Consider the following 101,701-nt stretch of genomic DNA (forward strand, 5'->3'; position numbering starts at 1 on the left):
AGGCTTAGATATCTGTGTGCATTTATTGTCCCCGGTTCCCTTTGGATGGAGTCCCAACATCCCAGCTCCTTTCTCAAGGCATTCTTTCCTACTCCGTGGTCAAAAGAAAAGAAAGGGCAAAACCCAGGGAGTTCTTGTCCTTCCTCCCCTTGGGTCAGGCTCCCACTGCAGCCCCTGAGCAGAAACATCGAGAACTGACCAGATTGATTTTGCTCAATGTCACAGCCTCTGCCAGCCAACAGAGAACCAGGCTGCAGGACTTGAGGTTTTAGCCAAGAGGAGGAGCAGGGTGATGGGAGAAGGCAGGAGGGGGTGGAGGCCTTCGCTCAGAAACTGACCAGGGTCTAGGTCAGTTAGGCACTATGGGGCAAGGGTGAAATGGCGGTGACCTCTTCCTCCAGGAACCCACCGAGACAGGCCTCTGCCACTCATACACCTTGACTCTTAAGGGAACTGAAGGAAAGGAGCTGGGAGCTGCACACGAGAGGCCGAGGCTCGGGCACCAGCCAGGAAGGAGAATGACAAAGAGTTCCTAACTCAGGAGCTCTACAGTCAGTTGTCTGGCATATTTCTGAGGACTGCAGCATCTTGCAAGTGCAGGAAATACGCCGGCATCCTGCCTCCAGGAGCAAAAAAGTGGCTTCCTTCGTGAAATGGCTTCAGAATGCCAGTTCATAGGAGGACCATTGGTCAGAGACGAAAGTTCAGTGGGTACACGCATACACACATGCATGCATACACACATGCATGCATACACACATGTATGCATACACACACACACACACGATAAGTTCTTATAGAGCTGCACCATTCGATCTTCAAAGAACTTTTCCTTTAATTGTTGAGATGGGGTGGGAGGGGTTCCTCTATGTAGCTCAGGCTAGCCTAAAGCTTGGTATGTAATTCAAACTGTCTTGCACTCTTCGTGCCTCAACCTCCCACAGCTGCCCACTGCTGGGAGCATATGTGGGCACCACCATGTCTGACTTGAGAACCTCTTCTATCCTGCATATGTCTTTGCATTTCTTTACTAGATAGTGATAGCAATAGCACATCATAGGCTTTGTATTTGTCTTTCTCCTCCTCCTCTTCTGTCATTTCGAGACAGGGTTTCTCTATGTAGCTCTGACTCTCCTGGAACTCGCTCTGTAGACCAGACTGGCTTTGAATTTAGAGATCTGCCTGTCTCTGCCTCCCGAGGGCCAAGATTAAAGATGTGCCCCACTACACCTGACCTTCTCATCTGTTTTAATAACGGGTCAGTGAGATGGCTCAGCAGGTAAAGGGGCTCATCAGCAACCCATGACCTGAGTTTGATCCCCAGAACCCCCATGGTGGAAAAAGAAAACTGACAAATAACACTTCTTCTCTGACTTCCAAACTCAGGCAAAGACACCTGCACGCCGTGCACGTGCACGCAAACACACACATACACACACACACAAATAAATTTGATAAATTAAATTAGGGTTCTATTGTCATGTATTTATTTGGCAAAGGAAGAGTACCCTATTATGTCTGTTTTCCAGGAAGGTTTGCTCTTGGCCTGGGCACAAAGCTACTATGTGCAAGGTCCTGAAAAGGACCTAGTGCTGACCTATGTGCAGCACTGAAAAGGGAGTTCCAGGCCACCCTGGGCTACAATTCAAGACCCTGCGTGAACTTCCACCTGTTTCTGGGGACTATTAATGAAGCGATGACCACCATGGAGTGTTCAGTCAGTCTCAGAGCTATTTTGAAAACAAAACAAAAATCCATAAATAGTATACCCAGATAAATCTGAATTTCAGGTTATTATATGCATATCACAAATAGAATACGATGAATGCTTTTATATTTAAAAATGCTAGCTATTTACCTGAAATTCAATTTCTAAAAAACAGTTATTATTACTACGTATTTTATGTATATGGGTGTTTTGCCTTCATGTATGTCTGAGTACCATGTGTGTGGCTGGTGTGCTCAGAGGTCAGAAGAGGGCATTGGATTACTTGGAACTGGAGTTACAAATGGTTGTAAGTGAGTTATCATGTGGGTGCCGGGAATCGAACGCGGGTCTTGCAAAAGCAGCCAGTGCTCTTAACCACTGAGACATCTCTCTAGCTCCTGAAATTAAAATTTAAGTAGGGGCCCTCTATTTTTGTCCGTCAGCCCTAATCTGAAAAGAACGCTTCACTTTTCATTCCTTACAGTTATTCACAACGTGACGAGCTTTGTGATTTCATCTAGTCCGTTACTAGGTGTTTGAAAATAGGAATTATGCGATCCTTTTAATAGCATATTAAAAATAAGAGAAAATAAATTGTATGAAATAGTTCCCTAAGGTGTGTTATTGTCGTTCCCAGACCAAGACCCAGAGGACCGGACTACATATACCATAATGCCACTCGGCGTCTCCTCGCCATTACCTCATTCTCTGTCGCTCTCACCAATCCCAGCTTCTCCAGGGGTGTGGTAGCTGGCTGTCCTCGCGACTTTTGCTGTACCCTGCTGCCGGGCTACTCCTGTCGCGAGACTTCCTGCTTCTCTGCCGCTCCCTTTACCGTCGCCTGAGCCGGGGACCCGGACCCAGCCTCGCCCCCACCCGGTCACCGGCCCCGGCTCCACCGAGGCCTCGGTCCCCCAGCCCCGCCTCGCCGCCGCCATGGCGGACCCTAAATACGCCGACCTCCCCGGCATTGTGAGTACAGGGCCGGGCCCGGCTCCCCAGACCGCGCCCCCGATCTCCCAAGGACCCCCAAGAGAAACCAACCCGCGACCCCTCCCGCTGGCAGCCCCTTCTCCGCCCCAAGGGTTCTCGCCGCTCGCCCTTCGACGGCTGCAGCACCTTCTGGACTGCCGACCCGACTGGGCCGGGCCGTTGGACTCCGCGTCTGGCCCCTTTCTGGCAGTAGCCGGTTTCTCCGCCCAGAAATCGCCTCCGGGCGCTTACCACTTGTGCCCGAGTGTTTGTATCATCCATGTCAACACTGCCCTTGTCGCCCCAAATTTCCCGATTGCCTACCCCCGCATCCTTACTCCTGCCGTACTCACTAGGCCACTTGATGATGGCCTTCATCTTGCCAGGGAAGAGGTTACTGTCGCAGAAACCCTGTGCCAGTAGGGAGCTCTGTCCCTTGGGAGCACCTGTGCCTACTCCTCATCCACAAGCCGGCATGAGCACTTCGTTTGTGCAACCCCGCGTTCTCAGGGTGGGGAGACTGGCGCACAAGACCTTGAGAACTAAGGCCCTGAGTCACTCTCAGCCCTTGTTGCAGTGGAGTGGGGGATGCAGGGCCTAACTCGAGGAACCGTCATCTGCTTAGGACAAAGTCGTTACCAAGGGCTGGCCTCTCAGCCATGTCCAGGGTAACATCTCTCTTTTCACGTTGGTCGCTTACCCCAGGTCCCGGTTTATACCTGTGGTTATTGAGATGAGGGAACTGACATACTGTTGGTAGGGGAAGTGGAAAACCGACAGAATCCTTGAATCACAATCCGGGTTTTGCATTAGTTTGTTCAAAGGGAATGGGGACAAGAGGGGAATGCTGGGGTAGTGAGATCGGGTGGTCACTCCTTCTACCTGCAGGCCAGGAACGAGCCAGATGTTTATGAAACCAGCGATCTACCTGAGGATGATCAAGCAGAGTTTGATGCGGTAAGACTATGTGCTGCCTCAGGATCCCTCTGGACTCTGCCCTCTCTCCCCCAGATAGTTCTTTCCCTTCTCTGGCAAGCCACAGCAATAAGTGGGTATGCCAACCCCAGCCTGGGTGGTCTCAGGGCTTTCAAAGGTCTTGCTGAGCTGGCAGCCATCAATGAACAGTGCCAGAAAGGAGGGTTGAGCCAGTGGGACTACAGCTAACAAGACCTGCTAGTAAAACCCAAGTGTTAGGTTTTCTAAATACAATTGAAATATCTCAAAACAGTTATAGTCTCGATTAATGATTAAATAGGCCCCTGGGTTCTAATCCATACTTTGAGTTATAAAAGCTTGAACATTAATAAATGGCTTAAGGTTGGAATAGGCCTTTTTGTTTTATTACATATTTTACTCAGTGCATTCCCATTAGTATTTACTTGAATTTGAACCACTAGGAGCCATTAGACAAGGTGTACCAAATGACTTGGAGACTTCAGAAAAATAAGAGGCCTGGTTAGAGCAAAGTAATTTTGAGGAAAGACATAAATCTTATAATCAGCAGAGAAGAGACCATGGTAATAGATAAGATTTGTTCGATGAGCTCGTTGTGTTAATCAGGAATGGAATTATTTTCTATCATTTAACAGATATGCTCATTCTCTCTTGATTTTTGCCCAGTGCAGAGGAAGAGGCGTCCCTGCCCCTATGGAGCCCTTGACTAATATGACGATCAGGGTGCATACAGGAAATGGAGAGGAGAGTTAGGATACGTGTAGGTAGCAGAGGAAAAAGCCTGAAGTGAATTAATGGAGTCGTAGTGCTGTGGGGACAAAGGCCCAGCAACGGCTTGTATAGATCGTGCTTCGTTATTTCCAAAGAAAGCTGAGCTGGGCTCACATTGGTGCTATGAGACCTCAGTAAAGGTGTGGCCAAAAAGTCATGGGGACATTCTCAGCAGGCCCAGTATGTGTGTCCGTTAGTCCTGTGGCCATGTCTGTGGGGCTGGTTAGTTCTGGGGAATGTTGGTTGCTGGCTTATAATGATATGGCTTGGCGTACTCACTTATTCCTTATTTTGTTCTCCCTTGTGGGAATGTTTCCTACACTGTGGGGCATAGCTTCCCTGTCCCTTCTCTCAACAGTGTGTTCCCTTGTGGCTTCTGTATTTGCTGGCATGTCAGTCTCCCTTTCCCTCCTGCCCCCAGCTTAAGTATCTGGAGATAATGCAGATGATGTCATAGTCAGTACTTAAATGTAAAGCTGTCCCTCCAAGGGGTGTCTTAGTTAACCTTGTCCTCAAGGGTATGATGAGGAATTCCTGAACAAAAGACAGCACGAGACCTGCCTATAAAATAATCAGGCCCTTGGAGGCAGTGGATAGAACTCTGTCCCTTCTCACTTCACTGTGATCCAAACAAATCCATCATCGTTTTCCGTTTGGAGGTACAGAGATAGCTCTTAATACAGACATGATGGAGCCTGAGTATAAAGCTCTGATTGGCCCCTTTTCCTCGCTGAGCCTGAGCAGCCTATGGCTGTGGGGGAGGACACCAGCGAGTTTGTTTCCTGCAGCCTATTACCCAGGAAGCGGCTGTGAAAGGGCCTGGGAGCCAGTGGTAAACACTGGTGATTTGAAGCTGCTCTCATCACCATGGCTTAGCTGGCTTGGTGGAGAGGCATGTACATGGAGGGCTGAATTTTCTCCTGATGTCAGCTAATGTTTCTGGCCCCTTCCATGTCCCTGTGGGCCTTCGGAAGGCAGCTTTCGGGAAGTGAGCTGCATAATGGCTCTGCTGCTGCTCATAATGCTGACCTCAATGTGCAACTCGAGGAGCGATGCAGCTGTGTGCCTCACCTACCTAGAGCTGTGGCCGTGTGGCCTGGCTGCTGGCTGGGAGCCTGTCCACTCCTCATCTCCTGTGGCTCTCTGCCGAAATCTCCAGATTGTTTTCTACTTTAATTTTATTTGTTTTTAAACTAAGTCATACATGCATGGAAGGGAAAAAAAAAAAAGAGCATGTAAGGCTGTGTAGCAAGAATGTCTCCCACCACTGCCTGCCAGTCAGTTCTATTTTGGAGAAAGGGTCTCATTATCTCACCCTCTTTGGCCTAGAACTCCATATGTAGACCAGGCTGGCCTAGAATTCAGAGATCCGTCTGTCCTTTTCTCTGTTTCCCAAGGACTGAGATTAAAGGTGTTTGCCACTGTGCCCAGCTTCCAGGTGTTAATTTAAAGAAATATCAAGTAGGATGTCCGTCCGTTCAGTGTCTTTAACCTTCCTCTGATTTCTCTACTGCCATAAAAAAAAAAGGACTGTGACAGGAAATAATGTTCTTCAGACCTTGATTACTAGTTTAACTTAAACATGGAAGTATGACGATTCCCACAGTGGGAAGGGTGGGGCAGGAAAGAAGTAGATTTGGTTTATTTGTTTTTTTTTTTCTAAATGATCCCAATTTTTCTTCTATTCCTTTAAAACAATTTTAGCAGGAAGTAAAACTACTTTACAATAGGAATGGGCTGGAAAACAGTAGAAGCTAGCAGCCCTTCCCTTCCCAGTATAGAAAATCTGCATCTCAGCCACTCCTGGGTTGGTTAAAACAGTGTTTGGAAAGCTACTTCCCAAATGCCCTCCCCCGGGCCCACAGCCTGCCTTGGGTCAGTAATGCTTTCTGCTCATGGCTTAAGCAGAAAAAATTAAGAAAGCCTCAGTAGAGGAGGACCCAGCTTTCCCTGTGCTGTGTAAAAGGAAGGTTTCCTGAGTCCAGTTTGGTGGGGGTCCCTGCCTGCCTGAGGTTTTCTTCCTCACAGTTTAGAGTATCCTAGAATATGCTTGATTGTGTTCATTGACTGTTGGCGCACTTGAACTTACCCTAGTTTTTCCTAATGCTTCCCCCTTCCTCCCTCCTCACCACCCTGCCTGGACACTAGTTTGCACAAGTAAGGTCACTCAATGCTTCTTCTCTGCATGTTGTGTTCATCTGCCCTCTTGCATGCAATGCTCTGCCACTTTGCAATCGTTGTAGCTAATTGTTTCAAATTCCAATGAGTCCCTGTTTGGGCCTTGCTGGCCTTAGGTTTAAAGATCATTAATCAAAGTAGAAACACAACTACGAAGCATGAATCATTGTGAATCATTGTCTCTTCGCCTTGTGAGGCCTGAAGAATAAAACTGACATGAAGGAGGGAGAGAAACACAGAGGCCTTTAGACATGGGGGTGTAGACCTGGAAGAGGTTGCAAGAAGAGAGTTTTGTGATCTTGTCTTCAACTATTATAGACAAAGGTGGAGAGCAAAAGGGAAAGCCAAGCCCCACTCCATTTCCCAGTTTCTCGGTAACTGGAAGAGAAAGCACCCATTTTAATATTCTCCTGTGCTAAGCCTTGGAGAAAAGCAGGGTGGAAGGTGATATATGCAATTTTAGGATAGTAATTTAGGTTATTTGTGTTTTCTGAGCCTTTCTGTTTCTGTATTCCTCTTTTAGAAATGGATGGGTGGTCAGCATTTATGTTGGCCCATCCTGCAGTTTTATTCTGCAGCTCTCTCCATGTTCTTTGTCACCATGGTTCTGAAGTCCCCCTGGCTGAAGTATTGGCATAGATCCTCAACAGCCTCAGAGGTGGCCACCTTCCCTGTCTGATGTAGAACCTCAGGTCTTGTTGTCTGAGGCACAGCCACTTAGCTAAACATCCATTAATGAGAGGGAGTCATGCACCATGTCAGCTGGTACCCAGGGTCAGAGCACTTGGAATTTTCTCATTCTCTGTGGCACATTAAGTTTCTATGGTAACTGTTACTACTCCATATTATAGGAATCGTGCCCTAAATATCGCCCCTCACCCTACTCAGCATAGACTTGATATAAACTGTATACACCACTCTTCATCCTTGTTTGTTTGGTTTGGTTTTTGTCCGTCACCATCCACCCTTCCCTCTTGTTTTGAACTTTAAGACCCACTGGCTCCCTCCCTCCTCTTGAGTTTCTCCCATGCTGCTTTGAGCTTGGTGAGACCAAGTCAGAAACAGGTGCAATACTTGCTTCTCTCTTCTGCTGGCACCTGTCACCTGTGGGTGCTCATGCCCACTTGTGAACAGTGACATCTTAGGCCTAGAGTCACTTTGAAATGTGGGCTAAAAGAGAGGCTGAAGTAACAGGGGCCATGGCTGGTTGTTACCCAGTGCATCTGGATGAACTGTTAGGGAAGCACATGTCCACCCTCACAGGAATTTTCTGTACATACAATGGCGGCCAGCCCTCCCCCTGCCCACCCGCCCATCCCCAGAGCCAGAAAGGCAGAGCACACTGTCGAAGTTTCCCTTCTAGCAGTGAGGACCCCCCAGTCTGTGGACTGGACAGTGCAGTCATCCTTCCCCATGTCCAGCTCTGTGAGTCTTGTGATCAGGGTTGGTAGCTGTGGATCTTGGGGTCCTCTAGGCTCCTGTGCTGTCGAATACTGGCAGAATCACCCTGCATCGTTCAGAGCTGTGGCAGGGCAAGTCACCAGTCACTCAGTGAGAAGAAGCAAGCTTCAACCCTATGAACTAGTAAGGGTGATTCCCCCTTGGGAATTGGGGACCCTCAGAATCTCCATTCTCTGCTTCGGGCTGCCATTTTTACAGCTTCCCCTCCACCTGAGCCTTCTCTCCCTGACCCTGTTGTGCACCAGCTGTGGCGTCTAACTACTGTGCCCTCGCACTCCCACATGACCGCTGCTCAACGGCAGAGCCTCATGCCATCTTCACCACCAGAGAGGGAAGGGTCTCATGGTCTTCTTTCTCTTGGGGCATATTCTGACCTCAGCTAAAATTCTTGGCCCCCAAATTTTGCTAGGCTCCCCTGGGCCCTGTGGTGCAGTGTTTGAAGACGGTCATGTAGTGCATGTGACAATTGCTAATAACAATTTTGTCTTTTTTTTCCCTCCCTCATCCCCCTCCCCCCACATCCTTTCCTTTTTAACTCTTGATTTTCTCACCTCTGGGGAAACCACAGGAGCTGGTAAGAAGCCCTACCTTCGTCCGCTTTCTAACGGGGTGTGCTGTGGTGGGCGTTTGTTCTCTGTCCTTTTGTCTCCACTGAGTCTTCGGACTTTCTAGCCTGTCCCACACCCAGCACCCATTCCAGTGGCACAAGTCACTGTGGTGGCGAGGCAGATCTTTGAGATGCTGGTGGACTAGGTGCCATCTGAAGACCAGCATGTGCCGCCAGCCTGGCCCTGCTGGGGCTACTACTGCTCAGAGAGATGCTGAGAAGATGCCAGCATGGGCAGCCTTCCTGGTCCAGGCCTTGCTTCTCCAGGAGAACAGCGCTCAGAACCACTGAGGCTTTCCTCCTCAGTACCGATCCTTTGCTGCTCCCATCTTTCCTTACTTAAGAACAGAAATCGGAGAGTTGTTTGCCCTTGCAGAGCATCCATTTGCAAGGGCCAGGATTTGACTGTCCTTGTTCTCCAGGCTGTACCTCCCCTACCTGTTTCTTTCTTTTCTTTTTTCCTTTATGTGTATGTGGTACCAGAGGTCAGACTCAGGGGCTTATGCATCATAGCTTGATACTCTACCGCTTAGTTACATCCAGCCTTTCAGTCTCTCTCTCTCTCTCTCTCCCCCCTTCTTTTTTTTTTTTTTTTTTTTTTTTTTTTTTTTTTTTTTTTAATTTAGATGGGGTTTCACTCTGTAGACCAGCCTGACCTGGAACTCAAAGAGATTCATCTGCCTCTGCCTGCTGGGCTTAAAGGCATGTGCCACCACATCTGGCCATCTTCCTTTAAAAATTTTTTTGTCTAGCCTTTGGTTTTTTGAGCAGAGTCTCCTTTTATGACCCTAGCTGGCCTGGAACTCACCCCCTGCCTGAGGCTCCCAAGTACTGGGATTACAGTGTAAGCCACCAGACCCAGCTTGTATTTTTGCTTTATTTATATTAATACATATAATTCATTTATACATATAATTACTAATTCATTTATTTTGAGATAGGGTTTCACTGTGTAACTCTTGAGTGTCCTGGAACTCATAGAAATCCACTTGTTCATGCCTCCTGAGTGCCGGGATTACAGGTGTACACCACCCACTGCCTGGCGTTATTTTTATTTTTTGAGACAGGGTCTTGCTATACCATTCTCTAGTCTAGCTGGAGTTGGTTATCCCCTGGGGTGCTGGGATTCCAAGCGTGTGCCACTATGCTGGTCTAAAGGGAAAGTTCTACCTTGTTGGCTTTTGTGGAGAGAAGCGGCATGCGCTCAGATGGTGTGCTGGCCTTCCTTGGGCCGGCGTCCTTAGCTTAGAGACCAGAAGCCACACAGCTACTTGGCAGCTGAGGACTGCAGAGGAAAAGAGCCTGGCTGGGGTTCACAGTGTCCTCTCTAGGGCCTGTGTGGGGGCTACTGAGCCCTTTTGTTTTCCTTGCTGTGAGACTCCTGCCTTCCCCTCTGCCTAGCAGGTGCCTGAAGAAAAGGTGGAGAAGGGAGCTACTGCTTCCTTACAGCCTTTCCCTGTCCTCGGTTTTTAGAGCAGCCACCCACTCTGATCCCATCTGTGACTCAGTAGAGGTGAAGGATGGAGTCTCCTTCTAGCTGTTGCTTTCTCTCGGGTCCTGCTTCTCCTCCTCCCTGCTCCCACATACCCACACACAGGCAGAGGTTCTGTCTTAGATGCAGATAGGATTGCCTGGGTAGCAATTCATTTAAATCAGCACCTAAGAGATGGGTCTGCCCTCCTCCCTTTTTTTAAAGGAAAGCTTTTCTAAGTAACTCTAATGTGCAGCTAGAGTTGAGAGTCATTTGCCTAGATTCAGGAGTGAGGACTGGCCTTGCCTTGCTCCTGTGGAATAGGGGGTGTTAGCCCTAACAGAACAGGACTCCTGGGCTCCCCCTTCCTGCGTGCTGTCATGATGTAATTACTGGAACGCAAGTTGTTGTACAAGTAGGGGCCTCTGCCTCAGCTCTAGGCTACCATGATTCCCATCTCTGCCATGACCCCGACTTGAGGACTCAGGGAGAGAGTCACTGATACTTGGTGAGGGCCGGACTCTCTCCATTGCATGTGGCTCCTCTGTCCCTTGTGGTCCTTGCCCGGGGTGCTCCAGAAAAGCAGCCACTTATGCTTGTTACTTGTAAGGTGTCCTTAACAAACCGCTGAGACCTTGTTACTTGTAAGGTGTCCTTAACAAACCGCTGAGACCTTGCTGCCTCTCTGTGAACTATCTGACCCCACAGCAGCCAGACACCAGGCTTCTGCGCATACCATCTGCCAACCTCCCTTTATATCTAAGAGTTAGTGTCTTACTTCAGCAAGATTAAAGCCTGCTGTTTTACACTCGGTATTGATCTCGCTGGCGGCCCTCCTTCCTCCCTTCAAACTAGGATGGGGAGTCAGCTTTCTGTGGACTTGATTGGCCGGGAAAGGAGACTTACTTTTTGGAGGGGGGGGGTTGAGAGAGGTCAGGATGGTTTCTTGCCCTGAGTGCATGGTGTGTGTCAGATAACTGGGAAGGGCTGAGGGAGGGAGGTGTGTATACAAAGTGGGTGGGGGAGGTTATGCTGCCTCTTTTTCTAGCTGAACCAGGGTGTTCATTTTATACTGCTGAGGCTCCAGCTTCAGCAGGAAGCTTCTCTTTCCTAGACTGAGGTGTATGGGCAGCCTGGAATGGAACCACCCTTGTTTTCCCTTGGAAATGGGGCCCAGTGTCTTAGTAGTTTGGGAGTTTTATGGGATACTAAAATACTAAGGTGGGAATGGGGCTACCCCTGACCTGAAGCCCTGTTCCCTCAGGAGGAGCTAACCAGCACGAGCGTGGAACACATCATTGTCAATCCCAATGCTGCCTATGACAAGTTCAAGGACAAGAGAGTGGGGACAAAGGGCCTTGGTGAGACTGGGCTCAAGTTGGGAGGGAATCCTAGAGAGCAAGCCTAAGGGGTTTCCTGTCCTCAGTACTCAGTGACTGTACTCTGGGGAAGGGCTCCCTCTGCTAAGAACCTCAGCCGCCTGGGTCTGTGACTGCACTGGGCCTCGGCCAGGCCACTCAGTCCAGCCTTCTTTTCTCGGCAGATTTCTCAGATCGCATTGGGAAAACCAAGAGGACAGGATACGAATCTGGAGACTATGAGATGGTTTGTCGTGTGTGTTGGTGGACATGGGGTGGCGAGCCCGCAGCAGGCTTGTAGCTAGGGACTGAGGAGTGTTAGGTTTTGTTTTGTGCATCTGAGTGTTTGCCTGCATGTATGTATGTGCACCATGTGTGTGCCTGATGTCTGGAGAGACCAGAAGAGAGAATATCAGATCTCCCAGAAACAGCGTTACGGATGGTTGTGAGCCACCATGTGGGTACTGGGAACTGAACTCAGGCCTTCTGTGAGAGCGGCCGGTGCTTTCAGCTGCCGAGCTTGAGGGAGATGGTCTTGTTCTGAGGTGATCTGGTTGAGGAAACAAACAGGATGCAGTTGAGTGTTTTCTACCCCGCTGCTGGTCTGGAGTCTCCCAGCCTCTGGCTACTTCTCTTTCTTCCATAGTAGGGCACCAGTGATTCAAGAGTTGAAGGGTTACCTTGCGACTTAGGTCTAAGGTTTGGATAAATTCTCAAGGCTCCCTCTGATGGGAGATGTAGCATCTTCTTTGCTTCTCTGTAGCTTGGCGAGGGCCTGGGAGTGAAGGAGACACCACAGCAGAAGTACCAGCGACTACTGCATGAAGTCCAGGAGCTGACGACCGAAGTGGAGAAAATCAAGGTAACTGTACTCTCTGCTCCCCAGCACTCCGCAGCTTTTGTAGTAGAGGAGCAGCTCCCAGCAGGAAGAGAGATCCCTGAGCTGTGGGTAGAGGGCATGAGCTTGGCAGAGTTTGAGGTTACAGTCTATTTAGTGCTGTTAAATTCAGTCTTTGGGGGCAGAAGAGATGACTCAGTGACTAAAAGCACTGGTTGCTCCTCTGGAGGACTCAGGTTCTATTCTCAGCACTTACTAGGTTCTTACAACCATCTGTAACTCCAGCCCCAGGGGATCTGATGCCCCTTGCAGCCCCCGTAGTCATGGCACGCATATGGTACACAGACATAGATACAGTACAGCACCCATATATATAAAATAAATAAAATCACCTGACCATAGCTTTCCTTGAGAGTATTGCTGTTTTGTCTTGCTTCATTCCTGCCAGCCTCACTACCCACCTCTTTTCCTTTCCTAGACGACAGTGAAGGAGTCAGCCACCGAGGAGAAACTGACCCCCGTGGTGCTGGCTAAACAGCTGGCAGCCCTGAAGCAGCAGCTGGTTGCTTCCCACCTGGAGAAGCTGTTGGGACCCGATGCTGCCATCAACCTCACTGACCCAGATGGAGCCCTGGCTAAGTGAGTACCCTTCTTGTGGGAAACCCTTGCTGAGTGGTACTGTGGAGGACCTCAGCCAGATACTGACAGCAGCACCAATTCAGGAGGCAGCCTCACCGCTCTGCAGTAGCCTATGAGGCAAGGAGATCTAAGTATTCATGCTCTTATTGTTCTCGTGACCCAGGCGCTTACTGCTGCAGCTGGAAGCCACAAAGAACAGCAAAGGGACTTCAGGAGGAAGGACCACAGGTGGGACCCCCCCAGAGAGCGGCCTTGTCACTTATGAACTGCACTCTCGGCCTGAGCAGGACAAGTTCTCACAAGCTGCCAAAGTGAGTATCCCTTTAGAGGACCAGGCCTGGGGACAGGGTGCTGGGAAAGCTGTTGATTCCCCTTGAAGTCTCGCTCTCTTTCTCTCCCTTGCATACCTGGTTTTTGAGGCAGGGTCTCCTGTAGCCTAGGCTATCTTGAACTCAATGTGTAGTTTAGGCTGGCTGTGAACCTTGGATCCTCCTGCCCCTACCTCCCAAGTGATCCATGTGATTCAAGTGTAAACTTAAGATTGTGGCTAGAGATGTGTTCCAGGAAAGGGGTTCCTTAGAGAGGGAAAGCAGGGATGGGGGTGGCAAACCTCACCTCCTCCTTCTCCATAGGTTGCAGAACTTGAGAAGCGCCTGACAGAGCTGGAGGCCACTGTCCACTGTGATCAGGATGCTCAGGTCAGGGGCTCTCCTGTACTTAGTCAGCACCCTGAGCCTTCAGGTCCAGTGATTTCCAGAATCTGGGAGGGGTAAGCTAGTGGGTGCCAGCTGAAACCAGGACTGACGGAAGAAGGTAGTCAGCCCTGTGTAGGTGTGAAGACTGCTGATTTCTCTCCTCCATTTCCCATCAGAATCCCCTTTCTGCAGGTCTGCAGGGAGCCTGCCTTATGGTGAGTGTGGAAGGACCGCTAATGTTTAGATTACAGAGGGCTGTGGGAATGGATGACTTCTGGGTCTCAGTGTTATATTCATTAGCTCCAGTGAAATATGAAAGACCTTTTTCTAGTCTGCTTCTTTTCCTGGTGACACTTGTCCAAACCCTTCCCCCACCCTCTAGGAAACTGTAGAACTGTTGCAGGCCAAGGTGAACGCCCTGGACCTTGCAGTTCTGGACCAAGTAGAGGCTCGGCTGCAGGTACTAAGTGGAGCAGCACTTGGGTTCTAAGTAGCCTGGGACTTTGGAAGCCCTGGGTGCCCTCTCACATTTAATACCCTTATTTCAGAGTGTCCTGGGAAAGGTGAACGAAATTGCCAAGCACAAAGCCTCTGTGGAGGATGCAGACACACAGAGCAAGGTCAGGAAGCCCCTCCCATCTTTATACCCCTTGTGCTCCCTCAGGGTCCCCCTCTGAGTGCTGAGGTCAGAATGCAGAGATCTAGAGTCTCGGATCTTTTCAGTAGTCGCCTTCTCCACACCCTCAGCTGTCCTTTCTGGGCCCTGTCATCTTCTTCCAGGTGCACCAGCTCTATGAAACCATACAGCGCTGGAGCCCCACTGCCTCCGCCCTCCCTGAGCTGGTGCAGAGACTAGTCACCATCAAGCAGCTACATGAGCAAGGTGTGAGCCTGGTCCCTAAGCATGGGACCCTTTGGTGTCCCTCTCTCACCCTGGGCTCTGCTCTCAACTGTGCTCCTCTTTACGTATTCTCGCAGCTATGCAGTATGGCCAGCTCCTGACACACTTGGATACTACCCAGCAGATGATTGCCGCTTCCCTTAAGGACAATGCCACTCTCCTGGCCCAGGTGTGTCAATCCCTTTGTTTTGTTTATTGCCACTTTTTTCCATTGCAGAACTCAGTGGTTCTCCAGCCCCACCTCAGAGGGTTTTGTCTTAGGCCGTTGAATGTCTCTTCTTTTTTTTGTAGCTGTTTAATGTCTCTTCTGATTTTGTAGCCGTAGGACCTTTGTACCCAAGCTAGTTAATCTCTTTCTCCCTACCCTTGGACTTGGTTTTGGCAGGAGGTAGGGATGTCAAACAAGAGTCTCAGTCTCATTCTGACTGACTTGAAACTTATTTTGTAGACCAGGCTGGTCCCAAATTTGTGGCAATCCTCCTCCTTCCTCCCAGATACTGGGATTACAGGAGTATGCGGCCATGCTTGACTCTTTTTGAGACAGGTCTTGCTGTATACCCCTAGCTGGCCTCAAACTCACAGCTAAACAAACCTTGGTGCTTTAGACTCCCAGGTGCTGGAATTAGTCCTGAGCACATCTTGCTTTAGTTTTATCTTCTTTATCTATCTTTTGGTTTCTAGTAGGTTTTTGTCTTTTAGTTTTTTGAGACAGGGCTCTGTGTAGCCCTGGCTTTCCTGGAACTCACTCTATAAATCAGACTGGCCACAAACTCTAGAGATCCGCCTGCCTCTGCCTCCTGAGTGTTGGGAATATAGGCGTGTGTCATCACAGCCCTATTTTTTTTTGTTTAATGTGCATTGGTGTTTTGTCTGCATGTATGTCTTTGTGAGGGTGTCAGATCTTGGTGTTACAGTTGTGAGCTGCTGTGTGGGTGCTGGGAATTGGACCTGGAAGAGCAGTCAGTACTCTTTTCAACCACCAACCCATCTCTCCTGCCCAGGTTTCTAGTGTTTTATGTACATATATGTATACCCATGTGTGTTGGGAGTGTAATCACTTGTGTCAAAGACTGATATTGAGTGTCTCTTATTACTCTCTCCTCTCTTATTAAAATATTTGGGTGTGTGTGTATGTGCACGCTTATAGAGACCATTATGCCCACTTCTATTTATTTTTATGTATATAGGTGTTTTTCCTGTTTGCATGTCTGTGTACCATGTGTGTGCCTAGTGCCCAAGGAGGCCAAAAGGGTTTATTATAGACAACTGTGAACTGCCATGTGGGTTCTGGGAATTGAACCCAGGTCCTCTGGAAGAGCAACCAGTGCTTTTAACCCCGTCTTCACACAGGTGCTGGGGATCTGAACTTGGGTCCTGATGTTTGCACAGTAAGCAGATTAGTCACTAATCATCCCCAGCCCTGTTTCTTGAGAGGATTTGATTTTATATGTAGGAGTGTTTCCCTTCATGCTTGTAGGCGCATCATGTGTGTGCGGTGCTTGTTGTGGAGGTCAGAAAAGGCTGTCAGATTCCCTAAAATTGAAATTACAGATGGTCATGAACCACCATGTGAGTGCTGGGAACCTCTCAGAACAGCCAGTGCTGAGCTCTCTTCAGCCACCGGCCTGTTTTTATTAATTCCTATAGCAATGCTCAGTACTTAGCTGGTGCTCAGTTTCTATAGAATGAACTGTTCTTTCTGCTGTAGGGAGATCAGCATCACAGACCACCACCAAAACAAACAAAACCAGGCCAAGTGTGGTGGTGCATGCCTTTTATCCCAGTTCTTCCAAGGCAGAGGCAGGCAGATTTCTTGAGTTTGAGGCCAGCCTGATCACTGTAGTGAGTTCCAGGCCAGTCACAGTTACATGAGACCCAGTCTCAAAATCAATAAATGAAATAAATGGGGAAAAGGTTTAACGGTGCATACCTTTAATTTAGCACTTAGGAGGCAGAGGAGAGCAGCCTGGTCTACAGAGCTAGTCCCAGGACTCAAAACAAAACATAAAAATGTGGCATATTTTTCCTCTAACTCTCTAAAATTCTGAACCAGTGGAAACTTCATCAGTCTTATTCTTTGGTTATCCTTTTATCAAGTAAGTGAGCAGTTCTGGAGGCAGGCTGAATAGGAGTTCCTACTCATGCTCACCCTGACCTCAAGCCATAGTACTCTGACGGTAGCTAGTTTGGGAACTGCTGCCACAAACATTCCCTCCACCCACCCACCCCTCTCAAAACCAGAGACCCAAAGCTGTGGCTCTACTTCTTTCTTTCACTATGACCTGGATCTCCCTCTGTAGACCAGGTTGGCCTTGAACTCAGAGATCCTCCTGCTCCGCCTCCAGAGTTCTGGGTCTATATATAGACACGTGCCATTATGCCTGGTTTATGCTTGCTAGGCAAGCAGTTTTTCCTTTAAAGAGAATTTCTTCTGGGTGCTCTTCATCCCCAATGGACACCTGAACCAAACAAGAACAAGACTCTTCTCTCCCCTTTGTAGGTGCAGACAACTATGTGTGAGAACTTGGCCACGGTCGAGGGGAATTTTGCCAGCATTGATGAGAGGATGAAGAAGCTGGGGAAGTGAGCACGTTGAGAGCTGAGAACAGGGGTAACCCTTGCCCGAGCTCTGAGAAGCTTCCAGGGGGCTTCCCCTTCGTCCTAACTCACAGCCCCATTCCACTTGACAAAGGGCAAGGGTTCTTGCATGTGGGGTACAGACCCCTCCCCTCATGAATAGAGTGGTAGCAGCTGGGGCTGTCAGATGGGAGTCTGTCCTCAGGCCCAGGGGATGAGGACGTGGGCCCAGCCACATGCCAGCTCATGTCCATAACTGCTTTGCCTGGTGTGGGGAGGACTGGATCCTGTCCTCTAACAGCTTCTGTGGCTGACTAGAATACTGTACAACTGTTTCTGACCATTAAATGCTGTTGTACCATGTAGCCTCTGCTGTGTTTCCTGGGTCTCAGGCAGCACTGGGCCAGCCGTGCAGAGCACAGCAGTCCAAGCCACTCTGTGATGGGACTATTTCAGTTGTCATCTGTTCTTACCAAAGAACTAAATAAAAATGAGGACAGAGCCAGAACCAGAGTTTCAAAATATTCTCATCTGTTAAATTAAGAGTGTCTCCCATAGAAAAGCAGTGGAGGCCCCACAGGGCAAGTACAAAACAGAATTAAAACTCCCAAGGGTCTTGTCTTTACAAAAAAAGGCAGGAGGCAGCCCCTGGACAGCTGGTCATGCTGGCCGCTCCGGCTGGACCACGTTGCATAATCCTCAGTCGCATCATCACATGTCTCTGAGCGTTTTGATGGGGGAGAAGGGGCAGTGTAGTGTGTCTGGGAGGAGAGATCCAAAAGGTCCTCTGTGCCCCTTACCCCCTTTCTGTATCCCAGAGGAAAGCAGAGGGAACCTGGCTACACTTGAAAATGAGGCTCTGTGTTTCAGTCCTGGGGTCGGGTAAGAGGGGTCTGTGCTTTGAGCAACCTGAGCCAGAGGCAGAGGGCTGGGGGCGGTGCATGATGCTTATTGCTTTGTACCTTTCACTGGGAAGGAGGGCAGCAGCCAACAGTAGCTCACAGGTTTGTAAACTGAGCCTGCTGGCTTCAAGAAGGGAGGCAATGAAGTCGAATTAAATATAAAAAGAGTCATTTGTGCAAAAATAACTTAAACAAATAAAAGACCTGGGGAAGGGGTGTTCCCCTTAGCGCCTGATGGGGAGAGGGCCATATACCACCCCCCCCAGGCCTCTTCAGTGACATGGCTTTGGGGGGGAGGGGGTGAGCTTCCCTACCCCCTGCAATGGCTCAGGCTGGGATTTGTAGGGGAAGGGGTTGCATTTGTGCTCTGAGTGGGGAGTAGTGCCCCCACCCACTGTCCACAGGTGCACGTGGCTGGCAGGGGCTCCCAAGGCTCAGCACTCAGCTCTCCCCAGGCAGGGTCAGATCCAGCTCCAGGTATGGCTGCTATGGGGCCAGTTTCCTCCTCTTATTTTTGGCAGGACGTCCAGGGCGGGCCCGGGGAGGCAGAGGGACAGCCGCCTGTACAAGAGAAGTTAAGAGAAGTGGCCATTAGCTAAGGTAACAGGAGTCTTCTTCCTCACACCCGTCTTCCTCTTGGCTAAGCAAGCACACATCCACCCAAGTCCACACTTACGCGGGTTGTAGGGCTGGGTTCCAAGGGGACGTCCTGGCGGGAACTGCTGCTGTTCCGGGCAGGGCTGCAATAAGGGTACAGATGATCAGGAACAGCTCCCAAGCACCAGGTGAATTTCAGAAGGCTGGGTGAGAAACTGTCTACATTTGGACAGTAAAGGCATAATATCCTTATTCATATTCAAATATCTGCCATTTTTGAAAACCAAGCCATTATTTGGGGTCAAAGGGTATAGCTCAGTGGTAGAACACTTGACCTAACATGCAGAGAGCCCTAGGTTTGATCCCCAACACCACAAAAATAAAATGACACAAAGCCACTATGTGGACATTTCTATAGTCCCGACAGATAGGTGGCATAGGGGTGGGCTCACACTCACTTGTATTTTCTCCTCCGGCCACGACGAGACTTTCTGACTGTCCCCGGGGGCACCTGAGGAAAGATGGACAGTGTACATAGGAGGTGAGACCCATGTTCTAGAGCCCTGAGCTTGAACCTTACATCATCACACTTACCTTAAGGTCCTCAGAATGGGGCCCAGGAAGGGGTGGATCCTTGGGCTCAGCACCCCCTTCAGCTAGCTCCCCATTATGCTGCCAGTGGTGGGTCCTTCTTGGGGACCGTTCCATTTGTCCATTGAAGCCACCACGTGTCCCCCACTTGAGGGCCAGTCGGCCAGGCTCTCGGCGGCTGCCAGGCTTTCGGCCTCTGCCTGGCCTGGTCTCGCCATTAATGCCCCTAAGTCCCCCTCCTCCCCTCCGGCCCCGTTTCCCTGACCCCCTCCCAGTGAGCAGCTCTGGGACTGGGGGGTCAGGAGAACCATGGGGTGGGGCTAAGGCACTGAGGGGAGGCCGGGCAGGCTCCGGTTCGAGGGCTGAGGCGGGGCTCTCAGGGGCCAGACAGGGGGTATCTGGCTGCTCTGGAGGGATCTGCTGGCAAAAACATCTCCATTTCAGCCAAAGTCCTCTGTTCTCAGAAAACCTCCCCGTTTTAAGAAAGATGTTCCTCCTGACAGACCCACCCACTTGCTCACCTGGAGACTCTGTAGCAGGCAGGCTAGGGGACTAGAAGTCTCTGACAGGGAGGGGGGTGCTCCCCCCCCAGGGAGGAGCTGCAGTCCTAACTGGCTGGAAAGAAGAGGGCCAGGAGGCTGCAGCAGGCTGGGGAGGGTTCCAGGGCTGCTGGTCAGTGAAGACAGATCACCTGTTGAGAGACCAGAGTTAGGGACTCTCCCTGGACAGACAGCTGACCTACAGGCTCTCCGGGTTTTACCCGATGGTCAGTTTCTTCCCAATTTTGACTGCTCATTTCATGCCACTCACCCAGCAGGCTGGCACTCAGCAGAGGGCTAAGAAGTTGGGGGGGTCTCCCTGAGTTGGAGGGGGCCTTGCCCAGAGAGGAGGCCCCCGGGTCAGTAGTTGCCGTGGTGACACTGGAGGTAGGTGGTCCAGGTTGGGGGGCACTCAGGACACAGGGCTAAGAAGACGCAGGGTTACAGTATGTGGTAAAGTGTTGGACAGACTTACAGTACTCCACACTCAATCTGACTGAAGCCTCGGGTGGGGGAGGCCTGCTTATTAAATACAGACTCCCTCCTTGTCCCCTCCCTACCCCCAGCCAAGACTATGTCTTCCTTAGGGCCCCAAGGAAGAACTCCCATCCTGATTTACTTCTCATTCTGCCCCATCAACACATACCCTAGGCCTTACCTGGGGGGGTGTCCCCGAGGGGGGATCCAGGCTGGCAGCCAGCAGCGCAGAATTTAAAGCTATGAGGGTGGGGGGTGCTGAAAGTGGGGGGAATAGTAGCGGGGGCAGGTCTCCCAAACCTGAAAATGGCTCCCCACTTGGACCTCCGGCCCCCTCTGCAGATCCTTCCCCATCCCCAGCTGTGGGACCCAGGGCCAACAGGGGCAGAAAAGAAGCTAGAAGATTGCTAGGGGGTGCAGGAGGAGGGGGGAGGAGGTCTGAAGGGGGTGGTGAAAGCAAAGAAGCCACCAAAAGTGAAGGCCCTTCGGGCTCGCCTGGGGCCAAGGGAGGGCCAGGTCCCCCTGGCGGGGGTAGCAGGGGCTCAGGGGGAGGCTGTCCTCCCCCAGCCAGCACACCAAATAAACTGTGGCTAAGTAATGGAGAAGGTGGAGGCTGTCCCAGACTCAGAGGGAGAGGCAAGGCCCCCAGCATCCCTGGGAAACCAGCTCCACTGAGTGCCAGGCCCTGCTCAGGGCTGGGGAAAGGGAAAGCCTCCCCACCAGCCAAGGGAGGCAGAGGGCAGGCTGGGCCTGCCCCCATCCCCAGCCCATCAGATGGGCTTTGAAGCACAGGACTGGGGACTACAGGGGCTTTGGAGGCAGCTGGTGGGGCAGGGGCACCTGTAAAAGAAAAGAAATCCAGCTCCAGGGAAGTCTCTCTAGAACCGACCTCCCTGACACACCCCCAAACCTCCCAAGAGCGCTCTAAACTCCCCACAATGCCTGGGATGACTGCACCTGAGCTCAGAAACCCAAGAGCACTCCTACCTGGCACACTGCTGAGGCTGCCACTGGTGGTCCCAGGCAGAGAGGGCTGAATGGGGTGCCTGGGCTGGGGAGGGCTCCCTGAGGAGAGGGTTGGGGGAGGAGGAAGGTGTGCATCTGACCCCAAAAGGTTAAAGCTTCCATCAGAGTGGGACGGGCCAGGGGCAGGGAGTCCCAGCAGAGACAGCACAGAAGGGAGAATAGGCTGGGAAGGCTCTGGGAGAGGAAAGGCCTGGGGAACAGGAGCAGGGGCCCGAGGACGGCTCCGTCTAGGAGTTTGAGGGCCTCCCCCTTCAAGCAGTCGCAAGACAGTTGGGGGCCGGCGAGGACGACGCTGGGAGGGGCGGGGTGATGAGTGGGCAGCTGAGGGTGCCTGGGCACGGGGCCTTCGGCCCTGTAAAGTGCTGGGAGGGGGCAGCGGGGGATGCTGTGCCTTGGCTGCTGCAGAGAGTAGGCTGCTAGCAAGGAATGGGGGTGCCCCAGGCCCCTCCACTGTGGGGGCCCCTCCCAAGGATCCCAGAACCAAGGGCAGGTGCATAGTGGCTGAAGACACTGGTGGCTGAGTGGCAGGACCAGGGGGACCAGGGGGACCAGGGGGACCGGGGAGATTATTGCTTGGGGGCAGGGGAGGAGGTGTTAAGGCATCACTACAGTGGAAGAGAGGAGAGTCTGAAGGTGGGGAGGAGGAGGCATGAGGGGCTGGAGGAGAGCCCAGGTCAGAGGGCACCAGGTTGGACCGGAGAGCCGCTCTCCAGTTGTAGGAGGGAGCATTGAGGCTGATAGCAGGTGGAGGAGGTGGGGCTGGAGAGGGAGCATTGCCTCTTGGGAGGAAACAAGGGCTGCTGCTGCCCCCAGAGGGAACTGGATCAGGAAGCCGTGGTGGTGGGAAGAGCCCTGCAGGGCCTGTTAGAGGGGGGAAGGACTGGGGAACTGAGGGTGGTTCTTGGGGAAGGGCGCCAGGACCCCCATTAAGAGGAGTTGTAGGAGGAACTCGACAAGGAGGGCGGACAGAGGGGGGCCCTGGGGACACAGTGTGGAACATTTGGGGGCTTGCTCCCTCTCCTGCAATGAATGAGAAATGAAGGTCAGTTTGTGCATCCCTGTCTTCTCCAGTCCCAGCTCCCACAAGTTCCCAAGCTTATTTGTCTCACAAAGTCGTCCCCGCCAGCTCCACCCTTGTGCTCTCTCACAGAGCCATCCACCTTCCAGACCCTCAGGGTTCCTCATTCTTCCTCAAAGTGGCAAAAAAAACTCACCAGGAGAAGAGTGTGAGCAGGTGGTCTCCATGCTGCGGTACAGAGTTGCCATAGCAACAGCTTTCCGCCTGTGGTTGCACAGCTTGGTCATGTCCTCCTCTGATGCGGGCCCCACCCCAGCCCCACCCGGGGTCACCGGGGCCAAAGGGTCAAAGTTGAAAACCTGTAAGGTAGAAGACATGGACAGGGCCACTGAGGAGGTGGAATCTTAATAAGGTACCATGGTCAGAAATTTGGATCAAGTCTTCCGGCTTATGCCTATAGTTTTTGGCATCCCCAGGACTCTGACCTTGGGGACATTGAGTGGACACTCCAGACCGCACTTGCAGGTCCCATCGCTGAGGAGGTAGCTCCGGGTTTGCTCCAAGGAAGACAGCTCTGTGCCACTTGGGCTGGAAAAGAACAGGGTCATGGGTATGGGGTTAACTGTCAGCCAATCTGAAGAGACTTCCTAAAGGACAGTTAAATGCTTTCCCGGGAAGGGCAAGACGTACAGGCTGTGAGAAGAGACAAAGAGTGAATGGATTCAAAGACCCAGAGATAAAGAGCGAAAAGGCTGCAGAAGGAGGGAAGCTGGGGAAGAGCAACAGGGTCCCAGAAACTCAAGTTTTGAGAGGCGGGGTCATGGCAGGAAAACTCAAGCAACGAAAGGATAGACTAAGGCAACTCGGGAGGTCCCTGAAAAACCATACCTGATATAGAACACGGCACCTTCTCGCACACAGCGCTGCCAACCGATGGGGACAGATGTGGCCACAGGGCCCCCAGCTCTGTCTGCTCCACTGCTCTCATTGCCCCCATTCATTGTGTGTAATCAGCTCCCTTGCGCCTGATAACACAGACATCCATGTGGGCACCAGGACGATTAAACTGGGCTGGGTACCTGAGGGAGAATTCCAGGGAGGCAAAGGCGGTGGGAGACCCAAGGAAACTCAGGCTTCCTGAGTGGCAAAGGGAGCCCCTCGGAGAGCTGGGGAAGAGGGATCCTCTGCCACACCACCATGGCTACCTGAACATCTCTGCAAACATTGTGGGATCCAGTCTAAAGCCGGGGCCACCAGCTTAGCCCACACCTGCAACACAAGGAAAGAGAAGAACCTCTCAAGAATCTACCTAGCTCAAGAAAACACCACAGCCCAGAACACGCACGGAAAGGCCCATGAATGACACCATGCCTTTAAAGACCTTAGGGATCTGCTGGCCATGTCCACAACTGTCCTCTCCAAGCCCAGTCCCTTGAGACCAAAGGAGTTCAGCACCTCAGCTCCCAAGGACCACAAAATAATACCCTAATTTCTCGACATATGAGGGGCTAGTTCCCTTTGTCTAGGAACAGAAGACTTCAACAAGGAGTGTGGGCTAATTCCCATAATGCCAGGCCACTAGGAAGTTTCCCAGTGTCTGGCCACTGCTGTCCCCTCCCCCAGGAAGATCATATAAAAAGTACAGATTGCCCCACAGGTCACCAAGTAATTGCCCAACTGCCTGGCAGGGTGGTACCAGCAGATCTCCCCCCAAGCCCATTCCATCAGACAATCTCAGATCTAATTCATTTGCAGTTCGAGAGAGGCTGGAACCATAGCTCTTTCTCCAGGATCATGAGAAGCTCCTGGTTCTCTCTCAAGCCGAAGAAAAGGGGATTCATAATCTCCCACTGGCTTCCAGTAAGCAAGAAGAAGTATTCTCTGACATGTAGGGACGACCCTTAAGCCTGCAAGTATCCTCACCAACCTCACCATCGCTCCCACCGCACACTGACGGCTTCCAAACTTTCCCTCTCATAACAAGGCGCCCTGTCACCCAGACTGCTTCCTTCAGCTTGGGGAGGAGGGGAAGGCAGGCGCACGAAGTAGGAAGGAACTTGGGGAGAGGGCGGGTGGAGGGTGGGCGAAGCACTGAAGGGAGGGAGGTCAGGAAGGCAGAAGTCAGGCACCGAGGGGAAGAAACGGCGGGGGCAGGTGAGGGTGGGGGACTGTGGATGGGGCCGGGGAAAGGGGCCGAGAGGACGCGGAGGGGGCAGAGGGTAGGGACAGAAGGGGAGGAGAGAGCGGGGAGGGGGAGGGGCGGGGGGGCCGGGCCCCGCACTCACCGCGGCCCATGGTTCGGCTGGCCCCGCCCTGCGCAGTCGCGGCCCAGAGGGTGAGTGGGAGGGGGTGGGAGGTGGGTCGGTGGAGCCCGAGCCTCCGGTACGGCCCCGGCCGGTCTTAGCAGGAAGCGCCGCCGCCGCCGCCGCGGATCACCGAGCGGCCTCCCGCGCATGCGCCATAGGGGCCAGGGGCAGCCCTGGGGATTCCGTTCCCAGAAGGCACCGCGCAGGCTGCTACCGCCGCCGCCGTCGCTGCCGCCGCCACCGCCGCAGCCGCCGCCGCCGCCGCCGCTGCCCGGACGGGAGAGGGGCGGGGCCGGGCCCCCGCCCAGCGGACAGCAGCGAGCCAACAGGAGGGGACGCAGTGCGCATGCGGGAGCGCGCCTACCCCTCCCCCACAACCCCCCATTAATCCCCAAGAGAACAAACACCCCACGCGGCCACCCCCCCTCCCTCCGCGGAAGGATCTGGGCCTCTTCCCAGGCCACTGGTGGCCAATCCCAGTCCTCCCTGGGGAGGGGCCCCTTCCGAAGCCACAATCTGTTGGGGGAGCCAGGAATGTCAGGTCCGGGAGGGGCCAGCCCTAAAAGATGAAAGTCGCGACTTGCCCTGCCCCGCCCCATAGGCTTCCCGGGTTGTGTGCCGAGACTTGACCCGCCTCTCCAGGTCAACATGTCACAACACGACCACTGCCTGTCAAGTCACATGACCTCTGCCTGTCACTGACAACCTGGTCTGTCTTTAGGCCAGGACAGACCATCTGGTTCAGCCCACCCCCACCTCTACTAACAGAAGGGGAAATGAAGGTCTGGAGCAAAGGAGCAGTCTGGCCAAGGACCTGTCACTGTCGCACCCGCCAATAGCAACCGGTCTTGGTGCAGTTTCTACTTAGACAAACTCTGGCTTGCCTCTCTGAGTCTGTCATACACATGTAATAGGCCACCACATGGCCTCTGTTTTCATGGCGCAAAAATACATTTTGCAAGATGTTTTTAGTTTTGTTCAAGTTGCCTCCACAGTGCTCTTTTCACCTTTACCTCTTGTTCTTTAATTTACAAATGGGCAAATTAAGGTAGAATCTGTGTTCCCTCTGATAACCCAGTCTACGGCAGTCATGTGCTCAAGTGCATGCACACCCCGGTCTCCGGTCTCTACTATAGGTCATGACCTCAGACTCCTAGAGGCCAGCTGCTCAGCAGGGAGTCACAGGACTTGCGGTCTGGGAGAAGGAAAAGGGTGGGTATTGGTCTTAGTGAAAAGAATAAGAGCATCGCAGAGAGCAGGGGTGGGGTAAGAAGCGGGTGGGAATCGGTGCACGCTACAAAGAACTTGAATTCTGGCATGCAATGGACGAATCAGAAACAAACGTCAAAGGTTCTCTTCTGAGAAAAGCCGGTAGACTACCAGGGAAATGCCAGTACCTCAGGCTTTGGGAAGCGTTAGAAGGTTAAAAGAGGTGAAATCCCTTTTAAAAAGACTCGAGAAAAGGTCAATTCAGGTGGGACTAATGGAAACTTTAAGAGGTTCAAGGGCCTCGGTGCCCATTAGCGGGGAGGGGCCGGGGAAATGGGAGTCTTTATGGAGGAGTAAATTGGAGGTGATGGAAGGTGGGCAGACCAGCCGCTCCTGGGCAGACAAGTTCAGGAAGGACAGCCGTTGGGGCCGTTGGCTACGGGGAGCTGGCGCTCCGCCCTCTTTCCTCTCTCCCCCACCCCCCGCACCTCCCACCACCATCGGTGGCCCCTGCGCGTGCGCGCGCAGACACCGGTTGCCAAACATTGCATCATCCCCGCCCCCCGTCATCCCCTCCCTCGCCACACTCTCCTCCGCGCGCGCGCATGACTCACTCACCTCCTCCGCGGAGCCTCGTGACCCAAAGCCACTTCCGGGTCCGAGACAACGTAGATTCTCCAGCCAGAGGGCGCGATGGGGGCGGGGCCGTGGGACTCCTGAGTGGCGGACGTGAGGGTGAGGCGGAGCCAGTGCCAGCGTGCCGCTTTCTGATTGGTAGACTCTTGGACCCGGCCCCTAAGAGGAGGGGAAGGTCAGCGTAAAAGATCTTCGCTCCGCGCTCCAGAGGTCAGTAGCTCGAGTCTAACACGTCGATCATATCATGTTGAAGATGAACGGGTGGCCGCGACACAGCCAAAATAAAAGCCGGAACCTGAGGAGAGAGGCGAGTACCGACCCCGTGTACCCCTTACCTTCCCGTCCTCGCCCGCATAGCTGTTCCATAAAGTTGCGGCCGACTGCTCTTGAGGATGCAGCCCCACCCCTTCCACAGTGAGCTTGTAGACGGAGGGAGGGGTGAAGGCGGGGAATCCCTGATTCAGGAGCGGTGCTTTCAGGCCCTTCTGCCTTTGGGCGATTGCATCACCGTTCTCCGTCTCGAGTTGGTCTGTGCTCTGTGCCGCTAGGCAAAGGGCCTCCGGTTGCCCTCGAGAACTTTATTCTCTATATGGCGAACTTCGGGCCATCTTAAGCCAGTCCAGGGAAAGGCGGAGCAGCAGGACACACCCCCATATAGGGGACTCTGACCGTTTTCACTTCTCCAACGGCTTCATTACCCCCAACTTTCAAGCGCCTCAGGGGCCAGCATGGCCACTTTAGTTGCTGACCCTAAAGTTCAAGAGAATCCTAGAGACTTACAGACCTTTGCGTGTGGGGGTGCTGGTGGGAGGAGCATGGATGGGTTTTCCCCTTTTCCCTCCAGAGGTTTCTGAACAAGAAGAGCAGCCTGGATAACTGTGGGAATTATTTGGGATCTCTCCAGGGTCTTGTGCTTCTCCCGGGGTTGATCTCTGTCTCTTTCCTCGGCCCTGTCTCCTATCTAATCTCTGTAACCATTGCATCAGGCCGGCCCACTGTTTGTCTCTGTGCCCTCTGGCCTGGGTCGCTGATGAAAGCCAGGTCCCACACACTGGAAGACCAAGGGAGTTTCCCCCCAGAGGACTGCCCTGCAGAGAAACATTCAGGGCAATATTGCATCTCCAGTCCCCAGAGACAGAGACCTCCAGTCCCCAGAGTCAGGCAGCTCCGTCTCTGCCTCTGGGCTTAATTCTCCTCTCTCTTTAAGGGAAATTGGGGGAGTGTTTTTTTTTTCTTCCTATTCATGCCTAACAAATGCTTAATAAGCACCGACTATGTGCCAAACATTTGTGGACCCAGGGTATATTAGGAGCAAAAGGTAAAACTGCTCTCAAAATAGCTTATATTTCAGCAGAAAGCTAAAGCACCATGGGGGAAAAAAAAAACAAAAGCAGAGAATAGAGTGCTCAGGACTGTGGCTAGAGCTTTGTTCATGTCATGTTCACTCACTGGGATCGTAAGTGAAAGACCCACAGAAGGTGAGCATGTGCCCTGCAGATAAACTGGAAGAGCTTTCCAGAAGGAGCAGCCAGAGCACACCTGGTAGACCAGGGCAGTGGGCTGGACTGGAGTGGATGTGAGAGAGGGTGGTGGAACGTGTAGAGCCTTGAGTCTCAGAGTGTTAGTCTTCAACAATCATGACACAGGAAGCCATTGGAGGGATCTGAGCCTAGTGTCGTGTGTATTTAGTTCTAGCACTCAGAGAGGCAGGGGCAGGCATATCTCTTGAGTTTGGGGCCAGCCAGGGCTATATAGTGAATCCTCAAAATAAACGAATACAAAAGTAAAGGGTTGGGGATGTAGCTCAGTGGTGGACTGCTTGCCTGCTATAGAGAAGACTCTTATGGCCAACCTCCAGCCATGAAAATAAAAAAATAACAGACAATAGAAATGGGAGTTCTCAGCTGGGCAGTGGTGGCACACGCCTTTAATCCAGCACTTGGGAGGCAGAGGCAATCAAATCTCTGTGAGTTGGAGGCCAGCCTGGTCTACATACTGGGTTCCAAGACAACTACGGCTACATAGTGAGACCCTGTCTTGGAAATTAAAAAATGGGAGCTCTCTTGAAGGTGGCTTCCACAGTAATCTTGAAGAGGGATGATAAATTGATTTCCATTTGAAAATAATGTAATAGAAATACTTAGGCTTGAGGTACTTAAAAAGAATATATTAGCTGGGAGATGGTGGCGCACGCCTTTAATCCCAGCACTTGGAGGCAGAGGCAGGTGGATTTCTAAGAGTTCGAGGCCAGCCTGGTCAGCTAGGACCATTACAGAGTGAAACCCTGTCTTGAAAAAACAAACAAAAAAGAATGTATTAAAGTTGCCAGTGCGTTAGACTGAGTTGTGGAGTGTGAGAGGAGGAAGCAAGGAGATTGTTTTGGGGTTTTGTTTTTTGGTTTTTTTTTTTTTTTTAAGCAACTAGAGTTGCCACTTAAAATGATACAACCTTGGAAAGAAAAGCCCAGTAGGACATTGTTGTAACTGTAATGCCTGCTAGACATTCAAAAGGAGATAGTGAGTAGACAGACAGCAGAACTGGAAGATCCCTGAATGGGCCTAGACCAGAGGCTGCCAGCGTGAGAATGGAGCCGGGCATTTGCAGCAAGTGCCCTGAATTTCTCCCCTCCCTATAGTTCAGTCCTCCCTCTGGCACCCTTGAGGTCTATCTTGAATTTAGAAAAAGCTTAGTTGGCTAGAACTTTGCTATTATGTAATCAGGACTACAAATGTCAGCAACTAAAAATAAATCAAGCTTGCCTGTCCTTGGAATTGGCGTCAGGGGTGTGTGTGTGTGTGTGTGTGTTTAATACAAGGAAAGAACTACAGTCTGGTCTACAGAGCTAGTTTCAGAATAGCCAGAACTACACAGAGAAGCCCTGGTTTGAAAAACCAAGAAAAATGGGGGAGGAATTAGAGAAGGGTCAGAGGCTGGAGGCAGAGAACCTGATTCTTCCCTTTCTAACAGTAAACATTTATCTTTGTTCTTTGCAGTGTTCCAGAAGGAAGTGTATCTTCATACATCACCATACCTGAAAATAGGTAAACTTAACTAACCCCTTCTCAAAGTCAACTCCCAATGCTGCTTAGGGCTGCTTTGCTGGGGCAGTAGTTAGGTGTGATCTGAACAAGTTTCTACTGTCAGACCATGTCTTTCTCTGACCCCCTAGCATTATTTTTAGAGCACTTCCTGGTTGAAAGCTGGCTGCACAGCCAGCCTCAACAATGGCTATAGGTTTGTCTTTCCAATTCAGTCCACACCAAGGTTGTGACTGGGTTTCTCTCCCACCCACCAGTTTCCAAATAACCACTGAGGCTTAATATTACAAACTATTGGGCCTGTTAGCTCAAGCTTATTATTAACTAGCTTAGAACTTCAATTAACCCATTTCTGTTATTCTATAATTTATCACAAAGCTCGTGGCTTGTTACCTCACATCTTGCTTCCCCAGCAGCTGCTGGTATCTCCCTGACTCCACCTTCTTTCTCCCTGTATCTCTGCTTGGATTTCCTACCTAGCTATATTCTGCCTGGCTATAGGCCAAATTAGCTTCTTTATTAACCAATGGTAGTAAAACATACATACATACATAGCATATAAAGGGTATTCCACATCAAAACCCCAAGGACCTTTTGTTCAAGCTTCCCCACACATGAGAAAGGGACACAAGTGGCTTAGTAATTATCCCTGGAATTTACCAGCGGTGTTCCCAAGTGAGTTGAATACTTTTACTATAATCCCGTAAGAATATATATATATATATATATATATATATACATAGCCAAGCATAATGCCTCATACCTGTAATCTCAGAACTTGAGAGGCAGGGGCAAGAGGATCATGAAGTTCAAGACCAGCCTGAGCTAGCTATAGTAAGACTATATCTCAATAAAAAGTATGTTCTTAGGAGTTGGAGAGATGGCTCAGTGGTTGAGAGCACTTGCTGCTCTTGCAGAGGACCTGGTTCAGTTCCCAGATCCCACATGGTTGCTTAAAACCATCTGACTCTACTTGCTAGGGAACCCATTCCCTCTTCTGGCCTCCATGTGCACCAGGCACACAGCACACATACATAGATACAGACAATAAAGTAAATAGATCTGAATGTGTGTTCAGGCTGGATTGGGGGTATAGTTCAGCATTTGTGTGTGAGACACTAGGTTTCATTGATCTCCAAGATGACACACAAAAATGTACTTCATGTTTTCTTTAGTCCTGGTAGTTGTTATAGCCGCATATATAAAAGGCTCTGCTTCAATTCCCAGTACAACAAAAAATAATGAAAAACCAAAACAAACAAACAAAAAATGGAAATAGAGGCTAGAGAGAAAACTCATCAGTTAAGCACACTTGCTTTTCCGGTGGGCCCAAACTGGGTTTCCAAGATCCCCATCAGGTGGCTCACAGCTGAACTCGAGCTCCAGATCGAATGCCTTCCCCTGCCCCCGACACTGCACTCATGTGACCACATGCATACACATAAAACTTTTTATAGAAACAATAGAAAGGCTACTACACAATATTTTATTTACATTTATTGATTTTGGGGTTTTTTTTTATTATTTGGTTTTTCAAGACAGGGTTTCTCTGTGTAGCCCTGGCTGTCCTATGACTCAGTCTATAGACTCAAACTCAGAGATCCTGCTGCCTCTGCTTTCTGGGTGCTGGGATTAAACACCACCGCCTGGCGGGTTTAGTAGTTCTTTCCTGTACTAGGTGACTCTGGTGGAATCAAACTGTGGTTGTTAGGCTTGATTGGTGACAGGTACTTCTAGTTACTCGGCTGTTTCCCCATCCCTACGTTCATTATATTGTGTGCCCGTGTGTATGCAATGGTATTCATGTGGAGGTCAGAGAACAACTTGTAGGCCATGGTTTTCCATCCCTACCCCCTGCCAATGTGGCTTTCAATGATTGACAGCCCAGGCCCCTAACTGACCCACAAGATTATTTTAATTTTTAAATCCTAAGTGTTAAAACAGACACGAGTTTACCAGCCGTGGTGAGTGGAACCTTTACCCTGTATGTCCTTTTCTAGAACCCAGTCCAACCACAGACATGGCAGCTGAGTCCCTGCCTTTCACCTTGGACACAGTGTCCAGCTGGGAGCTGGAAGCCTGGTATGAGGATCTGCAGGAGGTGCTGTCCTCAGATGAAAATGGGGGTCCCTATATCTCATCCCCTGGAAACGAAGAGGTGAGAGAGAATGCTGGTCTGGAGATGGGCAAGCAGGAATGGCGGTGCACACCTGCAATCCTGACACTTGCCAAGTGGAGGCGAGAGGCTTTGCCTCAATGGCCAGCCTAAGTTTAGTGAGTTTGAGTCTGGCCTCTTTCAGAAGACCCACAAAACTGGGGAGTATGTTTGCCTCTTCACAACTATTTGCCTCTTCGCAACTAATACCCATCTCCCTTTCTTTACTTCCTTAAAGGAGGAGTCAAAGACCTTCACTACTCTTGACCCCGCATCCCTAGCTTGGCTGACTGAGGAGCCAGGGCCAGCAGAGGTCACAAGCTCCTCCCGGAGTCCTCGCTCTCCGGATTCCAGTCAGAGCTCTATGGCTCAGGAGGAAGAGGAAGATCAAGGAAGAACTAGGAAACGGAAACAGAGTGGTCAGTGCCCAGCCCGGGGTGGAAAGCAACGCATGAAGGAGAGAGAACAGGAGAATGAGAGAAAAGTGGCCCAGCTAGCTGAAGAGAATGAGCAACTCAAGCGGGAAATCGAGCGCCTGACCAGGGAGGTGGAGGCCACTCGCCGGGCTCTGATCGACCGCATGGTAAATCTGCACCAAGCATGAACAATTGGGACCATCATTCCCCAAATGGATGTGACCCTCAACTGCATGTTGAGTAGGGAAAACAAAGGCTCTCAGCTTGTGTATATGTATATATTGTACATTCTTTATTGTTGTCCATACCCAGTAAAGGGACTTTCTAACAACACGTCCTCTCACTTTTTCTTCTTGCCTTTAGGAGTTTCAATGGGTTTCCCCTCAGCCAAAGCCAACTGTTTCTTTAGATCCAAGAGTTTAGTCACTTCTGCAGCAACCTGGTTCTTGTCGGCCTTTTGTGCTTTCAGTTCTCGGACGATGTTACCCTAAGAGAGGGATGGGAGGTGAGGCCAGGAAGGACCTGTGTAGGATTGGTCACCTCCAGCCCTGCTCAGGTCATAAGCTCCACACCTGTTTGGTCACTTCATCCATCAGCATCTGTATCTGCTGTGGCCCAGCCGCTGGAACCGCCTCCACAACTGCTGACTTAGGGGGTCCTTTAGCCTGGAGAAGAGCAGGAGATTTATTACTTGCTGCCATAACTTCCTCTGGCGTCTAGTGTGACATAACAGCTCAGAGGAAATGGTTACCTTTAACTCCGAGGACTCTTCTAGCTAAGACAGGAAAGGAAAACTCAAGTGAGGAGGCAGCGAGGCCAGAGGTGGGAGGAGAGGAATGAAGGCGGCCTGGGGAGATTAAAGTGGGAGGAGAGGACAGAGGACAGGACGGCTGGGGAGATTATGGTGGCACTGCCCTGCCTGCCCGGGAGGGCACAGTCCAGCTTGCTCACCTGGCCCCCTCCAAAGCGCTGCCTCAGATTTTCAATCTGGTCATTTTCTAGTTTCTGGAACAAAGGACTGACCTGTGGAAACAGGTCAGAATCAATCACCGATACCCTCTACTGCCCCCACCCTTCCTGACACTTAGCGATCGCAGATGCTTTACAAGATATAGGAGTCTGGCACTGGGCAAATGCCCAACAGTGTCAAGGGTTCACAGAAGGCAGCAGTTTCTAAGAAGGGCCAGCACTCTTCAGTGGAGTGTAAAATAAATGGTAATACAAAGGAGACAGGGTTAGTGTACATATTCATCACCTAGTGTAAGGAAATGGCTAAGAGATCAGGTCACCATGGTCATCTCCAACCGTTTCTATACTGTGCCACTTCCTGGCTTCTGACATGAAGGATATATGGATAGTACTGTGCTCACAAACTGATACAATAACCTTCTATAAGAAGTCCAAGTTCAGAATTGCAGAGGGTTCTGAGAACAGCTGCAGAGCCCAGCACCTCAAAACCAGGGACTTTTAGGTCTCTGACCTCACCCCAAAGGCAGCCCCATAAAAGTAAGAATTTTGAGTTGGCCAGCTCTGCTAACATTGAGGAGACCTACTGTGCCTATCCGGTGACCTGCTGGTAAGGTACAGATGAAGTTTGTGACAAGGATGCGGCAAGCTGGGAGGGGAAGCTGGAGCTGGGTCTGGATGGTGGCGCTCACTGTGGGCATGTACGGCTGCAGCATGACAGACAGCAAGGCAGCTATGTTCACTGCCACACCTGTCACCGTGCCCGCCCGCTGCCTGAGAAAAAAGAGATAAGTCAAAGTCACCAAGAAGACACAGCATGTCACTTAATTCCTATAGCCAGCCATAGCTCCTGAACACACCTGTCCTCCTCATTTCCTTTAATCCGTTTCCAGGGCTCGTTCACTTGAATGTATTGGTTGCCATGTCGAGATATGGTAAGGATACTGCGCAAGGCATCCCGGATCCTGGGAAGGGAGGAGGCAAGTACATGGGACTGTCAACCACAGTAGTGGTTGTGACTGTGTGATTGTTGGAAGTTACTTACCGAACCTTTTCCAGCAGCTGGTGATAGTGCTGGAGCTCCCAGGAGATGTGGGCCAGCAGGCGTCTGTCATCGTGGGTAAGTACCATCTCAGGCACACAACCCCCAAAAAACTTAGACACAAACATGCCAGCTCTTGGGGTGGGGGAAAGAAAAGACAAAGTTACTGTCCAGTTTCCTTAGAGAAATGTCATCCCACTTCCATAACTCTTCATGCTCAGGCAGATGGCTCAGCAGAGAAAGGCTGCCAGCCATGCCCAATGACCTGAGTTCAATCCCTGGAATCAACACAGTGGAGGAAGAACTGACTCAGGTTGCACGCTCGTGTTCACTATGACTCAGGTTACACGTTCATGTTCACTGCAGTGTGTCAACAGCACCCAACGCACAAACAGTACAGAGATGTCAAAAATCCAAAACACTTCTTCCTTGTGGCATCCCTGGGCTCTCATACTGGAAGTAGAGCTTAAATCTTACATTTTCCTCTCCCTCTCCTAAAAACATGATTCTGGAGCCAAGTAGTATTGGTGTATGCACTCGTGAGGCAGAGGCAGGCAAAGCCAGCCTTGTCTACAGAGCGAGTTCTAGGACAGCTAGGACTGTTACACAGAGAAACCCTGTCTTGAAAAAAAAAATGTGATTCAATAAAGAAATGAGTTAAGCAATTATATATTTTTAGAAGTAAATATTTAGAATTACCAAATTGAAGTGTGTTATAAGCTAACAAATAGTCTAATAAAGGCTGCTAAATGTGTTTAAGGGCCAAGTTAAAGGTCCAGAACTTTGAAGCGTCTCAAGTCGTGGAGGGGGGGGGCACACGTGAATATCTGTGCTTGTGTGTAGAGGATCAAATTCAGAGCTCTGAATTTGACAAACACAATATAACTCACAAAAATTCACTTGTTGACCAACTCCACCAAACCACCTACCTACAGCTAACTTGCCTCAAGAAAACAGGTTAGCATATGCTGGCACGGTAGCCATCCACCCACAGGACCAACTTTCCCCACTCCCTTTCTATCAGCCACCCGCACTAAGGACTCCCCCCCATTAGTGTGCACCTCTCCACAGGTTCCTTCCTACCTGTTGATGAAGTTGCCCAGGTTGTTCAGCAGCTCCGAATTGTTTTTAATCAACATGTCTGTCCAGGAGAAGGCACTGTCCTGGCCCTCAGGCCGAATGTACAGCAGATAGAAGCGCCAAATGTCAGCAGGGATCCCTGTATCCTGGGCCATGTCTCCAAACACACCTACCCCCCGGCTCTTAGAGAATTTCCCATCCTCATAATTCAGGTACTCTGGACAAAAGAGAAGGATTCAAATCACATCCTTCCCTCCCTCCCTCACTGCCTCTTCCCCTTTCTCTCGATGCCAAGTGTCCAAAAACACCTCTCTTGAAGAGCTGACAAGGCCATGGAGTTCCATGCTCTTGTTCTGGCCCTTTTTTTCTCTTGGTTTATAATAGTTTTAGCTTTATATCTTTGCTTTCAAGTTCTGTTTTCCCTCTTTTGGATGAACCCTATTTCATCTCAAGACATACCATAAGACCCAGTCCTGCCCAGGCTCCTCCTTAGCACTCCCTCCTTGTGCTCTGCCAGGGTACTTACCTGTGGCAATCAGGTTCTTGACTAAGGTATAGTTGTCCTCAGCGCCTAGGGCTGAGCAAGGGAAGACTAAGCCATGGAAGGGAACATTGTCTTTGGCCATGAACTGGTAAAGGTCCACCTAGGAGAATACATTGGAGGAGACTGCCTGGAACTTCCCACCCTCTTCCATAACTGTCCCCATAGACAGGTTAAGGCCTGCTTACTTGTTCTGGATTCTTCCACCATCTCTCCCACTGGTCTGTATAGTTGGCTGTGATGGACAGGTAGCCAATAGTGGCATCAAACCAGACATAAAATACCTGGAGGGAAACAATCAAGAATGAGCCCAAAGTCAACAGCATCAGCCGAGGCTGAGCATCTTAAGTTAAGACTTAACTTAAGAGGTATTTACCTTGTCCTCGAAACCTTCCAAAGGCACAGGGGTTCCCCATTTGAGGTCTCTGGTTATGCATCGTGGCTTGAGGCCATCTCGAAGCCAAGAGCGAATAATAAACCGGGCGTTGGGTGTCCAGTCACTGCCAGGCATGGTCTTCCCCAGCCAGTCCTCCAGCCGCTTTTCAAGCTAAGATGACAGAAACGGTGAGACAGGACTATCTCAGACATGTGGAGTGAGTACCAATGTTGTGAAATAGGACCTTAGATCCCCTGAGACTGGAGTTACAGGTTAATGAACTACAGTGTAGATGCTGGTCCTCTAGAAGAGCAGTCAGTGAACTACAGTGTGGATGTTGGTCCTCTGGAAGAGCAGTCAGTGTTCTTTTTTTTCTTCTAAATTTATTTATTTATTATGTATACATTGTTCTGTCTGTAGGTTGTGAGTCACCATATTGCTGCTGGGAGTTGAACTCAGGACCTCTGGAAGAGCAGCCAGTGCTCTTAACCTGAGCCATCTCTCCAGCCCCCAGTCAGTGTTCTTTCCAGACAGCATTTCTCTGTAACCTTAGAGGTTGTCCTGGAACTAGCTCTTGTAGACCAGGCTGGCCTTGAACTCACAGAGATCTACCTGCCTCTGCCTCCCAAGTGCTGTGATTTAAGGGTGTGCCACCACCACCCGGCGGCCAGTCAGTTTTCTTAAAGGCTAAGCTGTCTTTCCAGTACCAAGTCCTTGGATGTTTTGGGACAAAGTCTTATTATTTAGCCTGGTCTTGAACTCAATCTGTCCTCTACACTGGCCACATACAATCCTCCAGCGTATACCTGCCAAGTGATGGGTTATAGGTGTATACCACCATGCCCAGCATCTTTCTGTATTTCATAGTGTGTGTGTGCGTGTGTGCACACGTGTGCAAGCTAACATGTGGAGGCCAGAGTCAGAGTCGGTTCTTTTCTTCTACCATGTGGTATCAGAGATAGGTGGCAGGTGTCTTTACCCAGTGAACCATCTCTCCAAACACTTTGTGTTGAGACAGGATCTCACTGATCTAGTTTCAAATATGTAGATAAAGCTGGACTTGAAACCCTAATCCTTCTACTTGCTTTCTACTGTTGGAATTACAAATACGTAACGTCCAAAACGACTCAATGTTGAAAAAACATTAATTCCCAAAAGGTCAATTCTAAAATCATATTACATACAAGCATTCTAAATGGACTCAACAGGTTGTATGTTTATGTAACTATATATATATACATATATATATACGTATATATCTACATACATATATATACATATATATATATGTATCAAAAACAGAAAAAGTCATAGACTTGAGAGGGAGCAATTGGAGGGAGGAAAGGGAAGGGGGAAATGATGTAATCATACTTTTAATTTTTAAAGAAAGTTGAAACATTAATGACAATGAACCCGCGCAGTTTAGATGACTAAATACGGTGTTTGAAGTGCATCTATACAATGAAGTATTACAAGACCGCCAAGACAATGGGGCTGGAGAGATGCTCAGTGGTTAACAACACTTACTGTTTTTGCAGAGGCCTTGGTTTTGGTCCCCAGGACCCACATGGCAGCTAACAACTATCTGATTCCATCTCAGTTTCTCTAAGGCAGTGGCTCTCAACCTTCCTAATGCAGTTCTTCATGTTGTGGTGACCCCCAACAATCAAATTATTTCATTGCTACATCATAATTCACAAATGTAATTTTGCTGTTATGAATTGTAATGTAAATAAATATCTGGTATGTAAGATATGAGAGATGGTTCAGCCACCCTGTAAAAGGACTGGTCAACCCCCTCAACGGGGTTGCAACCCACATGTTAAGAACCACTACACATGTGGTAGACAGGCACACATGCAGCCAAACTCCCGTATACATAAAATAAAAAATTTTTTTATTATGTGTACAGTATTCTCAGTTTTCTGTCTGCATGTATGCCTGCAGGCCAGAAGAGGGCACCAGATCTCATTACAGATGATTGTGAGCCACCATGTGGTTGCTGGGAATTGAACTCAGGATCTTTGGAAGAACAGGCAGTGTTCTTAACCGCTGAGTCATCTCTCCAGCCCCAAATAAAAACATTCTTAAAAAAGAAAAATATTAGCTGGGTGGTGGTGGAGCACACCTTTAATCCCATCACTTGGGAGGCAGAGGCAGGTGGATCTCTGAGTTCGAGGCCAGCCTGGTCTACAAGAACTAGTTCCAGGACAGGCTCTAAAAAAAAAAAAAAAAAAAAAAAGAGAGAGAGAGTGAGAGAGAGGAGGAGAAGAAGAAGAAGAAGAAGAAGAAGAAGAAGAAGAAGAAGAAGAAGAAGAAGAAATAAAAATATTATTGGAATTAAAAATTTAGAATATGGGAGAGTATTGACTGCTCTTCCAGAGGTCCTGAGTTCAGTTCCCAGTAACCACATGTAGCTCACAACCATCTATAGTGCGATCTGGTGCCCTCTTCTGGCATGTAGGAAGAACACTGTATACATAATAAATAAATCTTAAAAAAAAATTTAGAATATGGTAGGGCACTGGTGATGCATGCCTTTAATCTCAGCACTCAGGAGGCAGAGGCAGGCAGATCTCTGTGAGTTCAAGGCCAGCCTGGCCTACAGAGCGAGTTCCAGGACAGGCTCCAAAGCTACAGAGAAACCCTGTCTCAAGAAACAAAACAAAACAACAACAACAAAAACTTTAGAATTATAGGGGTTGGAGAGATGGCTCAGAGGTTATCTTCCAGAGGTCCTGAGCTCAATTTCCAGCAATCCCAGGGTAGCTCATAACCATCTGTAATGAGATCTGGTGCCCTCTATTGGTGTGCAGCCTACATGAAAGCAGAACACTACATACATAATTAATTAATTAAAAAATATTTAGAATATTAGCCAGGTGTAGTGCTGCATGACTTTAGCGTAGCAACACAGTGAGACCCTGTCTTGGAAAAAAAAAAAAAACATAAAAAATAAAAGTTTTTTTTAACTTAGAATATGAAAAGCACATGAAAACAGCTAGACCTGGTTGTATGTCTGTCTGTAACCCAGTACTTGGAAGGTAGAGGGAGGAGGATCTGAAATTCAAGATCATCTGCAGCTAAATAGCAAGAGTCTAAGTCCCTCCTGTGTTATAACGGCACCCTGCTGGGAAAATAGTCTGTCTCATCACAATAATGTGCTAGTTTATTACTTTCTGAAATACAATCTTAGTGTCTGTAGTGAAGACCGGCTTTAAGTCCCTGCATCACCTTAGCGAGTGCTGAGGATGCTGGGACTGGCAGCGTGCAGTCACCACACCCAGTTGAACACAGCGACTTGAACAAACGAGGCAAGAACTCCACCACAACCTCTGTTCCCCGGCTGTAGAAAATGTTAACTAGAAATAAAAATGTTCTTCAGAGGATCCAAGTTCAGTTCCCAGCACCCACACTGGGTGGCTCACAGCTGCCAGGAGACCTGAGGCCCTCTCCTGTCTTCCTTGGGCGTCTACACACATGGCACACACAACAAAAACACTAAATTAAAAAGCTGGGCATGGTGGCACACACCTAAAAATAAAATAAATGAAACCACTTGAGAGTAACCGGCTGTCAGTGTGGGGCTGAGGCAGAGGAAAGGAGGCAGACTGAGGGAAAGACTGACTCACCTTAGGTAAGTCCAGAAACAGGTGCTGAGAGGACCTCACCACAGGGCACGACCGGCAGACTTTGCATTGAGGTTTCTGTAAAGAGAAGTAATCCTGGTGGGAGCAGGCAGGGCGAGGACTGGTGAGGGGAACAGTGCAGGCAAGCTGAGGGGCACGGAGGGACGGACCACTTAGCCTCACAGTTCACAAAGAGCCCATCCCCCAACATGTGGCCTCCTTGCACACAGAGAGGTGTGTCTGCACACCCTAGCGACTCGGGTCTCTGCTCTCACTCCCCAGAGCAATGAGTGTTCTCAGCCGAGGGCAGCTGCAGAGCACTGCACTGTACTCAGCTGTGTAAGGGAAAACGTGCAAGACACACAGCTCCTCTCCCAGGTCACAACCAGGAAAGGAAAGGGGGCGTGCCTGGGGCACAAGCATGGGCCTTTATAAAGCCAAATGGCAAGAAGTAGTTAATTCTGCAGTATAAAATGACCACAGACACTGGGAAATGACGGCAGAGGGATTAGCAGGTGACACTAATGAGTGGGAGCGGCGGCTCTCAGTATGTGGACCTGGCTGCATCTGGTCTACGTGCACAGACACTCACTGGTCCCTGCCCAAGGGCTTGGACTGAAGGCATACCCAGCTCTTTATTGTTGTTTTTGAGACAGAATCTCTCGAAGGCTGACCTCAAACTCCAGATCCCCTTGTATCTGTCTCCTGAGGGCTGGGACTGCAGGTGTGTGCTACCCTGCACGGCTGATCTAAGGGGGGCTGCTCTGTTTTGATGTGTTGATCTTGTGTGTGAGTGTGAGCCCATGGAGATCAGAGGACAGTTTTCCTTCCCACCATATGGATTCAGGGTTGCCAGGCTCGGCAGCAAATGCTTTTACCTGCTCAGCCATCCTGCCAACCCTGATCTGAGGTTCTGAAGATGAGACACACTAACTGTCTCATGATCTCTCTTCTGAAGCCCACATCTATTCCAACTGCCTTTTAAGACATCTATAGGCACCTCAGCTTAGCGACAGCAAACAGTGCTGCTGCATTCAGCTCCACACCTCATTCTCTTAGTCTTGCCTATGTCACAGATGGCACAACCATCTACCCAAGTCCCCATCTTCCCTTACGTGTTACTAGGGCTCAAAACCAGGATCTCACTCACGCTGGCCAAGTATTCTACCACTGATCTACACCTCCAACACAAGCCAAGAATTTCAAGTCACCTTTACCTGACTCTCCAGCACTTGTCCTCTAAGACATACCCCAAAGCAATTATTCTCTCCATTTCCCCGTATTAGTGACCTAATAGAAACTAGTCTAACATCTTCATCATCTTTCTGCATTCGAGCCTCCAGAGCTTTCTCCTCACTTTGGTTCGTCCCAACAATTTTCCATACAGCAGCAAACCACTCAACTAGAGTAATATCTAAACTTTCTCAATGTTCCCATGTGAGATAAAAGCCTGCCTTGTCCATTCCCTCATTCCCAGTCTGTAATTGGCCTATTAAAAGGACTCAAAAACATTTATTAAATAGCTGACTAAATAAATCAACAAACGAGCAAATTTAGACTAGACATCAAAAGTATTTATGAAAAAAAGAATAATCTGCCAGGTTTGGTGATGCATGCCTTTAATCCCAGCCCTTGTGAGCCAAAAGCAGGTGCATTCCTGGAGGCCAGCCTGGACTGCACAGAGTTCTAAGACAGCCAGAGCTACACAAAGAAGCCCTGTCTCAAAAAGAAAAATGAAAAAAAGAATCACCTAAATTAGCACTGATCTAAATTAACCTTAAGCTAAAGCCAATCTGTCTATGGTCTAGCACCATGCAACCACAGATTAACTGCCCACATAGAAATTAGCATAAGACCTTAGGTACTAAATATTAAAAGCCAGGCATGGTGACACACACTTTTATTCCCAGTACTTGGGAGGCAGAAGCAGGTGGAGCTCAGTGAGTTCCAGACCAGTACAATATATAATAAAAGTCCCATGCCAGCCAGACTACAAAGTGAAACCCTGATTCAAAATAAATAAAAATTGTGAACGGACAGTGTCCTTTAATAGTTGGTGTGCCCATCAGAGCCCACAGCTCCCACAGAAGAACAAAACTGAGTATTCTTTTCCTGTTCTGCTCAAGAGATTAACAGGTGTTTCTTTTGGGCTCCCTTGAGATCTTCCTCTTACCTTGAGTTCAATGGCATTGATGAGCTTGCCACACTTGTCACACTGGTCACCTCGGGCCTCCTCATAGCCACAGAAGGGACACACACCCTCCACAAAGCGGTCAGCCAGGAACCGTGCACACTGCTCACAGCGCAGCTGCTCCACCGTATCTTGCAGCACAAATCCCCGGGCCAGTAGCCTCTGGAAGATGTCCTGGGTGATTCTAGCAAGGACAGCAAGGGATGAGAAAGAGCCAGGAGTGTGGACTGCCACCCCCCTAACCTGCCTTCCTTTGCTGCTCTAACCAGAAGGCCTCCCAGGACGAAGGCCACCTATTCCTAATTAGAGCCTACTGGACAAGCCCAGAGGCTCTCACGATTCTCCAACTGCCCGTAAGATCTCTTCACTTTGTTTTGGTTTCATTTCGTTTTGAGGCAGGTATCACATAGCCAACACTGACCACCATACTAAACTTGATCCTCTGCCTCCTCCTCCTCAATGCTGTGATTACAAGCGGGTGACCACCCCTAGTTTATAGTCTTCCGTACTCAGCACCATCAACTGTCCATCTGTCTGCAGCTTCTGTGAGGACTTTACCAGGCAGAGGAAGAATGGATTTAAGTGCTATAAATATACTTAGGCAAGGATTGGGTTTTTGGGTTGTCGTCCCGTCCCCCACCCCCACCCCCCTCGAGACAGAGTTTTTCTGTCAGTCTTAGAGCTAGCTCTGCAGACCAGGCTGGCCTCGAACTCACAGCCTGCCTCAGCCTCCTGAGTGATAGGATTAAGGGTGTGTGCCACTACCACCTGGGGAGGCAGGGATCATTTTAAAGACCCAAAATTGGACTTGGTAGCAAATATCTATAATCCCAACCTTTGCAAAGGTTGGGAGGCAAGAGGATAGCCACAGTTGGCGACCTGCTTAGGCCACAGTGAGACCCTGTCTTAAAAAGACTTCTAGGCATTCTAGGCAGCCAGGGGAAGGGAAGCACTAGATGAGCAGCAAGGAACTCCTTTCTCTTTCCTTCCTGGCTGTTCTTTTAGGCCCCAGTCCCTGTTTGGGTTCTGTAAACAAAGGACCTTCTTTGAGGCCTGAAAACCACCCAAGGTACAGCCCAGGGCAACGCTGAAAACCCAAGCTCAGAAGGGTTGACCACAACCAGCTTAGTCTTCCATGTTTGTACTCAGGGCTAGTCTGAGTGGTCCTGTCTCCGAGGTTTTCTCACCACACCTAGTCTCAGCTCTCAGTCTGCTCTGCCTCATTATCAGGAACCTACTTGGTCTGCTGTGGAGTGGTGGTGCGACCAAAAGTATCGAATGAGATGTTAAACCAGCGGTAGATGTCAGCGTGGATGGCATGGTACTTGTCACAGATTTCCTGTGGGGTTAGCCCCTCTTCCATAGCCTTGGTCTCCGTTGCTGTACCATACTCATCTGTACCACACAGATAGAGGGTATTCCACTGGCGGAGGCGAGAGTACCTAGAAGGAGACACGGTGGTTATGGGCGTTCCTCCAGGGCCCTCCATCCTATTCCCTTAGGGCCCACCCCTCCCTCTAGAGAACTCTCCTCTAGAAACTGGCTCCACCTTGCAAAGACATCAGCACTGAGCACACAGCCAATGATGTTTCCAAGATGGGGGACATTGTTGACGTAAGGGAGGGCGCTTGTGATGAGCACATTCCTTTCTCCGGCCACAGGCAACCTGATAAAAAAAGAAGAGACTAGTCCACAGCAGAGATGCAGTATCACAAAAGCGCAAGTGTACAGAATACTGACAGACTAAATCTAGTGCCTCAGGTCAGTCCTTCCCACAGGGATCCACAGAACTACCATCCTAGAGTTGCTCGTAAGGCCCTGCTCAGCCAGCAAGCTTCCTGCCCTGCTTGAGTACTGCACATGCCCCATTCCAACAGCTCCTTCCGCTCTCATGACCTTAGCTCATTCTTGGGCACAAATTTCCCAATTCTCCCTGGGATGTATCTGCCTGTCATTCTCTGTTCCCAAGAAACTAACCAGTACTGGAACCTACCACTGACCTTGGACCTTTCTGTTTGATTAGTGGATGTTTTCTTAACTATAGGGTCACATACAGCAAAGGCTGGCCTAACCTCCTGGTTCCCTTGCCTGCTAGGACTAACCTGCATATGACACCACACGTGGCTCCCAGCCCTCACTTTACCTTTTAGGACAAGGTCTAACTACGTTGCCCAAGCTAGTCTCCTCCTGCCTCCATCTCCCAAGTAGCTGGGATTATAGGTTAGGCCAATGCTAAGTGACTTCTCTTCTGTTTAGGCATTTAAACATGTTAGCCAGTACAAACATGTAAAAACGTTTATCTCTTGGCAGACATGGTGGCACACATCTTTAACACTAGCACTTGGAGGCAGACACAGAGCTCTGTGAATTCTAGACTAGTGTGGTACACACTGTGAGTCCCAAGCCAGTCTCAAAGAGGGATGAGGGGTATAGAGATAGGCGAGGGGTTAAGAGTGTTTGCTGCTCTTAGGACCTAGGTTGATTCCCAGCACCAACACTGTGGCTCAGAACCATCTCTAACTCCAGTTCCAAGATATCAGATGCCCTCTTCTGACCTCTATAGGAACCATGCATGTGGCACACATACAGTCAAAACAGTCAGACACAGAAAAGAAAACAGATACATTTGGAAGAAAAAAGAAACAAAAAAACTATTTTTGAGCAGGGCAGGAACACCACAGCACACATCTAGAGGTCAGAGAACAACCTTGTAAAATCCACTTCTCCTTCCACCTTTATGAGTTCTGGGAGCAGAACTCAGGTCGGCAGGGTTGTGCAAAAAGGGCTTCACCCACCAAGCCATCCCGCTGGTCCCTCAACCAGTAACACTTCTTGTTTTATTTGTTTGATCATGGCAGGGTTTCTCTGTAATTTTGAAGCCTGTCCTAGAACTCGCTCTGTAGATCCAACAGGCCTCAAACTTATAAGAGATCCGCTGGCCTCTGCCTCCGGAGCACTGGGATTAAAGGCATGCGCCACCACCGCCCGGTAGTAACACTTTCTAAGAGACCTAGCTTCATTCACTTCTGTTGTTCCAGCACTCAGGGGATAAAATAAAGAGTTCAATGTCATTTTTAACACAATGACATTTGCGGTCAGACTACTGGGATCGACATTCCACGAGCAAAGAGGGGGCTGCTGTTACCCCACAACGATTTCCAGTTATGGCCCCAAACCCCATTCTCAATGTCTACTCACACTGGATGCCGCTGCGGCTGAAGTGGGGGCAAGCTTTCCAGACCCTTTTCCCAAGCAGTCACAGCCATGGCGATGTCTTCCTCAGACAAGGTAGCCAGCTCCTCCTCCTATGAATGAACAGAATCCCATGCCACATGAGGGACCACCAAGGTAGAAAAACTCACCTCTTTGCTCTCTAACTACTAAAGGTGGCCACAATCAACGTCTGCCTCCTGGCCACCTCCTACCTCAGGCCCTGAGGCTCTGGGAGGGTGCCCCTGCCCTGTTTCAAACCTCAGGCTCATTGCTGACAGCCCTCCCCTCAGGAGGGCGGGGCTGGGGCTGGGGCTGTTTTTGGAGGTAGGGTCGCAGAGCCAGGACACCCTGCTGTTTCAGCACAGTCTCCGCAGCTCGCTGACATGGCTCCTGGGTACTCAGGGTCTGGAACCAGCTTTGGAGGGCACCCAATTCCTCTGTAGGTATAGCAAAAAAAGGAAGAACAGGATCAAGATTGTGCAGGCAGGAGTAGAGCTCCTCTCCTTTGGAGGTTTCTCCAGGTGCCTTCCCCAGCTTCCTTGGCCACATTCTAAACTGTACCTTAAAGTAAATACTCAGTACCCTACTGTTCTAGAGCCCTGCACCAAGCGCCTGGGGTTGGGATGAAGTGACGTGTACAATTCTCACCAGGGCCGGGTGGTGGCAGCGTATGCTTTTAATCCCAGCACTCAGGAGGCAGAGGCAGGTGGATCTCTGTGAGTTCGAGGGCAGCCTGGTCTACAAGAGATAGTTCTAGGACAGGCTCCAAAGCTACAGAGAAACCCGGTCTGAAAAAAACAAAACAAAACAAAAGAACCCAATTCTCACCAGGGAGGTATGCTGGGTCTTGCAGTAATGGATATAGTGCTCCCCACAAAACAATGTCAGCTAGAGATTCTGTGTCCTAGTTGGAGAAAGAGGAAAAAGAGAAAAGTACACAGTTGAAGCACTTATGCATTTCCAGCGGTAATCAGTGTGGTTTTGGTTTTTTTTGAAACATGGTCATGTAGACTAGGCTGACCTTGTACTTACTTGCTGAGATCTGCCTGCCTTTGCCTCAAAGTGCTGGAATTAAGGGCATGAGCCACCACATCCGGCTTTATATCAAGTGCTGAGATTAAAGGCATGTACTTTTAAAACTGGTTTATTTAATTAAATAAGGTCTCACATAGCTCTAGCAGGTCTTGAACCTATGTAGCCAAGGATGACTCTGAACTTCTGATCCTCCTGCTTCTACCTCCCAAGGGCGAGGAGTACAGGTGTGTGCCACCACATCCGGTGTTTACCATCCACAGGCGAGTACTAGGTGAGATGACCTATGTCTTCTGACACTGCCCTCACAGTAACTCTACATAAGGAAACGGAATTACTTCCAGTTTACAAGTGAAGAAAAAAAAAAAATCAAGGATTAGTTGAGCAAGCCTTTAATCCTAGCACTTGGGAGGCAGAGACAGGCGGATTCTCTGAGTTCCAGGTCAGCCTGATCTACAGATCAAATTCCATCTGGGACAGCCAGAGAAACCTTGTCTGGAAAAAATAGTAAAGATTAATTAAAGAGTTAAGTGATGTGTTATGGTTATATTGCTAATAATTGGTCATGGGGGTCTGAATACCATCTTCCCTCTAAGTCCTATACCATCATGCTTCCACAAACCACATATCAAGACCAACTCACCCCGGCCAGGAAAGGACACTGTTGGCGGCTCAAGCTGTGATCGATATGAGCCAGGGCTCTCCGAAGCGGGCCAAGCACCTCTTCCCCTTTCTTGCCTTGAACCACTAAACAGTGCAGGGCAGCAGACAAAACTGGCTAAAACACAGGCAACATGGGTCAGGATGTTCCTACGAAAGAAAGGCATCCTGCCCTCCCTGGCGCATGAATCCTACCTGCAGCTCTGTGGCTTCCCACTCTAGCCACTGGTTGGTAAGGTCATCTTGTTCCCAGCCAGATAACAGAAAAAAGTATCTGCCCAAGGACAAACACAAGTTAATACTGAAGGGTTCCTTTTGTGTAGTTCATGTATGTGTTTCCAAATAAGGACACAAAAAGGTCAGTGAAGTCGGCTATGATCCAGCCACCTCCCCACACCAAGAACCAATACTGACCGGCAGATTGCACTGGTAGAGAAGAGGTAGTTGCCACTATCCAGCTGCAAGACAGGGACCTTAGGCCGGCTCAGGAACGGCACCACACACTCTTTGAGACAGAGGAAAATGAATGAACAGGGGTAAGAAAAGAAATTATCTGACAACTTTACACTGTACTGGGGCGGGGGGGGGGGCAGTTTCCAAGATGGCAACACAAAAAGGGGGTGGGCCTGGAGTTTGGTGAGGCCAGCAAGTGTTCAGTCGAGACTGCCAGCTGGAAACAACAGGTGGAGCCAACATAGAGGAGGCAGTGGATACGAGCAGTGAGCGCTTCAGCAAGAGCCTGCACTGACCTGCGGTCACAGTGTCAGAGCAACATTGAGAGCTGAGCGGATGCGACAAGAGAACGCGTAAAAAGTCGCCCCAAAACTGGCTGGGAATAAGAAGAGGTAAACTCAAAGGGCCGGGTGTGCATATGTCTGCATTAATATCCTAGAAGAGGAGGGAGGGGTTCCCGAAAAAAACGACAGGACAAAGGGGTGGTTGGAGGTTATCATGCATGAACGCGCTGGAGTTGCATGACAGGTGGGAAGGAAGGTTAAGAAGACAGCGGAGTGAGGCAGGATCGACTAGGCTAAAAACAAGGGAAGAGTATAGTGAGGATAATTAGTAACTTATGAAAGAGAGATCAAGGAAAGAAAGGGGAATGAAGTGACCAAAAGTAATGCACAGTGATATGGAGACTGGCACTGGGGTTTGGAAGACAACTGAGATGCACGCCCCCCACACTCTCCGCCCACACTAGCAACTCGAGTACCTTCGGGGCCTACGGGGCTGATGAGCAGCTCCGCTCGGCCCCGGGCCCTCGCGGCCGCAGCAAGCACCGGCAGACTCCCCGGGGAGCCCTCGCTCACGAACAGCCTCATCTCTCCCGGAGCCCACGCTGATGCAACCGGAACCGGCCTCCCGCTTCTGGGTTAAGCCGCCGCTGCAAGGTATCTCGGGAAATGGAGTTCTATGTCGGACCGACGCTCGCAGCCGACTTCGGGAAAGCCGACTCTTTATCCCATCATGCACCTTTACAAAACAGGAAATGGTTACCAACGAGACCCGGAAGTCAATAGTGGGGGCTAGCGCGGCACTTTGGGTCGGCCTCTCGGAGATCCTCGGTTAAAGCCGGCTGCCCTAAAGTGAGCCGAGGGCCGTGACCCGAGCGATGGCTTTTTCTAATCTTGGTGATCGATAAGGTGGCGGTCATGATTGCTGCTGCTCGCACTCGCCGATTCAACTTATTGTTTTTTAATTTTAATTTTTTAAAAATTTTTTTAATTCGTGTGTGGACAGGGAGGTGGGAGCTTGGTAGAGCGTGCGCGCCGTGATCGGAGGCCTCCTTCAGAAGTCGTGGTGTCCACGGCGTGAGCCCCAGGGATTGAACTGTGGTCGTCAGGCTTGGTGGCAATGCTTTTAGCCCCTGGGCCTCCTTGATGCCGCTAATCAGTGTTTGTTTGGTGGTTTGTTGATTGAAGTGGGGGCGGTGTTTTGTTTGGTTTTGTTTGGTTTGGGTTTTTCCAGATTGGATATCTCTGTGTGACAGTTCTGGCTGTCCTCGAACTCGGAGCTCTGCCAGCCTCTGCCTCCCGAGTACTGGGATTAAAGACGTGGGCCAATACCGTCCAGCATCAGTGTTTTAAGACCTCCAAGGTACACACACCTGTATACCCAGCCCTTGGAACGTAGAGACGGGGAGGTTCAGAAGTTTAAAGTCATCCTTGACTACATACCGAGTCCCAGGCCAGCCTGGGCTCCTAAACAATCTATCTTCAAAAATCACATTTTTGAAAATCAGTTTTGGGGTCCGGAGAGATGGTTCAGCGGTTTAAAGTACTGGCTGCTCTTCCAGAGGACCCAGGTTCAATTTCCAGTACCAGTACCCAAATGGCAGCTCACAACTGTCTGTAACTCCTATTCCAGGGGATACCTTCACACTTACATACATGCAGACAAAACATGAAAACACATGAAATAAAAATAATTTTTAAAGAAATCAGTTTTGTAGTCAGGGAATTATGAGCTAGCTTTACTGTCAAATTGGAAATTAACTGGAGGAGAGGGACAATGGAGGGAGGCTGCGGCCTAGGTGTATGAATAGGATAAATTAAAAAACAAAGCCCAGTGTTGGTGGCACCTTCTTTAATCCCAGCACTGAGGAGGCAGAGAGGTGGATTTCTGTGAGTTCGAGGCCAGTATGGTCTACCAGAGCTAGTTCCAGGACAGGCTCCAAAGCTACAGAGAAACCCTGTCTGGGAGAAAAAAAATGTATTAATGTAAAAAATTGGAAATTACTGTAGATATGTAGATACCCACCAATTTCAAAGGATGTTACTAATGAGAATGTATTATTTAGGAGCGGGGAATGTAGACTAGTGTGTACAAGCCCTTGGGTTCACTCCATAGTGCCAGGTTGGCACACCCATTTCTGCCATCCCAGCATTGGGGAGGTGAAGACAAAATATCAGAAATTCAAGGGAATTCAATCCACCTGCCTCTATTGCAAGCTAGCATAAGCTACAAGAGACTTATCCAAAAAATAAATAAGGAGGCCTGGAAAGATGGCTCAGCAGTGAAAAACAGGCCTTTCTTCCAGGGGATTCAGCTTTGATCCCCAGTGTTTGTGTTCAATGAAGTTACCATGTCTGCAACTTCAGTCCCAGGGGATCAGACTCCCTCTTCTGGCCTCCTTGAGCACTGCCTGCATGTAACGCACAGGTGTGCATACAGACAAACACCCATACAAATAAAACGGGGGGCGGGGGGGGGGGGGGAGTGGGGTGGGTGTCTGGATATGATGGGGCACTTCCCTTAATTCCAGCACTCAGAAGGCAAAGGCAGTTGGATCTGTTTGAGTTCAAAGTTAACATAGACCCAGTCTTCATAGACCCAGTCTCAAAAAAAGGTGTGTTTTTTTAAAAAAGATTTATTTATTATATATACAACATTCTGTCTTCATGTGTGCCTGCTGGCCAGAAGAGGGCACCAGATCTCATTACAGATGGTTGTGAACCACCATGTGGTTGCTGGGAATTGAACTCAGGACCTCTGGAAGAGCAGTCAGTGCTCTTAACCACTGAGCCATCTCTCCAGCCCTGGTTTGTTTTTAATTAATTAAAAAAATAAGGGGCTAGAGAGGTTAAGGAACTTGCTGCTCATGCAGAAGGCTGAGCTCTGGTCCCGAGCGCACAGCATGCATGCAGCGCACAGCCTCTGTGACATTAGTTGTAAAGGACGGCCTCTTCTGCCTTCCTTGGGCCCTGCACAGAAATGTTACACTTGGGGCTGGAGAGATGGTTCGGTGGTTAAGAGCACTGGCTGCTTTTCTAGAGGACCTTAGTTTAATTTCCAATAACCACATGGTGACTCACAACCATCCATAATGAGATCTGGTTTTTTTTTTTCCTGTCCTGCAGGCATGCATGTAGGCAGAAAACTGTATACATAAATATAAATCAGTCAGGCTGTGGTGGTGATGCCTTTAATCCCAGCACTTGGTGGGCAGAGGCAGGCAGATCTGTGTGAGACTGAGACCAGCTTGGTCTACAAAGCAAGTTCCAAGACAGCCAGGATTGTTACACAGAGAAACCCTGTTTAAAAATATATATATAATAAATAAATAAATAAACCTTAAAAATAAATAAGGCAGGATTACGTAAAGTCTACCAAAAGGTGGAGGAAGCAACTAGTTGGCAGGAAGTAAAGATAAGATTATAAGAAATCATCAGGAGTACAAGGAAGTCAGGAGGATGGCTAGAGAGAAGCACAGAAGTAGAAGGGAGGGACACTGAGTTGGGAGACTCTTGTTTGAGTCTTGTTTGAGGCAAGGGGAGGCTTCTGGGACGTTGGCTAAGGAGGAAGGTCACCTGGTGCTTTCTCTGCTAATAATAATAATAATAATAATAATAATAATAATAATAAAGTTACACTCACTTGTAAGCAAAACTCTTTGAAAAGATTAACACTAACGCTTATGCAGAACTATACAATCGTAAGAGAACTAGGCGGTCATAGCGAAGGGCGCTGAGGGCCTATGTAAGGAAAAGGGTGAATTGAGGGAAAGTGAGAAGTTTCACCACGAAGTCAAGTGAAAGGAACGCGTGTAAGATAAGAGGCATCCTAAGGTGGGCAGTGAGGGCACAAGCCTTTAATCCTAGCACTCAGGAGGCAGAGGCAGGTGGATCTCTGTGAGTTCAAGGTCAGCCTGGCCAACAGTGTGAATTACAGGACAGCCAAGACTATACTAAAAAGCCAAAACTAAGGGATATCTTGTTTATCTTTTTAAAAACTTAGTACATGTGCTTAAGGTGGGGCACACATCTGTGGTGATCAGAAGACAACTCTGTGGAGCTGGTTCTAATCTTCCATCATTTATTTATTTATGTTTGTTTGTTTATTATTTATTTGTTTGTTTGAGACAGGGTCTCTATATTATGTAGCTTGGGCTGGCCTGGAACTCATAGAAATCCACCTACCTCTGCCTCCCAAGAGCTGGGATCAAAGGTGTGCACTACCACACTCATCTTCCGTCTTTATGTGGATCTTCAGGCTTCCACTGCAAGCACCTTTACCAAATAAGGCATCTTGCTGGCTCCTTATTTATCTTTGTATCACCTTAAAAATAATATATGGTGGCCAGGTGACCACACCCCTTTAATCCCAGCACTCAGGAGGTAGAGACAGGCAGATATCTGTGAGTTTGAGGCCAGCCTGGTCTATGGAATGAGTTCTAGGACAGGCTTCAAAGCTACAGAGAAACCCTGTCTTGAAAAACCTATTGTTCTTTAAAAAGAATATGATGATGGGATGCCCTGGGCGGCTCGCAGAGCAGCTTCTAGTCCATCAAGGATGGCTGTGGATCCCTGCAAGATCTCCAGGGTGGCAGCGCCATGCAGCCGGGGGAGTCAGGCGGGCGGTTACGGCAGATAAAAGGCTCACAGGACATAGTATTATTTAAAGAAGAGGGAGACATTTATTGCTTAAAGAAGAGGAAAACAGGCCGGGCGGTGGTGGTGCACGCCTTTAATCCCAGCACTCGGGAGGCAGAGGCAGGCGGATCTCTGTGAGTTCGAGGCCAGCCTGGTCTACAAGAGCTAGTTCCAGGACAGGCACCAAAAACTACAGAGAAACCCTGTCTCAAAAACAAAAAAAATAAAAAAATAAAAAAAAAGAAGAGGAAAACAGAGAGACATAAGAAAAACATAGAGAAAAACAAAAAGACACATGTACACACAACAAGGGACAAACACAAGACAGGGAAAGATGGCGACGGGGAAGGTCAGAAGTGGCTGGGGTGGGCGTGGTTAGTCCTTAAAGTGACTGCAAAGGAATAACAAAAACAATAAATAAAATATGGGGTAGACATGTCTCTCACACCTATAATCCCAGTATTCAGGAGGCCCAGACAGAAGTTTGAGACCACTTTAGGATGCATAAGGAGCCCAAAAGCTAATCTGAGATACACAGTGAAACACTGTCTCAGCAGACCCCACCCAACCAAAATGATAATAAAAGGTGTTTGCCACCAAGTCTAATGGCCTGAATTCAAACCCCAGGACCCACAGAGTGGAAACAGAACACCTAAAAAACCTTCCTCTAGACTACACACACACACACACACACACACACACTCACTATTTTTCAAGATTTCAGACTCTTTGATGCTAGAGGATGGGTGATGGGAGGAGAATGCCAGGCCTGGACGGGCAGGCCTGTAATCCCAGCACACAGAAGGCAAAGACAGGATTGAAGTAAATCCAGGGTCAGTCTTAGGCTAAATAGAGTACTAGGCCATTCAGGAATGTAAAGCAAGATCATGTTTCAAAAAAGTAAATAAATAAAAATAAAAACTCTATTTGGCGCTGGAGCCATGGCTCAGTGGTTAAGAACACTTGTGCTTACAGAAGGTTGGAATTTGGCTTCCTGCATGCATATACACTCGTATATATAAATCTTGAAATGTGAAAGAGCCAGGCATTCCGACGTATGCCTATAATTCCAAACTTGTGGGGCAAGAGGACCAAGAGTTCAAGGTCATCTTCACCTACATAGTCAGTTCAAGGCCAGCCTGGCATACATGAGACTCTGCCCCCAAATAGTTTTTTCTCCTTAAAATGTTGTGTATAAGTGTTTTACTTGCATGCCTGTCTGTGCACCACATGGACAGAAGAGGGTTGGATTCCCTAGAATGAGTTACAAAGGGTCATGCGTGATGCACCGCCTTGCACGAACTGAACAGCCAGTACTCTTAACTGCTAAACCATCTCCTGCCCTAGACAGGGTTTCTCTGTATAGCAGCTCTGGCTGCCATGGAACTTGCTCTGTAGACCAGGCTAACCACGAACTCACAGAGGTTCGCTTGAGTTGCACAACAGCATGAGCCACAGAGCCAGACCTTTTTGAAAACCCAAGAACTTGTGTCGTGGCTTTAATCCCAATACATGGGAGGCAGAGGCAGGCGAATCTCTTTGAGTTCAAGGGTAGCCTGGTCTACAGAGTGAGTTCCAGGACAGCCAGAGCCAGAAACCCTGTCTCAAAAAATCAAAAAGTAAATAGAAGAAATACAAAGACTAGAATGTAGCTCAGTAGTCACATATCTTGTGGGCTGTACAGAAGGCCCTGGGTTCAATCGCCAGCAAGGCAGGGGAGGAGATTTGGAAAAATACCAACTTCAGTACTTGGTACTGAATCGATGTTGAATCGATGTGAGCAGTGAGGAAACAGACAAGAAGCTGCAGGGCTTCTGGCATGCACAATTGGGCACATGCTTCTCCTGCAGATGCTTCTAACTTCCTCTACAGCGGCGATCCTTATCACAGAGGGGTTTAATTGTATGAGAGGGCATTATTGGCCCAGATTTATCACCACAATCAGCATGGTCCCGCCTAGCCTAAGTGTTAGTAACGATTCAGTAGATATTTATTGGATTTAAGTCTGGCAGCTGAATGCTGGAGACAAAGATTTGTAGGGAAGGTTGATACGGACACTGCAGTGGGGACTGAATTTGTCACGACAGACTTGCAGAGTGCTTCAGCAGACGGTGGAGAAGGCCAGAGCTCCAGAGGAAGATCTGAACTGGAGACACAGAGCTTAGCAGGGTACAGAGGCCATTTGAGAAAGTCCGATCACTGAGGGAGCCACTCAAAGCGCAAAAGACACAGCTCAGATGGGTTTCTGTGGTTTAAGGAGCAGGCAGAGGAAGATTCTCCCGCAATGAAGTAACTGCCAGAAGGGGAACAAGGAAGGACACCAGCAGGGGAAGGAGCAGTTGGGTCGCGTGCCACAGAATGTCACACAGCTTAAGGATTAGGAAGTGCTTGCTAGGACTGGGGTGTACTCGGGGAAAGTGGAGAGGTGAGGAATAGGAAATGACGACGGCTTTAGGCTTTATGTGGTCGCCTTCGAGAAGGTCAAGGGAGGGTTGGGAGCGTAGACCCCAGTCCTGGGAGTTGCTTTGGTCTGGACTCCAAATCCCAGCATGGCAGGTCCTGACCCCTCCCCGTGACCCCTCCCGGGGGCGAATCAGAACCACTCCCACAGGGTATTTATGTGATCTCCAAAGGAGCAACACCTGGTCTCTTTTCCTTCCACCTGGTGGTCGAGTTCACGGCCCGGTTCCCCCTCGGGGCCACCCGAGAGCACAGGAATCCCATTAAACTTGGATATTTTTTAATTTGGCTTGTTGTGATTTGGCTTGATTGGGATTTTTGCTTTGGCAAAGAGCTCGCGTTAGGAAAAATTCCTAACAATCCCCAGCCCTGGTAGGTCACTGATAACCTGAAATCCTGGAGGAAGGAAATGTTTATAAAGAGGAAACTTGCCAGGGGATCTGACATTCTCTTCTGGCCTCCATAGGATTTCTCTGTGTAGCTCTGGCTGTCCTAGAATTCACTCTGTAGATCGGGCTGGCCTCAAACTCACAAGAGATCCACCTGCCTCTGCCTCCCGTGTGCTGGAGTCAAAGACATGCACCACCACTGCCTGAAAAAGAAGCAAACAGAACAAAACAAACACCTTAAAAATAAGTCAATGAGGCCGGGTATGGTGGTCCAACAGGTGGCACACACTTTAATCCTAGCATTTGAAAGACAGAGGCAAGTGGATCTCTGTGAGGTCAGGGACATAGCAAGTTCCAGGACAGCCAGCACTACCTGTCTACATAGATACATGTATACTACACAGATAAATGTATACTACATAGATACATGTATACTACATAGATACATGTATACTACATATACAGCACTACTTGTCTAAAAAAAAAAAGCCAGTGGTTTTAATCCCAGCACTCGGAAGGCAGGTGGATCTCTGTGAGTTCGAGGCCAGTCTGGTCTACCAAGCAAGTTCTAGAACAGCCAGAGATGCACAGAGAAACCCTGTCTCCGGAGGAAAAGAGAAAAAAAAGAGCCTGGCCATCCTCCCAGAGGACCTGAGTTCAATTCCCAGCGTGCACATGACAGCTCACAGCCACCGGAAACCCCAGATCTAGGGTATCCAACACCCTCTTCTGGACTCCTCAAGCATCAGACATTTGGATGGTGCACAGACAGACATACAGAAAAAACACTTAGATAACACAAGAATGCAATTAATAGAGCCCCACAATAAACCTGGGGACCCACCCAAAAGGCTGATCTAGAGGCTCATACCCCCAAAATGTGTCCTAGATAGGACTGGAAGTGATATGAACCCCTCTTTCTCTTAGCCCCTTTCTCTTTCCCTCTCATTCATTCTTGCAGTTTTTCTGTTTGTCTGTCTGTCTGTCTGCACAGGAAACACAAAGGTTTAAGTCTGAGGCAGTTGGTCATAGAAACAACAAGGCCTGAGCAAACTTAATAAAGGTCACAAGTCATAACCTTTTCTTAGTCATTCTCCCTCGTACTTTCTCCCGTGTTCCTCTCGGTCTCTCTGGGTCTAGCTCAGGACACCCACTGGCACCCAGGACCAACTCTTTCTACCCCTGAGACTTCAGGTGACCTCCACAAGGTATCTAAAGGAAAAAATTACCAAGCTCGGTCATCTTTTCTGATTTCCTGCCTTGCCAGCCACATAGGTCTACTGACCACATCCTCTCTCACCGTATTTGTATACACTTCCTCATCAGACGCATCACGCAGGTCGTCTCAGCCCCCAAACCTGTGCTGATCTCTCCCACACAGGGCTCCTCTCTAGTCTACTCCTTCCTTTTCTCTCCAAGGCTCCTGTCCTCTCTCATCCAACACACACACACACACACACACACACACACACACACACACACACACGAGCCATGTCACTCTGTATGGAGGCACCCACTCCTATTTCCTTCTGGAACTTCAACTCTCCTTTTTCCCATAGGTGACAGTGCTGACCACAATGCTCTCAGGTCGATGGTGGCCAAGTATCTGGGGAAATCTAGGAGTGAGTCTACAAAGCCCCTCTCAGGGACCCCAGCTCTGTGTCCTTTATCCTTTCACCTATACCGGGGCGGATGGCCGGGAGGTGTCTCTGGCTGAAGGTGACAGGTTCCAACTGCTTCGAAAGACCAACTCAGACTGGTGGTTGGCAAGGCGCCTAGGAGTGCCCTCCTGCTCCAGGCCCGTCTTTGTTCCAGCTGCCTATATGACTGAGGAATCACTCTCCTGCCCCAGATCAGCAGACTCTACCCACAATGCATCCCTCTGGAGTCCTGGTAAGTAAAGTCTAAGCTTTCCCCTTTCCCCTTCCTGCCTCCCTGGCTTGAGAGAGTTACCGAGTGGGTTTGCCTCTCGCTTCTGGTGACCCCTTTGTCTCGTTTCCCTTTGATCAGACTCACTGTTCTCACATACACCATGGTGGGACCACCTTTTATCCCTCCTAGCTCTAAGCTGGTTAGGTCTCAAGTCATTTCCGGCAGCTTTCCTCTGTATTCCTTGACAACTCAGCCGAGGCCCTATCTGTCATCACCCGCCACTCCTCCACGTCTCTCTTTCCAGGGACAAAGATGTTTCATGGCTCCCTGGAGGAACTCTACCTGCCTCAGGAACCCCAGGTTACTTCTGAGCAACCTCCTCCCTGTTCCCGCAAAATGTACAGAAGTGTCAGCATGGCCTATTTGAAACCCTGCTTCCTGAAACCCCTCAGGGAAGGGCCAAGAGAAAGATCTCTCTCCCAGGAAGGTTCCATGACAGAGGCCAGTACCGACACGGTAAGTCACAGGTCTTCATCAGCACGGTCCGTGCTCAGTTACACTACCATGAGGCCCTGTTTTGGGTATAGAGGTAAAGGAGACAGACAGTGTCCTCCCTTAAACCTTAAAGGACTGAGGGTGGGAGAGGGTGACATTAAACAAACCTGATAAATAAAATAAAGATGCTGAGGTGGTTGGAAAAGACCCTGCACGTGGAGAAAGAGAGGCTCTGAGCAAAGTAGGGGTGAGGAAGGACAGCAAATGACACAGGCCCTGAGGGGATGCGAGTCCAGCCCAACAGAAGGAAGGTCAAAGGACTGCTTTTTCTCTGCTTCGGACTCCTAGCCCAGGGCAAGGTTTGTCCTCTGTCCTGTCTTCGTGCTGGCTACCAGCAAGTTCCTTCTAAAGTTATAGCTCTCTTGTCCATCCCCTCCCCCTCCTCTTTTGTCAGTTGTATTTTGAGCCAGGGTCTCACTCTGTAGTAGGCCCAGCTGAGCTGGACTCTTTAGGTAGGCCAGATTGACCTCAAACTCCTATAATTCTCCTGCCTCAGCCTCACAAATGCTGGGATTACAAGCCAGCCTGGCTCCCTCCCTCTTTGTCTGCTGTGGATAAGTCCTTTCTCCCATCCTCCCCTGGCCTGGCCCCTCACCTCTTGCTGTCTTTTCCTCTGAATGGTGTGAGGAGGGGGCACTTTCTCTTCCCCACCCCACCCCCCAAAAAGCCTGTTCCCCTTTCCTGCAGCCCTGGGGCGGGGTTGCGTGGGGGAGGAGGGAAGTTGGCAACAGGAAGTGCGGAGAAGAGCAAAGAAGGCTGTGAGGGGAGAATTTTTAAAAAACAGCCGGGGACTGGGGTTTCTAGCCCTGTACCAGGGTCACCCTGGCCCGGAGTCGAAGGTGAGTAAACGGGAGAGCGATTGGGAGGGACGGGGCAGCACGCACCTCCTCTTCCCCACTTCCCTGGCAGGCAGGATCCCAGCCCCTCCTGTCAGAGCTCCCTGGGTCTTGTAATCTGGTTGGCCTTCGCTGATGTCCTGGGTCTCTGTCCCGAAGAACTTGGATCTCCCATCCCCCCCCCGTCCCCGCCCCCAAGGCTAGACGAAGGGACGGATGGCGGAATTCTTAGGAGAAAGGCTGGGTCTCTTCCTTCAGCTATCAGAGCACTGAGACACGGACCCCAAGGGATTAGAATTGCCCAGGGAGTCTTATGCTGGGGAAGTAGAAGGCTGGGGTCCTGATACCAGCCAGAGAAGGAACTTGTCTCCCAGGAGGACAGGTCACACTTTTCTCACAGGTTGTCACGTCCTCATGAGCGTCCCGAACGGAGCTGAGACCGATGGCAAGGACCACACTGCCTAGTTACAATTACCTCTTCCCCCGCCCCACCGCACCCCACCCCCGCACCTAAGACAAGGTTTCTCCGTGTAGCTCTAACTGTCCTGGGACTCACTCTGTAGACCAGACTGGCCTCAAACTCACAGAGATCCACCTGCCTTTGACTCCCAGATTGGAATTAAAGGTGTGCACTCCCATGCCTGGCTTTATAGTTATCTCTTGTCCTCTATTCAAACCTAAACCTCATGTTAGACCCCAAAAGCAGCATTGGAGATAATCAAATTTATTTATATGAATGATCCACTTCTCAATAAATAAAAAAATTTATGTGTATGGGTGTTTTGCCAGCATGTATGCCTGTGTACCACCATGCATGCAGTGCCCACAGAGACCAGAAGAGGGCGTCAGATCTCCTAGAACTGGACCAGAAGGCAGTCAGTGCTCTTAACCACTGAGCCATCTCTCTAGCCCCAGATAAATTATTCTCTGCCCTTTAGCATTGTCGCTTTGATTGATTATTGGGGGACAAGTGGCAGAGCTTAGATTGTTAATGAGCCGCCAGGACATCGGCTTTGGCCGTAACTAACAACCCCTGTAGCTTAGATCCCACTAAGACGCCTCTCCTGTGCCATATTCAAGACACCTTTCCTCCTCCGTGTCCCGTTGTCCCTTCAAAACTCCTCTCCCCCATTTCTCTCTGAGGCTCTCAGGTCAGAAGAAAGGGGACACGGTGAGAAGTGCTGAACTGTTGAGGTACCATCTGGATGTTGCTTTGTCTCCCCCTAAACCCAGAAACCTAGCTCCATGGAGCAGACGGAGACTCTGGTTAGGAACAGTGGGGCCTCGCAACCTCAGGAATGGCTTGACGCGCAGGTGAGAACACCCCCGTGGGTGGTCAGCTGTCTCAGCGTCCAGGTTAACTTTTTACGACTCTCCCCCTTATGCAAGGCGTTCTCCATTGCCACTGTAACTAACCTTGCCCTCTCCCACAGCCACACCCCTCTTCCTCCTGCAACCTGGGACCACCAGATTGAATGTCCTCTTTCAATTCCCCATCCTCAGGGTTTACCAAGCCTCAGCCGGAGCAGGGGCAGCCCCTGGGGAGACCTGTCGGACCAGCCAACAGCCCCGCATTCCTGTTCCACTCTGCCACAGCTGGACGACCCCCATGTGAGTCTTTCCTGTCTCTGAACGCCCAGAACCTCTCTGCCCCGCCACCTTGTCTTCTGCTCCTTGAAAGTACATTCTTCTTTCTGGGTGTTTGCTTTCCTCCAGTCTCCCGCACCCCCAAACTTTAACAGGCCTCACCCCTTAGAGAGAACCCTTGAGGGCTGTGGGTGGCACAGGGTGGCTTACAAGCAATACCCCATGCCTTTCCCAGGAGGAAAAGTCAGGCCTGATCAACATGACCAAGATTGCTCAAGGAGGGCGTAAACTCAGGTGAGGACCCAGAATATGTCAGGGGTGTAGGCTATTGGGTTTTACAGGTAGTAAGCAATGGTGACGGTGCCGGGAAAGGGAGGAGGGACGCAGGCACTCCAGGTGAAACTCTAAAAAGACCTTTTAACTACTTCTACTCCTCCCTTCCCCCACAGGAAGAACTGGGGCCCGGCTTGGGTGGTGTTAACTGGTAACAGCCTTGTGTTCTACCGAGAGCGGCCGCCGCAGTCTGCGCCGTCCCAAGGCTGGGTGAGCATCGGTCAGGGGGAGCAGCAAGGGTTTGGGGGTTACTGGTTTGCGCCTCGGGTCAACAGATGGGGGCGGCAAGGAAGGAAATGGAGAAGAAGGTAAAGGAAGGCGGAAGCAGCTCACCGCCACTACCCTAGAGGGAAGCGGTGAGGAAACAGACCCAGCCTCAGTTTCTCCCGTCACCGCCAGGCGCCGGCTGGAAGCCGGCCGGAAAGCAGTGTGGACCTGCGCGGGGCGGCCCTGGCTAACGGGCGCCACTTGTCCAGCCGCCGCAACGTCCTGCACGTGAGTGCCGTCTCGCGCGGCCCCAAAGATTTGGGGGACGGAGTGGACGGGCTGACCGGAGGACGTTCTAGGCTCTCCTCGCTGACGCAAGCCTTTCCCCTCCCGACCCCCAGATCCGGACGGTCCCCGGCCATGAGTTCCTGCTGCAGTCGGATGAGGAGCCAGAGCTGCGAGCCTGGCACCGCGCGCTGCGGGCGGTCATCGAGCGGCTGGTTAGAAGGGTGCAGAACCCCGAAGGCACCCGGGAGGCTAGACCCGGGAAGGGGAGGGACAAAGAGAAGGGCTGTAGGAACCAGGCGGTCTCGGGTGGAGTCCTGACCTTGAGTCAGGCTGGAATGTGGGGGTGCCGATGCTCTCCCTTCCATCCTCCCACCCTGGCTGCCCGGGTCTAGGATAGGGAGAACCCCCTAGAGCTGCGTCTGTCCGGCTCGGGACCCGCAGAGCTGGCGGAGCTGAGCGCTGGTGAGGATGACGAGTTGGAGTCAGAGCCGGTGTCCAAGCCACTGCTAAGGCTTAGCAGCCGCAGGATTTCCAGTACGAAGTGGGACTGAGCTGGCCGGGCTGGGTTGCAGGGAAGCGTCCTCCGCTCGAACTCACGCTCTTTGGTTTGGCAGATCGGTGTGCCGAGGGCACTGAGCAGAAGAACCGCGTGCGGAACAAGTTAAAGCGGCTAATCGCCAAGAGACCAACCTTGCAGAGCCTTCAGGAGCGGGGTCTGTTCCGAGGTAGGCTGGGCTGGACCAATGGGCCACTGCTCTTTGTGCCAGCTTTACTAGTGTTTCTGTTTTGTGTAGGTTTCGGTTTTCAGATTTTATTGTCGTTGAATATACTCTCAGTATTTATCTCCCGGTTTTCCTCAAATTTGGGCAATCCTCCTGCCTCAGCCTCCTAAGTGTCTGGGATTACAGGTGAGAGGCACCATGCTGGGTAGTGGCTGGTGCCTTTAAGCCCAGCACTCAGGTGGATCTCTGAGTTCCAGGACAGCCAGGGCTACAATTTTAGCATTAACGAAAACTCTAGTGAGGCTCAAATAGAGCTTCCAGACCCAGGTAAGAGTCTACTGATACTTCTGCTTCCCCCTACACATTATTTGAGTAGCAGAGGCAGGCAGCAGGCCCAGTCTTTTTTTTTCTTCATGATATTTATTGAGCTCTACATTTTTCTCTGCTCCCCTCCTTGCCTCTCCCCTCCTCCCTTCAATCCTCCCCCAAGGTCCCCATGCTCCTAATTTACTCAGGAGAGCTTGTCTTTTTCTACTTTCTACTTCCCATGTAGATTATATCTATGTAAGTCTCTCTTAGTGTCCACATTGTTGTCTAAGTTCTCTGGGATTGTGGTTTGTAGACTGGCTTTCTTTGCTTTATGTTTAAAAACCACCTATGAGTGAGTACATGTGATAATTGTCTTTCTGTGTCTGGGTTACCTCACTCAAAATAATGTTTTCTTGTTCCATCCATTTGCCTGCAAAATTCAAGATATCATTATTTTTTTCTGCTGTGTAGTACTCCATTGTGTAAATGTACCACTTTTTTTTTTTATCCATTCTTCAATCAAGGGGCATTTAGGTTGTTTCCAGGTTCTGGCTATGACAAACAAAGCTGCTATGAACATAGTTGAGCACATTTCCTGGTGGCATGATAGGGCATCCTTTGGATACATACCCAAAAGTGGTATTATTGGGTCTTGAGGAAGGTTATTTCCTACTTTTCTGAGAAATCACCACACTGACATCCAAAGGGGCTGTACCAGCTTGCATTCCCACCAGCAATGCAGAAGTGTTCCCTTTTCCCCACAACCTCTCCAGAATAAGTTGTCAACAATGGTTTTGATCTTGGCCATTCTTACAGGTGTAAGATGGAATCTCAGAATTGTTTTGGTTTGCATTTCTCTGATGACTAAGGATGTTGAACATTTCCTTAAGTGTCTTTCACTCATTTTAGATTCCTCTGTTGAGAGTTCTCTGTTTAGGTCTGTACTCCATTTTTTTTTTATTGGATTATGTGTTCTTTTGGTGTCCAATTTCTTGAGTTCTTTGTATATTTTAGAGATCAGACCTCTGTCTGATGTGGGGTTAGTGAAGATTTTTTCCCGTTCTGTAGTCTGTCATTTTGTCTTGTCCTTTGCTTTACAGAAGCTTTTTAGCTTCAGGAGGTCCCATCTATTAATTGTTTCTCAGTGTCTGTGTTGCTGAGGTTCTATTTAGGAAGTGGTTCCCTGTGCCAATGCATTCAAGTGTACTTCCCACTTTCTTTTCTTTAAGGTTCAATGTGGCTGGCTTTATGTTGAGGTCTTTGATCCATTTGAACTTGAGTTTTGTGCTTAGTGATAGATATGGGTCTATTTTCATTTTTCTGCATGTTGATATCCAGTTATGCCAGCACCACTTGTTAAATATGCTGTCTTTTTTCCATTTGATATTTTTTTGTTTCTTTATTAAAGATCAGGTGTTCGAAGATGTGTGGATTGATATCCGGGTCTTCTATTTGGTTCCATTGGTCCTCCTGTCTGTTCTTATGCCAGTACCAGGCTGTTTTCAGTACTGTAGCTCTGTAGTAGAGTTTGATGTCAGGGATTGTGATGCCTCCAGAAGTTCTTTTATTGCACAGGATTGTTTTGGCTATCCTGGGTTTTTTGCTTTTCCAAATGAAGTTGAGTACCGTTCTTTTGAGGTCTTTGAAGAATTTTGTTGGGATTTCGATGGGCATTGCGTTGAATCTGTAGATTGCTTTCGGTAAGATTGCCATTTTTACTGTATCAATTCTGCCTACCCAAGAGCATGGGAGATCTTTCCACTTTTCGGTATCTTCTTTAATTTCTTTCTTCAAAGATTTAATGTTCTTGTCATACAAGTCTTCCACTTGTTTGGTTAGAGTTACTCTGAGATATTTTATGCTATTTGTTACTATTGTGAAGGGTGTTGATTCTCTGATTTCTTCCTCAGCCCTTTTATCATCTGTGTACAGGAGGGATACTGATTTTTTTGAGTGAATCTTGTATCGTGCTACATTGCTGAAAGTGTTTATGAGTTGTAGAAGTTCCTTGGTAGAATTTTTTTCCCTTGGTAGAATTTTTGGGATCACTTATGTAAACTATCATATCATCAGCAAACAGTGAGAGTTTGACTTCTTTTTTTCCAATTTGTATTCCATTGATCTCCCTTTGGTGTCTTATTGCTCTAACTAGGACCTCAAGAACTATATTGAATAGATATGGAGAGAGTGGGCAATCTTGTCTAGTTCCCGATTTCAGTGGAATTGCTGGAAGTTTTTCTCCATTGAGTTTGATGTTGGCTGTTGGCTTGCTATATACTGAGCAGGCCCAGTCTCACATGGGAATTGAGGACCTTTACTGATCCACCCCCTCCTCTGCAGACCAAGTGTTCGGTTGCCAGTTGGAATCGCTGTGCCAAAGGGAAGGGGACACCGTGCCCAGCTTTGTCCGGCTCTGTGTTGAGGCTGTGGATAAAAAAGGTTGTGTTTCCCAAACTCCAAAATCTCTCCTTTCAAGCTCTAGGACCTGTTCGCCCCATCTCTGCCTTCCTCCTGACTCCTTTCTCCCTCAGAGCCTTCACATATACATTTTTTGAGTCCCCATCTTCCCTATGCCTCATATCCTAGGTCTGGATGTGGACGGCATTTACCGGGTGAGCGGGAACCTGGCAGTGGTTCAGAAACTCCGCTTCCTGGTAGACAGAGGTGAGAGGACTTGGGAAGAAGTAATGAATCGAAGAATCGGGTACCTCAGAACCAAAAACGATTCTGAGGGAGGGAGTTGTAACTGCATGTCTCAGCGACTGGTCTCTTCTCGTGCTTGTTACAGAACGGGCAGTCACCTCTGATGGGAGATACATGTTTCCAGAACAGCCGGGACAAGGTACTTACACCTCAGATTCTCAAAAAACTGACCGATGACCTCTTTGTACCCTATGGAATCCCCCCATGTCCCGCTCTGACAAAGGCTCTCCCTATTGTTGCCGTGCCCTACTATGGACCATTGCCACATTCTTGTGACCTGTTTTAATTAGATTTCCCCCCAAATTCCTGACCTTTGAGTCCGGAACCCAAGGAACTTCTTTTTCCTTCTAGAAGGCAAATTAGATTTAGACAGTGCGGAATGGGATGACATTCATGTGATCACTGGGGCCTTGAAGCTTTTTTTACGGGAGCTGCCACAGCCTCTGATACCTCCGCCGTTGCTGCCTCATTTTCGCGATGCCCTTGGTAAGGGTTAAGAGCTTCGGGTGATCCTCCTGACATGGGAGGACTTGTCCAGTAAAGACTAGAACAGAGGGTCCCTTCCGTCTTCATCTACGAGGATGGAAAATAATTACACGCCAACTCTAGTTGTTCTAGGGATGGGGGAATATGTGTGTGAATGTTTAGAGGACTGAGCTGGGAAGAATTCTGAAAGTCTCAGGTGAGCTATGGAAAAGAGTGGAGCCCTGTAGCTCAGCAGTAAGCTGTGTGCTTATTATATGCAAGGCCCTGGGTTGAATCTCTTGTACCGAAGTGCAGAGGGGAGAGCACGAGACAAGTGATAGCATTCATGGACAGGGAAAGAGCGCATTTACCTACCCTGTTGTATCACCCTCCCTAACATCACTCTCTTGTCTTTCCCGTCACTCTCTCTAGAACTTTCTGAGCCAGATCAGTGTCTCTCTGAAATAAAAAAATTAGTGGACTTGTTGCCGAAGCCCAACCGTGACACACTGCAGTACATCCTGGAGCATTTATGCAGGTCAGTAAGACTCAACAGCTTGTTCATGATGGGGAGGATGGAGTGGGTATTCCTTGGCGACTGGCCTGGTAGCACAGAGAGGGGGGTGTTCCTTAGGGACTGGCCGGGGAGCACGGAGAGGGGCATGTGTTCCTCAGGGACTGGCCAGGGAGCACGGAAATAGGGGTGTTGCTCAGGGATTGGCTGGGGAGAACGGAGATGGGGGTGTTCCTCAGGGACTGACCAGGGAGCACAGAGATGGGGGTGTTCTTCAGGGACTGACAGGGGAGCACAGAGAGGAGGGTGTTCCTCAGGGACTGACCAGGGAGCATTGACATGTCCTAGCCTTTGGCTAGCTCAGCATCAAATGAGCACCCAATAAAACCAGTGCTGCTGTGGGAGAAATTAGGGAATTCTGCTCTGTCCCTTCCTTGACGTTAGTCTCCCGCTAGGGCAGGGTGGCTTGTTTAGCTGAGCTGCATTTGGGCATATCTGAGTACAACCTCTCACGTTGTGAGCTTAAAGAACTTTGGGATGTTCCCTGGAGCTGAGAACTAAGCAGTTCTACCCAACTTGTGCCTCCAAATCGTATCCTGAAGGTTTCTCCACTGGCCCATCTCTGTTCCTCTGTACTTGGTTCCTTCAGCCAGTGTGTGGAGGGATCCCAGTGTGATCTCTGCTCTGCTCATACCTACCTAATGGGGCTACACTGGTTTGTGGCGGGTCCCTATCAAGCTATCACCTACCTCCCCTGCCCTTGCCTTTGTCCTCAGGGTGATTGCACACTCAGATAAGAACCGAATGACCGCCCACAACCTGGGAATTGTGTTTGGACCAACGCTGTTCCGCCCTGAGCAGGAGACCTCTGACATGACAGCCCACGTATTCTACCCTGGGCAGTTGATCCAGCTGATGCTCAACAACTTTGCGAGCCTCTTCACCTGACTGGGGCAAGGAGAAGGAAGACATGGCTATTTGTCAGCTGGTCTTCGGAGAGAGACGACATCCTGGGAGCTCTCTCCCGGAGGCCGCTCTTCCACTGCCCGGGGTCTCACCTGAGCTGTTAGATGTGGGAGAAGAGGAAGGTGTGTGAGCCCCACTTCCAGTCTCCCCAAGATGACACATGGGGTTCTTACTGAGCATTCCTTTATTCTCAGGAGACCTGTCGTTATTAAAGTGTTTTCCTGGAGCACACATAGACTACATACAGTCGTCAGCCCAGGCCTCCCATCTCTGGGCACCTCACGTGGCTGTCTAGCAAACATGATGTGCTGGGGATTCCTTATCCTTCTAGGCACTGGAGTTGAGGAATTGCGTCTCTCCAGGCAGAGACCCCAGTAAGACACTCATGTTGCCCACTGCCATGTTGGGGGGCCCAGAGGGAGATGGGGTATTTTTAGAGCTGTCCCCTTGCTCATGGGAAGGAGGAGGACTCAGCCCCTGGGCCTCATCCAGAATAGCCACGAAGTCCAGCTGAGTGCTGTCCAGGTCAAGAGAGTCCAGAGGGTTGGACACCTGTCCTTCAGGGGGAGGGTACAAGGCAGGACCTGCTCCCAATCTGCTTACTTCAGGATGGCCACAGCTGGGGTTGGTGCCCCCCACCTTGAGGGGTCCATAGCAAGAGGGTAGTGGGGGTAGAAGCCGGGGTGGCGCTGCTGCTGGTCTATGGGAAGGCCTGTTTACCCCGACTCCAAAAGTCTCATTGCATGATGAGGGGGTAGGAAAGGAGCCTGGCTTGTGATTGGCCAGAGTAGGTGCAAAGTCTGATCCATACATAGCTGCTGGCCCTTTGGCAGGGCTCTGATTGGCTTGGGAAATCCCCAGAAACTTGGAGCTCTGATATGGAAGTTCCTGGGTGGGGGGGCCTCCCCGGCCCTTGTCCTCCCACAGCAATTCCTGCTGCGACTGAACATAATTACACACAAGCTGAGCTTTGAGCTGTCCCGGGGGGTGAGAGAGGGAGTCAAAACTGAGGCCAGGCCTGTGTTCTGAGGGAAGATAATCTTGGGGAGACCGAGGATAGGGACCCGACTGGGGGTACTGGGGAGGGGGGGGCTGGGGATAATGAGAAAATGGAGGTTGTGGACCTGGGGACCCCTCACTGGGGTGGGCATTGAGGCAGGGTGCCAGTCCAGGGGAGTTAGACCCCACTGGGCACCCTTGTTCTGGTTTTACCTGCACTTGTCCATAATGTTCAAGTCGAGGACACTGGCTGTAGGCTTCATTTGCAGCCTTAGTGCCAGGGCACATTCCAGAATGGGAAGGAAACTCAGTCCATGTTTCTGGGGTGGGGTCAGGATAGGAGACCTGCTGAGGACAGTGGCTAGGGCCATAGCTGGTCAGTGGACCTGGGCCCCTAGCTCCATAGGGCTCAGCCGCCGTTCCCTCAGGCCCTCCATATCCCAGAGTATCCGCAGATGAGAAGTCCATGTATGGATTCAGACCATTGCCCATCATGGAAGTTCCAACCTCCGGCTCCTCCTGTAGCCCTCTAGTATCCATAGCAACATTTTCAGTGATGCTAGGGGGCTGTGGTGAATACACAGAGGTAGGGAGGTGGGGATCGAAGTTGCGCCCAGTTGTTACACTAGGGGGCGTGTGGACACATCCCAAGCTCTTGAACCGCTGGACTCTGGCTGGAGCAGGATGGTCAGCAGCCCGGGCTGGGTCACTGGCCCTCCGGGTGACCCCTGCATTGGGGTTGTATCCTGGGTACTCAGCTCGGCTTCTCCAAGGAGGTCCGGGAAGACTCCCCATCCGATCCAGGCTGTGTGCTGCAGTGGGTGGGGTGCCACTCCCTCTGGCTGACGCGTATCTCGCACGGAGCATGTACTGCTGGGCAGGTGTGAGGCCAGGTAGGGACGACACGCCATTCTCCGGTGGGGATCCCGGTGGGAAAGGGGAGGCCAGGGAGGAGCGGCGGCTGACTGTGTAGGCAGAGCTGACGCTGCTGGAGCTGCTGCTGCGGTGGTCAAGGGAGCCTGGGGGGCCCAGCCGGCGAGACCCGGGTGTGCCTGCAAATGAGAGAAGGCAGGTGGTAGGGAGCCCCGCGGTTCCCACCCTGTCGTCCCACAGGCTAGCCTTGACCTGGAACCCAAGGTAAAGAGTCCTAGGCTTCTTCGCTCCAGTCACGCTGTCTGTCTCCGTTCACCACACTTACTCTGTTTGGCCAAGGGTTCCAGGCAGTGACAGTTTTGTGCACTGCTGCACAGTGATGGGGATAGCACATCACAGAGGTACTGCCACCCTAGGCTCCAGTGGCGACCACAGGTGTATAACCGCCACACATAGATAGATATAATTTTCTGATCAACGGAAGAAAAGTATCTCCAAGGAAGGGGAGTATTTTTGTTTTTGTTTTTTGAGACAGGGTTTCCTCTGTGTTACACCCTAGCTGTCCTGGAGCTAGCTCTTGTAGATCAGACTGGCCTCGAACTCACAGAGATCCGCCTGCCTCCACCTCCAGACTGCTGGGATTAAAGGCCTGCACCTGACACCGCCAGACTTGGAAGGGGAGTATTTTTTCAGACAATAAAAAGATGCCACGTGACAATTCAAAGGATGACCTCATCACCGCAGCTTCAGGACAGATCCACAGCTCAGCAACACCTCCCACACCCAGGTCTCACCAGCATGGGTTAAGCTGGGCAGTTTGAGACCCCGGGACCCTATTGGCCGGAGTTGATGCAGCTGATCCAGCCTGAGGTTCTCCAGGCGGTGAAGAGTGGACAGTCCAGTGCCGGCAACAGAAGGCCCTTCATCCAGGCTGGACAGGTCCTCAGTGCTGCCCCCTGCAGTGCCGGTCATTTCCACACCGCTGTCAGTATTGGCTGCGCTGCCTGCTGGGGAGTGGTCACTGCTGCAGGAGGACTGCGCTCCAGGGCTCTGTTGCGGTTTCTGTGAGGAGGACAAGAGTGGAGCGTGGCACCCTCCCCCGGGGGAGTGGCTGAAGCCTACGTCCCAGTGTTCGCAAGGGCTGAGGACAGATATATGAGGGTAGAGAGGACTAAGCAGGCAAGAAGTTGGGGGGTGAACTAGAGGGGCCCCAAAGTGAATGTGCTGGACCAATTAGACAATGGACAATTCTAACGTCACCCTTAGATCTGGGGTCAGCCAGGGAGCAACACTAAAATTAGAGACAGGTAGACTGACTGCAGAAGACTGCACGTAGGAAGGTATGCTTCTAGGGAGAGGTCAGCAGGGCATGATGGGATACAGAGGCAAGATTTCCGAGGCTGGCTCACCATTGCACCCTCGGGCACAGTCAGTCGGCTCTCTTCCCTTATGGATCCTCCTTCCCTTTCCCGCTTGGGTTCCACTGTGGAAAGGGACGGTGCCCGTGGCAACGGGCCATCACCTCGATGCCGCTTGGTCACGTGGGCATCAGGACCATGCACTGTCTTGACGTGTTTGCGGAGTGAGCTGGGATCTGTGTAGCGCTTGGTGCAGCCAGGGAGCTTGCACACATATGGCTTCTGTGGAGTAGCGTTGCCAAGTCGAAGGCCAAGGGATCAAGGCAGAACACAAACAGAATGGGAAAAGCCACAAGGGGTAAGTGAGGGAGCACACACAGCCTTCGAGGAAGGAAGGGGAACGCGAGCTCTTGGTGGAGTAAATCATGAGGCTTATAGAAGGATTATAAAACAGAAGGTGCGGGTACAAAAAAAGAGGGTGACCATCTCCCCCAACCCCAAGGCTGTGAGGCCACACAAATTCAGAAGTTGAAGGGGTCAGGGGTCTGCTTAACATGGACCCTTTGCCTGGCTAGACCAAACATTTTTCAGAAGTTTCCTGTATAAATTACATAGCAAGGGGAACTCACGGCCGGAGTCCTGGGTTAGGGGGCTCTTTACCGGGGGAAACACTTAGACGTGTCTCAAGTGGGAAGAGTCTCGTAGTTCGGGCATTCACCTCATTGGAGTGCGTCCGATTCTGGTGCTTGGCGCGGTCACTGGCGTTGCTGAAGGCCTTGCTGCAGCCTTCATGTTCACACATGTAAGGTTTCTCACCCGTGTGCGACCGAAGATGAGTCTTCAGGTTTTCAAGACGTGAGTATGACTTCCGACACCCTTCAAACTAAAAGGGTCAAGCCACGTTTCTCAGACAGGGCACAGAAATTTAACGATTTACACCAGAGAATATAACTAAAACTGGCAGGCCATGAGGAGCCAAAGAATACCAGGATTTGGGCACAAGGGCAGGAGGGATCTAAAGGCGGAGGAAGCTGGAGACGGCTCAGGGTGGGGGACACGGTGAAGTAGGGAGCATCTTGAGCAGGTGTCCTGGCATAGAGCTTAAACTGTCCTAGAGAGACGTCAGGAGGGTCCTTCAGCAACGATGCAGAGCCTATCCACTAGGAAATGGAGCAGCAAGAATACTAAGGAAGCCAGACAATGGTGTGGCACAGGCCTTAAATCCCAGAACTCAGGAGGCAGAGGCAGGCAGATCTCTGTGAGTTCGAGGCCAGCCTGCTCTACAAAAGCTAGTTCCAGGACAGGCTCTAAAGAGAAACCCTGTCTTGAAATACAAAAAAAAAAAAAAAAAAAAAAAAAAAAAAAAAAAAAAAAAAGAATACTAAAGAACCCACAAGGGATTCATAATGTTTTCATTTATTTTATTATTGTTTTGGTTTTTCTACCCGGGTTTCTCTGTGTAGCCTGAACTGTCCTGGAACTCACTCTGTAGACCAGACTGGCCTTGAACTCACAGAGATCTGCCTGCCTCTGCCTCCTGAGTGGCGGTGATTAAAAGCTTGTGTCACCATGTCTGGCTATTAATTTGGTTTTATGAGACAGGATCTCACTGTGTAGTCTTGGCTGACCTTGAACTCACCATGGAGACCAAGCTAGTCTCAAAATGATAGAGATTTTCTTGCCTCTGCATTTCTAGGACTGAACTTAAAGGCATGCACCACCAAGCCCAGCATGTTTTCATTTCTTTTAAAATCAAAAGGGGAGGAAATATTTTTGATCCAAAACTTAATTTTGCTATATTTTTGTTTGTTATTTGTTTGTTTGTTTGTTTATGGGATAGAATATTACTGTATCACCCTGACTAGCCTGGAACTCATCACATAGACCAAACTGGCCTTGAATTCAGAGAGATCTGCTTGCCTTTGCCGCCTGGCTTGTTTTTGTTCTTTGGGATTTTTTTCTCTCCCTTTTTTGAGACCCAGTCTTAAACTCTAGATTCTCTCGCCTCAGCTTCCCAAGTGCTAGTTTTATAGATATGTACCATACCATACCATACCATACCATACCATACCATACCATACCAAGAACATATTTTAGGGCCAGTAAAATGGCTCAGTGATTAGAGGTGTCTGTGGCCAGGGCTGAAAACCTGAGTTTGATTCCCCAGGACCCACATAGTGAAAGATGAGAACTGAGTCCTGCAAGCTGCCTGCTGACCTCCACATACACACCTTGGAATACAAGCCCCCACCCCATAAACTGCCACCGAAAACATCTTAATATATATCACTATGTCTATCTTTCTATGAATGCAGTCTTCAGGAAGATTTTAAACACTTGCTTACAAAGGAAGGGACATTGAAGGCACAAGTCTACCTTGGACCCTATGGATTTGGCACCAGTATGGGGAGGAATGGGTGCCTCACCGTGCATTTGTGCGGCTTCTCGCCCGTGTGTCGGCGCATGTGCACCACCAGCATGTACTGGGCTTTGAAAGGCCTCAGCTCCCTGGAGCAGCCCCCCCAGTGGCACACGAACTCCTTCCGCTCCCCATGGATGTGCTCACTGTTGATATGCTGAGGAGGGAGAAGACGAGGCTTTCCGGGGTTCCTGATGTCACCCGAACCCAGGACATAACTCTCAGTCCCCCCCCCACACTCAACCTCCTCAGCTCTGTCTCTTGGGGGAGTAGGGGTCACAAATCCCACACCCTAGGTCTTCTAGAGCAGAATTACTCCAAGCTTTGGTTCTGAGGAACCGAGCTTGCAATCTCTGACCCCTGTACCCTTGAACGTCCTGCCCTGGGGCAGGCCATAAAGCCCACTCTGTCTCCCACAGGCTCCCACCAACCATCTGTTACTCCCTGGGGCTCACGTGCACCAGCTGCTCCTGGGAATCAAACTCCTGACTGCAGCCGTCCCAGCGGCAGTCAGTCTCATACACGGACTCAGGCTCAGGTTTCTCCTCCAGGTCCTCCCGCCCATCCAGCATCCCCAGCAGGGGATCCTAGGGCAAGGGAGACCCTCTTAGGGTCACTGGTGGCAAGTTTTGCTTTGCTCAGGTCCCACAAAGAAAGCCCCGCCCTTCCTCTTACCTGTGTGCCCGTGGAGTTGGGGCTAGACATGTCACCTTCCAGAGGCTCCTCTGGGCACTTGCCCACCAGCATGTCCAGCTCTGACTTCAGCTTCCCCAGGGGAAGAGGTGAGGGTAATGAGGAAGGAGTAGTCAGAAGGAAAGGTTTGCCAGGTCCTTCTGCCCTACAGGCCCCCACCCAAATATCAGGAACCCCGTGAGTGAGGAAGGGCTTCCTCCACAGCCCCCACTGCTGAGTGGGATGAACAGAAGGTGTGCTCTCATCTGGGAGAGCCCGAGTCAGCCCCGAAGGGTGAACCTACCTACCATCGACACCTCTACCTTCCTAGTACCAAAGGCTTTTACGTCCGCCGTCTTCCTTCACCTGCCCCGCCGCTAAGCCTACCACCCACCTATCCTGAGCTGGGGAAGTCAAGTATGAGGGCATTGTGGAGAGCCCCACCTGGCAGGTCGGACGCGGTCCCCGGGACTGAGGACGCAGCATCATTGCACCCCGAGTGGAATCGTGTGGAGCGCAGGGCTGGACACCATAGGAAGGCGAAGTCCCTTTTTGGTGGCTCATCTGGGGTGGGAATCCTAGAGATGGACTAGGCAAAGAGGAGGCTGTTATTTAAGACTATCAGTCACTAGAGTTCTTGCTCTATTTTGTGAGTTTCGGGAAGGCGTGGTTGAATAAGCCCCGGGGGAGTCTCTGAAAAGGGTGCAGTGCTTTGGGAGGGGTAGGGATTGAAGTTGGGGTGGAGGTTTGAAGGGTCTGAGTCCTCTCATGGGTTCCAGGACATATTTTAGGGGCCTCTTAGTTTGAGGCTGCCAGCACCTCATGGTGCCAATGGAGAGGTGGCCATAGGAACCTCCTGGAGATGTGCAGCGGGAGTTGATGAATGCCACCAGGGAGCTGGGCGAGGTCCGGATAACTGTTTGTAGATCCAGGCTGGCATCAGACAGGGGTGAGATAGAGAGTGCCCGCTTCTTTGTCAGTTTGACGGAACTCCGGGAAGGAGGAAAGAGTGGCCCTATGGCAGGAGACAGGAGTCAGGATGCCGCAACGGGGACTGGAGAGAGGGCTCAGTAGTTAAGAGCACTTGCTGTTCTTCCTAAGGACTTGAGTGTGGCTTCCCGCACCCACATCAGGTGTCTCACAACCACTACCTGTAACTCCAGCTCCAAGGATGCCCCACACCTTTGGCCTCCCAGGACACCAGCATGCACACGTGCACACCCACACAGACACAAACACACACACTGCTTAAAAAAATAAAATTTAAAAAGAAAAGATATGGTAAAGGTACATGTCTCTGTGCACTCAGCGTGGGGCCTGACTTAAAAAAGCAAAATGGTTTTTTGTTTGTTTGTTTGTTTTTTGTCTTGCTCTACCTCGGACCTCTTGATTGTTTTCTGATCCCTTTCATCTCTGAACATCTCTTCCACCATGTTGGATCCTTGCCTTCCCACTTTCTCCTTCAGAACCAGTCCCAGAGGGGAGAGAGGGGAGAGGGGGTTCCTGAGTCCTCACCCTCGGTACAGCCGCTGGTCTCTCTGGCAGACCCATAACCCTGGGGCCCTGACATAAAGTTGGCTTGGTGGCAAAAGGGCAAACCAGAAAATCCTAGAAAAGAGAGACAGCTGGACAGGGGCATTCGGATGGGGCGAGACAGGGCTTACCTCGAGACCCCTCATAAGGTAAGATCCCAGACTCAACGCACACATGACATGGGGTCTCAAATCCTCCTGTAGATAAGAAACTAGCGTGGGGTAGGGATGAGTTGGAGGGATCCCGGGAGTAGGTGAGAGACCTGCCAAGTCCTCAAGCCCCAGGGACTGGTAAACACACTCACCTTCTGTTCCCATGCTGGGGACCCCTTGGCTGGGGAGGGGCCGGAGACAGCATGGCTCACCATAGCTATTGACTTGGGGTGGAGTCATTGAGTTGTACATGGTGTCTCAGGGAAGAACGAGGGGCACTGTAGGAAGGAGTGCAGATTTGCCAAGTCATAAAGATGACGAGGAACAAGAATGGCAATCTCAGGCACAAGACCGCAGCCAACATGCCCCTAACTTCTCTGAGATTGATCATGGAAATCAAGTTGAAAATTATGCCATTCAACAGCATTAAGAAGAGAACTCCCATAAAGCAAGGAGAAGTCTGTAAGTCTGGGGGTTCTTTTGGGGGAACCCGGTGTCTCATGGTCTGTGTATGCACATGGGGAAATTATGGACTAATTGATCCAACATAAACTCCAGGCGACTTTAATATCATGATCCCCTCACTGCTTCTCCTTCTGGCCACGGCCAGCTTTGAAGAGTGTGTTGGAGAAACACTGACTTCATGCCAGGGACTGCTTGCTCTCTCTGAGCGCCAGCCCAAGAACGCATGTATGTGCAATCTCTCCCGTGTCCAGTAGAGGGAGACCTCGCTTCAGTCCAGATTGGCTGGTGGGGCCAGAAGAGAACATAAATGATCTGTCCTCTTAGACAAGAGAAATGTGTGGGAGGGAGCAAGGCTTAGGAGCAGAGTGTCTCCCGTCTGTTGAGTAAAAAGGATGGAAGCTAAAGTCATTCTGAGGCGGTTTGAGTCTGGGCCTACTTAACCCTTCTGGTCGAGGGGAACTGGAAAGGAACTTTGAGGAAGAGGCTTAATGAGGATGAGAAAACAAAACTCCTCTAATTAGGAAGGAGCAGGAGAGCAAGGAGATGGTGCGAGGTCCGGTTTTCCTTCTCTCAACCAGTTTTCACTCCACTCCACGTTTTTCGGTCTTCCGGGAGCGGAGGGTGGGGTGGGGCGGGGTGGGGTGGAGAACCACCGGGAGCGGGCCGGCCGGCGCGGTGGGTGATCCCGGGATGCTGGGATTTAGGGTGAGGGCGGGGCAAAATGGAGAACGGAACCCTACGACCCAGCCCAAGAGCTGTAGCCTGGGTTGTACCTATGCTAACTCCTCCTTTTCCAGCTGAGTCCCGGATCCCGCATCCAAGACCTCCCAACTCGACCTTGGCACTAACGTTGGGGGTGGGGGGCACAGCTGGCTGGCAGCTGGATGAGGGGCACGTCTTCTACCTCCTCTGCTATGACTCATTCAAGGGAAGGGGGAGGACTTGTAAACGACCCCCAGACGCTAGATGCTCCCTCAAAGATATCACTCCTATCTCCTGTCCCATTGCCTGATTACCCCAGGAGACCCGATGAAAATGGGGCGACAGCCCTCTTCTCCCACGCGCGCCACAGCCTACACTCACGCCTCCCTCTTCATACTAGTAAATATGTCGCTAGCTAGCTTTTCCAGTTTCAGTGAAGGCTTTTTGGGCGGGATGGGGCAGAGCACACTCAGAGTTACCCTGCCAGAGACCCGAATCATCTTCAGTGTCTATTTTCCAGAGTCCCGTACGTACCCCTTCTCCCCAACTCCCAGGAGTCGGCCCCACCCCCTTCTCCCGGTCCCGCCTTCCCCGCCCCCGTGCCTTCTCGGCCCACCCAAGTCGCCGCCGCAGGCTCCGGCTGCAGACGGCTCAGCTTCCCCCGCCCGCCTGGGGAGCCCAGAAAAGCGGGGGGGGGGGGGGGGATGAAGGGTGGAACATTCTTCCCTTCTCTCAGCGCATCCTAAAAGCAGGCAGCGGCGCGCGCGCGGGGGGGGGGAATCACTATTGGAAAGTGGGGTCCCTATAGTGGAGTAGGAAAGAAACCAGGAACTACAGAAAGCAGGGCATGAGTAAATAAGGTGTGCACGGAGAGGACACCTTGGATTCCAGAGTTTCTCAGCTGGCTTCCTAAGGGTTAACCCCTATAGACCCCCGGGAACCCCCTAGTGACGTCAAGGGCGAGTCGGAGACGTCCGTCCGGCGGGGATGCCCAGGGAGATAATGGGGGGGGTCCTTCTGAACCCCGCCCCCTAGAGAAAAATCACTCGCGTTCTCAAGAACTTTTCTCCCAGAAAGCTGCCCATCTTTCTCCCTGAACCAGAAGGAAAGACCTAAACCATAAAGTCCTCAGTTCTCTAAAACCCTCGGCCTCTATGGAGTTCCCTTTCCTTGATCCCGTCCCCAAAGCTAACTGTCCTGGGTTGATTGTTTCAGGGTCATGGGGCCTGAAAGAGGATTCAGAGCGGGGAGCAAGGGCAGGCAGGGTGGTCTAAGCCAGAGGAGGGGCCTCGGTCCCCAGCTCCCGTTTGGGCGGGGGGCCAACCGGGATACACAAGCTGGCAGTGGCCAGTGGTCCCGCTCTGCCCCAGTAGGGGTCTCCTGGCGCCTGGCTTCAGCTGCCCCGGTGGTCCTGAGGTCAGAGGGTCAAGAAAAGGTCTCCCCAGCTCTTGCTCAGGGCCCTGCCCACAGTCCTTCAGACTAAGAAGCACAAATTTCTTAGGGATTTTTTCTAAGGCCTACACTACACAAAACCCACCCAGCTTCCTTCTTAGTCCAAAAACACTCCTTTGCCCCCAAACCCAAGCTTCTACCGGGCCATCTGTCACAACACAGGTCAAGAGTCCAATCCCAGCCCGGGCCTCAGTGATTTTGTTGCCTCAAACACTCCTATTCCCACCGCATTGAGCGCTCCCTCCTTTTGCGGTGGGTCCCCTCTTAGGAACACTGACGTCTTTCCAACGGCGCTCAGAGACGCACCTGGAGTTCCGTCTACCACGCAGACCTCCAGCTGGCCGTCCCAACAGCCTCTTCATGCCAACCTCAAGAAAGGGAGATATTTCTAATATGTGGGAGAGTACAAAGAGACCCAAGACAGACAGACTGCCGGAAGAAAAAGGAGATACGGAGAAAAGGAGGCACAAATTAAAGCCAAACAAGAAAAACATTCAAACTTCCTAATGGCTCACCCCAATCTATCCCACCCCATATTGTCTCTGCGCCCCAGGTCTCCTTGAGGGATAGGGTGAGTCCCAAGGCATCAGAGCATCTCCTCATCCCCCTCCCCCACTGCTCCCAGGTGGTCTCCTCTCTTGCCCCCCTCTCACCTCCGTCGGGGCGCAGGGCTCAGGATGCGTGGTCCAGGGTTGGAAACTGGGCTGGGGGGTGTGCGGCGGGGAGGGGGGGCGACAGGGCCACTGCAGCGCAGCTTCAGTGCCACCCCACCCCCCCAACCTGGCCCCCAGCCCTCCCGCCGGCCCAGCCCGCCGGGCCGCGAGCCGGGACCACCCGCGAGAAGCGCAAACTTTTTTTTTTTCCTTTTGCAAAAACTTTTTCTCGCTCTTGCCACCGGCGCACGCCCGCTGTTCCCGCTCACTTCCCTCCAATATCCTTCCTTCAGGCCGTTCTAGAAGATGAAGTGGGGTGGCTAGAAGTTAGAGAGGGGGTGCCGGGCTTATGGCACCCCCAGGACCCCCAGGATCCTCCCCCTCCCTTGAGGGACCCTATACTGCCTACTACCCCCCCTCCCGAACACGCTGCTCTTGGTGGGCAGTAAATCCCGGCGCGGATTCATGGATCGGCTGTCCACGAAGAGGACTTGAACCAGAGCCAGGAAAACATTGAGGAAAATATTGCGAGGCTGGAGAGGACGGTGGGGGAGCGGGAAGGGAGGAGGGGGAGAAACACACCCCAGAAAGTTAACTTTGAAGGTACGGCCGATGGCTTTCGTTGGTCTTAACTGAGCATTCTCCATGCTGTGGTCTATAGGCCAGCCTCACTCTTAGATTGGAACGTGGAGGATTTGGGAGAGTTGGGGTTTGAGCAAGAGGAGTTGGGTTGGCTGTGGTAGAACGTTTTGGGGGTGCGGCCTAAGGAACATGAAAGAGGAACATGGGCTTAAGTTCTAAGTACCAGGTGTGTGTTCACAGATCACTGAAGTGTCCTCTGTCTTGGTACCTCTCCAGAGAACCTTCGTTGTCCATCTCCAAATTCTGGAGACTGCTGCCACCTCCACACCGCTCTCTTTAAGGCTTTTTGTGCCCTCTGCTGGTCGGCTTCGCACATGGCACTCCTATGTGCCGAGTCTAGTTGGTCGCCCTGGCGATTTTAAGGAAATTTGACAGATTCCTGTTGGCAAGGCCCAGGTAGGAGCCCAGGGAGGGAGCTGCGTGAGTCTGAAGAAACAGAAGGGCACGCCAGGGGAGACTGCTAGTTCCTCAAGGTGGTGCCTGATGGGGGAGTAGCCTGTCTTTTTGGATTTGTGTTGTAGTGGCGACTGGACACGGAGGAGAGGGCAGCTAGTTCCGTTTCCCACCGGGGAGAGAAGTCAAGGCATGGCACCTTGAAAGCAGCCCGTGCCCAAGCGCTGCTCTAAGCCACCTTCTTGGGCCTGCAAAGTATGTTTTTTTTTAAAAAGCAACAACAAAACGAAAACGAAGTGAAGCTAGGGACGGGTCTGAGACCTTACAAAGGCCAGTAGCGATTGTGGGGTGGGAGCAGAAAAAGAGTCAACCTGCCGCTCCATTCGTAGAAGATACAAGGGAGCCAACAGCAGGCCGTACCAGTGACCACAGAGAAAGAAAGAGCGCTGCATATGTCATGTGACCCACCTTCCACGCTTGGACAATTATGGGGCCTTCTGAATTCTGTGGGAAGGGAATTGTTTTTCGTGTTTTGGAGTCAGGTCAGCTCTGTACCTCAGGCTGACCTCGGACTCCTAGCATCTCTGCCTCACCTTCCTAAGTGCTGGGATGACAAGCACACATATCCAGGGTCCTGGCTGCTTCTGTGTGTCAACTTGACACAAGCTAGCATCATCAGAGAGGAAGGAGCCTCCGCTGAGGAAATACCTCCACGAGATCCAGCTGTAAGAGATTTTCTCAATTAGTGATAAAACAGGGGAGGGCCCAGTCCGTGGTGGGTGGTGCTGTCCCTGGGCTGCTGGTCCTGTCCCTGGGCTGCTGGTCCTGGGTTCAATAAGAAAGCAGGCTGAACAAGGCATGAGAAATCAGGCAGTAAGCAGCACTCCTCCATGGCCTCTGCGTCAGCTCCTGCCCCCAGGATCTTGCTCTGTTTGAGTTCCTGTCCTGACTTCCTTCAGTGATGAACACTGATGTGGAAGTGTAAGCCAAACAAACCCTTTTCCCCAGCCTGCTTTATGGTCATGGTGTTTTGACACAGCCGTAGACACCCTAAGACACCCAGTTTCTCCTAGATTTGTTTTTTTATTTATTTAATTTTTGTATTAGCCTTTTAATGTCTATTTATTTAATGTGTATGAGTGTTTTGCTTGTAGTATACTGCATATACGTATGTATATATGTATACTGCATACGTGTATTCATATACATATATGTATGTATATATACGGTATGTATGTATGTATGTATTTACTCATGCATTTCTGGTGCCTGAGATGTTCAGACCAAGAAAGTCGGATCCTCTGCTCCGAGGGGCTATGTGGGTGCTGGGACTTGAACTGAGGTCCTTTGGAAGAAGAGTCGGTGATCTCAAACACTGCTCCATCCTTGATGATTGATTGATTGATTGATTTTGAGACAGAATTCCTCATTGCTCCATCCCTGATGATTGATTGATTGATTTTGAGATGGAATCCCTCCATTTTAGCCCTGGCTGTCCTGGAAGTCACTCTGTAGTCCAGGTTGGCCTTGAACTTGAGAGATTCCCTATCTCAGTCTCCTGAGTGCTGGAATTAAAAGCATGTGCTACCATGTCCAGCTTTCTACCTTATTCTATTTATTTATTTATTTATTTAAATTATTTATTTATTATGTATACAATAGTCTGTCTGTGTGTATGCCTGCAGGCCAGAAGAGGGCACCAGACCCCATTACAGATGGTTGTGAGCCACCATGTGGTTGCTGGGAATTGAACTCAGGACCTTTGGAAGAGCAGGCAATGCTCTTAACCTCTGAGCCATCTCTCCAGCCCTCTACCTTATTTTATAATTTTACTTATTTTTGCATTTTGATTTATTTTGTGTGCCTGTAGCAGAGGGAACATCTGAGTGTTGTCTTAGTCATTGTTCTACTGCTGTGAAGAGACATTGTGACCGCTGTGACGCCTATGAGAGAAAGCATTTAACTGGGGCTGGCTTACAGTTTTAGAGGCTTAATCCATTATCATCATGGCAGGGAGCATGGTGGTGGGAATGGTGCTGGGGAAGCTGCTGAGAGCCACATCCTGATCCTCTAGAGATCCAGAGAGACGCTGGGCTTGGAATGGGCTTTTGAAAACCCAAAGCCCACTCCCAGTGACATACTTCCAGCAAGGCCACACCTCTTCGTCCTTACAATCCTTTCAAATAGTACCACATGGGTGACCAGGCATTCAAATATATGAGTCTGTGGGAACCATTCTTATTCAAACCACCACAGGTACCATAGTGTGTGGAGGCCAGGGGACAACTTGGAGGAATCAATTCTCTCAGATACCTTCCTAGTTACCGTCTATCACTCTGATAACATGACCAAGGCAACTCACAACAGGAAGTGTTTATTTGGGGCTTAAAGTTTCAGAGAATCCGTCCATGACCATCCTGGCGGGGAGCATGGCAACAGGCAGGCAGGCAGGCATGATGCCGGAACGGTCACTGAGAGCTTACATTTCGAGATACAACCAGGAGGCAAAGAGAGAAAGAGAACCAACTGGGAAGGCAATGCCATGCACTTCTGAAACCTCAAAGCCCCGGAGACACATCTCCTTCCACAAGGACACTGTTGTATGATATTTGTTCCCATGGACACTCCAAGGCTTCTAATAAAGTTAAATGTTGAATCAGAGGGAAGAGGCAGTGATTGACTGACCAGAATTAGCCATAGACACATTGGAGGACTGAGGGAGTCAGATAGAGAGGTACGGGTCTCGGACTTTTTGATCTGGAAAACATAGAGTGGGGTCAGCTAATTTTTCCTTCACTGTTCTTTGAATTTATCAGGTTTTTATCTCAATTTTTGACACCTGATTTTTTTTATATTAATACTAGAACAGTTAAGGTAAATGTATTAGGACACACTTTCTAATCCTTCCGAAACAGTTCTACCAACTGGGACCAACTGTTGAAATAGGTGAGCCTTTGGGGGCATCTCATTCAAGCCAGCACAGCAGCTGGCAGGAGTTGGTTCTCTCCGTCCATCATGGGTTTGGCCAGGTACTCAGGCCTGGCAGCAGTTGACTTTCCCCACAGAGTCATGGCATCGGCTCTCCACCTTTCTTTGGGATTGTTTTTTTTTTGTTTTGTTCTTTGTTTTTTTGAGACAGGGTTTCTCTGTGTAGCCCTTGCAGTCCTGGATGTCATTCTGTAGACCAGGCTGACCTCAAACTCAGCGATCCACCTACCTCTGTCTCCTGAGTGCTAGGACCAAAGGTGTGTAATTCATTAATTCAGATAATCTCGTCCCCCCCCCCTCCAGCACTGGGGTCTCAGACATCCCTGTCCTGGGATTTTACGCTGGTACTGGGGAACCCAAGACAAATTCTATTCTATTCGTGTTCTGTTTGGTAACACGAATTCTAATTATTCCTGATAACAATCCGGAGTCAGATATTAGGGGTGAAAGCTGAAAGATCAGAGAAGCAATGCAGACAGCCACTAAAGAGACCTTTCACCTCTACCAAATCCTCAGATCAGAAGAGTGATCCTGTCCTCAGACTGCATTCTATTACTGACTGCTTCACACTGCACCTCAGACTGCATCTGAGGTCGTCTTTTCCCACCTTAGATTCCTTTCTCTGCCCAGCCATATCCCTTCCTGCCTCTCCCTCCCTAGTGCTGGGATTAAAGGCATGGGACTCCCGAATCCTGGGATTAAAGGTGTGAGCCACCACTGCCTAGCCTCTAGTGGTGTAGCTCTGCACTCTGATCTTCAGGCAAGCTTCATCTTTTACAACACAAACAAAATGTCACCACATTGTCTTGTGCGGCAGATGCTTCCCCCGTGACTGTGCCGCAGCCTCTCTTTAACTGCGGTAATTTTAGGTTTATCTGTTTGATTTTATGTGCATGAGTGTTTTGCCTGCGTGCACAAATGTGCGCCGTGTGCATGCCTGGTGCCTGTGGAGGTCAGAAGAGGGCACCAGGTGCCCTAGAGCTGGAATTATTGATAGCTGGGTCAAACCTTGTCCTCTGTGGGCACCAGGCTGTCTTAAGCCCTGGGCCAACTCTCCAGATTTTTTAGCTCTTTTTTAACTAATTAATTAAATTGTTTATTGGTTTCTTGAGACAGGGTTTCTCTATGTAACAGTTCTGGCTGGCCTGGAACTCACTCTGTAGCTGAGGCTGTCCAACTTTTTATTTTTAATTGTGGGGTTTGTGTATGTGAGCATGGGCACCCACGAAGGTCATAGGTGTTCGATCCTCTGGAATCACAGGCAGCTGTGAGCCATCTGACGTGGGTACTGGGAATTGGAATCAGGGCCAGCAGGTACTCTTAACTACTGAACCAACCTTCCAGTACCTTTTCTTTAAAATTTTTTAAAAAAAGCCTGGCAGTGGTGGCACACTCCTTTAATCCCAGCACTTGGGAGGCAGAGCTCTGTGAGTTCGAGACTATCATGGTCTACAAGAGCTAGTTCCAGGACAGCCAGGGCTGTTATACAGAGAAACCCTGTCTCGAAAAACAAAAACAAAAACAAAAAGAAAGAAAGAGAAAGGATTGATGCCTGATGCCTTCTTATGTGTGACTTCCATGTGTCAGCACTGTGCTAAAATTTAAAAGCAGAAAGTATGGTAAAAGAATGCATAGCCAGGCATGATGATTTATGCCTTTAATTCCCCAGCACTTGGGAGGCTGAAGCAGGAGGATTGGGAGCTCCAGGCTAGCTTGGGCTGTTTTAAAAACAAGCAAACACCACCAATAAAAGGTATGTGTGGGAGGTGGGGAGATGGCTCAGCTATTAGGAACACTTGTTTCTCTTTCTGAGGACCTGAGTTCTGTTCTAGCACCCACATTGTAGCTCCCAGTCTTTAACTCTGGTTCCAGGGAATCCAGCGCCCTCTCCTGGCCTCTATAGGCACTGCCTTGGAAGTGCTGCACTATATGCAGGCAAAAACTCACACACATAAATTAAAAGTAAGTTTTTGGTTTTTTTTTTTCTGAGACAGGGTTTCTCTGTGTAGCTCTGGCTGTCTTGGAACTCACTTTGTGGATCAGGTTGGCCTCGAACTCACAGAGATCTGACTGCCTCTGCCTTCCAAGTGCTGGGATTAAAAGAGTGTGCCACCACCACCACCCTGCTATAAATAATTTTTTTTAATGGAAAAAATGGAAAGAACAGACAAGCTTCTAATCTCTCGGCAGTGATGTAGTTGCTTTATCAGGTAGCATACTCTGGAAAACTCCACTGCATTGTTTGTTTGCTTTGAGACAGGATCTCGGTAGCTTAGGCTGACCTAGAATTCACGGTCTTGAATTCTAATGATCTTCAACTCATGGTGATCCTCCTGCCTCAGTCTCCTGAGTGCTGGAATTATAAGTGCAAACCACCACATCCACCATACAATGTAGAGATAATGAGAGCAAGAAGCAAATGACATCTTAGTATTATTACAAAAATGTTTTTCAAATCTCTGAGTGGGCTGGCTTCAGGGACCTGCCAAAGGTCCCCAGACCACACTTTCTTATGGTCTTGCCCATCAACCCCTTATCACGACTCACTGTTGCTTTTCTTTCTCACTTTTATTAAGAAAGTATAAATTATGTCTTCCATGTGGGTCTTGTCCTCCGGGGAAAGCTAGGGGAACTTCCTGGGCCCAGCATCCCTTCTTACCCCTTTGGCCCTCCCCCCACCCCACACCTTGCTCATCTTCCTGTTGACATTGCTTCAAAGCAGGCAATAATCGCTGTTATTAGCCGGCTTGTCTACCTTTTCCCAATCTACTGGGCCCTCTACTTCTTCCTCGGTTACTTGAGGAATTTTCTTCTTTCCCGCCCACGACATCCCTTGCTGTCCTGGAACAGGGCTCCGCTTAGGAAATGGCGCTGGCCAGGCAGTCCCCTGAAAAAGGAAGCAGTTTCCCCATCTGTCTACATTTGAAACAGCCTGAAATAGACCGGAATCTAGGATGAGAAAATGCCAATCTGAGTTCCATAGAGGTCAAACCCAGTCACACTGCCAGGTTGTATGTTTGCATGCGTCAGCAAATCTCCCGCTTCCAGACACAGGAGTCTTTTGCCAGGGAATCCTCGACTTGAACCTTGAACTTCACTCAGAATCTTTAGGTCCTCTTGCTAGCTGCAGCCACAGGCCTCTACTACCATGTCTGGCACATCGGTCTTGACCACGTTACCGTTATGGTCGAGGTAGAGGATTGAGAGAGGTCTTCGGGCAGTGGGGACACAGCAGGAAGAGCCTGCAGGCCAAGGGTTGTTGGCTTTGAGGAGGCTAAAGACAGCAGAATGGAAGGAGGCAGCAATGCCAGGGCTGCCAGCCAGGTGGGGCGGGCACTGCCCGCTGCAGTAATTCAGCTGGTATCCTTCAGGCTGCAGGATCCAGTCTCGCCATCCCAGCTCCTGGAAGTCCACATAGTGGTCTCGCCTACAACATAAGGGGGTCTCAGGCTCACAGGTGGGAGTCCTCCTCCTGGCCCGGCCTGTTCCAGGTTCATTAGCTCGGATCTTAAGTTCCAAGAAGGGACGTTGCTGTCCCTCTGTGTCCAAGAGTCGCCTTGGCAGTCCAGAGACAGTGCTGTTAGGGTCCCGGTGTCTGTAGTCCAGTTGGAGTTTGACGACTCCAGATTCCTCACTCCGCAGGCCACTAGAGGGCAGAGTCAGGGCGTGCCAGCCTGAGGAAGTCGTTTGGTGCTCAGCTAGGAAGGTGCGGGATCCTCGGCACCTCCTGGTGCCGCATCGGAAGATCCTCAGGTGGAGCGTGCCAGGGAGAGACGGAGGCACATGCAGCCAGAGGCGAGCATGGTACAGGTGGTGGGACCAAAGAGGGGACAGCTGGAAGGTGAGCATGGAGCGGTAGGCTGATGTGGATTTGCCTGCTCAAACGATTAAAAAAAAAATGTGACAAAGCTTCCCTTTGACATTCCTGCCACCCTGCCCAGCACCGTCCCTCACTCAGACCTCTGGGAAGAGCCTGGACTGCCCGAGTCTTCACAACCATACTTGCCCTCAGCTCCTCCTTCTCCTGCCACACCCCATTCCTTCTGTCTCCCTTACGGGGTTCTCCTTCTTCTTCCAGTTCCCTGTCTCTCTCTCCTCACCCACCTACGATGGTAGCAAAGCTGATGACTTCCTCTCGGTTGCCAGGAACCACGCTCTGGGGCTGCAGTCTCCGGAGGGCTCTGGTTAGTGCAGCCTGGGGCAGAGGGCGACTTATTCTGGGACGGCTGGTCAGGTGCAGCCCCTTCAGAATTTGCTCCTTGGCTAGCTCTAGGACCAGAGCGCGTTCTCCTTGGGGTGCCAGGGTTGGGCCTCCACAGGACGGGCATGCAGATCTTGTGCTCTGCACCCACGCCAGTGCCCACAGAAGCACTGGCCAGAGATGGACATCTGAGAGCCACATGCCCCAGGTAGTTGGCCCTGAGCTGAGAGCCTCGGATGGCAGTTTAACGAGCCAGAGGGTGCAGCAGTAGCAGCCGCAGCCAGCAGGAGCAGGAGCAGGAGCAAGCAATGGCTCAGCTACTTTTGAGGAAGGGCAGAGAGAGCTACTTGTCCTCGGTGGCCCGGGGTTCAGGAAGCCTGAGAGTAGATCATCTGATGGGTTTGACCCTCACAGTTCATGCCTGACTACTGAGCACGGTCTCTTTAGAGCCTACTGCTTGGGCTCCCTCACCTAGTGGTCAGCCTGCACACCTAACCTCTGAGCCTTAGGATTGGCCAGCTGCACTGCCCATCAGGCCCCTGCAGGGGGTGGAAGTCTCCTCCGGGGTTCAAGTTTCGCCCTCTGACTGTGGTGACTTGAGGTAGGGGCACGGGGTGGGGGTGCAACGTGGCCATGCATGATGCAAGAAAGAGGATGATTTCACGGCGCTCGGTTCCCAAGGTCTGGGACTCAGAGGAGTAACTCCAGGGGAGCCAAGTGGGGATGGGCGGCTCTTTAATGCACCCTGTCTTCCCAGCTTGCCCACCAACTTCTGTAATAGTTTTATGAGGCAGTCATGGGTTCCAATGGTTAGTTCGTGGGGGAGGGTGTCTCCAGGTCAGAAGAATTCTGGTGTTCATTTCTAGCTTTACAGATGGGATAGGGGTGAGAATTTGGAATAGGTGGTAGGAAAATGGTGTCCTCTTGCTCAGGCCAAGGTGGCAGTGCCACGGGGTAATGAAGTTACCTTTTGACCCTGCCTGTGCTGGCTGCCCAGAGTCCACCTGGGGGAGGGGCCAGAGCTGGGGGTGAGGTCGTGCTTCTGTGATGTCTGGGGAAACCCAGAGAGGTGGGGGTTGTAGTGATGCAACCTGACAGCAGCACAAAGTCCATCGAGGCTGGCAGAAGGGCATGCGCCTTTGCAGAGCCTATGCCCAGGGACCACTCTTGTCTTTAGGACACTATAGGAGTTGGCTAAATCTGAGGTATCCCAAGGGTGGTGCCAGGGTGGTTGGAAATGGAAGTTTAAAAGATGAAGCAGGAAATACTTAGCAGCCTTGGCTGCTCACCCTCCAACCTTCCAGTCGCTCGTCACTGACTTTAAGCATGTATATGTGTGAGGCCGGAGGACAGCCCTGAGTGCCACCTCAGGGACTCCATCCTCCTTTGAGGCAGTGTCTCTCATTGGCCTGGAATTCATCCCTTAGATTAGACTGGCTGGCCAGTGAGTCTCGGGGATTGCCTTGTGTTGTGCTTCCCCAACAACTGAGATTGCTGGCTCGTGTTCCCATTTCTCCCTGGGCTCTGGAGACTAATGCAGGTGCTATGCTTGGAAGGCAATAGCTTTACCTTCTGAGTCATCCCCCAGTCTCTGACTTCATTCCCCTCCTCCCCAACCCCTAACACCTTCCCACAAAGCGTTTCTCTCTGTAGCCTTGGCTGTCCTGGAGCTCACTCTGTAGACCAGGCTGGCTTCAAACTCAGAGCTCCACCGGCGTCTGCCTCCCAAGTGTTGGGATTAAAGGTGTGCACCACCACTGCCCATCTTTGTTTTTGTTTTGTTTTATTTTGGTTTTTTTTAATATTTATTTATTTATACAATATTCTGTCTGTGTGTCTGCCTACAGGCCAGAAGAAGGCATCAGATCTCATTTCAGATGGTTGTGAGCCACCATGTGGTTGCTGGGAATTGAACTCAGGACCTTTGGAAGAGCATGCAGCGCTCTTAACCACTGAGCCATCTCTCCAGCCCTGGTTTGTTTTTTCAAGACAGGGTTTCTCTGTAGCTTTGGAGGCTGTCCTGGAACTCGCTTTTGTAGACCAGGTTGGCCTCGAACTCACAGAGATCAGCCTGCCTCTGCCTCCTGAGTGCTGGGATTAAAGGCATGCGCCTTTTTGGTTTTTTTTTGAAGGCCTTTAGATTTGTTTTATTATTGTTGTTAATTTTTTTGTTTTGTTTTTTGTCTTTTGAGATGAAATGTTCCTTTGTTGGCCAGACTGGCTAGTACTCATAGGTGTAAGTGACCCTCCTGCCTCAGTTTCTTTAGTAGTGAGCCTATGGCGAGTTGCTTTCTTTTTCTGTTACTGTTGTTTGAGTCAGACTCTCTTGTATTCCAGGCTGATTATGAACATCTTCTATAGCTGAGGGTGACCTTCATTTCCTTATGTTGCTAAGGGTGATCTTCGACTTCTGTCCTTGAGTGCTGGGATTAAAGGCAAGAACCATCCACCACACCTGGCCTTTGTCCGGTGTTGAGGACTGAAACCAGGGCTTTGCACAAGCTAGGCTAGTACCCTACCATTGAGCTACGCAGTCAGCCCTAAGATGCATGACCTAAAATGGAAGTGACCCTCTACATCTATACAAGAGTGTGGTAACTGTGGCTTTCTCCCTGAGTCCTAGTTTCTTTAGGAAGCAGGAAGGCATCTGTAAGGAAGCTGTAAGCAAAAGGAGTGCAATTCAGGGCCCCCACCCACTCTCCCGTCTTCCCCTTCTTTAGCTGGTGATGCTAAAGCTGGAGAGTTCTAGATCTGAACCAGGAGAAGGGGATGTTCTTTGCTGACTGAGCCTCAATACCACCAGTGTCCACCATGTGGCAGTGCCTTGCCACTGGACAGCAGCCCCTGGACACCAGAGAATCCTGGGGACAAAGCTGAGGAAGCTTGAGAGATGAGAAACGCCTCTTCTTCTCCCTCCCAGGCAATGGAAAGGGGCTGGTCCCTCTGTTCCTTTGCCTCTCTGCTACCAGACAGAAGAGGAAGTCCCCAGTACTACATCCCTGCCACCTTTGACACCTGGCAAATGGAGCCCGATGGTAGAGGTCGGGCTTCCCAGAAAGTCAGGGCGCCTTGAAGTGGAGACGGGAGAAAGGTTTGGGAGACATTGCTATTCACCTGCGCTTCTCCCCAGGCCCTGAAACATACTCAGGACTTTTGGCTACTGCTCTCTCTATATATACCTCTCAGCTTCCTCTCTGCTGGTCACTACAGGTGACTGACAGGCTGCGAGCCTCTGGGGTCTGGACCATGAGGCTCTAAGTGCCCATCTCTGATGGTGCCTAGGAGGGCTTACCTGTTTGTGCCAGGAATCAGGGGAAGTAGCAAGAAGTGGCTGTAGGAGTCACTGACGACACCTTTTCCCACACCCTCCTTGTCAGGTGCCCATGATTTCAAGTTCTTCCCACCCCCTTCGCTGTTGCGCCTAGCCCAGTCCTACCTCCCCGCTGACACTTACGTCAGAACTTAGCTATAAATACGCCCCTAGCGCCTTAGTCACTTTCCCAAGAAGTGCTTCCAGGTTATAAATACCCAGGCATCTGCTGCACTGCCCGCCTTGCCACCGAGCTGGCGGGGGGCTGGGGGTAGTGACAGGCTCAAGAGTGGGGAAGGAAATGGGAGAAACAGGGCCACTTATTTGTCCAAATGAGAACAGCCTGAAGGAGTCAGGTAGGGGTAGGAGGCTCAGGGAGGAAATGTGTAGAAGATGACAGGATCCTCCATTCCTCTTTCTTACAGAAAGCAGAGCCAAAAAAGTGAATAGCACGGATCCTGCGTTTATTTTTAAATATGCTGCTTTGCTCATCGTGGATCTGCAGCATTCACGATGTCTGAAAGTTGTTCATTAAAATGCTGGTTTTCTCCATTGATGAATTACTTAAAATTTCGCCCCTAAGTGAGCACCTCACTTTGCCTTACCCTGGTCTGGTCCTGGGCACCAAAACTGTTCTTAGAACTGGGAGAGGCCTTAAAGTGGGACGTATTGACCGGAGGGAGAGGAGGAGACGCTGTGAAACCTCGGGACTTGGAGGAGGTCTTCTCAAATAAAAGTGGAATGACTTCCACGGTCTGCTTAGGAAACCCCACGGCTCAGCCTCGCATGGTCCCAAAAGCTCCCTGGCAGGTTTTCTCTCCTACATTTCCATTTCAGGGACCTCTTACCCTGGTAGGAGGGGATTATATGCTAAGCAAACACAGACATCACATTACCCAAAGGACACATGGGTTTTGCGCAAACCTGGCCTTGGGCTGCAGACAATATCGACCCAATGGATCAGGGCTGTCCAGCCAAAGGGAGGAGACGGTGAGGAAAGAAGGGCAAAGGTCTAAAAAGAACCAGTTCTCAGAGTAAATGCTGCCCCCTCTTTATCCCAGGCCTTCCTCTTCTTGACTCAGTAAAGCTTCCAGAGAGGACTCATGACTGAAGTTCTAAGAGTGGGCAAAAGGAAGGTGAGCCAGAGTTCTAACAGGTAGCTCTGAGTGCCTCTGCCTCCCACCCTGTGTGGCCTGGGTTGGCCTGCTTGATAATCAATTATTGATCTGTCTCATCTCTTGGAGTCAGAACAGAGGGAGATGAGATTCAGGCAGTAGTAGTTCATTATTAGCCATGAACCCCCTGAAAGTTTTGGAAGGAGGATGGAGGAAGATTAAAGAAGAAGCGGCAGCCTGGAGGAACACGAGATATGAAGTATGAGATGGACGGAACAGCTGAGCTGGAGGGGACCAGGTGGAGAGAGAGGAAGGTCCCGGCAGGAGACAGAGGATATTTTGAACTATCTTTTTTTTTTTTTTTTTTTTCAGTTTCCATCATAAATTTTATTCCCGATGCGGGACAGATTCTTTCAGTTCCCCCCAAGTGTATCACATGTTATTTTGAACTATCTTAAGAGGACTCAGTGAAAGGGGTTACAGGGCCATAGTTAGCTCAAAGCTGGGCATGGTGGTGAAGGCAGGTGTGTATTCTAGGCAAACCCTGTTCTACATGGTAAATTGAAAAAAAAAAGAGTGTTTAAGACACTAGAAAAAGGGCAAGCCATCCGGATTCTTTAGTGTTGGAATAATGATATCAGAGGCGCAAAATCTGGAGCCACGTGGACATAGCACAACCACGGCTACATGCAAAACCTAGAGCCACGTGATCATAGCACAGCCATGGCTACATGCAAAACCTGGAGCCACATGGACATAGTACAGCCGTAGCTACATGTAAAACCTGGAGCCACGTGATCATAGCACAGCCACGGCTACATGCAAAACCTGGAGGCACGTGATCATAGCACAGCGACGGCTACATGCAAAACCTGGAGGCACGTGATCATAGCACAGCCACGGCTACATGCAAAACCTGGAGGCACGTGATCATAGCACAGCCATGGCTACATGCAAAACCTGGAGCCACGTAGACATAGCACACCACAGCTACACAGAGCTATGGCTTATAAATAAGTGTGTGGGGGGGTGGGAACAGAAAATATTCTCTTCTTTTTTCCCTTCTTTTACTTTGTGACAAGGTCTTAACAGTGTAGCCCAGGCTAGCCGAGAACGAGCTGGCCTCAACCTTTAGGTAGCACTCTCTTAAGTGCTTGGATGAGAGGTGCGAGACCTTAGGCCTGATGGAGTTTTCTGTGACTTCTGTAACCCCCTAGTCTTTAGTTTCCAACCTGAATCTCCCTTTGGTCAAATTCATCTGGAAGTCAAAGGATAGGAGAGCTCGGTGGTTCAGTGGCTCAGGTGCGACAGCCCCCACAGGCTTAGGAAGACAGAACGCTGGAGGCTATGCAAACAGTATTAATAGCACACTTGGGCAAGGGTCTTGTTTTGGAAAACAGCAATCTGGGAACCCAGGGGAAGGGTTCTTTGGAGCACCATAGAGTTCGAGGAAAGATGCTTGGGCGGGTCATCATGGAGTGGAGCCATCAGTTGGCGGGACAGGAGGTAGAGTAGATTACATCATTGTCTAAGGGTGAACAAGGGGTGTCTTTGCTGGGAACACAAAACCAGGTTGCTTGTGGTTGGCAGTAGATTAGCCCTGGAGTAGGGTTTAGGATGGGGGTGTGGTCTGGGTCAACCATGTCCCAGGAGAGACAGAGAGACTAGTGGTCATGGGTGGTGACTCCTTTAGATGTAGATCTACTGGAGTCAACAGAGGGTAGTCTGCAAACTTAGAAAGAAGGTGGTTACATTGTGGACGGAGGCAGGAACGTAGTTACTCCCTCCTTCTGAGGAAGGCCATCTTTGTAAGGACATGTTTGCCTGCTCTACCTTGGGCTGTATCATGCATAAGCTAACTGCACCCACAGGCCTCTACCACCATGTCAGGTATGTCCGTCTTGACAATGTTACTGTCCCTGTCATAGTAGAGCAAAGACAGAGGGCGCCGAACTGTGGGCACACAGCATGAGCCTCCTCCAGTGGTGCCGGCAGCTGTGTTGACTTTGAGTAGATTGAGAACTGCTGTGTGAAAGGATGCGGAGAAGCCAGGCATGCCTGCCACATGTAGTGGGCACTGCCCAGTGCAGAAGTTCATGGCATAGCCTTCAGGCTGGATGATCCAGTCATGCCAGCCGATCTCACGGAAGTCCACAAAGAACTCTTGCCGACAGCACATCTTGGACCCCCCCTGGCAGTTGATGCCTCGTCGGCGAACCCGATGCTTGCCCCCAGCTCTTACCCGGGCTGCCACAAAAGGTCTGTGAGAAAACCCATCCAGGATTACTGAACTGTGGGCCACCTGGCTTTCGGTTACCAGTTCCAGGGTAAGGTGCCCCTGACTGCAAGCAAGCTGAGCTTCGGGACCCAGGAGAAGCTGGTGCCAGCCACTAGCATCCACCTGCAGCGGGTACTGACTTGTCAAGGTGAGGTTGGTAGCATACGGTCTTAGCACAAGGACTCGTATATTCATGGTCTGGGTGGTATTGGAAGGGAGTTGCACGAAGAACATGAGGCGGGCCTGCCGGACCTCCATGCTGCCGGCAGTTCTAGCAGAGAAGTGGAAATCGAGGCGAGTCTGGTTGATGCTGGTGAGGCCTGTGAACATAAGAAACCCCGTCAAGCCACTGCAGACTAAGTGTCTGTTCTCTGCAAACTTTTCTCCCTTTGTTTGAGACTGTGACTCATGGAGTCCAAAGTAGCCTTAAACTCAATGCTGCAGACAAGGACCGCCTTGAACTGGTGATCCTCCCTGCCTCCAGGTTCAGAGTGCTGGGATTGTGGGCTTGTAGCATCAGTAAGCGCAGTTTTTGTTTTATTTTGTTCTAAGTTTTAATTTGTTATTGTGTGTTCTTGTGTATGTGCACGTAGGAGTGGAAGCACACATATGACAACATACATGTAGAGATCAAAGGGAGTTACAGATGACTGTGAACCACCATGTGTGCACTGAGAACCAAATCCAGTCCTCTGGAAGAGCAGCCGGTACTCTCAGTCTCCGAGTCATCTCTCCAGCACGCCCCCTGTGTTTATTTATATATTTTTGGAGACTGGAGCTAACTTTCTATGTAGTCAAGATATCCTTGACTATCTAATCCCCTGATGCTATCTTCCAAATTCTAGAATCACAGGTATATGACACCACACTTGTTTTTTATTTTTGTTTTTGTTTTTAATGTACATTGATGTTTTACATGCATTCATGTCTGTTTGACAGTGTCTGATCCCCTGGAACTGGAGTGACAGACAGTTGTGAGCTGCTGTGTGGTTGCTGGGAATTGAACCCAGGTCCTATGGAAGAGCAGCCAGTGCTCTTAACCATTGCCCCATCTCTCCAGTCCTCTGTCTCTTTGTTGTTTTTGTAAAGAGTGTGTGTTTGTGTATGTGTATGTGTAACTATAGAGCCCAGGAGAGGATGTTTGAGTTACATCCGGATCTGGAGTTACAGGTGCTTAGGTCCCCAGCTGTGAGTGCTGGGAACTGACCTCAGACCTCTGGGAAAGCAGTAAGTGTTCTGAACGGCTCTGAGAACGAGATGTTGCATTAGCAAATACCTAAAACTCTGAGTGGCTTTGGAAATGGATAGAAGAGAGAAGAATTTGGGGAAGCAGGTTAAAGAACAGCCCAAATTTCCACCAAGTATAAAAGGCACCAGAGGATGTCTGACTGCAGTCTGCTGCCTGGGTGCCGGGATTATGGGCATGCGTCACCACACCAGCCTTCATGAGCTGCTGCATGGGGGAGCCCAGGGCTTTGTGCGTGCTAGGCCACCACCTAGCGACTTAAAGTTTTTCCTTTGTCTGTGCCTTCAGTGCAGAGGTTCTGATGCCCTCCAAGGTGTGCCCTTGTCCTCAGTTCCTTTTATCCTCCGCTAAAAGGCACCCAGTGAACTCGAAGTCAGCGCAGTCTTTACCTTAGGGATTCTCACACCTGTATGTCTAGGTCAGGGCACTTTGCAGAGGGAGACAGGACCTGGAGATTTGGGTATCGCCAAGTTCACGCCTAAATTTATAACTGCTTAATGGTGGCACGCGAAGGTCCTGCCAGCACATCTAGTGAGAGCATCACTATTTCCCATGCTGTTCCCCCTCTTTCTGTGTGTGAATGGCACGGATGGGGCCACTCCTTGCCTTCTCGCCCCTACAAGCCCTGTGATTGCCTCCCTCTCTTCCCACATCTAGCCGTCACCAAACCAGCCGTCACCAAAGCAACACAGAGAAACCCTGTCTCGAAAAACCAAAAACTAAAACAAAACAAAAAACCCCGATATCACCTTAATATTTTTTTAGGGGGCAGATATTGAGGCAGGTTCGTGCCAGCATACCTGGTTGTACATATTGTTGCATCCCCATTACAACTCCCACTTCCCCATTATTTCTCATCTTCCCTTCAAGGTATCTTTTTTTTTTTTTTATTTTTCAAGACAAAATTTCTCTGTGGCTTTGGAGCCTGTCCTGGAACTAGCTCTTGTAGACCAGGTTGGCCTCGAACTCACAGAGATCTGCCTGCCTCTGCTTCCCAAGTGCTGACATTCCCAAAGGCATGCGCCACGACCGCCTGGCTTACGAGGTATATTTTTGCTGGTGTCACAGATATGTGCCACCATGTTTGGCTTCATGTCATGTTTGTAGTGCCGGCAATTGATCCCTAAGTTTCATTGACAGAGTGCTTGTCCAGCGTGCACGCAGCCTGGATTCCACTCCTAGCACGGAATACAACAAGATGTGGTGTTGCACAGCCAGGAAATCCTAGCACCAAAGGTGGTGAAAGCAGAAGTATCAGGAGTTCAAGGCTGGCGTGGGCTACATGAGACTCTGCTACAAAGACAAACATAAGGGCCGGAGAAATAGCTCAGTGGTTAAGGGCATTTACTATTCTCCCGCTGGGCTCAGCACAGTGGGCGGCTCACAACCATTTGGAACTGCAAGGGAATCTGACCCCTGCGGCCTATGTGGGCCCTCGCACTACGTGGGCATACGCACACACAAACACATACTATTATCTAATTAAAAACAATAAAAATGAAATCCAACAAATAGACAAGCAAAGCCCAAGAACAACCAAAGGTTATTACACTGTTGGTTCCCAATGACCGTAACTTCAAATATTCACGGCTTCATGCAGCACTCTCTATACAGATTCCGGACTTGCGAAGACTTAGTGAGACATTAGCAGTTTCAGTGAGATCTTGTGGACTTAGGAGCTGACACAGTGTTTTTTGTTTTTTGTTTTGTTTTCTTTTTTTTGGTTTTTTGAGACAGGGTTTCTCTGTGAGCTTTCGTACCTGTCCTGGAACAAGTTATTCTAGACCAGGCTGGCCTCGAACTTAGAGATCTGCCTGCCTCTGCCTCCTGAGTGCTGGGATTAAAGGTATGTGCCACCACCGCCCAGCTGGACACAGTGTTCTAAGTGCGAGATCTTGGAGAGTGAGAGAGATCTGAAGAATCAGAGCCCATAAGAAACATTTGAGTCAGATTTAGCTCTCAGTTGGATACAGTGGCTTGACTGACCTCAATTATACCACCTGGGTCACAAAAGTTGTCCAGTTAAACTGAGTCAAGACGCAAAATCATGGATGAACTAGTTGCTTTAAGACAATTTGTTCAGCTGAGTGGCTGTGGTGGCTCACACCTGTATTCTTCATAGTCTGGAAGCTGGACCAGGAAGATTGTTAGAAATTCTAGGCCCGCCTCACCTACAGAGTAAGACTCTGAAGAAATCAAGATAAGACAAAACCGAGTAAACAACTGTGTTGAAAATACAAAAAGAGAGATTGGAGAGATGGCTCCTCGGTTAAGAATACTGGCTGCTCTTCCAGAGGACCTGGGTTCAATTCCCAGCACCCACATGGCAGCTCACAACGAACTATCTGTCATCTAGTCCCAGAGGATCTGACACTTGCACACTAATGCATATAAAATGCTTTAAAATAAGTTATTAAAAAATATAAAGAGAGAAAAGTTTATATGTGAGGGTTGAGGTATAGTTCAAGCGGTAGAGCAGTTACCCAGTATGTGTGATGACAGCGACTGATTGGCTGAACCAAACAAACAAAATCACCATAGCAACAGCACAGCAAGGCTGTTTTATGTTGGCATGTAATATTAATAACTGACAAGAAAAGAAATGTGTATCAGAAGTTGGGTGCCACCACCGTCACCCAAACCTAAAATTTGCAGCATTGACTCTTGGGGCTCAGTGGCAGGCCAAGTTTGGAAGGATAGAGAAGAGACATAGCAAAAACAGGAGAAGGGAGGAGGCTGCTGTAGAAGTTGGAGAAGGGGGAGCTCAAGCTATGGGCTGTCTATCACCTGTAGTAACTCGGAAGCCAGAGCCCATTTCCAAGTTGTGACTTTAGCAAGAGATATTTCCTGGCGGAATGCTGAAAATGCCGATGGTCCTATTTTAGCTTCCTGTGATAAGGCATTTCAGGAGACATGTGTTGGAGGGGGTTTGGGAAGCCAGAGGGCCAGGAGTGGTGACTCACACCTGTAATTCTAGTAGCATTTGGGAGACTGAGGCAGGAGGATTGCTGTGAGTAGGAGACCAACCAGGGCTACTTAGCGAGTTCTGGGCAGGCTGGACTATAGCGTAAAGCCCTGCTTCAAAGAAACAAAACAACACACACACACACACACACACACAACTTCAGTTTCCTAGAAGAATTTAGAGAAAATATTTCTAAAAGAATTTGCAAGATTGAAAAAGGAAATCATTTTTTCTTCCTTTTCAGTTGGTTCCATGGTTATTAAGATCCTATTGTTTGCTCGGCGGTGGTGGCGCAGGCCTTTAATCCCAGCACTCGGGAGGCAGAGGCAGGGGAATCTCTGTGAGTCCGAGACCAGCCTGGTCTACAGAGCCAGTTCCAGGACAGCCAGGGACACACAGAGAAACCCTGTCTCAAAAAACAAGACAAAACAAACAAACAAAAAAGATTTTATTGTTATTACAGAAGACCTTGGTTAAGTTACCAGTATACATATCAGGTGGTTCACAGCTGCCTATAACCCCAATTCCAAGAGATGTGATACCCTCTGACTTCTATATAGTATACATAAACTCACAGGCACACACACATACACATAATAAATTGAAAACCAAATCTTTTTAAAAAGACAAAAACTTTTAAAACTAAAAAAAAAAAATCCTTGTTGGATTTGGATGGCTGGAACTCTAAATTCAAGGCCAGCCTGGTATATAGAGTTCAGGTCAGCCAGGACTACAGAGTGAGTTCCTGCCTCAGAAATAAATAAATAAGAATGATAATAAAAACCCAAGGCTGGAACCAGGCTATGGTGGCACTCGCCCTTAACCCCAGCACTGAGAGCACTCAGGTTTGATTCTCAGCACCCACATGGCGGCTCACAGTCATCTGTAACTCCAGCTCCAGGGGTTCTGAAGCTCTCTTCTGACTCCAGTGGAACCAGACACACACGGGTGTGTGGCACACACATCTGTAATGTGCAGGCAAAATACTTATACACGTAAAATAAATAAATAGAAAAAATTAAAACAATGAAAACCCAGGGCCCCGGCAGTGGAACACAGTCAGAGTAAGATTAGGATAAATAAAAGGTGAATGGAAAACAACGCCTTGCTAGGGTTAAAATTTCTCTATTTTCTTAGGTATTGGGTTTTCTGAGATGGAGTTTCTCTATGCAGCCTCAAACTCAGAGTGACCTCAGTCTCCCAAGTGCTGGGATTACAGGTGTTAAACACTTGCTGGCTTAGGGTTTGACCTGACCGCACAAGATAGGTACAGATCATTGAATAGACCACACTATGTTATTTAGAGACTTGTGAAGTTTCTGTTTTTCATTTAGTTTAAGAAAGATTTTTAAAACAGATTTAATCATGGGCATTTGAAGCAGGTAAGCACAGGAAAGTTTGGTACCCTGAGACCTCCATTTAGTTTTAGTTACACACACATACCCCCTTATAACAAAGCACTTGGCAGAGCTAGGTGGTGGGGGCGCACGCCTTTAATCCCAGCACTTGGGAGGCAGAGACAAGTGGATCTCTGTGAGTTCAAGGCCAACCTGGTCTACAAGAGCTAGTTCCAGGGCAAACTCCAAAGATACACAGAGAAACCCTGTCTTCAACAACAACAACAACAACAACAACAAATGCACTTGGCAGCGTAGTTCCTTCATTTGTGCAAACTAGACACAAACAGCCCTCTGCAAACCATGCACCCAGCACTTTTAGGACCCCCAGCCCCATGCATTGGACTACATGTTCTCCCATTCAGGAGTATGAGTGCCTCTGCCCCTGGTAACAACCACATTCAGACAGTTTGTATTCAAATATATTCTCAACATATTCAGGTATGAAGAACAGAAGGGTTGGTCTGGACTGAACTGTCTTTGGGTGTATGTACGTACGGCAAACCTCTCTTTTAGTGACCTTTCAGAGAGACTCCCCTATTTTCCATCTTATGCCTATGCATAATTGGGTGTGCATATGACTGAAGTCTGATGCATTGTGGGAAGGGACATGGACAATAGGAAAATGAATGTGTGGCTTAATCTATTAATCAAAATCATGAACCACATAGACTACTCCTCCTTTTCTTGAACCCATGAAAGGAATATTTGGGGCCCTCGAGGATTGTATTCATGTGACCCAGTGATCCCTCTCCCCAGCTAATCTGTACTATCACTTTGCTCCAAATAAAATTATCTTGCTTCTTTTGCAAGTCTGCGTGAGCCTTTATTTGTAATCACCTGGATAAAAACCTGGTACACCTGACTCAGACTCCAAGGGAAAGAAAGAGAGGGGCTTAAGAGGAGACAGTAATGGGCTGGAGAAATGGCTCAGAGCTTAAGAGCCCTGACTGCTCTTCCAGAGGTCCTGAGTTCAATTCCCAGCACCCACATGGTGACTCACAATCATCTATAATGAGATCTGGTGCCCTCTTCTGGCGTGCAAGCACACAATCAGACAGAACATTGTATACATAAAAAGTAAATAAATCTGAAAAGCAAAAAAGGAAAAAAAAAAAAAAAAGAGCAGAGAGTATGATACACTCCAGAGTAGGCTCAGGTTTCTCAAGAGAAAGTTGCTGAGCCCATGGTCTTAAAGAAAATTCTAATACTCAAAGGAGCAGCAGTTTGGACTAAAAGGGATGGAGATAGTTCAAACGAAAAGAGGGAGCTCAGGGTAGAGTGATTGTCCTCAGCATTGCAAAAATACTAAACAAAAAGAAAAGGGGGGGGGGGCTGGTGAGATGGCTCAGTGGTTAAGAGCACTGACTGCTCCTCCAGAGGACCTGGGTTCAATTCCCAGCACCCACATAGCTCACAGCTGTCTGTAAATCCAGTTCAAGAGAATCTGACATCATTATACCAATATGCATGAAATAAAGTTAAATAAAGTTTAAAAAAAAAGGGCTGGGTGTATTGGGAGGCAGAGGCAGATGGATCCCTATGTGTTAGAGGCCAACCTGGTCTACATCGTGAGTTCTAAGCTCAGCCAAGGACTACAGAGTGAGACCCTGTCTCTAAACAAACAAACAAACAACACAGACAAACAGAATCTGCACTCACTTGCAAACACAGGTCATTTCTTGTTCAAAAGTAAGGACACTTTTTGACAGTAAAGAGCCAAGGGCTAGGACTATAGACCTAGGAGCCCAGAGTTCCCCCCAGAGCAGAATCAGGCCCAGGGGAATTATCTGCATAGACTGAGCTATGTGCTGGACAGAAAATCAGAACTTTCATGGATCAGTGCCAGGAATGGTGGCACACACCTGTCCCAGCATTTAAGGGATCAAAGCAATGCTAGGCTTGGTGGTACACACCTGTCCCAGTATTTAAGGGATCAAAGCAATGCCATGCTTGGTGGTACACACCTGTCCCAGTATTTCGGCAAGAGGATCATGAGACTGAGGCCAACAAGACCTGGCAGAAAGGGAAGAGTGTTAGGTGGAAGATGTAACTTATTTTTGGGACATGGGCAGCAGTGTGTCAGTAAACATTGAATAGCTCTTCTCCAGGAGGGGACCCTTAAAAGCCCTGATTTGCTGTGATTGACAATTTCTCTAGTATACATTCTTCCATGAGCTCCAGTTTTAAGCTTCTAGTGTGCTATAACTGAACCCAGGTATGTTCACCATCAGCGGTCACAAGGCAGCATGAGCCAGGTTCAGGATGCCACTGAAGATCCCCGAACCTGGAGAGAAATACCCGAGGAGCCTCATCGTTTAGCCTCTTGTTTCATGTGATGAGACCATGAACTTCAACCCTGATCCTAATGTTATGATGGATGGACATGTGACATGGAAGAGTCCAGGACAGGTGACTGTACATGTGAGTGGGAAGGAAATGAGTTATTAGGGGCCAGAGGATAGACCATTAGATCATTGAATTGGCAGCCCAGAGGATAGACCATTAGATCACTTTATTGGCAGCTCCCAGGGATCACCTTCTGGTTTGCATGAATCGATCCAGTTCCATCCCACCCCAGTTTTGGACATGGCCGCAGTGACATGCTTTGTCCACGGGATAAAAGTAAACAAAGTGTATGCAGAAGCCAGGCAGCTATTTACCCTGACACTGGCCTCTGGGAAGCCAGCCACCTTGTTTAAAGAGGGTTGGGCTAAAGTTATCAGAGGCTTCATGGAGAAAGGCTGCTATGGATTTTCTTTGCTTCTGTCCCCTCAAAATTCATATATTGAAGCTGGGCACCGGGTGGTAACCTCAGCATTTCGGATGCTAAGGCAGGAAGGTCACAAATGTTTGGCCAATGTGAGCTATATTGTGAGTTCAAACCAGCTTGAGCTATGTAAGGAGACCTTGTCTCAAAAAAGAAGAAACAAATCATGTTGAAATCCGAATTCCAAGGTGATAGATAGTATTTGGAGGTGGAGCCTTTGGGAGGTTATTAGGTCATGAGGGTGGAGCCCTGGAGAGGGGATTCCTGTGCTATTAAAAGAGACTTCAGAGAGGTTCCTTGTCTCTTTCGGCCACGAGAAGACACAGAGAGCCCTGCTGGACAGGAGCGGAGTCCTCCCTATTTCCTGCTCCTTCCTACTTTTCCCACATCCTAAGGACTTTATCGATATTAATCCACTTACATCCCGAAGCCATCCTCTCATTAGCCTCGTTTACGGATGAGAAACTGGCTACTAACTACCCAGGTCACTCAGCTGAAATGGCTCCGCAAGAGTAGGCGCCAGACTACGTGGCTGCAGAGTTTGTGCTGGGTCCCGAGGGAGGAGAGTAGGGACCAGGCACCAGGGGAAAGGCGCTAGGACCCCGTGAGGAGTGGCAGCGCCCACACCCAAGAGGGAGCTTCGGTAGCCTTGCGCTTTGCTTCTTAGTGCTAAGATTTCCTTATCTTCTCTCCAGCTCTCTTCTCTGTGGAAGGATTTCTTTCTTTCCTCTACCTTTTACCTTTTCGTTGTTGTTTCCAAGACAGGGTTT

General features: G+C 49.9%; 9 protein-coding genes and 1 long non-coding RNA gene across 28 annotated transcripts in view; 4 read left to right on the forward strand and 6 right to left on the reverse strand.

Annotated features, from left to right (window-relative positions):
* Positions 1-1,464: 1,464 nt before the first annotated feature.
* LOC146889818 (uncharacterized) lies at positions 1,465-2,547 on the reverse strand. Its single transcript, XR_014999778.1, has 2 exons — positions 2,409-2,547; positions 1,465-1,730 (listed from the first exon to the last, which is right to left on the reverse strand). It is a non-coding gene; the product is annotated as an uncharacterized LOC146889818 (long non-coding RNA).
* Positions 2,503-17,495, forward strand: Dctn2 (dynactin subunit 2). The gene is made up of 14 exons (XM_048418877.3): positions 2,503-2,680; positions 3,569-3,637; positions 11,387-11,483; positions 11,666-11,727; positions 12,244-12,342; positions 12,797-12,957; positions 13,121-13,268; positions 13,590-13,655; positions 13,829-13,867; positions 14,035-14,112; positions 14,201-14,272; positions 14,433-14,535; positions 14,631-14,722; positions 17,054-17,495. The coding sequence occupies exons 1-14, from the start codon at positions 2,645-2,647 to the stop codon at positions 17,138-17,140; spliced, it is 1,209 nt and encodes a 402-aa protein (XP_048274834.1). The 5' UTR covers positions 2,503-2,644; the 3' UTR covers positions 17,141-17,495.
* A 144-nt stretch (positions 17,496-17,639) lies between these two features.
* Mbd6 (methyl-CpG binding domain protein 6) lies at positions 17,640-26,483 on the reverse strand. Of its 9 annotated transcripts, none has more exons than XM_087902057.1 (13): positions 26,414-26,483; positions 23,486-23,549; positions 23,169-23,305; positions 22,766-22,868; positions 22,477-22,639; positions 21,224-22,282; positions 20,418-21,076; positions 20,031-20,184; positions 19,742-19,911; positions 19,224-19,640; positions 19,088-19,140; positions 18,709-18,772; positions 17,640-18,593 (listed from the first exon to the last, which is right to left on the reverse strand). In XM_087902057.1, exons 3-13 carry the CDS (start codon positions 23,279-23,281, stop codon positions 18,519-18,521), a joined length of 3,030 nt encoding a protein of 1,009 aa, XP_087758183.1. In that variant the 5' UTR covers positions 23,282-23,305; positions 23,486-23,549; positions 26,414-26,483; the 3' UTR covers positions 17,640-18,518. The 9 variants fall into 9 exon arrangements, with proteins under 9 accessions (XP_087758183.1, XP_087758188.1, XP_087758182.1 ...); XM_087902062.1 differs by having other exon boundaries at positions 23,169-23,359; positions 26,414-26,430; XM_087902056.1 differs by lacking the exon at positions 26,414-26,483 and adding an exon at positions 24,566-24,877.
* Positions 26,484-26,668: 185 nt separating this feature from the next.
* On the forward strand, positions 26,669-32,000 carry LOC146889816 (DDIT3 upstream open reading frame protein). Its single transcript, XM_085683180.2, has 3 exons — positions 26,669-26,738; positions 29,425-29,472; positions 31,863-32,000. The coding sequence occupies exons 1-2, from the start codon at positions 26,676-26,678 to the stop codon at positions 29,464-29,466; spliced, it is 105 nt and encodes a 34-aa protein (XP_085539306.1). The 5' UTR covers positions 26,669-26,675; the 3' UTR covers positions 29,467-29,472; positions 31,863-32,000.
* Positions 31,490-32,373, forward strand: Ddit3 (DNA damage inducible transcript 3). Its single transcript, XM_048418878.3, has 2 exons — positions 31,490-31,627; positions 31,863-32,373. The coding sequence occupies exons 1-2, from the start codon at positions 31,490-31,492 to the stop codon at positions 32,226-32,228; spliced, it is 504 nt and encodes a 167-aa protein (XP_048274835.3). The 3' UTR covers positions 32,229-32,373.
* Positions 32,305-48,149, reverse strand: Mars1 (methionyl-tRNA synthetase 1). 2 transcript variants are annotated; one of them, XM_048418873.3, is made up of 22 exons: positions 47,984-48,149; positions 47,185-47,275; positions 46,966-47,044; positions 46,754-46,888; positions 45,907-45,982; positions 45,337-45,515; positions 45,064-45,170; positions 43,415-43,531; positions 43,104-43,307; positions 41,848-42,049; positions 39,678-39,752; positions 36,046-36,216; positions 35,858-35,953; positions 35,655-35,772; positions 35,132-35,345; positions 34,052-34,183; positions 33,867-33,971; positions 33,594-33,780; positions 32,992-33,063; positions 32,792-32,815; positions 32,613-32,705; positions 32,305-32,527 (listed from the first exon to the last, which is right to left on the reverse strand). In XM_048418873.3, the coding sequence occupies exons 1-22, from the start codon at positions 48,090-48,092 to the stop codon at positions 32,381-32,383; spliced, it is 2,733 nt and encodes a 910-aa protein (XP_048274830.3). In that variant the 5' UTR covers positions 48,093-48,149; the 3' UTR covers positions 32,305-32,380. The 2 variants fall into 2 exon arrangements, with proteins under 2 accessions (XP_048274830.3, XP_048274831.3); XM_048418874.3 differs by lacking the exon at positions 32,792-32,815 and having other exon boundaries at positions 47,984-48,147.
* Positions 47,184-66,579, forward strand: Arhgap9 (Rho GTPase activating protein 9). 8 transcript variants are annotated; one of them, XM_085683177.2, is made up of 17 exons: positions 47,184-47,306; positions 56,551-56,884; positions 57,168-57,379; positions 59,488-59,568; positions 59,758-59,865; positions 60,077-60,135; positions 60,291-60,384; positions 60,574-60,669; positions 60,783-60,881; positions 61,062-61,203; positions 61,284-61,394; positions 64,041-64,139; positions 64,287-64,364; positions 64,489-64,542; positions 64,755-64,889; positions 65,301-65,406; positions 66,159-66,579. In XM_085683177.2, exons 2-17 carry the CDS (start codon positions 56,569-56,571, stop codon positions 66,328-66,330), a joined length of 1,962 nt encoding a protein of 653 aa, XP_085539303.2. In that variant the 5' UTR covers positions 47,184-47,306; positions 56,551-56,568; the 3' UTR covers positions 66,331-66,579. The 8 variants fall into 8 exon arrangements, with proteins under 8 accessions (XP_085539303.2, XP_085539304.2, XP_048274473.3 ...); XM_085683178.2 differs by lacking the exon at positions 47,184-47,306 and adding an exon at positions 47,473-47,615; XM_048418516.3 differs by lacking the exon at positions 47,184-47,306 and having other exon boundaries at positions 56,316-56,884; positions 64,758-64,889.
* Positions 66,515-78,016, reverse strand: Gli1 (GLI family zinc finger 1). 3 transcript variants are annotated; one of them, XM_087902053.1, is made up of 13 exons: positions 77,627-78,016; positions 77,280-77,341; positions 74,507-74,632; positions 74,185-74,277; positions 73,489-73,684; positions 73,114-73,258; positions 72,673-72,762; positions 72,453-72,584; positions 72,005-72,154; positions 70,297-70,461; positions 69,630-69,860; positions 69,015-69,282; positions 66,515-68,399 (listed from the first exon to the last, which is right to left on the reverse strand). In XM_087902053.1, the coding sequence occupies exons 3-13, from the start codon at positions 74,604-74,606 to the stop codon at positions 66,676-66,678; spliced, it is 3,294 nt and encodes a 1,097-aa protein (XP_087758179.1). In that variant the 5' UTR covers positions 74,607-74,632; positions 77,280-77,341; positions 77,627-78,016; the 3' UTR covers positions 66,515-66,675. The 3 variants fall into 3 exon arrangements, with proteins under 3 accessions (XP_087758179.1, XP_087758180.1, XP_087758181.1); XM_087902054.1 differs by having other exon boundaries at positions 77,280-77,402; XM_087902055.1 differs by lacking the exon at positions 77,280-77,341.
* Positions 78,017-84,198: 6,182 nt separating this feature from the next.
* On the reverse strand, positions 84,199-86,353 carry Inhbe (inhibin subunit beta E). Its single transcript, XM_048418661.3, has 2 exons — positions 85,754-86,353; positions 84,199-85,524 (listed from the first exon to the last, which is right to left on the reverse strand). Exons 1-2 carry the CDS (start codon positions 86,049-86,051, stop codon positions 84,770-84,772), a joined length of 1,053 nt encoding a protein of 350 aa, XP_048274618.3. The 5' UTR covers positions 86,052-86,353; the 3' UTR covers positions 84,199-84,769.
* Positions 86,354-91,634: 5,281 nt separating this feature from the next.
* Inhbc (inhibin subunit beta C) overlaps positions 91,635-101,701 on the reverse strand; it is an 11,406-nt gene continuing 1,339 nt past the window's right edge. Inside the window, exon 2 of the mRNA XM_048418558.3 lies at positions 91,635-92,873. Within this exon, the coding sequence (XP_048274515.3) occupies positions 92,131-92,873 (743 nt within the window). The 3' untranslated portion in view covers positions 91,635-92,130. The remainder of the gene's footprint in view (positions 92,874-101,701) is intronic.

Source organism: Myodes glareolus, chromosome 26 (assembly GCF_982192425.1).
Source record: "Myodes glareolus chromosome 26, mMyoGla1.1, whole genome shotgun sequence".
In the NCBI taxonomy this organism is placed as follows: Eukaryota; Metazoa; Chordata; class Mammalia; order Rodentia; family Cricetidae; genus Myodes; species Myodes glareolus.

What these genes read in the sequence shown, in the direction of transcription:
- Dctn2 (XM_048418877.3), top strand. Translation starts at nt 2,645, where the DNA reads ATGGCGGACCCTAAATACGCCGACCTCCCCGGCATT. An exon ending in AAGTAGAGGCTCGGCTGCAG is followed by an intron (nt 14,113 to 14,200) that starts GTACTAAGTGGA and finishes CCCTTATTTCAG; the next exon opens with AGTGTCCTGGGAAAGGTGAA. An exon ending in ATGCCACTCTCCTGGCCCAG is followed by an intron (nt 14,723 to 17,053) that starts GTGTGTCAATCC and finishes TCCCCTTTGTAG; the next exon opens with GTGCAGACAACTATGTGTGA.
- Mbd6 (XM_087902057.1), bottom strand. Translation starts at nt 23,281, where the DNA reads ATGAATGGGGGCAATGAGAGCAGTGGAGCAGACAGAGCTGGGGGCCCT. An exon ending in GTCCACTCAATGTCCCCAAG is followed by an intron (nt 22,640 to 22,765) that starts GTCAGAGTCCTG and finishes TCTACCTTACAG; the next exon opens with GTTTTCAACTTTGACCCTTT. An exon ending in CTGCTCACACTCTTCTCCTG is followed by an intron (nt 22,283 to 22,476) that starts GTGAGTTTTTTT and finishes CATTCATTGCAG; the next exon opens with GAGAGGGAGCAAGCCCCCAA.
- LOC146889816 (XM_085683180.2), top strand. Translation starts at nt 26,676, where the DNA reads ATGTTGAAGATGAACGGGTGGCCGCGACACAGCCAAAATAAAAGCCGG. An exon ending in GCCGGAACCTGAGGAGAGAG is followed by an intron (nt 26,739 to 29,424) that starts GCGAGTACCGAC and finishes TGTTCTTTGCAG; the next exon opens with TGTTCCAGAAGGAAGTGTAT.
- Ddit3 (XM_048418878.3), top strand. Translation starts at nt 31,490, where the DNA reads ATGGCAGCTGAGTCCCTGCCTTTCACCTTGGACACAGTGTCCAGCTGG. An exon ending in CATCCCCTGGAAACGAAGAG is followed by an intron (nt 31,628 to 31,862) that starts GTGAGAGAGAAT and finishes ACTTCCTTAAAG; the next exon opens with GAGGAGTCAAAGACCTTCAC.
- Mars1 (XM_048418873.3), bottom strand. Translation starts at nt 48,092, where the DNA reads ATGAGGCTGTTCGTGAGCGAGGGCTCCCCGGGGAGTCTGCCGGTGCTT. An exon ending in TCTACCAGTGCAATCTGCCG is followed by an intron (nt 47,045 to 47,184) that starts GTCAGTATTGGT and finishes GTCCTTGGGCAG; the next exon opens with ATACTTTTTTCTGTTATCTG. An exon ending in CAGCCGCAGCGGCATCCAGT is followed by an intron (nt 43,532 to 45,063) that starts GTGAGTAGACAT and finishes TTTTTTTATCAG; the next exon opens with GTTGCCTGTGGCCGGAGAAA.
- Arhgap9 (XM_085683177.2), top strand. Translation starts at nt 56,569, where the DNA reads ATGCTCTCAGGTCGATGGTGGCCAAGTATCTGGGGAAATCTAGGAGTG. An exon ending in CACAGCTGGACGACCCCCAT is followed by an intron (nt 59,866 to 60,076) that starts GTGAGTCTTTCC and finishes TGCCTTTCCCAG; the next exon opens with GAGGAAAAGTCAGGCCTGAT. An exon ending in CAAGGAGGGCGTAAACTCAG is followed by an intron (nt 60,136 to 60,290) that starts GTGAGGACCCAG and finishes CTTCCCCCACAG; the next exon opens with GAAGAACTGGGGCCCGGCTT.
- Gli1 (XM_087902055.1), bottom strand. Translation starts at nt 74,606, where the DNA reads ATGTACAACTCAATGACTCCACCCCAAGTCAATAGCTATGGTGAGCCA. An exon ending in CCCCAGCATGGGAACAGAAG is followed by an intron (nt 74,278 to 74,506) that starts GTGAGTGTGTTT and finishes TCTCTTTTCTAG; the next exon opens with GATTTTCTGGTTTGCCCTTT. An exon ending in CCAACTCCACGGGCACACAG is followed by an intron (nt 72,585 to 72,672) that starts GTAAGAGGAAGG and finishes CCCTTGCCCTAG; the next exon opens with GATCCCCTGCTGGGGATGCT.
- Inhbe (XM_048418661.3), bottom strand. Translation starts at nt 86,051, where the DNA reads ATGTGGCTCTCAGATGTCCATCTCTGGCCAGTGCTTCTGTGGGCACTG. An exon ending in CAGCTTTGCTACCATCGTAG is followed by an intron (nt 85,525 to 85,753) that starts GTGGGTGAGGAG and finishes TCGTTTGAGCAG; the next exon opens with GCAAATCCACATCAGCCTAC.